General features: G+C 43.1%; 1 protein-coding gene across 1 annotated transcript; it reads right to left on the reverse strand.

Moving 5' to 3' along the window:
• Window positions 1–31309: 31309 nt before the first annotated feature.
• LOC121557182 lies at window positions 31310–96841 on the reverse strand. The gene is made up of 2 exons (XM_041871020.2): window positions 96486–96841; window positions 31310–32279 (listed from the first exon to the last, which is right to left on the reverse strand). The coding sequence occupies exons 1-2, from the start codon at window positions 96538–96540 to the stop codon at window positions 31507–31509; spliced, it is 828 nt and encodes a 275-aa protein (XP_041726954.2). The 5' UTR covers window positions 96541–96841; the 3' UTR covers window positions 31310–31506.
• Window positions 96842–144179: the final 47338 nt, after the last annotated feature.

The following is a 144179-nucleotide window of genomic DNA, read 5'->3' on the forward strand; positions in this document are numbered from 1 at the left end:
GCAAGGCACTACAGAGTAGTGCGTACGGCCCAGTACATCACTGCGGCCAAGCTTCCTGCCATCCAGGACCTCTATACCAGGCGGTGTCAGAGGAAGGCCCTCAAAATTGTCAAAGACTCCAGCCACCCTAGTCATAGACTGTTCTCTCTGCTACCACACGGCAAGCGGTACCGGAGTGCCAAGTCTAGGTCCAAAAGACTTCTCAACAGCTTCTACCCCCAAGCCATAAGACTCCTGAACAGCTAATCATGGCTACCCGGACTATTTGCACTGCCCCCCCACCCCATCCTTTTACGCTGCTGCTACTCTGTTAATTATTTATGCATAGTCACTTTAACTCTACCCACATGTACATATTACTTCAACTACCTCAACTAGCCGGTGCCCCCGCACATTGACTCTGCACCGGTACCCCCCTGTATATATAGCCTCCCTACTGTTATTTTATTTTACTTCTGCTCTTTTTTTCTCAACACTTTTTTTTGTTGTTGTTTTATTTTTACTTTTTTTGTTAAAAAGAAATGCACTGTTGGTTAAGGGCTGTAAGTAAGCATTTCACTGTAATGTCTGCACCTGTTGTATTCGGCGCATGTGGCCAATAAAATTTGATTTGATTTGATTTGATTTGATAAATCATGGCCTGTCCATGAGGGAGGCTGGGCAGAGTCCACCCTAACCTCAGTCGCTACACAGTAGCATCGATAATAAGGACATTCCGACTGGAGAGCAGGTATATCTTCAAGTTTCTACTCCAGACTGTACCTACTGTATGTGTCACATTATTCTGTATCATATTACAGTATTACTGTACTAACTATACTATACAAAAATGGGTAGTGCTGTGAAGTACTGTATATGTAAAGGAATACCATTGTGATGTTGCAGTACTGTGTACAGTTTGAAAGTACAGTATGTGAAAAATAACCTAACCAATGACATCTTGTGGTGGCATTTTCTACAGAATGGTTGGACGACCTCCTCAAGGTGGAAGGGAACGGCTCTTCACTCAACAAGAGCTTGCCATCATTGAAATGGTGCGAGAAAATAATGCAATCCGACTTCGTGAGTTGCAACAACGCATAATTGCAAATGGAAATGAATTCAACAATATCAACAGGGTCAGCATTTCTACACTACAGTTTTTTCCCACTGCTTACACTCAAAATCATTTCATGTCACACGATTTTTGAAACCTCTCACTCAAAGTGCAAAACTACACACCAAATCTCCAAAACCATAAGCTATTTCTCAGCCTTTGACTCAGTTGTCAATTGCATAAAACACTTTTTTCAAAACACTACACACAATTCTCTACCTAAAACACAAAAATCTAACAGGAAGTGACTTGCTTTCCTTTTCCAAACACAACCAATCAAAATGCTACATTTATTCACCAGGTCACACACACACTCCTCACATGTGCAAACACTAATTGCTTAACTGATCACTAACCAATCACTGCTTTACTGTAGTATAGGCCTATAAATAGGTCAAAGGTCAGATTACCTGTTTTGAACAATGGATGCCAACAATGGACAGAGAGCAAGAGGAGTAGGAGGGAGAGGCAGGGGACAACAACGAGGACAAATTCAAAGACGAAGAGTTGGAAGAGGAGGAGGAGGAGGAGGAGTAGGAGGAAGAGGACAAGGGCAAAGAAGAGAAGGAAGGAGAGCCATCTCTGATGAGATTAGGGCAACACTTGTTGATCATGTGATCAACCATGGTTTGACCATGAGAGAGGCTGGACTGAGAGTCCAGCCCAACTTGAGTCGATTTACAGTGGCGTCCATAATTCGAACCTTCAGAAATGAGAACAGGTATGCAACTATCTAATGACTATTTTAGCATTACAGTAATGTACTAAAAAATACGTATGACTACATAGTATTGCATAAACATTTGTAACAAGCCATCCATTTACTGCACTGCATTGAATGAATGAGGTTGGTTATCATGCTGTACTACATTTTGTTGTACATTGTTTACAGTTCCTATGCTGAACACATACTGTGTTTGAATTCTGTACAGAGTGGAAAGGCAAAGACATCATGGAGGACGAGGACGCTTGTTTACAGATGTACAAGAGACTGCAATTATAAATATGGTTTTGGCCAACAATGCAATTAGGATTCGAGAGATAAGAGAGCATATCTTGAATAATGACACCATATTTAACAACATCAATGCTGTAAGCCTGTCGACCATACAACGCATCCTCCAACGGCACCAAGTGACGATGAAACAACTTTACAAGGTGCCATTTGAGAGAAACTCTGACAGAGTCAAGAATCTGCGACATGACTTTGTAGAGGTATGTATGCAACACTACTTCCAGTACTTCAGACATACCATATTTACTCATCTGTATATCCTTTTGTCTGTTACAGAGAGTATTGGAGATGGATGCCCATGTAATTCGCCATGAATTTATTTATGTGGATGAGGTTGGCTTCAAACTCACCAAAACCAGGCGCCCGTGAAGAAATGTAATAGGACAGAGGGCAATTACCAATGTCCCTGGACAGCATGGGGGGTAATATAACTATGTGTGTTGCCAACACTCATAACGTGGGTCCTCCATCACAATGCCACACTGGGTCCGTACAACACCGGCCACATGCTCACTTTTCTGGATCAATTTACACAATGCTTGTCCCTGATCCAGATCAGGAGCCTGCTAGATTTGTGGTTATATGGGACAATGTTAGTTTTCACCGGGCTGTTCTGGTCCAAAACTGGTTTGCCACCCATCCACAATTTGTAGTTTTGTACCTACCCCCATATTCACCTTTTCTAAATCCCATAGAGGAATTCTTCTCAGCCTGGCGCTGGAAAGTGTATGATCGCCAACCCTATGCCCGCATGCCGCTTCTCCAGGCAATGGAGGACGCATGTGGGGACATAGAGGAAAGCCTCTGTCCAAGGTTGGATACGCCATGCTAGGAGATACAGTACTTCCCTCGATGTTTGGCAAGAGAAAACTTATCTTGTGATGTGGATGAAGTATTGTGGCCAGACCCAGCCCGGAGAAGAGATGAAGCGTAGCTTAGCACTGGTGACTGCCACCACCCCCCTACCATTTCCTGGACTGCCCCCCCCGGGACCCCCCACACACAATTGTGTTTTTTACTGTATTCTAAAGAATATACTTTGGGTTTACATATGTTTATGGTTTTGTTGTATGCTGCTGTATACAACAGTAATGTTTGGCCTAATAAATATTTTCTGTTTCTACATTGCATTGGTGTTTACAGTGTACTTGTTACCCCTCTCAGCAGATTACTTTCACTGTAGAACATTGTATTGAAATGTAGATATAAGCCTATGAAAGACCAAAGAGCTTTAGATTTAGAACAACAGTGTTTACATGGTTTATCCAAAAATGTACTATTATGAAAGAAGTGTTTGCCATTTGTAGCAAATGCTTCATTCTGACATGTGTGTATGGCATTTTGAATGCAGTGTTACATTTTGAAGGAGATGTGAGGCATTTTGCATTTTGTGTGTGCAGTTTTGGGGATTGTGTGTAGAGTTTTGAAAAAAGGAGACATCGTTTTGAAAACGTGTGTAAGCAGTTGGAAAAAACTGTAAGTCGCATCCTACAGAAACATAACTTCAGAATGAAGCAGCTGTACAGGGTGCCATTTGAGAGGAACAGTGTCAGGGTCAAGGATCTGCGCCATGATTATGTGCAGGTATTTGTCACTTTACTTTACATACTATATATTGTGATGTGGGAATGAGGGTTTATGCTGCCACCTGCCCTGCCTGTACCTTGTAGTTTTTGTCTATACTCACCCAACCCAGCCCCTACTTGTGTGAAAATATAGACATTGTAGTTACTGTATGTGTTTTCAGTAACACTATTCAATATTTTCTGTTACAGACAGTTCTGGAGTTTGATGCCGCCTAACTGCCGCATGAGTTCATCTACGTGGATGAGGCAGGCTTCAATCTGGCCAAAACCAGGCGTCGGGGCCGTAACGTAGTTGGACAATGGGCTGTTGTAAATGTCCCTGGGCAGCGTGGGGGAAATATCACCTTGTGTGCTGCAATTAGTGTCAAGGAGTCCTGCATCATCATGCCACTCTAGGTCCCTAAAATACAGGACAGATCATTGCATTTCTAGATGCACTACATGCAGTTGTGCAGGACAGACCACAGCAGCCCAGGTTTGTTGTCATCTGGGATAATGTTAGTTTCCACCGGGCTGCTCTGGTCCGAGATTGGTTTAACAACCATAATCATTTCACAGTTTTATACCTGCCCCCTTACAGCCCCTTTCTAAATGCAATCGAGGAATTATTTTCAGCGTGGCGGTGGAAAGTATATGATCGGCAACCACATGCCCACATGACTCTTCTGCAAGCAATGGAAGATGCATGTGGAGACATTGAGGTGGGATCAATCCAAGGGTGGATTCGGCACACAAGGCGATATTTTCCCCGATGCCTAGCCCACGAGGACATCGCCTGTGATGTTGACGAGGTCTTGTGGCCAGATCCGAACAGAAGGCGTGATCCATAAGCCCCCGCCCCCCCACCACACACACACACACACACACACACGCACACACACACACACACACACAAACAAGTATATGTTTTTTCCCCCAATAGCAATTTATCCAGTAATTGTTTTGTTTTTTTACTTTTGTTTTGTTGCTAAATTTGATGTTAAGAATTTCTGTAAGAATGTTTGTTTTTTTGTAAAAACTTTTTTGTAAATACTGTTTGATTACAGCAGAAATTCTACTTTTGAGTTTTACAGAAGACAATGACAATAACATGACAATAAAAATAGAAACACAAAGACTGCAGTGTTTTATATAAAGCCCATCAGTGTGTTGCTGGTGATATGAAAGAGTAATTCAAATGTTGCTTGTGTGTATGGTTTTGTTGCAAGAATTTCATTTTTAGAAAGGAGTGTTGATTGCAGTGTTTCATTTTGGCATATATGTGAGTTGTTAATCTCCAAGTACTATGTCTGATTGGCTTGTGTGTTGAGTTTTGACATAATGAGCCAAATTCTGCAAAAAGTGTGTAAGCAATAGGCAAAAACTGTAATTCACTAACAACATTTCATCAGTAGACAAGATGGCGTATTGAATAGAAAGCGGTACAAAACACCAAGATAAAAACATAATATTCAAAATCAGTAAGTTAGACTAAATATTAGCATTTCATATATTCGCAATTAATATAATTCAATCTGGATAATAACACAAAACAGATCATAAGGCTAGAGAAATATATCGACAAATATTACAACAACACGCAACACCCAAACATGACTGAAGACAAGCATGGAGAGCCGATCCCCAAAAGGAAACGCGACTCATCGACTGATACAGATGATATATGCTTTTCACCACTGGGTATGGTAAGTGTGGAAAGCGACCTGTTGAAGTCGATAAATGACAAATTGGGCATACTAGAATTGGTCAGTAAAGACGTAAAAGAGTTGAAAGCGAGTCTTCAAATGAGTGACGAAAAAGCTTTGGTAATGGAGAAAGAAACCAAAAAATTAAAAGTGACAGTCTCTAAAATGGAAAAGGACGTTAGGGAACTAAAAAAGGAGAACAACCTTCTGAGAGAAGCCTTACTAGACATCCAAACTAGATCGATGAGGGAAAATCTAGTACTTACGGGTATTCAGGAAAAGGAGGGAGAAATAACAGAGAATATTATGAAGGACTTCCTGCATACAGCGCTACAAATCCCGCTCGAGGCTGTCGATAAAATCCAACTCGAACGTGTACACCGTTTCGGAAAAAGAGGACAGAAATATGAGCGCCCAATCGTTGCCAAATTTGCTTTTTTTTAAAGATAAAGCTATGGTGAAAAGCCTAGGAAAAAGACTTGCTGGCACGAAAATAGGCATGAATGATCAGTTCCCGAGGGAGATTGTAGAAAGGCGCAAAGTTCTGTATCCAATCTTCAAGGAAAACAGATTAAAAGGGAAACGTGTTGCACTCGTGGTGGATAAACTATATATTGACAACCAAATGTTCAGAGACACAAAGACTACTCCATGGCTATTCTAAAAGTTGTAATAGAGGAGTCGAATATTGGAGCACCTGATACTAGCAATGATAGGGATTGTAATATTAAATAACATTTATAGTAAGTATAGTATTTTATAAAAGGATAAAACGACATAAGAAGCAGAATAATACATCTTTAAATACAAATAATTAGAACATGGCTTTTTGGCGGGAGGTTGTTGTTTTGGCGGATGGTTGTTGTGGTTGGTCCTGTGTTCTCTCTGGCGTCCTTTCCCCCTTGCGGCAGATGTGGATGCAGGTGCGTTTGCACGCTCGGCCCATTTCATCCGCAGTCAACCATGTGGTGTGCATTTTTGTGTTTGAAAAGGTGTGGCGTTAAGTGAGTGAGAGGGGAAATGGTTGCATATCCCAGAGCCGACCGGGGGTCTATGAGCAGGGGTAGTGAGAGAGAGCTTTCAATTTTGTGTAGATGAGGGATATACATTTTTTAATCTAATCTAATTTTTCATTGTCCTATCATGATGGAAAGATCCCTAACCCTATAACCTGGACACCCACCTGAGCGACCCATACACCAAAGAGAAGTTCCCATCTCTTTTATGGACCTGCTGTGAGTATGCAGCCTAAACAGAGAAATAAATGCGGTCAGAGACCTACTTGAGCAGCACCGCCCCCTCAAGATTCTGAGCCTGCCAGGCAGGGTTGGTCCTACAAAGCCAGAGCCCCCTGATGGGAGAGCATAATATACAAGGAAATTATCAAAGCTGCTAATGAGAACCTTGACGACCTTTTACCTAGCCGGTGGGGATTCCGGTGGGGTACGCCCACCCAGGTAGTGGCAGTGCTGGCAACACTGGCTGCAGTAACCCATGGGGAGGGGGTCACACTCGGACAATCAGAGAGGGGGTTTATCATTGTGGCCCAGGTGGCACATAATAATCAAAGGTCTGACCGCACGGAGATGCTTGGGAAAATGGTTACAACAGGGGATCAGAGTGTTTGTGTCTCAGGTGAAGAGGGTGGGTCTGATCTCCATCACCTAGGACTTGACATAGATTAAGTAGATAAATCAAATCTCACATTGTTATCAATTTCTGCTCAATCTGCATGCTTTCTCAATCAACTTTAACTGTATGTGCACTCGGAAATCAAGTTATTTCTCGAGTTGGGCTCTGGGATATAACAGCCGTTGAGTATCTGATTTTATGGTGGATTGTGGAGGAGGGGGGTTGAGTGTGTTGGAGTATGTGAGTATGTGTGTGTGTGCTTGACTTGCATCTGTTGTGGGGGGGTGGGGATGTTGGGGGGGAGGGGGGGGTATGGGATGGACCACGGGAATTATTTGCTAGGATAATAATTGCTTGTCAATGAATTAAATGTAATACAATGGCAATCCGGGTTATATGTTAGAATCCTACGCGTGAACTGCCGACATTATTACGCATATTAATTGATAATGATGGGAAATAGGATATGCATATATTTTTTTTAAATAGTAATATATATATATATATATATATAATATATATAACTATATAGAGGTGAAAGCATTGGAAATGCTTTTGGCGGTTAATCTGCTTCTGTTTTGTGGGTGGCACTGTGTGCTGTTTTCGATGGATGGGTCCTGGCCTTTCGGGGCCTTAGGGATCCGGAGGGACGTGGGTGGGATGCTGATCACTGGGATGACGGCTCTACTTGGGATGGGGAGGGGCTTTAGCGGGGGAATTAGTGGAGAACAATTGAAGGGTTACTCCGTAGCAATGCAAATATCACGGTACAGCTATATGGACACTCAATCATTACGGTATTTTTTATTGGTAAATTTACAAACATATATAATGATAAATAGACTTGAAACTTGTATCTCATTATGGTGTATGGTGAAATAAGTATAGCCAGTTATAATTGTAATGGCTTAGCTGATAATAACAAAAGAAGAACAATATTTACATGGCTCAAGAGAAGGAATATAATATATATTGTATACAGGAAACTCATTCAACAATTCGAGATGAAGTAGTGTGGAAAAAATAATCGGGGGGGTAATATACTTCTCCCATGGGCAAAGAAATTCAAAAGGGGTGATGATATTAATTAATAGTAATTTCGATCCGAATGTGCAAATTGTCAAAATAGATACGCAAGGTTGATGGATTATTTTAAATATGTTATTGGACAATAAACAGATATGGCTCATTAACCTTTACGGACCAAATAATGATGATCCACAATTCTTTGACAATATATATAATAAATTATCTAGCCTGCAAGCAATTCAAGACAACATTATTATGGTGGGGGATTATAATACTGTTTTAAATAGCTCAATGGACCGTAAAGGAAATCACACCACAAACAATCACCCACATGCTCTTAAGGAAATTGTGAATGTCATGGATACATTAGAACTAGTAGATATACAGTGGGGGAAAAAAGTATTTAGTCAGCCACCAATTGTACAAGTTCTCCCACTTAAAAAAATGAGAGAGGCCTGTAATTTTCATCATAGGTAAACGTCAACTATGACAGACAAAATGAGATTTTTTTTCTCCAGAAAATCACATTGTAGGATTTTTTATGAATTTATTTGCAAATTATGGTGGAAAATAAGTATTTGGTCACCTACAAACAAGCAAGATTTCTGGCTCTCACAGACCTGTAACTTCTTCTTTAAGAGGCTCCTCTGTCCTCCACTCGTTACCTGTATTAATGGCACCTGTTTGAACTTGTTATCAGTATAAAAGACACCTGTCCACAACCTCAAACAGTCACACTCCAAACTCCACTATGGCCAAGGCCAAAGAGCTGTCAAAGGACACCAGAAACAAAATTGTAGACCTGCACCAGGCTGGGAAGACTGAATCTGCAATAGGTAAGCAGCTTGGTTTAAAGAAATCAACTGTGGGAGCAATTATTAGGAAATGGAAGACATACAAGACCACTGATAATCTCCCTCGATCTGGGGCTCCACGCAAGATCTCACCCCGTGGGGTCAAAATGATCACAAGATCACAAAAATCCCAGAACCACACGGGGGGACCTAGTGAATGACCTGCAGAGAGCTGGGACCAAAGTAACAAAGCATACCATCAGTAACACACTACGCCGCCAGGGACTCAAATCCTGCAGTGCCAGACGTGTTCCCCTGCTTAAGCCAGTACATGTCCAGACCCGTCTGAAGTTTGCTAGAGTGCATTTAGATGATCCAAAAGAGGATTGGGAGAATGTCATATGGTCAGATGAAACCAAAATATAACTTTTTGGTAAAAACTCAACTCGTCGTGTTTGGAGGACAAAGAATGCTGAGTTGCATCCAAAGAACACCATACCTACTGTGAAGCATGGGGGTGGAAACATCATGCTTTTTTCTGCAAAGGGACCAGGACGACTGATCCGTGTAAAGGAAAGAATGAATGGGGCCATGTATCGTGAGATTTTGAGTGAAAACCTCCTTCCATCAGCAAGGGCATTGAAGATGAAACGTGGCTGGGTCTTTCAGCATGACAATGATCCCAAACACACCACCCGGGCAACGAAGGAGTGGCTTCGTAAGAAGCATTTCAAGGTCCTGGAGTGACCTAGCCAGTATCCAGATCTCAACCCCATAGAAAATCTTTGGAGGGAGTTGAAAGTCCGTGTTGCCCAGCGACAGCCCCAAAACATCACTGCTCTAGAGGAGATCTGCATGGAGGAATGCAGTTTGACCTGTGTCATTGCCAACAAGGGGTATATAACAAGGTATTGAGAAACTGTTGTTATTGACCAAATACTTATTTTCCACCATAATTTGCAAATAAATTCATTAAAAATCCTACAATGTGATTTTCTGGATTTTTTTCTTTCTCATTTTGTCTGTCATAGTTGACGTGTACCTATGATGAAAATTACAGGCCTCTCTCATCTTTTTAAGTGGAAGAACTTGCACAATTGGTGGCTGACTAAATACTTTTTTTCCCCACTGTATGGAGGCTTAAATATCCTGATCTAATGAGATATACATGGCGGAGACTGAATCAAGCTAGTCGTCTTGACTTCTTTCTTATCTCATTCTCGTTGGCACCAAAAGTAAAAAAAAGTGTTGATAGGGGACAGAATGCGGTTGGACCATCATATAATAAGCATATACATTACTCTTACTGAATTTCCACGTGGGCGAGGATATTGGAAATTTAATCAAAGCCTATTGGATGATAATTTATTTATAATTAGAACAAAGGAATTTATAACTGACTTTTTCCAACATAACATAGGTACAGCGAATCCCCTTATTGTATGGGACACCTTTAAATGTGCCTTTAGAGCCATGCAATTCAGTAGTCATCTCGAAAACAAAAGCAATTTAGGGTCAAAAGAGTTTATACTAAGAAAGGAAATAGAAAGTCTAACAGAACAGATAGATGGCAATAAAAACTGTAACATAGAGGCTCAGAATAAATTAGAGGAAAAACAAAAAGAAATGGAGAAACTTATCCAAGAAAGATCAAGTGTAATATATTATAAAAATAAAGCAAACTGGATGGAATATGGGGAAAAATGCACAAAATTATTTTTTAATCTTCAACATAGGAATGCTACCAAAAAGAACTTAATGAAACTGGTTACAATTGACGGAGTCACCCATAATTCACCAAATTATATTTTGAAGGAAGAAACAAAGTACTTTAAGCATATGTTTTCTTTTCAGTCGCCTCCATCTGCTCTAACTGAAGCTAATTGTAGAGATTTTTTTTTCTATTGATAATGTCAAATTAACAGCCACACAGAAAGACTCATGTGAAGGTGAAATTACAGAGGAGGAACTTCTGGATGCAATTAAAGACTTTAAGTCTGGGAAAACAGGGTTGGATGGCATACCAGTCGAGGTATACCAAACCTTTTTTGATATACTAAGAGGACCGTTATTAGCATGTTTTAACCACTCCTATGTAAATGGTAGATTATCTGACACTCAAGAAGAAGGTCTGATCTCATTATTACTGAAACAGGATACAAGTGGAAAATATAAAGCTCCAGTCCATTTACAAAATTGGAGGCCCCTTACACTTCAGTGTTGTGATGCAAAAATCCTAGCAAAATGTATAGCGCATAGAATTAAAAAGGTATTGTCGGATATTATTCATTCTAATCAGACAGGTTTTTTTACATGGAAGATACATTGGAGATAATATAAGGCAAGTATTGGAAACAATAGAACACTATGGAAAATATGGGAAACCAGGCCTGCTATTCATAGCAGACTTCGAAAAGGTATTTGATAAAGTTCGACTGGGGTTTATATATAAATGCCTGGAGCATTTCAATTTTGGATAATCTCTTATAAAATGGGTCAAAATCATGTATAGTAACCCTAGGTGTAAAATAGTATATAATGGCTAAAAGTTTTAAACTGTCAAGAGGAGTGAAACAAGGTTGTCCACTATCAGCATATCTATTTATTGTGGCCATCGAGATGTTAGCTATTAAAATCAGATCCAATAATAATATCAGAGGATTAGAAATACAGGGCTTAAAAACAAAGGTGTCATTGTACGCTGATGATTCATGTTTTCTTTTAAATCCACAACTAGAATCCCTCCACAGCCTCATAGAGGATCTAGATACATTTTCTAACCTCTCTGGATTACAACCAAATTATGACAAATGTACTATATTACGTATTGGATCACTAAAAAATACAATTTTTACATTACCATGTAGTTTACCAATAAAATGGTCTGATGGTGATGTGGATATACTCGGAATACATATCCCAAAGGAAATAAATTCTCACTTCAAACATTTTTTATAGAAAATTAGCAAAAATAGATAAGATCTTACGACCATGGAAAGGAAAATACCTGTCAATTTGTGGAAAATTCACCCTGATTAACTCTTTAGTATTATCCCAGTTTACCTATTTGCTTATGGTCTTGCCTACGCCTAGTGAACAGTTTTTTAAATTATATGAGAAAAAAATATTCAATTTTATTTGGAACGGCAAGCCAGACAAAATTAAAAGGGCATATTTATATAATGAATATGAATTCGGAGGACAGAAATTATTAAATATTAAAGCATTAGACCTATCACTAAAAGCTTCAGACATACAAAAGTTATACTTAAATCCGAACTGGTTCTCAAGCAAATTAGTAAGATTGTCTCACCCAATGTTCAAGAAAGGCCTTTTTCCCTTTATTCAGATTACAACAACTCATTTGCAGTTATTTGAAAAGGAAATCATCTCCCAAATATCACTATTTCTAAAACAAGCCATAGAAAGTTGGTTGCAATTTCAATTTAATCCTCCAGAAACGACAGAACAAATAATGCAACAAATATTGTGGTTAAATTCAAATAACTAATTGACAAAAAACCTTTATTTTTTGACAGAATGTTTAAAAAAGGTATAATCTTCCTAAATGATATCATCGGTAGGACTGGTGGAGTTATGTCGCACATGCAGCTAACAAAAACATATGGAAATGTCTGCTCTACCCAAAATTACAACCAAATAATTGCAGCCTTACCGCAAAAGTGGAAGAGGAAAGTGGAAGGGGGAGAAAGTAAGGAACTTGTCTGTCGGCCTTGCATTAAAGAACATAATTGGTTAAGGAAAACAGTGATAAATAAAAAAGTATATCAGTTTCACTTAAGGACCAAAGGATTGACAGCCGTCCCATATAGATTGAAAAATAGTTGGGAAGAGATCTTTGACGTACCGATCCCATGGCATAGTGTTTATGAACTGACACGCAAAACGACACCGGATTCAAAAATTAGAATCTTTCAATTTAAATTATTATATAAAATTCTTGCTACCAATAGAATGTTATTTATATGGGGGATACAATCTTCCCAGCTCTGCATATTTTGCTGTGAAGAGACAGAATCATTAGATCATTTGTTTTGGTACTGTCCATTTGTAGCTTGTTTTTGGACACAGGTCCAGGAATGGCTAAAGGATTGCAATATTTACCTGGAGCTAACCTTGCAGATAGCATTACTGGGTGATCTGAAAAGTCATAGTCAATTGATCAATAATATAATAATACTTTTGAATTCACAATCTGTAGAAACAATGAGAATAGAAAGGTTCAGAACTTTTGTAAAACATCACAGTACGGTTGAAATATATATGGCAAATAGAAATCCTATATGGATGGTGTTAAGAGATAGATGGGAGGTATTGAATAGAGTTGAAGGATGGGACTAATAACAAATAACAAAAAATAATAACAAAGATAGCTAATAATGTAAGCATACTGTGTCCATAATAAGTATATAGGTTGTATGTTGGGAGCTTTTGGGAAAGAGCACAGTTAGAAAGATATGGCATATAGAAGCAAACCGGATGGACATCATGAAAATGATCGGAGAGGTTGAGAGTAGAAGTAGTTCAGGAGCAAAAAAATAAATAATAATATATATATATATATATATATATATATATATATATATATATATAAAAAAATAATATATATATATATATAAAAATATATATATATTAAAAATATATATATATATATATATATATATATTTTTTGCTCCTGAACTCTTCTACTCTCAACCTCTCCGATCATTTTCATGATGTCCATCCGGTTTGCTTCTATATGCCATATCTTTCTAACTGTGCTCTTTCCCAAAAGCAGTGGGGAGAACAAGTATTTGATACACTGCCGATTTTGCAGGTTTTCCTACTTACAAAGCATGTAGAGGTCTGTAATTTTTATCATAGGTACACTTCAACTGTGAGAGACGGAATCTAAAACAAAAATCAAGAAAATCACATTGTATGATTTTTAAGTAATTAATTTGCATTTTATTGCATGACATAAGTATTTGATCACCTACCAACCAGTAAGAATTCCAGATCTCACAGACCTGTTAGTTTTTCTTTAAGAAGCCCTCCTGTTCTCCACTCATTACCTGTATTAACTGCACCGGTTTGAACTCGTTACCTGTATAAAAGACACCTGTCTACACACTCAATCAAACAGACTCCAACCTCTCCACAATGGCCAAGACCAGAGAGCTGTGTAAGGACATCAGGGATACAATTGTAGACCTGCACAAGGCTGGGATGGGCTACAGGACAATAGGCAAGCAGCTTCGTGAGAAGGCAACAACTGTTGGCGCAATTATTAGAAAATGGAAGAAGTTCAAGATGACGGTCAATCACCCTCGGTCTGGGGTTCCATGCAAGTTCTCACCTTGTGGGGCATCAATGATCATGAGGAAGGTGAGGGATCAGCCCAGAACTACAGGGCAGGACCTGGTCAATGACCTGAAGAGAGCTGGGACCACAGACTCAAAGAAAACCATTAGTAACACACTACGCCGTCATGGATTAAAATCCTGCAGCGCACGCAAGGTCCCCCTGCTCAAGCCAGCACATGTCCAGGCCCGTCTGAAGTTTGCCAATGACCATCTGGATGATCCAGAGGAGTAATGGGAGAAAGTAATGTGGTCTGATGAGACAAAAATATAGCTTTTTGGTCTAAACTCCACTCGCCGTGTTTGGAGGAAGAAGAAGGATGAGTACAACCCCAAGAACACCATCCCAACCGTGAAGCATGGAGGTGGAAACATCATTCTTTGGGGATGCTTTTCTGCAAAGGGAACAGGACGACTGCACCATATTGAGGAGAGGATGGATGGGGCCATGTATCGCGAGATCTTGGCCAACAACCTCCTTCCCTCAGTAAGAGCATTGAAGATGGGACGTGGCTGGGTCTTCCAGCATGACAACGACCCGAAACACACAGCCAGGGCAACAAAGGAGTGGCTCCGTAAGAAGTATCTCAAGGTCCTGGAGTGGCCTAGCCAGTCTCCAGACCTGAACCCAATAGAAAATAATTGGAGGGAGCTGAAAGTCCGTATTGCCCAGCGACAGCCCCGAAACCTGAAGGATCTGGAGAAGGTCTGTATGGAGGAGTGGGCCAAAATCCCTGCTGCAGTGTGTGCAAACCTGGTCAAGACCTACAGGAAACGTATGATCTCTGTAATTGCAAACAAAGGTTTCTGTACCAAATATTAAGTTCTGCTTTTCTGATGTATCAAATACTTATGTCATGCAATAAAATGCAAATTAATTACTTAAAAATCATACAATGTGATTTTCGGTTTCGTCTCTCACAGTTGAAGTGTACCTATGAAAAAAAATTACAGACCTCTACATGCTTTGTAAGTAGGAAAACCTGCAAAATCGGCAGTGTATCAAATACTTGTTCTCCCCACTGTATATATATATATATATATATATATATATATATATATATATATATATATATATATATATATATATTATAATTATTGTAAAATTAACTGTGTCCATAAGGTGTAGATAGTAAGTATAGACCGGAAGTAGAGGCCTGGGCATTGTTGTTCACTAATTTACTCCAAATAGGGAAAGGATGGCGGGGTTGAAAAGTAATAAAGGGGAGAATATATATAAAAAACATGGGGGATTGGAAGTGATGCAGACAATTACATTGATAGAAGATACAATCTATCTGCAATATTAAGCTGATCCACCCCCCAAAAAAAAAAAAAAAAGTAAAAAATAACATTTCATCAACAATTTCATCAACAACTTCAGAAATATAACCTACATGATTGTCTGGAGTCTTCCACCAGAAGAGATTTATATAAAGTTATCTTCTGTTCATGCACGATAGAATCAAAAGTCACACTATAATAATGTTTTAAGGTCATACCAAGGATCATTTATCTCTTATATTTTGAATTTTAAGACCCCTTGAAGTCTCCCCTTGAGATTCTCACCTTTCCACAGAGGGGCGATATTAGTATGTAGCCCAAACTGTTCGAACGCTACAGAGAGAAGTTGACAGATCGGCTGTACCGACTTCAAACGAGTCCCTTGTGGGGGCAGTAGAGCAAAATGGAGAACACCATCGTGTTCGTGAGAGTCTCTTTTCGGCCAAATCGTTCGGTCACACTAGAGGCGATTTTGAGAGAAGACTGATTTTCGGGATGTCTCATGGTCTGACAAACACTGCTCCCCCCCCCCCCTCCCCTCCCCTAACATCTTTCAGCTAAAACGGGGCTGTAGTAAAACAATCATTTAACAGGGAATATTATTAGCAGCTATTAACTTATTATTAACTCCACATGTAAAGACAGCATCTGACAGGATGTCAACTTTAACATATTTCTTCATTTTCTCTGATTTCGCTGTGTGTGTGTGCGTGTGCGTGTGTGTGCGTGTGTGCGCGTGTGAGTGCCTGCGTGTGTGCGTGCGCGCGTGTGTGTGTCTGTGTGTGTGTGTCTGTGCGCGCGTGCGTGTGTGTGTGTGCACGTGCGTGTGTGTGTGTGTCTCTGTGTGTGTGTGTGTGTGTGTCTCTGTGTGTGTGTGTGTGTGTGTGTGTGTGTGTGTGTGTGTGTGTGTGTGCGCGTGTGGGCCAGTGTGATCTCCTGCTCTAAGCTAGGTAATACAGCATCAGATAACTGTCCTAACAATCATTATTCAGGAGGAGAGTAACTAGCTACATCAATAGTCTTATAACAGCTGAAAGAGCCTCCAGTGTCTCTGTGTCTCTGTGTCTCTGTGGGTGTCATTTGGGGCACAGATTAACAGAATTAAACAGTAATTAGGTAGTAGTGGGTATGAGGAGCCAGATTAACAGAATTAAACAGTAATTAGGCAGTAGTGGATATGAGGAGCCAGATAAACAGAATTGAACAGTAATTAGGTAGTAGTGGATATGAGGAGCCAGATTAACAGAATTAAACAGTAATTAGGTAGTAGTGGATATGAGGACAGAATTATCTTTATCTCACATCAAAACAGCCAGGGGCAGAGAGTGCACTATGTAGGGAATAGGCGATATGCACAGGCGAGCATAAACGGTGGGTGATTAACATTAGACGAGTCAACTTTCTTACAACAAACACACAAGTCTGCAGCCGACACTTTCTAAGTGAAGATGTGATAGAGCCTCCGACTCCAGCTGGGCGCAAATGTCTGAAGAAGGGAGCTGTTCCAGTGCTGTTTCAATGGAACAATTTCAGTCTTCCAGCCCCACGGCCCGGAGTTTGGGAAAGGACAGAGCGTCCCAACACAGAAACCATTAATGATCCGTCTGTGGAATTGGACTGTCCTCCTGACCATAACTAATGCAACAGTACTGAACCTGCTGCACTGGATATGTCCCTTGAACACAATGAAGAACTTAGCGTAGAGATAGCAAGGCTCCGAAATCAAATTGAGGAGATAACTATCAGTAGCAATTTCTGCTTGGAGCGGTTTGCTGGATCTGATGATGACATAAGGTTTTTCACAAGGTACATTTTAAATGTCCAATGTGTTTAATATATAGGCCTATGTATTTGAGCTGTCAACAATGACTAGTATTATTATCTGTTTAAATGTTGCATGTGTGATGTGTGTTGTTGTAAGCTACTGGAAACCTTGAATTTCCCTCGGGATGAGTAAAGTATCTATCTAAAACTATCTAGATCTAGGCTATCTACTAGCGCATTAATTGTATTTTAAAATACTTAGAAGAGCAGTAAGCAAAAGGACTGACGTGTGCGTGATCCAGTTTCTGACCTTAGTGCCAAATGTTCTAAGATGTTGTATAACTGTCAATAAGGATGCTAACATGCTTGCAATTTAATGTTGTGTATGGACACTTAACATATAGAAATGTAACACGTATTTCCCACAGGTTTGCAAGTCATGCCCACCTGATGGCCTTTTGGAAGCAGATAGAGCCAGCCACCTGCAAGATCATACGGGTGACAAGAGCACGAAGTGTAGCAAAGACTGATGAGGTCCCTCACACTGGCAATGCAATGGTGAATATATTTTACAGTTGTTCTTACAAAGCAAGATATATTGCATCATCTTATCATCTTGAAAGTTAAGCCAGTAACAATCTATTTGTGTAATGAGGTAATAATGTAATTCTTACTCTTTTCAGGTTCTTCAACCCATTGACACATTTTTTCTCTTCATTAATTACTTGTCATTGGGTCTGATGCAGAAGGATCTGGCCCACAGATTCAAAATCCACCAGTCAACTGTAAGCCACATCATAAATACATGGGCTAACTTCCTGTATACTGTACTAGGGGCTGTGGGTATTTGGCTGGATGAGGAGACTGTCAAATCTCACATGCCAGAGGTTTTTCAGGGTTACACTGACACACAAATTATTTTGGACTGTACCGAAATACACTGCCAAACACCTAGTTCTCTTCTCCTCCAGAGTGAGGTGTTCTCAAACTATAAATCACACTGTACATTTAAAGGATTAATTGGGATGGCCCCTAACGGCGCAGTAACCTTTGTGTCGTCTCTCTATGAAGATGCCATCAGCGATAAAGAGATTCTGAAGCAGTCTGGCATTGTGGCTATCTTAAACCCATCTATGGCCATAATGGTTGAAAAGGGTTTCCTTGTAGAAGACTGTGTGCCCTGCAAGGTCCACATACCTACCTTTCTGTGTAAGAGAGCACAACTGTCTGAGCCAGAGGTCAGGAAGACATAATCTATTGCCAGACTGAGAGTCCACGTTGAGCGGCTCATTCACAGGGTTAAGGAACATAAATTATTCAGTACAGTAATCCCTCTTTCATTGACGGGCAGCATCAATCAACTTTACACAGTTGCCTGTCTTTTGGTCAATTATCAAAATGGGCCCTTGGTTAAAGCCTGGGCAACCAATGTGTCACGATCGTTGTAAGAACCGGACCAAGGCGCAGCGTGATAGGCGTACATCTTTTAATGAGTACTTTAACCCAACAACAAAACAACGAAACGATACGTGAAGTCTAAAGGTTAAACACCACAAACCTATACAGATCAAGATCCCACAATTAACTGTGCCAAACAGGCTGCCTAAGTATGGTTCCCAATCAGAGACAACGAGAATCAGCTGCCTCTGATTGGGAACAACCCTGGCAAACATAGAAAACAACGATCTAGAACAGAAACCTAGAAAACTTAACATGGAAACACCACTGGCTTGGTGCGGGGAGCAGGAACGGGCCGGACCGGGCTGACGACGCGCACCACTGGCTTGGTGCGGGGAGCAGGAACAGGCCGGACCGGGCTGGCGACGCGCACCACTGGCTAGTGCGGGGAGCAGGAACAGGCCGGACCGGGCTGGCGACAGCGCACCACTGGCTGGTGCGAGGGGCAGGAACAGGCCGGGCTGGCGACGCGCACCACAGGCTTGGTGCGGGGAGTAGGAACAGGCCGGACCGGGCTGGCGGCAGCGCACCACTGGCTGGTGCGGGGAGCAGGAACAGGCCGGACCGGTCTGGCGACGCGCACCACTGGCTTGGTGCGGGGAGCAGGAACAGGCCAGACCGGGCTGGCGACGCGCACCACAGGCTTGGTGCGAGGACAGGAACAGGCCGGACCGTACTGGGAACACACACCACTGGCCTTGTGCGGGGATCAGGAACGGGCCGGACCGGACTGGTAACACACCCCAGTACCTCTCGCCGTGCCTCTACACTCTCCTTCCCCCTCATGACCAATGGACCCCGTAACCTGGTGGCCTCCTCTCCTAGTCCACAAACTCGCCCTGTAGCTGCCTCCAGCAGCCCCGTCGTCCATGCCGTGTGCCCCCCCAAAAAAAATTACTTGGGGTTGCCTCTCGCCTGTCCGACGACGACCCGGTTGGCGCCGTACCTCCTCTCTCGCCAGGGCTTTAACTTTTGCCCATGGCCCTTTGCCCGCGAACATGTCCTCCCAAGACCACCATTCGCCCACCTGGGACATCGCCAACTTCTCCAGTTCATTTCCCGGTGTTTGCTCCTGAACACGCTGCTTGGTCCTTCTTTGGTGGGATCTTCTGTCACGATCGTCGTAATGACCGGACCAAGGCGCAGCGTGATAGCGTACATCTTTTAATGAGTACTTTAACCCAACAACAAAACAACGAAATGATACGTGAAGTCTAAAGGTTAAACACCACAAACCTATACAGATCAAGATCCCACAATTAACTGTGCCAAACAGGCTGCCTAAGTATGGTTCCCAATCAGAGACAACGAGAATCAGCTGCCTCTGATTGGGAACAACCCTGGCCAACATAGAAAACAATGATCTAGAACAGAAACCTAGAAAACTAAACATAGAAACTAACACCCTGGCTCAACATTAAAGAGTCCCCAGAGCCAGGGCGTGACACAATGGCTAATGTTGGCAGCACAATCCTAAAATGAACACTCATGGATGGCTATGGAACAAATAGGCTGTGATGAAATACAGTGGGGGAAAAAAGTATTTAGTCAGCCACCAATTGTGCAAGTTCTCCCACTTAAAAAGATGAGAGAGGCCTGTAATTTTCATCATAGGTATACGTCAACTATGACAGACAAAATGAGAGAAAAAAATCCAGAAAATCACATTGTAGGATTTTTAATGAATTTATTTGCAAATTATGGTGGAAAATAAGTATTTGGTCACCTACAAACAAGCAAGATTTCTGGCTCTCACAGACCTGTAACTTCTTCTTTAAGAGGCTACTCTGTCCTCCACTCGTTACCTGTATTAATGGCACCTGTTTGAACTTGTTATCAGTATAAAAGACACCTGTCCACAACCTCAAACAGTCACACTCCAAACTCCACTATGGCCAAGACCAAAGAGCTGTCAAAGGACACCAGAAACAAAATTGTAGACCTGCACCAGGCTGGGAAGACTGAATCTGCAATAGGTAAGCAGCTTGGTTTGAAGAAATCAACTGTGGGAGCAATTATTAGGAAATGGAAGACATACAAGACCACTGATAATCTCCCTCGATCTGGGGCTCCACGCAAGATCTCACCCCGTCGGGTCAAAATGATCAAAAGAACGGTGAGCAAAAATCCCAGAACCACACGGGGGACCTAGTAAATGACCTGCAGAGAGCTGGGACCAAAGTAACAAAGCCTACCATCAGTAACACACTACGTCGCCAGGGACTCAAATCCTGCAGTGCCAGACGTGTCCCCTGCTTAAGCCAGTACATGTCCAGGCCCGTCTGAAGTTTGCTAGAGTGCATTTGGATGATCCAGAAGAGGATTGGGAGAATGTCATATGGTCAGATGAAACCAAAATAGAACTTTTTGGTAAAAACTCAACTCGTCGTGTTTGGAGGACAAAGAATGCTGAGTTGCATCCAAAGAACACCATACCTACTGTGAAGCATGGGGGTGGAAACATCATGCTTTGGGGCTGTTTTTCTGCAAAGGGACCAGGACGACTGATCCGTGTAAAGGAAAGAATGAATGGGGCCATGTATCGTGAGATTTTGAGTGAAAACCTCCTTCCATCAGCAAGGGCATTGAAGATGAAACGTGGCTGGGTCTTTCAGCATGACAATGATCCCAAACACACCGCCGGGCAACGAAGGAGTGGCTTCGTAAGAAGCATTTCAAGGTCCTGGAGTGGCCTAGCCAGTCTCCAGATCTCAACCCCATAGAAAATCTTTGGAGGGAGTTGAAAGTCAGTGTTGCCCAGCGACAGCCCCAAAACATCACTGCTCTAGAGGCGATCTGCATGGAGGAATGGGCCAAAATACCAGCAACAGTGTGTGAAAACCTTGTGAAGACTTACAGAAAACGTTTGACCTGTGTCATTGCCAGCAAAGGGTATATAACAAAGTATTGAGAAACTTTTGTTATTGACCAAATACTTATTTTCCACCATAATTTGCAAATAAATTCATTAAAAATCCTACAATGTGATTTTCTGGATATTTTTTTCTCATTTTGTCTGTCATAGTTGACGTGTACCTATGATGATAATTACAGGCCTCTCTCATCTTTTTAAGTGGGAGAACTTGCACAATTGGTGGCTGACTAAATATTTTTTTTTCCCCACTGTATGTTATGAAATTCATGTCTTTTTTTTTCAAAAATGTTTTTATTGAGCCACAGATTATCGTACAGACAGTAAATTAGTCAAGTCAGCGCTCTCTTTTTTAGAACGGTAACAGTAAAGTTACAGCTATAGAGTGAAAGTTTTGCTCCTAATTCCTCTTGAAAAGTAGAAACATCAAGTACAAAAGCAAGGAAGTTGGGCAATATGTTTATAAAGAAATAAGTAAAGATGACAGGACAGTTTTGAGTAGAACATCAGCAGTTTAAAGAATATCTGAGTGGAATATGTTACTGTCATTGCAGTCATCAAGTCAGGAAAAAGTAGTAATCTCATTATTGTTTACATTTCAAACCAAACTCCAATTTGTTTACAACAGACCCAACAACAAAGCATGGCAATTCCCACTCAGCTACCCTGGTCTGTATTAGGCTACCACTGTTCATCTATCGTGAAAACCACTAAAGTTCTAAAGTGTTCTCTTAGCAATGGCAATCAAAGCTGTGGTAACATTAAACGAGTAAAACATGTGTTGAACGGAACCTTGAACAAGTTCAACAGAACTTTGAACGTGTCACTTAATCCAGTCCTACTCTCAGCTGGTGTGGTGGCTTTAGTTTCTTCATTGAGCGGTAGCAGTGGGCTCTCACAGAGATCTCATTTGTAGCCCTGTTTTACCTGATACTTTCATAAAAGTATAAACACATGAAGTGAGAGGTATATACACATGATTAAACTTTATTTAAAGCATGATTAACCTGAAGCAGGACGGAGTCATGACTTAAAACACCAAAGCAAGGCTTCTAGCTCAGGCTAGCTAGCGTTAGCATATTACCTTCAAAGTTGCAAAGAAAAGAAGAAACTTAAAATTTGAAGCCTTTATCCAGTTTGCTACGTGGTGTCGTACTGGATGTCCGGACGACCCTCCGTATATCATTAACAGATACTTTAGGCAACTCCAGCAAACACCTTGTAAACTTCATCTCTGCCATCATAACGGTCTACTGTCACTGTCTAATGTTTTTTCCGGTAACCGGAAATGCCCAAGCATCCTTACGCCAATGCGGAAGTGATGCGTGCATAGAGCCTATTGGGTGCCATTTTGGAAGCTGCCTCTGTCTGCAGTAAGAGCTGAGCTGAGGGGAAAACCCAGTGGTTACTGGTTAGACTAATAGAGTCACTAATAGAGTAAAAAAAAATCTGTCAGTGTCTCAAACGATTCCGCGGTGCTTCAATGCTTCCAAAACAGAATGATAGAATCCCTCTGAGTGCTCCAAATTACCCAGAAACCACCCTAACCTCCAGTGGGTTTGACGTGAAGAGATTGAGGGGTTTTGTGTTTGTGTGTGTGTCCCACCGGGCTGTGGTGTCAAGGCAGAACAGTGAACCTGTCTGTTTGTTATAACAGGAAGCAGGAAACAGTCAGGAACAGGTCTACACACACACAAGCCAGGAGTGTAACAACTAAAAATACCCCCTCTGAAAAGGTCATAACAAGCCATAAAACACAGGAGGACATAGAAGGATGTGTGTGTGTATGTACATGATGAAACCATGTGATGAGAAGTCATTCAGCTGGGTGTGACTCTCTGGTGTGGTGTCAACATCGGTCTGTGATAATGGGTGTAGCTCTTTCCTGCAGTCAAATGACCTAGTGGCCTCATGGGTGGAATGTTATTCATATTTGTCATAATTTCATAATTAATAAACATATTTAAAAAAATTACACAGAACATCCAGTGTTTCCATGTCAAACGGTTTTGTTATAATTCAGTCTTCTGTGATGTATATAAAGTGTAATATTTGGATGCAAACTCAACATTGAATACATTTCAACTCTATATTTGACATGGTCCAGGTGTCTTTTTTTTAAAGCCCATAACCATGTGTGTGAGGTGTGTACTTTTCATTCAAAGTAGATTTGTTTAAGACTACCAAGAAACACTCTGTGTGACCCTGATTTAGCCCACTGCAGTACAAGGCTAAACACGAGAGAGAGAGAGAGAGAGAGAGAGAGAGAGAGAGAGAGAGAGAGAGAGTGGAAGGAGAGAAGAGGGAAGAGAGTAGTATCTTTGATAAATACAGCAAGAGGTCTTTGTGGAGAGCCTAGAAAACACTACACTCTTAGAAAAAAAGGTGCTATTAAGAATCTAAAATGGTTCTTCGGCTGTCCCCATAGGATAACCCTTTGAAGAACCCTTGTTGGTTCCACGTAGAGCAGTTTTGGGTTACATGTACAACCCTTTACACAGAGGGTTCTACATGTAACCCAAAATGGTTCTACCCGGAACAAAAAAAGGTTATCCTATGGGGACAGCCGAAGAACCCTTTTGGAACCCTTTTTTCTAAGAACGTAAATATTGGTGAACTTCCATCTAAGACTTACCACCATGCCACTTAACCCTAACCCTCAAATTAAACCAGATGTTATTGGTTGGGTACACATATTCTGCAGACGTTATCGCAGGTGCATGTTTCCAGCGCCAACAGTGCAGTAAAACCCAACAATACTCACACATCACCAAACTAAAAAGAAAGGAATGAAGAAATATCAGAGTCTGGAATATAGCGTCTGTGTTGGTATCTAAGCTTTGAGGAAGATCACCACCTCCAATCCCATCTAGCCTTCAGCACAGCCATCCACCAATCACCACCTCCCCTTCTGACAGCAGACATACAGTGCAGAGACAGGGCTGCAGGGCAGGACCACTAGGTATAGCACATGGGGATGATAGAGCGCAGAGACAGGACTGCAGGGTAGGGCCACTAGGGGTAGCACATGGAGATGATACGGTACAGAGACAGGGCTGCAGGGCAGGACCACTAGGGGTAGAACATGGGATGATACAGTACAGAGACAGGGCTGCAGGGCAGGACCACTAGGGGTAGCACATTGGGATGATACAGTACAGAGACAGGGCTGCAGGGCAGGACCACTAGGGGTAGCACATTGGGATGATACAGTACAGAGACAGGGCTGCAGGGCAGGACCACTAGGGGTAGCACATGGGGATGATACAGTACAGAGACAGGGCTGCAGGGTAGAACCACTAGGGGTAGCACATGGGGATGATACAGTAGAGAGACAGGGCTGCAGGGCAGGACCACTAGGGGTAGAACATGGGGATGATACAGTACAGAGACAGGGCTGCAGGGTAGGACCACTAGGAGTAGCACATGGGGATGATACAGTACAGAGACAGGGCTGCAGGGCAGGACCATTAGGTATAGCACATGGGGATGTGTAAAACATACTCCTCAGCCTTAAGTGTCCCTCTTGCGTAACCTCATTAGCTGGCTTCTGAGGTGGAGCGATCGGCTATGACGCTTGAGGAGGCTGGTCACGTGTGGCTGTGAGGCAGAGGTCCAGAGTTCATGCCAGATATGGTACTTTTCATAGGCAACATTGTGTGTGTGTGTTCATCTTTGTGTAAGTCCTCCTCTACCGCTCTTACCATCAGTCTTCCTTCAAGTCCTTTCTCTCTCTCTCTGTCTTTACCTTCCCCTCTCAACTTGTTGTCTATTCAGTCAGGCATGGTACACTGACCACCATCTGTTTTACACACAAAGACTCTAACTGTAAAAGCTTGGTATCCATCTGTTAAAGCACCCCCAGGAGAGGAGAGAAGGGAAACAGAGGAGAGAAGAGGAGAGGGGAGAAGTAGAGAAATAGAGGAAGAGGAGAGATAACATGTTCCATCTGGAAAAGGACTAAACTCTTCAGCATGATCGTTTGTCTAAACAGAGGATGTTGTTGTTCTATGAGGGGAGGCTGTGACCCAGTGTGTATTAGTGTGTCTAGGACCACCAGGCCACCGGAATCTGACAGAGTGTTCTATCAGAATCATCCATGTTATGTAGTGGGTGTTATGGAGCTGCACACGTACTTTCCAGGCTAGCCTGTTTTGATTTGGCTCAGAGTTTCCACACTATTAGAAGCACCACTGACATAACAGCTGTCATCTCTGTCCTCTGGGACTATGACAGATAGTATAATACTGATGGAGAGGGACCAGCTGAGAGGGAATTTAACTAGTAACTCTACAGATACAGGACATAGCACTACCTCCTGTGCCATTAAGATCTGGACCTCATAGTATGGCTACACACGAGTACACACAACGAGGCTTCAATATCAGGGCTGGTTTCTAAAACTTCAGACAGTTATCTATTCATAGGCTGCCTCCCAAATGGCCTCAAATTGATAGAGTCGCAGCAAATGTTCTCATGACACGAAAAACTGCCCAGTTGTGCTGATGATTATAGAATGTTTGTATAAAACAGTCATCTGATGTTTCGAGAACATTCCTTGAATACATTTAATTTGTTCTTTAAAGGTTCCCAGAATGTTTCATTACGTTGTGAGAACATTGTGTGGACATCACAAAAGACATGTTCCCAAAACACAAAAACTGTCCAGTCTTGGTTCTGGTTGTGTTTGTATGACTAAATACTGTTCAAATATCCTATGAATGAAATAATCTGCAGATTGTCAACATATGAAGTGTAAAAATATGGTTTCGTTTGAATGATTAAATGCTATTTAAATGTCCTATGAATGTAATTAAAGTGCCATGTGTCTCTATATCACCTACAATACAGTCCTCAGATGAGAATGACCATTAAATCTAGAGAGAAACACAATGGGGATGTATTACAATCTGCTTTATGATGCTTTAAGGAGATACACATTTTGCATGCTAAAAATGTTGTGGTGATATTAGGTCAAACTTAAATATAACATTTTCTAAATGTTCTTCAAATGTTCTGAGGACCTCCAAGAAAAGGTAAAATGTATATTGCGTGAACATCAATGGAATATTATGTTAAACCTAAAACAAATTTGCTATGCACGTCATAATAACTGACTTACTGTATTTGGAAATTGTGGAACATTGCGCAACATTGTTGGAATGATTTGTGCAACCTATGTGAATATCACAAGAATATTATTGCAACATCCCAAACAACTCCCATAACTTAATTCAATGTGGGAACCTTTAATGAACTTAGACCAGGTGTTATGTCAACATACATACAACATTAAAGGAATGTCCTGTGCAACCTAACTTAAACATTGTATCAATGTCAGCACAACTGGACAGTTTTAGTGTTTTGGGAAACTATGTCTTGTCATATCCCCACAAAGTTCCCAAAACCTAAAGAAATGTTTTGGGAACTTTTAAAGAACATATAAATGCGTTCTGGGGATGTTCTTGCAAAATCAGGCGAATGTTTTTGCTCCCTAAAATAAACATTGTAATAATCAGCACAACTGGACAGTTTTTGTGTTTTCGGAACATCTCTTTTGTGATGTCCCCACAATGTTCGCACCAGACAGTTCCCACAACCTAATGAAACATTCTGGGAACCTTTAAAGAACAGACAAAATGTGTTCTGGCAACATTCTTGCAACATCTGGCAAATGTTTTATACAAACATTGTAAAATCATCAGCATGACTGGACAGTATATGTGTTATGAGAACATCTGCCGCAACCTAACAAATGTTCTGGGAACTTTCCAGAACCAATTTGGTTGGCTGGGAAAACATTACTGGTACAGTACATTGTGTTATTACATTACCTGGAAACCTAATGTGGTGGTTGTTACAGATGTTGTGCACAAAATGTTAGTGAATGTTACAACATTCCAAAGATATTTAATTGAAAACTTTTTTTAAATAAATACTTTTTTTGGGGGGGTTGTTATCATCCTAATGTTAGATAAAACCCTAACTAAAACTTAATGGGAATCTTAGCTAATGTTCTGGGAATGTTCCCGGTTTGCTGGGTAGGCATCAGGATAGATAATAATAACAGTAAAGTAGCAGCAGCATATGACGAGGAGTGTAAACGTGAGAGTAGGGTGCCTCCCCTGGCTGGTCTCAAAACCAGGCCACCAGCACCAATGATGAACGCCCTAACCACTGTCCCAATAAGGGATATCTTATTTGTGCTGGGCCAGTTAGGCCGGTCCAGAAAAAAGCCTAAACCCTCCTCCATAGGCACTTGTGTAGCTCTGAAATTGTCACGCCCTGACTCAGAGGAAGCTCATATGTTGAGACAGGGTGTGTATTTTCCTTGTTGTGTTTTTCTATGTTGTATTTTCTATGTTGAGATCTAGTATGTCTAGATCTATGTTGGCCGGTGTGGTTCCCAATCAGAGGCAGCTGTCGCTCGTTGTCTCTGATTGGGGACATACTTAGGCAGCCTATTGGCACTAGTGGGTTGTGGGATCTTGTTCCGTGTGAGGTTTGTTGTGTGTACCTTAGGACGTCACGTATCGTTAGTTTATTGTTTTGTCGTTGTGTTTATTCGTTTAATAAACATGTTGGCATATCACGCTGCGCCTTGGTCCGTCCCGTTTATCAACGATCGTGACAGAAGAGCCCACCAGACCTGGACCAAGCAGTGTGCCGAGGAGGAGCAGAGAGGATGGACTTGGCAGGAGATGAGAGAGGATCTGGCAAGAAAGAGGGAGGCCCTGATCAGGGTGGAGAGGCAATCCCCCCAAAAAATTGGGGTTGGGGGGGCACACGGTGTGGACGATGAGGCAGCAGGAGGCCGCGACAGGGCGGATCTGCTGGTTAGGAGAGGAGGCCACCAGATTACGGGGGCCATTGGTTCAGAGGGAGCAGAAGGAAGGTGTAAAGGCACGGCGAGAGGAGCTGGTTAGGCTGCAGAAGGAAGCAAGTGGTGCGTGTCGCCAGTCCGGTCCTGCCCGTTCCTGCCCCTCGCACCAAGCCAGTGGTGCGTGTCGCCAGCCCGGCCCGGCCTGTTCCTGCCCCTCGCACCAAGCCAGTGGTGCGCGTCGCCAGCCCGGTCCAGCCTGTTCCTGTCCCTCGCACCAAGGCAGTGGTGCGCGTCGCCAGCCCGGTCCGGCCTGTTCCTGTCCCTCGCACCAAGCCAGTGGTGCGCGTCGCCAGCCCGGCCCGGCCTGTTCCTGCCCCTCGCACCAAGCCAGAGGTGCGCGTCGCCAGCCCGGTCCGGCCTGTTCCTGCTCCTCGCACCAAGCCAGTGGTGCGTGTGTCCAGTCCGGTACGGCCCGTGCCTGTTCCACCGGTGCCTACTCCGGAGCCAGAGCAGTCCGCTCCACCGGTGCCCAGTTCAGCTCCGGTCAGCTGCTCCACTCCGGAGCCAGAGCAATCCGCTTCACTGGGGTTCAGTCCAGTTCCGGTCAGCGGCTCCACTCCGGAGCCAGAGCAGTCCGCTCCACCGGTGCCTGACCCAGCTCCGGTCAGCTGCTCCACTCCGGAGCCAGAGCAGTCCGCTCCACCGGGCTCTAGTCCGGAGCCTGAGCAGTCCGCTCCACCGGTGCCCGGTCCAGCTCCGGTCAGCGGCTCCAGTCCAGACCCAGACGTCAGCCCCTCTCCAGGTTCGGGGTCTCCCACACCAGGGTCCAGACAGGGCTTGGAATATAGTGGGAGGAAGGAGAGGGGAAGCAACGCGCCGAGGTCTAGACCAGACCAGGGGCGCAACAGGGAGGCGAAGAGTGAGAGGTCATCACGCCCTGAGCCGGATCCGCCTCCGAGGCGGAATGCCCACCCGGCCCCTACCCGGCTATGTTTATGTTGTGCGGTCGGAGTCCGCACCTTTGGGGGGGGGTACTGTCACGCCCTGACTCAGAGGACGCTTATATGTTGAGTCAGGGTGTGTATTTTCCTTGTTGTGTTTTTCTATGTTGTATTTTCTATGTTGAGATCTAGTAGGTCTAGATCTATGTTGGCCGGTGTGGTTCCCAATCAGAGGCAGCTGTCGCTCGTTGTCTTTGATTGGGGACCATACTTAGGCAGCCTATTGGCACTAGTGGGTTGTGGGATCTTGTTCCGTGTGAGGTTTGTTGTGTGTACCTTAGGACGTCACGTATCGTAAGTTTATTGTTTTGTCGTTGTGTTTATTCGTTTAATAAACATGTTGGCATATAACGCTGCGCCTTGGTCCGTCCCGTTTATCAACGATCGTGACAGAAATAACTTCATAGATAGGTGTAAGCAATAGAGTGAACGCATTTTTAAGTAAATCTCAGCTCTGTTAAAAGTACACTCAAGAAAATATTTTATTGATCATAGTGATTCATATCGTTAATATGCCCCACAAACATTAGACAACTATACAGAAAAAGCCCTTCAATTGCTGAAATAAGTAAATAAAATCAATGATGAGATTAGTCAACTGATACCTGACACGGACATTGTGGCGTAGCAGGAAGATCTGAGTATCGTGAACCAAGCGGTTGTGAGTTCAAATCCCAAATGAGGACATGTTGAATAATAATTACTGTATAAATGAACATGCTCAATGTAATCATGTATGTCAAATATGTTGGTTGACAAAACTGTATGTTAAAAGCACTGTGTGTGAGCATACCTAACCTTGCCAACAGACAAAGAGCTATGAGTGGATCAGTGGTTCACCAATCAGGGCCTTAATTAATTTGTGTATGGACAGATCAACGTTCCCATGAAATGTGTCTAGAACATTAATATCTTATGTTCTGAGAACACGGCAACCATGTTCTGTATATGTTTGGTGGGACGTTGATGGAATATTCTCCTAACCCACTGAACACATGAATATTCTTGAAATCTGTCTAGAACATTAGTACCTTCAGTTCTGGGTAAGTTCTATTTGACATTAAGGGAATGGTCTCTTGGAAACATTCCTTACACAACATTGGAACATTCCTATGAAAACGTTAGTTAATGACCTATATGAGTGGCAGGTAGCCTAGCTGTTAAGAGCGTTGGGCCAGTAACCGAAAGGTTGTTGGTTCGAATCCCGAGCCGACTAGGTGAAAAATCTGTTGATGTGCCCTTAAGCAAGGCACTTAACCCTAATTGCTCATGTAAGTTGCGCTGGATAAGAGCATCTGCTAAATGACTAAAATGTCAATGTAAAATGCTTACCTTGCACTCTCTTCAGCCCCTGTCTCTGCACCGCCACAGGTAGAGGTGATGGTGAAGCTGAGGAAACACGCTCCTGACGCATCATCATCATCGGTGGTGGGCTCTCCTTCTTCACCCCGTTGCTAAGGGCAACCCCGCTCAGAACACTGGCAGCGCTTGGAACCCTGGTGGTCATCATGGCGTCGGGACGGGAGAAGGAAGCGATCCTCTGCAGGATGGAACCCACGCTCTCTCTCTCTGACATAATTTCCGGTGGCTGGGCGTGGCCCAGCGGTGGTTGGGCGCACTCCAGTGGCGGGGGGGTGGAGGGGGCCAGGTGTCCTACCTGAGGTCTGGGGGAGAGCAGGTTGAGCTGGGGGGTCTGGGCGGGGGACAGGGGGACAGGGGACTGACTCACCTTAGGGACAGGCTTGGCCCCCGGGGGGAGGTAGGTGGGGGGAGAGCGGGGAGGGATGGGTTGTTGTTGTGGTGGTGGTTGGCGGGGGGAAGAGGAGTGAGGTCACCGCCGGAGCTGTCCAGACTGCTGAGGGAGGGGCTAGCAGAGACAGAGAGGCTGCTGGGATAGTGGCATCTGGGGGGAGGTTTAGGGGGGTCAGAGGAGGGGGGAGGACGGGGGCTGGGCTGGGGCGTCTTCAGCCCCACCAGACTGTCTAGATCCAGGGGAAACTTGTTGAGACGCTGGGTCTCTTTGGGTTTGGGCTGGCTCTGGGGCTGGTAGATGTTGTGGTTCTTATTGGGAGAGTAGCAACCTTCCTTCCCAAAGGAACTGGTGTTATAATGGCCCTGGGATCCGCCATTCAAACCCACATTGGCGTTGCCATACCTCACCCCTCCACCTCCAGCCCCCCCGCACCCCCATCACCCCGCCTCCCCCTTCCCCGATCTGGAGGTCCAGACTGGGCATGGATCCGTGGCTGACCCCCCTGGGCTCTGGAGCTCCCAGCACCATGGGCCCCTCCAGCTCAGAGTGAAACACACTCCCATGGGAAGAGACGTTCTTCAGAGCTGGGCTGCCCAGCCCAATCCCCATCCCCAGGCCTGACCCACGCTGCTGCCCAGGACGCTGCTCCATCTGTGGGGTAGTGGAGTAGGACAGAGACCCTGGCTTGCCTGGAGGTAACCCTCCTCCTCCTCCACCTCCCTGGATGGAATACTCCAGACTAGAAGAGGAGCTATGGAGACTATCATTATCACTGCCTGGGCCGGAGAGAGAGGAGGAGAAACCCTTAGGGTTGAACTTGTTCTGGAAGGAAGAGGCCCTGGTGATGCCTCCGTAGCTCCCTCCGTTGTTGTTGATGGTGGGTCTGTTCATGTCTCTGTTGAAGGAGAGGCTGGAGACCATGCGGGACTTGAACACAGGGCTCTGGGAAGGGCTGGGGTTGGTACCAAGACTGATCCGGGACCGGAAGGCAGGGGAGCTATGGTTGGATGTGGGGAACCCTCGACCCTCGTTGGTCTTGTTGAGGAGGGGGGAGGGAACGGGGGAGGAGGGGGAGAACGGAGGAGGCTCGTCCACATCATCGACGTCGAAGGATCTTTTCAAAGCTGTGGAGGAGAGAGGGAGATATGGGCAGAGGGAGGGGAGAGAGGTGGAGGGGGGAAGAGGGAGGGAGGGAGGGAGGGAGGGAGGGAGTTTAAGTTAATCAGTAACAGTTATAGTTATAACATGAACTTTAATAAAATGAATACACTTATTAACTGTTCAATCTTATTTAAGTTAGTTGATATTATCAGGCAAAACCGAGTCAATCCATTGACAGATAACTGTTCTTTTGAAGCTAGCAGTAAAATGTTGTATACATCTGGCCCTTCATTGGACACGGTGTTAACAAACCTCCAAACGAGCTTCAATGCCATACAACACTCCTTCAGTAGCCTCCAACTGCTCTTAAACACTAGTAAAACTAAATGCATGCTCTTCAATCGAACGCTGCTGGCACCCGCCCACCCGACTAGAATCACTACACTCGACGGGTCTGACCTAGAGTATGTGGACAACTACAAATACCTAGGTGTCTGGTTAGACCGTAAACTCTCCTTCCAGACTCACATTAAGAATCTCCAATCCAAAGTTAAATCTAGAATCGGCTTTCTATTTCGCAACAAAGCCTCCTTCACTCATGCTGCCAAACATGCCCTCGTAAAACTGACTATCCTACCGATCCTTGACTTCGGCGATGTCATTTACAAAATAGCCTCCAACACTCTACTCAGCAAATTGGATGTAGTCTATCACAGTGCCATCCATTTTGTCACCAAAGCCCCATATACTACCCACCACTGTGACCTGTACGCTCTTGTTGGCTGGTCCTCACTACATATTCGTCGCCAAACCCACTGGCTCCAGGCCATCTATAAATCACTGCTAGGCAAATCCCCGCCTTATCTTAGCTCATTGGTCACCATAGCAACACCCACCCGTAGTATGTGTTCCAGCAGGTATATCTCACCCAACTACCTCATCCCCATATTGTTATTTATTTTGCTCATTTGCACCCCAGTATCTCTATTTGCACATCATCTCTTGCACATCTATCATTCCAGTGTTAATACTAATTGTAATTATTTTGCACTATAGCTTATTTATTGCCTTAACTCCATAACTTGCTACATTTGCACACACTGTATATATATTTTCTGTTGTATTTTTGACTTTATGTTTTGTTTTACCCCATATGTAACTCTGTGTTGTTGTTTTTATCGCACTGCTTTGCTTTATCTTGGCCAGGTCGCAGTTGTAAATGAGAACTTGTTCTCAACTGGCTTACCTGGTTAAATAAAGGTGAAATAAATAAAATAAAATAAAAATGTCAATCTATATGGCCCAGGCCTGCCAGGACACACACACACACACACACACACACACACATACCCCTCCACCCGTCAGCAGAACCCAGGAGTTAAAGGGACATTTCACCAAGCTCTACAACACTGTATATAGTAATTACTATATTAACAACGTTACGTTCTTTTGTCATGAACATCAAAAATCTCCTCACCACAAGCTAGAATGAGCACATTTTCATTTCACCTGTAGAATCAGGAACTTTCCACTTACTGTCTATTCGTCTGCTCATAGTGAACCACAAGGTAGATGGGTCGTGCCCACCAACGTGGACTTGAGCTCTGAAAGAACAACACACAGAGTAGCTAGCTAGCTAACGTTACAGCCAGGAGATTATCACAGGGATTTTCAGTCTGAACTGATGGGCAATTCAACCGACGCCAGCTGAGAAGTGATGCGATAATGTTATCATAGATTTCTCCAGGAACAGGGTTGGAGTTAAAACCCACAGGAGGGTGTCTCTCCAGGAACAGGATTGGAGTTAAAACGTACAGGAGGGTATCTCTCTAGGAACAGGGTTGGAGTTAAAACCTATAGGAGGGTATCTCCAGGAACAGGGTTGGAGTTAAAACGTACAGGAGGGTATCTCTCCAGGAACAGGGTTGGAGTTAAAACCTACAGGAGGGTATCTCTCCAGGAACAGGGTTGGAGTTAAAACCTACAGGAGGGTTTCTCTCCAGGAACAGGGTTGGAGTTAAAACTTACAGGAGGGTCCTCCAGGAACAGGGTTGGATTTAAAACCAACAGGAGAGTAGCTCTACAGGAACAGGGTTGGAGTTAAAACCTGCAGGAGGTTATCTCTCCAGGAACAGGGTTGGAGTTCAAACCTACAGGAGAGTAGCTCTCCAGGAACAGGGTTTGAGTTAAATCCTACAGGAGAGTATCTCTCCAGGAACAGGGTTGGGGTAAAACCTACAGGAGGTAATCTTTCCAGGAACTGGGTTGGAGTTCAAACTTACAGGAGAGTATCTCTCCAGCAACAGGGTTGGAGTTAAAATCTACAGGAGGATAGCTCTCCAGGAACGGGATTGGCGTTAAAACCTACAGGAGGTTGGCTCTCCAGGAACAGGATTGGCGTTAAAACCTACAGGAGGATAGCTTTCCAGGAACAGGATTGGAGTTAAAACCTACAGGTTATTGTTAGCTAATCTCTATTTGTGTATTGGTAGCATGAATATGAATATGATGAATATGTATAAATCGTCTATTATTCGTTGGTTGGTTCTCAGCTGGCCACATCAAAACACACTAAGATAGCATGTCTAATCTCATCACACAATCAAACAGACAGGTACACCTTACAGTAGTTTGATGTCACTCCGTTACCCTGTCAAAACTAGTGAATTGCCTGAATGCCTACTCTGGCAGTGACACATGTTGCATTGTTACAGGGACACTAACTGATACTGCCTGTATATATGTAAATAACACCATGTTATTCCTTTGTATTTCTACATTGTTACAGGGACACTAACTGATACTGCCTGTATATATCTAAATAACACCATGTTTTTACTTTGTATTTCTACATTGTTACAGGGACACTAACTGATACTGCCTGTATATATCTAAATAACACCATGTTATTCCTTTGTATTTCTACATTGTTACAGGGACACTAACTGACACTGCCTGTATATATGTAAATAACACCATGTTATTCCTTTGTATTTCTACATTGTTACAGTTCTCCTAGTAGAGAACCGGAATATGATAACTAATCTGGACCAGGCAGAACTAGAAGTATGCAACTTGCAGCTGAAAGTATTGTATTGGTTCCTGGGATTTTTTAATGGAAATGAAAGCGAAACCAGGAATTAGTCTCTCCTGGCTCAGGCTTGTGTTGTAGAACCACCATACAATAAATATTGATATTTTCTATACATTTTCTAAATGTTTCTGCCTGTATGGATTCACAGAATAGATTTATATAAACTGTACGGGGCTCTCTAGGATCAAACTGATGTTAGACATTCAGGTATGTCCAAAGAATGTTTATTTGTCAAGGGGAGTGTCCACTAACGCTAACTCAAAAAGAGAGCCGGCTATTCAACAAGAATGTTACATGGTAAAAGTAACATAGGAAAAAATAATGTATGAACAATGTAGTAGAGTCCAGTGTGTCAGAGTGTGTCTCAGACAACTGGTAATCAGCAGATTATGGGAGAGGTGGCCATGATGAAATGACCATTCACAAAGACACATACAGTAAGAAAATTACGGCTGTCCCCGACCAAGTCTATATATTTTTCCATATATAGACACATTATACAGTGAGGGAAAAAAGTATTTGATCCCCTGCTGATTTTGTACGTTTGCTTTTCTGCTAAGGGGACAGCACAACTTCACCGCATCAAAGGGACGATGGACGGGGCCATGTACCGTCAAATCTTGGGTGAGAACCTCCTTCCCTCAGCCAGGGCATTGAAAATGGGTCGTGGATGGGTATTCCAGCATGACAATGACCCAAAACACACGGCCAAGGCAACAAAGGAGTGGCTCAAGAAGAAGCACATTAAGGTCCTGGAGTGGCCTAGCCAGTCTTCAGACCTTAATCCCATAGAAAATCTGTGGAGGGAGCTGAAGGTTCGAGTTGCCAAACGTCAGCCTCGAAACCTTAATGACTTGGAGAATATCTGCAAAAAGGAGTGGAACAAAATCCCTCCTGAGATGTGTGCAAACCTGGTGGCCAACTACAAGAAATGTCTGACCTCTGTGATTGCCAACAAGGGTTTTGCCACCAAGTACTAAGTCATGTTTTGCAGAGGGGTCAAATACTTATTCCCCCCATTAAAATGCAAATCAATTGATAACATTTTTGACATGCGCTTTTCTGGATTTTTTTGTTGTTATTCTGTCTCTCACTGTTCAAATAAACCTACCATTAAAATTGTAGACTGATCATTTCTTTGTCAGTGGGTAAACGTACAAAATCAGCAGGGGATCAAATACTTTTTTCCCTCACTGTATGTGTTTCAATCAAATGTTTTAAACTGTCCATGTTAATGAAGCTGCAACATAATTACAGCCATTTCTGACTGAAAAGTTTGGTTACCAAAATCCCTAATTTGTTTAGGAAAAACATTCCCTATTCCTTCAACCCTTGATCTCTTTACGTGACACGCGTATGCATCGCATGCACGTGCCAATAGCGCCTGATCTATAGCATATCATAATCACATGAATAAATTGGTTATAACAAACTCTGAACACGTGACAGCAAAATGGATGCAGAGGATGTGACAAATAAACTCGAAACGGGGGAATGTTTACTGGTTGCTCAGGAGGTAAAGGGGAAGTCAGATGTGTGGAATAAATTTGACTAGTTGTGGAAAATACTGGAGCAACAGAAAGAAGGTAAGGCGCAGGCATATTATTATTATATTATATTATTATTATATTATTAACAACACTAAATCAATTATAAGCGTACCAGAGAGTCCGCTGTAATGTTTTTTTTGTAAAGCCTTTATTACAGGAAAGACTAACAGTCGCATTCATTCGTGAATGCAATTTCCCGAAAATGGAACGGTTTATTTATTGTTTACGTTAATTATTCAAGGGTCGCTTTATTTTATTGTAAAACGAAAATGCTTGATTGCATTTCAAATCATGAATGACTCATTTGCAGTTTGATGACATGAACGAATGAATGATTGATTGATACAGTAGTCTATATAAGTATTGAAATATAGGCCTAAGTAAGTGACAGGTTTTAAGACTAAACAGAATGCGCTCTTTGGCCTACAGCTAGATAATATAATATGCCATTTAGCAGACGCTTTTATCCAAAGCGACTTACAGTCATGCGTGCATACATTTTTTTTTTTTTGTGTATGGGTGGTCCCGGGGATCGAACCCACTACCTTGGCGTTACAAGCGCCGTGCTCTACCAGTTGAGCTACAGAGATAGATAGATGGTGGTTATAAAAGGCTACTATACAAAGCCTACTAATGATAATGACATTACTTATTATAATAATGCTGATCATAATAATAACAATAAGAAGGAAATCAAGAAAAAGGAGGATTATATTATATAATTTCTCTGACAATTTGGTAAAGCGTAAACAACACTAAATAAATTATAAATAATACCAGAGGCTGTTCTAACGGGGGGAAAAAAGTGTAAATCCTTTATTACAGCATAGCAAAGATTAAAAACAGCCGAATTTGTGAAATTGCTTTATCCTACATGTTGTGGTTGCATGAGGCTTGGTGCTCACGGAATCAGTAGGCTGTTAAACAAACACTCAAACAGAAGCAGGATCTGTCTTATTTCTGTAGGTATATATGGATGATTTATAAAGCCAGACACATTTAACAGTTAGGCTATTGATTATAGACCTAATTAAGTTAGCATTTCCTCTCTCCTCACTTTTCTTAGACAATTAAGGCAAGTGCTGTTTTCTTGTCTCCTAACTCCGCTGCTGCCTCTGCCACAAATGATTTAGGTTGACAGTGGTTGCTGATGTTACACATTTGCTAACAAGTTACACATGCGAGGCTTGGCGCATAGCAAGCTAGCAGACTCTAGGCTAACTAGCCAACTCCAGTCATGTGCTAACATTTGCTGGTAAACCTAGGTTTAGGTGGCTGGTTGTAACATTAGTAGCTTGCTGTTTAGTAGCCATATCTATGAGTACAGTTACATGCACACAATAATACGATTATTGTGGATAGTCAGATTAATATAATAGCTTGTTTAAAACGTTTACATGCTTTGCAAGAAGAACGATTTCCCTAATAATCCTGTTTACATGACACATCTGAAATCAGATGATCAGAATTTGATTCTGAATTCGGACATATAAAGTTTGTATGTGAAAACTATTTCTAAGATGCATACTTTCAGTTTTTCTGAAATCACTTCACTCGCGCATAAGACGGAGGCATGCGCTACCGGTAGACCGCTGGAATGCCGATTAAGCCGTTTACATGTCCTAATAATTTGAAAGATTACACAGAAAACCAGGTGTTTTAATCAGCGTATGCTTACATCGATATCTACCTTACACAATTACTATTGCCCTACTCGGCCAACTGCCATAATCAGTTTAATATCGAATTATTAGTGTAAACATACTCTATGACTAAAAAGAGAATATGTTTTACAATCGAGATACAATAGCTAGCTAGAGCTCAGATTGTAAAACCTGTTCTCTTTTAGTCATAGATATGTCTAGCTGTTTAGCTACCTAGCATGCTACCTAAGTTAACAAACAGAAAAATAACAATTACATTTCCTCCCACTGTAACACAGTAGTATGTCAATACATAATGAGTTTCAGTAGATAAACTAAAGGTGGCTCGTATGAAAAATAACTTACTTAGCTAGCCACCGTATTTGTTATCTGCCCTCTTGGTGCTGGCTTCGGCTGTAGCTGAGCTTCTAGCTAAATAAAACTATTTGTTTCGAATCCTCTTCGCTATATTCCGGTTACACGGACTCTTGGCCTCCCATCCTATTCTAACCACCTCTCGCCGGCTTTGTATTCATGTTACCTGATGAAATTGCTGTACAATATGATCTTGTTGCCATCTGATGCACATTCAAATGTCATAGAAAATCAACACTTCAGAGCTCTCCCTGTCCTCTGCCATGCCCTGATTGTATTACTGCTGATGATATCTGGAAATGTGAATGTACACCTTGGCCCATCTACTGTTGCTAGCCCCAATTCTGACTTGTGCTCTGATATCTGTTTCACTGATTTCTGCTCTCGTAAAAGCCTGGGTTTTCTGCACGTTAACACTAGAAGCTTATTACCTAAAATGTATCAATTGAAAGTGTGGGTTCACAGCTCCAATCCAAATGTGTTGGTCATTACTGAGATGTGGTTAAGAAAGAGTGTTTTGAACACTGATGTTAACCTTTCTGGTTATAACCTTTTTCGGCAAGACAGATCTTCCAAAGGTGGTGGAGTGGCAATCTTTACCAAGGAACACCTTCAGTGCTCGATTGTCTCCACCAAGTCTGTCCCAAAACAATTTGATTTTCAGGTTTTAAACATTAAACATTCAAATAGCTCTTTGTTGACTGTTGCTGGGTGTTATCGTCTACCATTTGCACCGGCCTGTACCCTACCTGCCCTAAGCTCTCTCCTGGCCCCTTACACTAAGTCTGAATTTGTCCTGCTAGGTGACCTAAACTGGGACATGCCTAAACCAGTCCTAAAGCAACAGGACTCCCTAAATCTTCCTCAGATTATTACCAATCCAACAAGGTATGACTCCAAACACCCAGAAAAGGCTACTTTCCTTGATGTTATCCTCACAAATAATCCTGATAGGTATCAGTCTGTTTTCTGTAATGACCTTAGTGATCACTGTTTTACAGCCTGTGTTCGTAATGGCTGCTCAGTGAAACGACCTGTCCTGATTTGTCATAGATGCTTGCTAAAAAACTTGAACGAGTAAGCCTTCCTTCATGACCTGGCCTCTGTAAATTGGTATAGAACCAGCTTGATCCCCTCTGTCGAAGATGCTTGGACCTTCCTTTTTGATATTTTCAGTGGTATTGTTAACAAACACGCCCCCATAAAGATAATGAGAATTAAAAACAGGCTCAGCCCCTGGTTCGACCGTGATCTGGCAGAGTTACTCCACTACAAGAATTCCATTTGGCGAAAGGCTCGGCACACGCATACTCAGGCTGACTGGCTGTCGTTCAGGCAAATGAGAAATAAATGCACTCAGGCTATCAGGAAGGCCAAAGTTAGTTACTTTAAGGAGCAGTTCTCTCTCTGTGGGTCTAACCCCAATAAGTTCTGGAAAATGGTTAAAGACCTGGAGAATAAACCCTCCTCCTCACAGCTGCCCATGTCCCTTAATGTTGATGATGTGGTTGTTACTGACAAGGAGCACATGGCTGAGCTCTTTAATCAACACTTCAAGTCAGGATTCCTATTTGACTCAGCCATGTCTCATTGCCCGTCCAACATTTCCTCATCTCCCACCCCTTCTAATGCGACTAGCCCCAATGCTCCTCCCTCTTTTTCCCCTGCCCCGCTACAACGTTTCTCCCTGCAGGCGGTCACTGAGTCTGAGGTGCTAAAGGAGCTCCTTAAACTTGACCCCCAAAAAACATCTGGGTCAGATGGTTTAGATCCTTTCTTCTTTAAGGTTGCAGCCCCTATCATCGCCAAGCCTGTCTCTGACCTTTTAACCTGTTTCTCCTCTCTGGGGAGGTTCCCATTGCTTGGAAGGCAGCCACGGTGCGTCCTTTATTTAAAGGGGGAGATCAAGCTGATCCTAACTGTTATAGGCCAATTTCTATTTTGCCCTGTTTATCAAAAGTGTTGGAAAAACTTGTCAATAATCAACTGACTGGCTTTCTTGATGTCTATAGTATTCTCTCTGGTATGCAATCTGGTTTCCGCTCAGGTTATGGATGTGTCACTTTAACCTTAAAGGTCTTAAATTATGTCACCATTACCCTTAATTCTAAGCAATGTTGTGCTGCTATTTTTATTTACTTGGCCAAAGCTTATAATACGGTAGACCATTCCATTCTTGTGGGCCGGCTAAGGAGTATTGGTGTCTCTGAGGGGTCTTTGACCTGGTTTGCTAACTACCTCTCTCAAAGAGTGCAGTGTATAAAGTCAGAACATCTGCTGTCTCAGCCACTACCTGTCACCAAGGGAGTACCCCAAGGCTTGATCCTAGGCCCCACGCTCTTCTCAATTTACATCAACAACATAGATCAGGCAGTAGGAATCTCTCTCATCCATTTATATGCAGATGATACAGTCTTATACTCAGCTGGCCCCTCTCCGGAATTTGTGTTAAACGCTCTACAATAAAGCTTTCTTAGTATCCAACTAGCTTTCTCTGCCCTTAACCTTGTTCTGAACACCTCCAAAACAAAGGTCATGTGGTTTGGTAAGAAGAATGTCCCTCTCCCCACCGGTGTGATTACTACTTCTCAGGGTTTAGAGCTTGAGGTAGTCACCTCATACAATTACTTGGGAGTATGGCTAGACAGTACACTGTCCTTCTCTCAGCACATATCAAACCTGCAGGCCAAGGTTAGATCTAGACTTGGTTTCCTCTATCGTAATCGCTCCTCTTTCACCCCAGCTGCCAAACTAACCCTGATTCAGATGACCATCCTACCCATGCTAGATTACGGAGACATAATTTTTAGATCGGCAGGTAAGGGTGCTCTTGAGCGGCAAGATGTTCTTTACCATTCGGCCATCAGATTTGCCACCAATGCTCCTTATAGGACACATCACTGCTCTCTATACTCCTCTGTAAACTGGTCATATCTGTATACCCGTCGCAAGACCCATTGGTTGATGATTATTTATAAAACCCTCTTAGGCCTCACTCCCCCCTATCTGAGATACCTACTGCAGCTCTCATCCTCCACATACAACACCCGTTCTGCCAGTCACATTATGTTAAAGGTCCCCAAAGCACACACATCCCTGGGTCACTCCTCTTTTCAGTTCGCTGCAGCTAGCGACTGGAACGAGCTGCAAAAAACACTCAAACTGGACAGTTTTATATCCATCTCTTCATTCAAAGACTCAATCATGGACACTCTTACTAACAGTTGTGGCTGCTTCGCGTGATGTATTGTTGTTTCTACCTTCTTGCCCTTTGTGCTGTTGTCTGTGCCCAATAATGTTTGTACCATGTTGTGTGCTGCTACCATGTTGTGCTGCTTACATGTTGTGTTGCTGCCATGTTGTGCTGCTGCCATGCTGTGTTGCTACCATGTTGTGTTGCTACCATGTTGTGCTGCTGCCATGTTGTGTTGCTGCCATGTTGTGTTGCTGCCATGTTGTGTTGCTACCATGTTGTGCTGCTGCCATGTTGTGTTGCTACCATGTTGTTGTCATGTTGTGCTGCTACCATGTTGTGCTGCTGCCATGTTGTGCTGCTGCCATGTTGTGCTGCTGCCATGTTGTACTGCTACCATGTTGTGCTGCTGCCATGTTGTGTTGCTACCATGTTGTTGTCATGTTGTGTTGCTACCATGTTGTTGTCATGTTGTGTTGCTACCATGTTGTGCTGCTACCATGTTGTGCTGCTGCCATGTTGTGTTGCTACCATGTTGTTGTCATGTTGTGTTGCTACCATGTTGTTGTCATGTTGTGTTGCTACCATGTTGTGCTGCTACCATGTTGTGCTGCTGCCATGTTGTGATGCTACCATGTTGTTGTCATGTGGTGTTGCTACCATGCTGTGTTGTCATGTGTTGATGCCATGCTATGTTGTTGTCTTAGGTCTCTCTTTATGTAGTGTTGTGGTGTCTCTCCTGTTGTGATGTGTGTTTGGTCCTATATTGTAATTTTTAATCCCAGCCCCCGTCACCGCAGGAGGCCTTGTGCCTTTTGGTAGGCCGTCATTGTAAATAAGAATTTGTTCTTAACTGACTTGCCTAGTTAAATAAAGGTAAAATAAAACAATAAACCTAAATGAAACACATGGTTGAATTTCACCATCTAGCTAGTTAAGAGAACATAAACAAAATGCTCCGATTGGTCGAATTCATGTTGATGACAGGAATCACTTGAAGCCATTGCGCTCTGGTCAGTTCTTTCAGTTTTCACAAGAGAATACTGTGTGGCGTCTACCTCCCCTTTCAGAAAAGGCCGTCTTGGGGGAGGGACGGGGCCAGATCAGGAAGCACCGCACCACACCGAGTTTAGTCTTTAGGAGAATAAAATGTTTTTGTCAACTGGTACATTTATCCATGAATCCGCCGATGGGAAGATCACTGAAAGACGTTCAATGGCTCTTTAGAACACGGACAACCATATCTACATGCATACAATGATCAGTATAACATAGATACTTCTAGTGTGATCAGTATAACATAGAGACATCTAGAGTGGTCAGTATAACATAGAGGCTTCTGGTGTGATCAGTATAACATAGAGGCTTGTTATACTGATCACACTAGAAGCCTCTATGTTATACTGATCACACTACAAGCCTCTATGTTATACTGATCACACCAGAAGCCTCTATGCTATACTTATCACTCTAGAAGCCTCTATGTTATACTGATCACACCAGAAGCCTCTATGTTATACTGATCACACCAGAAGCCTCTATGTTATACTGATCACACTAGAAGCCTCTATGTTATACTGATCACACTACATAGAGGCTTCAGGTGTGATCAGTATAACATATAGGCTTCTAGTGTGATCAGTATAACATAGAGGGTTCTAGAGTGATCAGTATAACATAGAGGCTTCTGGTGTGATCAGTATAACATAAAGGCTTCTAGTGTGATCAGTATAACATAGAGGCTTCTAGCATGATCAGTATAACATAGAGGCTTCTAGTGTGATCAGTATAACATAGAGGCTTTTAGTGTAATCAGTATAACATAGAGGCTTCTGGTGTGATCAGTATAAAATAGAGGCTTCTAGTGTGATCAGTATAACATAGAGGCTTCTGGTGTGATCAGTATAACATAGAGGCTTCTAGCGTGATCAGTATAACATAGAGGCTTCTAGTGTGATCAGTATAACATAGAGGCTTCTAGTGTGATCAGTATAACATAGAGGCTTCTAGTGTGATCAGTATAACATAGAAGCTTCTGGTGTGATCAGTATATCATAGAGGCTTCTAGAGTGATCAGTATAACATAGAGGCTTCTAGAGTGATCAGTATAACATAGAGGCTTCTAGCATGATAAGTATAACAAAGAGTGTGATCAGTATGACATAGAGGCTTCTAGAGTGATCAGTATAACATAGAGGCTTCTGGTGTGATCAATATAACATAGATGCTTCTAGAGTGATCAGTATAACATAGAGGCTTCTAGCATGATAAGTATAACATAGAGTGTGATCAGTGTAACATAGAGGCTTCTAGAGTGATCAGTATAACATAGAGGCTTGTGGTGTGATCAGTATAACATAGAGGCTTCTGGTGTGATCAGTATAACATAGAGGCTTCTGGTGTGATCAGTACAACATAGAGGCTTCTAGTGTGATCAGTATAACATAAAGGCTTTTAGTGTAATCGGTATAACATAGAGGCTTATGGTGTGATCAGTATAACATAGAGGCTTCTAGTGTGATCAGTATAACATAGAGGCTTCTGGTGTGATCAGTATAGCATGATAAGTATAACAAAGAGTGTGATCAGTATAACATAGAGGCTTCTAGAGTGATCAGTATAACATAGAGGCTTCTGGTGTGATCAGTATAACATAGATGCTTCTAGCGTGATCAGTATAACATAGAGGCTTCTGGTGTGATCAGTATAACATAGAGGCTTCTAGAGTGATCAGTATAACATAGAGGCTTCTAGAAAGATCAGTATAACATAGAGGCTTCTAGCATGATAAGTATAACAAAGAGTGTGATCAGTATAACATAGAGGCTTCTAGAGTGATCAGTATAACATAGAGGCTTCTGGTGTGATCAGTATATCATGGAGGCTTATGGCATGGTCAGTATAACATAGAGGCTTCTAGCATGATCAGTATAACATAGAGGCTTCTGGTGTGATCAGTATAGCATAGAGGCTTCTAGAGTGATCAGTATAACATAGAGTCTTCTAGAGTGATCAGTAAAACATAGAGGCTTTTAGTGTAATCAGTATAACATAGAGGCTTCTGGTGTGATTAGTATAACATAGAGGCTTCTAGCGTGATCAGTATAACATAGAGGCTTCTGGTGTGATCAGTTTAACATAGAGGCTTCTAGAGTGATCAGTATAACATAGAGGCTTCTAGAGTGATCAGTATAACATAGAGGCTTCTAGCATGATAATTATAACAAAGAGTGTGATCAGTATAACATATAGGGTTCTAGAGTGATCAGTATAAAATAGAGGCTTCTGGTGTGATATCGGTATAAAATAGAGGCTTCTAGCATGATCAGTATAACATAGAGGCTTCTGGTGTGATCAGTATAACATAGAGGCTTCTAGAGTGGTCAGTATAACATAGAGGCTTCTAGCATGATAAGTATAACAAAGACTGTGATCAGTATAACATAGAGGCTTCTAGAGTGATCAGTATAACATAGAGGCTTCTGGTGTGATCAGAATAACAAAGAGGCTTCTAGCGTGATCAGTATAACATAGAGGCTTCTAGCATGATCAAGTATAACATAGAGGCTTCTAGTGTGACCAGCATAACATAGAGGCTTCTAGAAAATCAGTATAACATAGAGGCTTCTAGAGTGATCAGTATAACATAGAGGCTTCTGGTGTTATATCGGTATAAAATAGAGGCTTCTAGCGTGATCAGTATATCATAGAGGCTTCTGGTGTGATCAGTATAACATAGAGGCTTCTGGTGTGATCAGTATAACATAGAGGCTTCTAGAGTGGTCAGTATAACATAGAGGCTTCTAGCATGATAAGTATAACAAAGAGTGTGATCAGTATAACATAGAGGCTTCTAGCGTGGTCAGTATAACATAGAGGCTTCTAGCATGATCAGTATAACATAGAGGCTTCTAGCGTGATCAGTATAACATAGAGGCTTCTGGTGTGATCAGAATAACATAGAGGCTTTTTGTGTAATCAGTATAACATAGAGGCTTCTGGTGTGATCAGTATAACATCGACACTTCTAGTGTGATCAGTATAACATAGAGGCTTCTAGAGTGATCAGTATAAAATAGAGGCTTCTAGCATGATAAGTATAACATAGAGTGTGATCAGTGTAACATAGAGGGTTCTAGAGTGATCAGTATAACATAGAGGCTTCTAGCGTGGTCAGTATAACATAGAGGCTTCTAGCATGATCAGTATAACATAGAGGCTTCTAGTGTGATCAGTATAACATAGAGGCTTCTGGTGTGATCAGTATAACATAGAGGCTTCTAGCGTGATCAGTATAACATAGAGGCTTCTGGTGTGATCAGTATAGCATATAGGCTTCTAGAGTGATCAGTATAACATAGAGTCTTCTAGAGTGATCAGTAAAACATAGAGGCTTCTAGCATGATCAAGTATAACATAGAGGCTTCTAGTGTGACCAGCATAACATAGAGGCTTCTAGAAAATCAGTATAACATAGAGGCTTCTAGAGTGATCAGTATAACATAGAGGCTTCTGGTGTGATATCGGTATAAAATAGAGGCTTCTAGCGTGATCAGTATATCATAGAGGCTTCTGGTGTGATCAGTATAACATAGAGGCTTCTGGTGTGATCAGTATAACATAGAGGCTTCTAGAGTGGTCAGTATAACATAGAGGCTTCTAGCATGATAAGTATAACAAAGAGTGTGATCAGTATAACATAGAGGCTTCTAGCGTGGTCAGTATAACATAGAGGCTTCTAGCATGATCAGTATAACATAGAGGCTTCTAGCGTGATCAGTATAACATAGAGGCTTCTGGTGTGATCAGAATAACATAGAGGCTTTTTGTGTAATCAGTATAACATAGAGGCTTCTGGTGTGATCAGTATAACATCGACACTTCTAGTGTGATCAGTATAACATAGAGGCTTCTAGAGTGATCAGTATAAAATAGAGGCTTCTAGCATGATAAGTATAACATAGAGTGTGATCAGTGTAACATAGAGGGTTCTAGAGTGATCAGTATAACATAGAGGCTTCTGGTGTGATCAGTATAACATAGAGGCTTCTAGCGTGGTCAGTATAACATAGAGGCTTCTAGCATGATCAGTATAACATAGAGGCTTCTAGTGTGATCAGTATAACATAGAGGCTTCTGGTGTGATCAGTATAACATAGAGGCTTCTAGCGTGATCAGTATAACATAGAGGCTTCTGGTGTGATCAGTATAGCATATAGGCTTCTAGAGTGATCAGTATAACATAGAGTCTTCTAGAGTGATCAGTAAAACATAGAGGCTTTTAGTGTAATCAGTATAACATAGAGGCTTCTGGTGTGATTAGTATAACATAGAGGCTTCTAGCATGATCAGTATAACATAGAGGCTTCTGGTGTGATCAGTTTAACATAGAGGCTTCTAGAGTGATCAGTATAACATAGAGGCTTCTAGAGTGATCAGTATAACATAGAGGTTTCTAGTGTGATCAGTATAACATAGAGGCTTCTAGAGTGATCAGTATAACATAGAGGCTTCTAGCATGATAAGTATAACAAAGAGTGTGATCAGTATAACATAGAGGCTTCTAGAGTGATCAGTATAACATAGAGGCTTCTAGCATGATAAGTATAACAAAGAGTGTGATCAGTATAACATAGAAGCTTCTAGAGTGATCAGTATAACATAGAGGCTTCTAGCATGATAAGTATAACAAAGAGTGTGATCAGTATAACATAGAGGCTTCTAGAGTGATCAGTATAACATAGAGGCTTCTAGCATGATAAGTATAACAAAGAGTGTGATCAGTATAACATAGAGGGTTCTAGAGTGATCAGTATAACATAGAGGCTTCTGGTGTGATCAGTATAACATAGAGGCTTCTAGCGTGGTCAGTATAACATAGAGGTTTCTAGTGTGATCAGTATAACATAGAGGCTTCTAGAGTGATCAGTATAACATAGAGGCTTCTAGCATGATAAGTATAACAAAGAGTGTGATCAGTATAACATAGAGGCTTCTAGAGTGATCAGTATAACATAGAGGCTTCTAGCATGATAATTATAACAAAGAGTGTGATCAGTATAACATATAGGGTTCTAGAGTGATCAGTATAAAATAGAGGCTTCTGGTGTGATATCGGTATAAAATAGAGGCTTCTAGCGTGATCAGTATAACATAGAGGCTTCTGGTGTGATCAGTATAACATAGAGGCTTCTAGAGTGGTCAGTATAACATAGAGGCTTCTAGCATGATAAGTATAACAAAGAGTGTGATCAGTATAACATAGAGGCTTCTAGAGTGATCAGTATAACATAGAGGCTTCTGGTGTGATCAGAATAACAAAGAGGCTTCTAGTGTTATCATTATAACATAGAGGCTTTTAGTGTGATCAGTATAACATAGAGGCTTCTGGTGTGATCAGTATAACATAGAGGCTTCTAGCGTGATCAGTATAACATAGAGGCTTCTAGAGTGATCAGTATAACATAGAGGCTTCTAGCATGATAAGTATAACAAAGAGTGTGATCAGTATAACATAGAGGCTTCTAGCGTGATCAGTATAACATAGAGGCTTCTAGTGTGATCAGCATAACATAGAGGCTTCTAGCGTGATCAGTATAACATAGAGGCTTCTAGCATGATCAAGTATAACATAGAGGCTTCTAGTGTGAAAAGCATAACATAGAGGCTTCTAGAAAATCAGTATAACATAGAGGCTTCTAGAGTGATCAGTATAACATAGAGGCTTCTGGTGTGATATCGGTATAAAATAGAGGCTTCTAGCGTGATCAGTATATCATAGAGGCTTCTGGTGTGATCAGTATAACATAGAGGCTTCTGGTGTGATCAGTATAACATAGAGGCTTCTAGAGTGGTCAGTATAACATAGAGGCTTCTAGCATGATAAGTATAACAAAGAGTGTGATCAGTATAACATAGAGGCTTCTAGAGTGATCAGTATAACATAGAGGCTTCTGGTGTGATCAGTATAACATAGAGGCTTCTAGCGTGGTCAGTATAACATAGAGGCTTCTAGCATGATCAGTATAACATAGAGGCTTCTAGCGTGATCAGTATAACATAGAGGCTTCTAGTGTGATCAGAATAACATAGAGGCTTCTGGTGTGATCAGCATAACATAGAGGCTTCTGGTGTGATCAGTATAACATAGAGGCTTCTAGTGTGATCATTATAACATAGAGGCTTTTTGTGTAATCAGTATAACATAGAGGCTTCTGGTGTGATCAGTATAACATCGACACTTCTAGTGTGATCAGTATAACATAGAGGCTTCTAGAGTGATCAGTATAAAATAGAGGCTTCTAGCATGATAAGTATAACATAGAGTGTGATCAGTGTAACATAGAGGGTTCTAGAGTGATCAGTATAACATAGAGGCTTCTGGTGTGATCAGTATAACATAGAGGCTTCTAGCGTGGTCAGTATAACATAGAGGCTTCTGGTGTGATCAGTATAACATAGAGGCTTCTAGCGTGGTCAGTATAACATAGAGGCTTCTAGCATGATCAGTATAACATAGAGGCTTCTAGCGTGATCAGTATAACATAGAGGCTTCTAGTGTGATCAGAATAACATAGAGGCTTCTGGTGTGATCAGCATAACATAGAGGCTTCTGGTGTGATCAGTATAACATAGAGGCTTCTAGTGTGATCATTATAACATAGAGGCTTTTTGTGTAATCAGTATAACATAGAGGCTTCTGGTGTGATCAGTATAACATCGACACTTCTAGTGTGATCAGTATAACATAGAGGCTTCTAGAGTGATCAGTATAAAATAGAGGCTTCTAGCATGATAAGTATAACATAGAGTGTGATCAGTGTAACATAGAGGGTTCTAGAGTGATCAGTATAACATAGAGGCTTCTGGTGTGATCAGTATAACATAGAGGCTTCTAGCGTGGTCAGTATAACATAGAGGCTTCTGGTGTGATCAGTATAACATAGAGGCTTCTAGGTGGTCAGTATAACATAGGGCTTTAGCATGATCAGTATAACATTGAGGCTTCTAGTGTGATCAGTATAACATAGAGGCTTCTGGTGTGATCAGTATAACATAGAGGCTTCTAGCGTGATCAGTATAACATAGAGGCTTCTGGTGTGATCAGTATAGCATATAGGCTTCTAGAGTGATCAGTATAACATAGAGTCTTCTAGAGTGATCAGTAAAACATAGAGGCTTTTAGTGTAATCAGTATAACATAGAGGCTTCTGGTGTGATTAGTATAACATAGAGGCTTCTAGCATGATCAGTATAACATAGAGGCTTCTGGTGTGATCAGTTTAACATAGAGGCTTCTAGAGTGATCAGTATAACATAGAGGCTTCTAGAGTGATCAGTATAACATAGAGGTTTCTAGCATGATAAGTATAACAAAGAGTGTGATCAGTATAACATAGAGGGTTCTAGAGTGATCAGTATAACATAGAGGCTTCTGGTGTGATCAGTATAACATAGAGGCTTCTAGCGTGGTCAGTATAACATAGAGGTTTCTAGTGTGATCAGTATAACATAGAGGCTTCTAGAGTGATCAGTATAACATAGAGGCTTCTAGCATGATAAGTATAACAAAGAGTGTGATCAGTATAACATAGATGGTTCTAGAGTGATCAGTATAACATAGAGGCTTCTAGAGTGATCAGTATAACATAGAGGCTGCTGGTGTGATCAGTATAACATAGAGGCTTCTAGCGTGGTCAGTATAACATAGAGGCTTCTAGCATGATCAGTATAACATAGAGGCTTCTAGCGTGATCAGTATAACATAGAGGCTTCTAGTGTGATCAGAATAACATAGAGGCTTCTGGTGTGATCAGCATAACATAGAGGCTTCTGGTGTGATCAGTATAACATAGAGGCTTCTAGTGTGATCATTATAACATAGAGGCTTTTTGTGTAATCAGTATAACATAGAGGCTTCTGGTGTGATCAGTATAACATCGACACTTCTAGTGTGATCAGTATAACATAGAGGCTTCTAGAGTGATCAGTATAAAATAGAGGCTTCTAGCATGATAAGTATAACATAGAGTGTGATCAGTGTAACATAGAGGGTTCTAGAGTGATCAGTATAACATAGAGGCTTCTGGTGTGATCAGTATAACATAGAGGCTTCTAGCGTGGTCAGTATAACATAGAGGGTTCTGGTGTGATCAGTATAACATAGAGGCTTCTAGCGTGGTCAGTATAACATAGAGGCTTCTGGTGTGATCAGTATAACATAGAGGCTTCTAGCGTGATCAGTATAACATAGAGGCTTCTGGTGTGATCAGTATAGCATATAGGCTTCTAGAGTGATCAGTATAACATAGAGTCTTCTAGAGTGATCAGTAAAACATAGAGGCTTTTTAGTGTAATCAGTATAACATAGAGGCTTCTGGTGTGATTAGTATAACATAGAGGCTTCTAGCATGATCAGTATAACATAGAGGCTTCTGGGTGTGATCAGTTTAACATAGAGGCTTCTAGAGTGATCAGTATAACATAGAGGCTTCTAGAGTGATCAGTATAACATAGAGGTTTCTAGCATGATAAGTATAACAAAGAGCGTGATCAGTATAACATAGAGGGTTCTAGAGTGATCAGTATAACATAGAGGCTTCTGGTGTGATCAGTATAACATAGAGGCTTCTAGCGTGGTCAGTATAACATAGAGGTTTCTAGTGTGATCAGTATAACATAGAGGCTTCTAGAGTGATCAGTATAACATAGAGGCTTCTAGATGATAAGTAAACAGAGTGTGATCAGTATAACATAGATGGTTCTAGAGTGATCAGTATAACATAGAGGCTTCTAGAGTTGATCAGTATAACATAGAGGCTTCTAGCATGATAAGTATAACATAGAGTGTGATCAGTGTAACATAGAGGGTTCTAGAGTGATCAGTATAACATAGAGGCTTCTGGTGTGATCAGTATAACATAGAGGCTTCTAGAGTGATCAGTATAACATAGAGGCTTCTAGAGTGATCAGTATAACATAGCGGCTTCTGGTGTGATCAGTATAACATAGAGGCTTCTGGTGTGATCAGTTTAGCATAGAGGCTTCTAGAGTGGTCAGTATAACATAGAGGCTTCTAGAGTGATCAGTATAACATAGAGGCTTCTAGCGTGATCAGTATAACATAGAGGCTTCTGGTGTGATCAGTATAACATAGAGGCTTCTAGAGTGATCAGTATAACATAGAGGGTTTTAGCATGATAAGTATAACATAGAGTGTGATCAGTATAACATAGAGGGTTCTAGAGTGATCAGTATAACATAGAGGCTTCTAGCATGATCAGTATAACATAGAGGCTTCTGGTGTGATCAGTATAACATAGAGGCTTCTAGCGTGATCAGTATAACATAGAGGCTTCTAGCGTGGTCAGTATAACATAGAGGTTTCTAGTGTGATCAGTATAACATAGAGGCTTCTAGAGTGATCAGTATAACATAGAGGCTTCTAGCATGATAAGTATAACAAAGAGTGTGATCAGTATAACATAGATGGTTCTAGAGTGATCAGTATAACATAGAGGCTTCTAGAGTGATCAGTATAACATAGAGGCTTCTAGCATGATAAGTATAACAAAGAGTGTGATCAGTATAACATAGAGGGTTCTAGAGTGATCAGTATAACATAGAGGCTTCTGGTGTGATCAGTTTAGCATAGAGGCTTCTAGAGTGATCAGTATAACATAGAGTCTTCTAGAGTGATCAGTAAAACATAGAGGCTTTTAGTGTAATCAGTATAACATAGAGGCTTCTGGTGTGATTAGTATAACATAGAGGCTTCTAGCGTGATCAGTATAACATAGAGGCTTCTGGTGTGATCAGTTTAACATAGAGGCTTCTAGAGTGATCAGTATAACATAGAGGCTTCTAGAGTGATCAGTATAACATAGAGGTTTCTAGCATGATAAGTATAACAAAGAGCGTGATCAGTATAACATAGAGGGTTCTAGAGTGATCAGTATAACATAGAGGCTTCTGGTGTGATCAGTATAACATAGAGGCTTCTAGCGTGGTCAGTATAACATAGAGGTTTCTAGTGTGATCAGTATAACATAGAGGCTTCTAGAGTGATCAGTATAACATAGAGGCTTCTAGCATGATAAGTATAACAAAGAGTGTGATCAGTATAACATAGATGGTTCTAGAGTGATCAGTATAACATAGAGGCTTCTAGAGTGATCAGTATAACATAGAGGCTTCTAGCATGATAAGTATAACAAAGAGTGTGATCAGTATAACATAGAGGGTTCTAGAGTGATCAGTATAACATAGAGGCTTCTGGTGTGATCAGTTTAGCATAGAGGCTTCTAGAGTGATCAGTATAACATAGAGGCTTCTAGAGTGATCAGTATAACATAGCGGCTTCTGGTGTGATCAGTATAACATAGAGGCTTCTGGTGTGATCAGTTTAGCATAGAGGCTTCTAGAGTGATCAGTATAACATAGAGGCTTCTAGAGTGATCAGTATAACATAGAGGCTTCTAGCGTGATCAGTATAACATAGAGGCTTCTGGTGTGATCAGTATAACATAGAGGCTTCTAGAGTGATCAGTATAACATAGAGGGTTTTAGCATGATAAGTATAACATAGAGTGTGATCAGTATAACATAGAGGGTTCTAGAGTGATCAGTATAACATAGAGGCTTCTAGCATGATCAGTATAACATAGAGGCTTCTGGTGTGATCAGTATAACATAGAGGCTTCTACCGTGATAAGTATAACATAGAAGCTTCTAGAGTGATCAGTATAACATAGAGGCTTCTGGTGTGATCAGTATAACATAGAGGCTTCTAGCGTGATCAGTATAACATAGAGGCTTCTAGTGTGATCATTATAACATAGAGGCTTTTTGTGTAATCAGTATAACATAGAGGCTTCTGGTGTGATCAGTATAACATTGACACTTCTAGTGTGATCAGTATACCATAGAGGCTTCTAGAGTGATCAGTATAAAATAGAGGCTTCTAGCATGATAAGTATAACAAAGAGTGTGATCAGTATAACATAGAGGGTTCTAGAGTGATCAGTATAACATAGAGGCTTCTGGTGTGATCAGTATAACATAGAGGCTTCTAGCGTGGTCAGTATAACATAGAGGTTTCTAGTGTGATCAGTATAACATAGAGGCTTCTAGAGTGATCAGTATAACATAGAGGCTTCTAGCATGATAAGTATAACAAAGAGTGTGATCAGTATAACATAGAGGGTTCTAGAGTGATCAGTATAACATAGAGGCTTCTAGAGTGATCAGTATAACATAGAGGCTTCTAGCATGATAAGTATAACAAAGAGTGTGATCAGTATAACATAGAGGGTTCTAGAGTGATCAGTATAACATAGAGGCTTCTGGTGTGATCAGTATATCATAGAGGCTTCTAGCGTGGTCAGTATAACATAGAGGCTTCTAGCATGATCAGTATAACATAGAGTCTTCTAGAGTGATCAGTAAAACATAGAGACTTTTAGTGTAATCAGTATAACATAGAGGCTTCTGGTGTGATTAGTATAACATAGAGGATTCTAGCGTGATCAGTATAACATAGAGGCTTCTGGTGTTATCAGTTTAGCATAGAGGCTTCTAGAGTGATCAGTATAACATAGAGGCTTCTAGAGTGATCAGTATAACATAGAGGCTTCTAGCGTGATCAGTATAACATAGAGGCTTCTGGTGTGATCAGTATAACATAGAGGCTTCTAGAGTGATCAGTATAACATAGAGGGTTCTAGCATGATAAGTATAACATAGAGTGTGATCAGTGTAACATAGATGCTTCTAGAGTGATCAGTATAACATAGAGGCTTCTAGCATGATCAGTATAACATAGAGGCTTCTGGTGTGATCAGTATAACATAGAGGCTTCTACCGTGATCAGTATAACATAGAAGCTTCTAGAGTGATCAGTATAACATAGAGGCTTCTGGTGTGATCAGTATAACATAGAGGCTTCTAGCGTGATCAGTATAACATAGAGGCTTCTAGTGTGATCATTATAACATAGAGGCTTTTTGTGTAATCAGTATAACATAGAGGCTTCTGGTGTGATCAGTATAACATTGACACTTCTAGTGTGATCAGTATAACATAGAGACTTCTAGAGTGATCAGTATAAAATAGAGGCTTCTAGCATGATAAGTATAACAAAGAGTGTGATCAGTATAACATAGAGGGTTCTAGAGTGATCAGTATAACATAGAGGCTTCTGGTGTGATCAGTATAACATAGAGGCTTCTAGTGTGGTCAGTATAACATAGAGGCTTCTAGCATGATCAGTATAACATAGAGGCTTCTAGTGTGATCAGTATAACATAGAGGCTTCTGGTGTGATCAGTATAACATAGAGGCTTCTAGCGTGATCAGTATAACATAGAGGCTTCTGGTGTGATCAGTATAGCATATAGGCTTCTAGAGTGATCAGTATAACATAGAGTCTTCTAGAGTGATCAGTAAAACATAGAGGCTTTTAGTGTAATCAGTATAACATAGAGGCTTCTGGTGTGATTAGTATAACATAGAGGCTTCTAGCATGATCAGTATAACATAGAGGCTTCTGGTGTGATCAGTTTAACATATAGGCTTCTAGAGTGATCAGTATAACATAGAGGCTTCTAGAGTGATCAGTATAACATAGAGGCTTCTAGCATGATAAGTATAACAAAGAGTGTGATCAGTATAACATAGAGGGTTCTAGAGTGATCAGTATAACATAGAGGCTTCTGGTGTGATCAGTATAACATAGAGGCTTCTAGTGTGGTCAGTATAACATAGAGGTTTCTAGTGTGATCAGTATAACATAGAGGCTTCTAGAGTGATCAGTATAACATAGAGGCTTCTAGCATGATAAGTATAACAAAGAGTGTGATCAGTATAACATAGAGGGTTCTAGAGTGATCAGTATAACATAGAGGCTTCTAGAGTGATCAGTATAACATAGAGGCTTCTAGCATGATAAGTATAACAAAGAGTGTGATCAGTATAACATAGAGGCTTCTGGTGTGATCAGTATATCATAGAGGCTTCTAGCGTGGTCAGTATAACATAGAGGCTTCTAGCATGATCAGTATAACATAGAGTCTTCTAGAGTGATCAGTAAAACATAGAGACTTTTAGTGTAATCAGTTTAACATAGAGGCTTCTGGTGTGATTAGTATAACATAGAGGATTCTACCATGATAAGTATAACAAAGAGTGTTATCAGTATAACATAGAAGCTTCTGGTGTGATCAGTATAACATAGATGCTTCTAGCGTGATCAGTATAACATAGAGGCTTCTTGTGTGATCAGTATAACATAGAGGCTTCTAGAGTGATCAGTATAACATAGAGGCTTCTAGAGTGATCAGTATAACATAGAGGCTTCTTGTGTGATCAGTATAACATAGAGGCTTCTAGAGTTATCAGTATAACATAGAGGCTTCTAGAGTGATCAGTATACCATAGAGGCTTCTAGTGTGATCAGTATAACATAGAGGCTCTGGTGTGATCAGTATAACATAGAGGCTTCTGGTGTGATCAGCATAACATAGAGGCTTCTAGTGTGATCAGTATAACATAGAGGCTTCTGGTGTGATCAGTATAACATAGAGGCTTCTAGAGTTATCAGTATAACATAGAGGCTTCTAGAGTGATCAGTATAACATAAAGGCTTCTAGCATGATAAGTATAACAAAGAGTGTGATCAGTATAACATAGAGGATTCTAGAGTGATCAGTATAACATAGAGGCTTCAGATGTGGTCAGTATAACATAGAGGCTTCTAGCATGATCAGTATAACATAGAGGCTTCTAGTGTGACCAGTATAACATAGAGGCTTCTAGTGTGATCAGTATAACATAGAGGCTTCTGGTGTGATCAGTATAACATAGAGGCTTCTAGAGTCATCAGTATAACATAGAGGCTTCTAGAGTGATCAGTATAACATAGAGGCTTCTAGCATGATAAGTATAACATAGAGTGTGATCAGTGTAACATAGAGGCTTCTAGAGTGATCAGTATAACATAGAGGCTTCTAGTGTGATCAGTATAACATAGAGGCTTCTGGTGTGATCAGTATAACATAGAGGATTTTAGTGTAATCAGTAAAACATAGAGGCTTCTGGTGTGATCAGTATAACATAGAGGCTTCTACCGTGATCAGTATAACATAGAAGCTTCTGGTGTGATCAGTATAACATAGAGGCTTTTGGTGTGATCAATATAACATAGAGGCTTCTAGAGTGATCAGTATAACATAGAGTCTTCTAGAGTGATAAGTATAACATAGAGGCTTCTAGCATGATAAGTATAACAAAGAGGGTGATCAGTATAACATAGAAGCTTCTAGAGTGATCAGTATAACATATAGGTTTCTGGTGTAATCAGTATAACATAGAGGCTTCTAGCGTGATCAGTATAACATAGAGGCTTCTGGTGTGATCAGTATAACATAGAGGCTTCTAGAGTGATCAGTATAACATAGAGGCTTCTAGAGTGATCAGTATAACATAGCGGCTTCTGGTGTGATCAGTATAACATAGAGGCTTCTAGAGTTATCAGTATAACATAGAGGCTTCTAGAGTGATCAGTATAACATAGAGGCTTCTAGCATGATAAGTATAACAAAGAGTGTGATCAGTATAACATAGAGGCTTCTAGCATGATCAGTATAACATAGAGGCTTCTAGTCTGATCAGCATAACATAGAGGCTTCTAGCGTGATCAGTATACCATAGAGGCTTCTAGTGTGATCAGTATAACATAGAGGCTCTGGTGTGATCAGTATAACATAGAGGCTTCTGGTGTGATCAGTATAACATAGAGGCTTCTAGTGTGATCAGTATAACATAGAGGCTTCTGGTGTGGTGAGTATAACATAGAGGCTTCTAGAGTGATCAGTATAACATAGAGGCTTCTAGAGTGATCAGTATAAAATAGAGGCTTCTAGCATGATAAGTATAACAGAGAGTGTGGTCAGTATAACATAGAGGCTTCTAGAGTGATCAGTATAACATAGAGGCTTCTGGTGTTATCAGTATAACATAGAGGCTTCTAGTGTGGTCAGTATAACATAGAGGCTTCTAGCATGATAAGTATAACATAGAGTGTGATCAGTGTATCATATAGGCTTCTAGAGTGATCAGTATAACATAGAGGCTTCTGGTGTGATCAGTATAACATAGAGGCTTCTAGTGTGATCAGTATAACATAGAGGATTTTAGTGTAATCAGTAAAACATAGAGGCTTCTGGTGTGATCAGTATAACATAGAGGCTTCTAGCATGATCAGTATAACATAGAGGCTTCTGGTGTGATCAGTATAACATAGAGGCTTCTACCGTGATCAGTATAACATAGAGGCTTCTAGAGTGATCAGTATAACATAGAGGCTTCTAGCATGATAAGTATAACAAAGAGTGTGATCAGTATAACATAGAGGCTTCTAGCATGATCAGTATAACATAGAGGCTTCTAGTCTGATCAGCATAACATAGAGGCTTCTAGCGTGATCAGTATACCATAGAGGCTTCTAGTGTGATCAGTATAACATAGAGACTCTGGTGTGATCAGTATAACATAGAGGCTTCTAGAGTGATCAGTATAACATAGAGGCTTCTAGAGTGATCAGTATAACATAGAGGCTTCTGGTGTGATCAGTATAACATAGAGGCTTCTATAGTTATCAGTATAACATAGAGGCTTCTAGAGTGATCAGTATAACATAGAGGCTTCTAGCATGATAAGTATAACAAAGAGTGTGATCAGTATAACATAGAGGCTTCTAGCATGATCAGTATAACATAGAGGCTTCTAGTCTGATCAGCATAACATAGAGGCTTCTAGCGTGATCAGTATACCATAGAGGCTTCTAGTGTGATCAGTATAACATAGAGACTCTGGTGTGATCAGTATAACATAGAGGCTTCTGGTGTGATCAGTATAACATAGAGGCTTCTAGTGTGATCAGTATAACATAGAGGCTTCTGGTGTGATCAGTATAACATAGAGGCTTCTAGAGTGATCAGTATAACATAGAGGCTTCTAGAGTGATCAGTATAAAATAGAGGCTTCTAGCATGATAAGTATAACAAAGAGTGTGGTCAGTATAACATAGAGGCTTCTAGAGTGATCAGTATAACATAGAGGCTTCTGGTGTGATCAGTATAACATAGAGGCTTCTAGCGTGGTCAGTATAACATAGAGGCTTCTAGCATGATCAGTATAATACACAGGCTTCTAGCGTGATCAGTATAACATAGAGGCTTCTACCGTGATCAGTATAACATAGAAGCTTCTGGTGTGATCAGTATAACATAGAGGCTTCTAGCGTGATCAGTATAACATAGAGGCTTTTGGTGTGATCAATATAACATAGAGGCTTCTAGAGTGATCAGTATAACATAGAGGCTTCTAGAGTGATCAGTATAACATAGAGGCTTCTAGCATGATAAGTATAACAAAGAGTGTGATCAGTATAACATAGAGGCTTCAAGAGTGATCAGTATAACATAGAGGCTTCTGGTGTGATCAGTATAACATAGAGGCTTCTGGTGTGATCAGTATAACATAGAGGCTTCTAGAGTGATCAGTATAACATAGAGGCTTCTAGAGTGATCAGATACTGTACTGTATTCCACTCTACTGTTCTGTTCTGTACTGTACTCCACTCCACTCTACTGTTCTGTTCTGTTCTGTACTACACTCTACTGTTCTGTTCTGTACTACACTCTACTCTTCTGTTCTGTTCTGTATTCCACTCTACTGTTCTGTTCTGTACTCCACTCTACTGTTCTGTACTGTACTCCACTCTACTGTTCTGTTCTGTACTACACTCTACTGTTCTGTTCTGATCTGTACTCCACTCTACTGTTCTGTTCTGTACTGTACTCCACTCTACTGTTCTGTTCTGTTCTGTACTCCACTCTACTGTTCTGTACTGTACTGTACTCCACTCTACTGTTCTGTTCTATACTTTACTGTACTCCACTTTACTGTTCTGTTCTGTACTGTACTCCACTCTACTGTTCTGTTCTGTTCTGTACTCCACTCTACTGTTCTGTTCTGTTCTGTACTGTACTGTACTCCACTCTACTGTTCTGCTCTGTACTACACTCTACTGTTCTGTTCTGTTCTGTACTATACTCCACTCTACTGTTCTGTTCTGTTCTGTTCTGTACTCCACTCTACTGTTCTGTTCTGTTCTGTTCTGTACTGTACTACACTCTACTGTTCTGTTCTGTTCTGTACTGTACTGTACTGTACTACACTCTATTGTTCTGTTCTGTACTGAACTGTACTCCACTCTACTCTACTGTTCTGTTCTGTTCTGTACTGAACTGTACTCCACTCTACTCTACTGTTCTGTACTGAACTGTACTCCACTCTACTGTTCTGTTCTGTACTGTACTACACTCTACTGTTCTGTTCTGTTCTGTACTGTACTCCACTCTACTGTTCTGTTCTGTACTGTACTGTACTCCACTCTACTGTTCTGTTCTGTACTGTACTGTACTCCACTCTACTGTTCTGTTCTGTTCTGTTCTGTACTCCACACCACTCTACTGTTCTGTTCTGTTCTGTACTACACTCTACTGTTCTGTTCTGTTCTGTATTCCACTCTACTGTTCTGTTCATTTCTGTACTACACTTTACTGTTCTGTTCTGTTCTGTACTACACTCTACTGTTCTGTTCTGTTCTGTACTGTACTACACTCTACTGTTCTGTTCTATACTGTACTCCACTCTACTGTTCTGTTCTGTATTGTACTCCACTCTACTGTTCTGTTCTGTACTGTACTCCAATCTACTGGTCTGTTCTGTACTGTACTCCACTCTACTGTTCTGTTCTGTTCTGTACTCCACTCTACTGTTCTGTACTGTACTCCACTCTACTGTTCGTTTCTGTTCTATACAGTACTGTACTCCACTTTACTGTTCTGTTCTGTTCTGTACTCCACTCTACTGTTCTGTTCTGTTCTGTACTCCACTCTACTGTTCTGTTCTGTTCTGTACTGTACTACACTCTACTGTTCTGTTCTGTACTCTACTCTACCGTTCTGTTCTGTTCTGTACTGTACCACACTCTACTGTTCTGTTCTGTACTGTACTGTACTCCACTCTACTGTTCTGCTCTGTACTACACTCTACTGTTCTGTTCATTTCTGTACTGTACTCCACTCTACTGCTCTGTTCTGTTCTGTACTCCACTCTACTGTTCTGTTCTGTTCTGTACTCCACTCTACTGTTCTGTTCTGTTCTGTTCTGTTCTGTACTCTACTGTACTCCACTCTACTGTTCTGTTCTGTTCTGTACTGTACTGTACTACACTCTACTGTTCTGTACTGTTCTGTTCTGTTCTGTTCTGTACTGAACTGTACTGTACTCCACTCTACTGTTCTGTTCTGTTTTGTACTGTACTCCACTCCACTTTACTGTTCTGTTCTGTTCTGTACTGTACTGTACTACACTCTACTGTTCTGTACTGTTCTGTACTGTACTCCACTCTACTGTTCTGTTCTGTACTGTACTGTACTCCACTCTACTGTTCTGTTCTGTTTTGTACTGTACTCCACTCCACTTTACTGTTCTGTTCTGTTCTGTTCTGTACTCTACTGTACTGTACTCCACTCTACTGTTCTGTACTGTACTGTACTACACTCTACTGTTCTGTACTGTTCTGTTCTGTTCTGTACTGAACTGTACTGTACTCCATTCTACTGTTCTGTTCTGTTTTGTACTGTACTCCACTCCACTTTACTGTTCTGTTCTGTTCTGTTCTGTACTCTACTGTACTGTACTCCACTCTACTGTTCTGTTCTGTACTGTACTGTACTACACTCTACTGTTCTGTACTGTTCTGTACTGTTCTGTACTGTACTCCACTCCACTCTACTGTTCTGCTCTGTACTGAACTGTACTGTACTGTGATGTCCAAACTTGTGAAACATAGATGTCTAGGACTGTTTCCGTTTTGGGCCGGACCAACCAAATGCATTCTTGTTTGGGGGCAGAGTTCATTACAATAATATCCAGTGTGTAGAATAATACCCCAATATGCAGAAGAAGGATTTAGCATATTTATACCTTTATGTACCCATTTAGGATACATCACTGTGAACATAATGATATTCATATTCATATCCATAATTATGAAATTCTGTGTAGTACAGATCAGGGATCCATGATGTCATTCCGTGACTGTAATTCTGTTACCGGATATAAATCCACTGCACCTACTGTAGTTCAATAACCAAAATATAACTCTCTCTCTCTCTCTCTCTCTCTCTCTCTCTCTCTCTCTCTCTCTCTCTCTCTCTCTCTCTCTCTCTCTCTCTCTCTCTCTCTCTCTCTCTCTCTCTCTCTCTCTCTCTCTCTCTCTCTCTCTCTCTCTCTCTCTCTCTCTCTCTCTCTCTCTCTCTCTCTCTCTCCTCTCTCTCTCTCTCCTCTCTCGTGCTGTTTTCTCTCTCTCCTTGAACAAAAAGCGATCTGTGGGTAAACCCCGTTTCGACCTTTGCCTTTGTGTTAGAGCAGCGTCCCTTCCTGTGTCCAACACACACACACACACACACACACACACACACACACACACACACACACACACACATACACACATACACACATACACACATACACACATACACACACACACTGACACACACACACTGACACACACACACACACACAACACTCCCTTCCTTCCCTCTGTCCCTCCCTCCCTCCCTCCCTGCCTCTGTCCCTCCCTCCCTCCCTCCCTCTGTCACTCCTTCCCCCACTCCCTCCCTCCCTCCGTCACTCCTTCCCCCACTCCCTCCCTCCCTCCCTCTCCCTCTCCGTAGTGTGGGGGAGATACCATGGGCAAACAGACACAAAGGGGTGATTGAGGGAGAGGGGGAAGCAGGGTGAGAGTCAGAGTCCAGAGGGGTTGGGTTACAGCAGACCCCAACACAACACAGGATTCATCTCATCAAAACATGGAGGGGAGAGAGAGAGAGAGAGAGACAGACAGAAAGAAGACAGCAAGAGAGAGAGAGGACAGAGAGAGAGACAAAGAAAGAGCGAGAGAGACAGAGAGAGATAGACAGACAGCTACAGAGAGGGCAGAGAGAGAGGATAGGACAGAGAGAGAGCGAGAGAGAGAGAGAGAGAGAGGGGGGGGACAGAAAGAGATAGAAAGATATAGGACAGAAAGAGAGGACAGAGAGAGAGAGAAAAAGATGGAGAGAGAGAGGACAGAGAGAGAGAGAGAGAGCGAGAGAGAGGAAATAATCTCAACAGAGAAAAATATTCTCCTGTGTGCTACCTATACTGAGTTTACAAAACATTGCTCTTTCATGACATTGACTGACCAGGTGAATCCAGGTGAAAGCTATGATCCCTTATTGATGTCACTTGTTAAATCCACTTCAATCAGTGTAGATGAAGGGGAGGAGACAAGTTAAAGAAGGATTTTTAAGCCTAGGTGTCAGGCGAACTGGTTAGAGTGTGTCATGCTCAACAGTTTCCTGTGTGTATCAAGAATGGTCCACCACCCAAAGGACATCCAGACAACTTGACACAACTGTGGGAAGCATTGGAGTCTACCATACCCCCAAATAATTTAGGCTGTTTTGAGGGCGAAAGGGGGTGCAACTCAATATTAGGAAGGTATTCCTAATATTTTGTACACTCAGTGTATATCCGCCCACTAGAATCCCCATACATTAACGATGACAGCTTCTCCATCCTAGAGGGGGAGATCAATCATTTCCAGACCCAGGGACATGTACTAGCCTGTGGCGACTTAAACGCCAGAACGATTCCCGCTAATGATCAAATCCAGAAAAGAGCAATTAAATTCTACAGCCACCTAAAAGGAAGTGATTCTCAAACCTTCCATAACAAAGCACTCACCTACAGAGAGATGCACCTGGAGAAGTGTCTCCTAAGCAAGCTGGTCCTGGGGCTCTGTTCACAAACACAAACAGACCCCACAGAGCCCCAGGACAGCAACACAATTAGACCCAATCAAATCATGAGAAAACTAGAAGATAATTACTTGACAGATTGGAAAGAGCAACAGAGCAAACTGGAATGTTATTTGGCCCTAAACAGAGAGTACACAGTGGCAGAATACCTGACCACTGTGACTGACCCAGAATTAAGGAAAGCTTTGACTATGTACAGACTCAGTGAGCATAGCCTTGCTATTGAGAAAGGCCGCCGTAGGCAGACCTGGCTCTCAAGAGAAGACAGGCTATGTGCACACTGCCCACAAAATGAGGTGGAAACTGAGCTGCACTTCCTAACCTCCTGCCAAATGTATGACCATATTAGAGACACATATTTCCCTCAGATTACACAGACCCACAAAGTTTTTGAAAACAAATCCAATCGTGATAAACTCCCATTTCTATTAGGTGAAATACCTAAAATACCACAGTGTGCATCACAGCAGAAAGATTTGTGACCTGTTGCCACAAGAAAAGGGCAACTAGTGAAGAACAAACAACATTGTAAATAAAACCCATATATATGTTGATTTATTTTCCCTTTCATACTTCAACTATTTGCACATTGTATATAGCCAATAATATAACATTTGAAATGTCTATATTCTTTTAAAACTTTTGTGAGTGTAATGTTTACTGTTCATTTCTGATTGTTTATTTCTGTTGTTTATTGTCTATTCTACTTGCTTTGGCAATGTACAGTGGGGACATTTTTTATTTAGTCAGCCACCAATTGTGCAAGTTCTCCCACTTAAAAAGATGAGAGAGGCCTGTAATTTTCATCATAGGTACACGTCAACTATGACAGACAAATTGAGAAAAAAAAATCAGAAAATCACATTGTAGGATTTTTAATGAATTTATTTGCAAATTATGGTGGAAAATAAGTATTTGGTCACCTACAAACAAGCAAGATTTCTGGCTCTCACAGACCTGTAACTTCTTCTTTAAGAGGCTACTCTGTCCTCCACTCGTTACCTGTATTAATGGCACCTGTTTGAACTTGTTATCAGTATAAAAGACACCTGTCCACAACCTCAAACAGTCACACTCCAAACTCCACTATGGCCAAGACCAAAGAGCTGTCAAAGGACACCAGAAACAAAATTGTAGACCTGCACCAGGCTGGGAAGACTGAATCTGCAATAGGTAAGCAGCTTGGTTTGAAGAAATCAACTGTGGGAGCAATTATTAGGAAATGGAAGACATACAAGACCACTGATAATCTCCCTCGATCTGGGGCTCCACGCGAAGATCTCACCCCGTGGGTCAAAATGATCACAAGAACGGTGAGTAAAAATCCCAGAACCACACGGGGGGACCTAGTGAATGACCTGCAGAGAGCTGGGACCAAAGTAACAAAGCCTACCATCAGTAACACTACGCCGCCAGGGACTCAAATCCTGCAGTGCAAGACGTGTCCCCCTGCTTAAGCCAGTACATGTCCAGGCCCGTCTGAAGTTTGCTACAGTGCATTTGGATGATCCAGAAGAGAATTGGGAGAATGTCATATGGTCAGATGAAACCAAAATTGAACTTTTTGGTAAAAACTCAACTCGTCGTGTTTGGAGGACAAAGAATGCTGAGTTGCATCCAAAGAACACCATACCTACTGTGAAGCATGGGGGTGGAAACATCATGCTTTGGGGCTGATTTTCTGCAAAGGGACCAGGACGACTGATCCGTGTAAAGGAAAGAATGAATGGGGCCATGTATCGTGAGATTTTGAGTGAAAACCTCCTTCCATCAGCAAGGGCATTGAAGATGAAACGTGGCTGGGTCTTTCAGCATGACAATGATCCCAAACACACCGCCCGGGCAACGAAGGAGTGGCTTCGTAAGAAGCATTTCAAGGTCCTGGAGTGGCCTAGCCAGTCTCCAGATCTCAACCCCATAGAAAATCTTTGGAGGGAGTTGAAAGTCCGTGTTGCCCAGCGACAGCCCCAAAACATCACTGCTCTAGAGGAGATCTGCATGGAGGAATGGGCCAAAATACCAGCAACAGTGTGTGAAAACCTTGTGAAGACTTACAGAAAACATTTGACCTGTGTCATTGCCAACAAAGGGTATATAACAAAGTATTGAGAAACTTTTGTTATTGACCAAATACTTATTTTCCACCATAATTTGCAAATAAATTCATAAAAAATCATACAATGTGATTTTCTGGATATTTTTTCTCATTTTGTCTGTCATAGTTGACGTGTACCTATGATGAAAATTACAGGCCTCTCTCATCTTTTTAAGTGGGAGAACTTGCACAATTGGTGGCTGACTAAATACTTTTTCCCCCACTGTAAACACATGTTTCCCATGCCAATAAAGCTCTTTGAATTAAATTGAGAGAGAGGACAGAGAGATAGAGATAGAGAGAGAGAGAGAGAGAGGAAAGAGAGAGAGGGGGGTGTAAGCCAAGTTGAGCCCAACAGAACAACCCCAGAATGACTAAAATATCACAGTGAGAGAATTAACTACTATAGCGGTGAGTTGAACAGTAGTAGAAGTGTTAGCATTGACAAGGGGAAGGTTACGCCGATAGGTAATGGTTAAATAGATATAGGGCATTGTGAGAGTAAATTAAGATCCTCTTCAAAAGAGGTTTCGGAAGATGGGCAGGGACTCCGCTGTCCTGACTTTAGGGGGAAGCATGTTCCACCATCGGGGTGCCAGGACAGAGAAGAGATTTGACTGGGCTGAGCGGGAGCTGCCCTCCCGTAGGGGTGGGAGGGCCAAGAGACCAGAGGTGGCGTAATGGAGTGCTCGGGTTGGAATGTACGTTTTGAGCATAGCCTGAAGGTAAGGAGGGGCGGTTCCCCTTGCTGTTATGTAGGTAAGCACCAGGGTCTTGAAGATGACATGAGCTTTGACTGGAAGCCAGCGTATGAGGAGCGGGGTGACATGGGAGAATTTGGGAAGGTTGAACACCAGGCGGGCTGCAGTGTTCTGGATAAGTTGCAGGGGTTTGATGCCAAAAGCGGGGAGCCCAGCCAACAGCGAGTTGCAGTAGTCTAGACAGGAGATGACAAGTGTCTGAATTAGAACCTGCGCCGCTTCCTGTGTGAGGAAAGGTCATACTCTATGGATGTTGTAGAGCTTGAACCTGCAGGAACGAGTCACTGCTTTGAGAGAACAACAGGGAGTTGTCCAGGGTCATGCCAAGGTTCTTTGCACTCTGGGAGGGGAACACTGTGGAGTTGTCATGGAGAGGTCTTGGAGTGGGCAGGCCTTTCCCGGGAGGAAGAACAGCTCCGTCTTGTCGAGGTTGAGCTTGAGGTGGTGGGCCGACATCCAAGCTGAGATGTCTGCCAGGCATGCAGAGATGCGTGTCGCCACCTGGGTGTCAGAAGGGGGGAAGGAAAAAAGTAGTTGTGTCATCCTCATAGCAATGATAGGAGAGACCATGTGAGGATATGACAGGGCCGAGTGACTTGGTGTATAGAGAAAGAGGAGAGGGCCTAGAACCGAGCCCTGGGGGACACCAGTAGTGAGAGCATGTGGTGCAGACACAGATCCTCTCCACATCACCTGGTAGGAGTGACCTGCTAGGTACAGTACAGTAGCAATCCAGGAGTGTGCAGAGACTGAGATGCCCAACCCTGAGAGGGTGGAGAGGAGGATCTGATGGTTCGCGGTTTCAAAGGCAGTGGATAGATCTAGGAGGATGAGAACAGAGGAGAGAGAGTCAGCTTTGGCAGTGTGAATAGCCTCCGTGACACAGAGGAGAGCAGTCTCAGTTGAATGAGCCGCCTTGAAGCATGACTGGTTAGGGTCAAGAAGATTGTTCTGAGAGAGACAATCCAGAGACACTTTTTGTTGACTATTATAAAAATGGGAACGTAAGCAACTTAATCTTCCACACAGACCATCCCCAGCATGGTGTAGTGCTATATTAACACACTACCCCTCTGTCAAGAGGGGGGGGGGGGGGTGTTAGCGACATGTAGAAACTCAGGATACTAGACAATGAGGGCTCTGAGTCAGCCAATGTCAACCTGTACAACTCTGGAACAGTATTGGTACAGGGCAACACCAAACAGTTTCAACGGACTTCCACAGAATCAAAGAGGGAGCGCAGCAGGACAAGATCTCTCTTCGTGAAGACTCGAGCGAGTCAGACCAGACCTCTTCCTTAAACAACCCCACAGACAAGCAACCCCAAGCAGAAAGTCAACCCCCCCAGCACAGAGCACTACTTCCTCACTGAAATGAAGGATAAATTCACCCAGCTGGAGGTAAGGCAGGTGGAGCTGGAACAGCAGGTGATTACACTACAGTCAGCACAGACCCAGACAACATTTCAGCACAACAACACACCCTTAACTAGACCTGGAGAGCTGGAGGTGGAGAGAGACATGTCTGCACTCTGGACTGTGGTGAGACAAACATCAACATGAGAAAGAGCAGGAGAAGAACAGAGCACTAAAGGAGAGGATCAGAGTGCTGGAGGAGAAGGTGAGAACGATGACGGGTGAGAGAGAACAACCCATTAGAGAGCTGGCCACCCCCACAGAGAAACCAGGAGAACAGTCCACCCCAGACCCTGACCTTAGCCTCAACATCACAGCAGGACAGATAAATGAAGAACCCCAAGCCCAGGGGACCCCACCCCTCCTAGCACCCCCCCGTCAGCCCCCTGATAGCCCTCCTTACGACCCACCCACACCCACTCAGGGCACACACAAGCCACAGATTGTACTACTTATGGACTCAAATGGGAAATATATACAAGAAAATAAACTTTTTCCCAAACACACAGTGTCTAAACTCTGATGTCCAAAAACCCTGCGTGCCCTATACCTTCTGTCTGAAGACCAACTAGGGTCACCCAACCACATAATTATACACACAGGCACAAACGACCTGAGAGCATAGCAGGAAAGGGTGGCCACAGCACAGACTTCATCCACTTTCCCCAACTCATGAGTGATTACCTCCACCCTGCTACCACAAAAAGACTTCGACCCTGCTACCCTACAGCAGGTAAACACAAGTATTTCCTGTGACTGTGCCTCAATACCAAATGTTTACCTGGCCCACCACTCAACCCTGGACTTGAACAGCCTTACGACCAGGTCCACCTATACAAGGCAGCAGTGCCCACCTTTGCCAGGACCCGAAAGCACATCGCCCTCAACCACAGCCCCAACACCTCACACAGGAGCAACAGATCAACAGACACCCCACCCAGACCAGCGAGACACTCTTCCAGACCTGTGAGACCCCCCCCGACCTACACATAGAGGACCCACACCGAGAGGACCTACATCCAGACCACAGCACCACCAGCCACATCCACAACCCCCCCCCCCAAACCATGCCCACACCCCATTTAGGTCCCCTCAAATCAGACCTATGCCCCTCCTGCCCACCCCATGCCCCCCACTCCCGCAAAGAGGGCCTGAACATGAAAGTCACACATACGTCCAGGCCGTGAGCAGGCAAACAGGCCCAACCCCCACTCTTGCACTAGCCCAAGCCAATGGCATGTACCAGATGCTCAGCAGGCTCTGCTCACACTTACTGATCTGAGGCCAAACCACACGACCAACAACATTAGACACTTTATGGAATACAAAGCCTTCATTGTCTCATCCTGGAATATCCAAGGCCTGAGGTCATCTGCCTTTGGCCTAAAGAGCAGGAACCTGGACTTCACAAAATACATTTGAAATACAGACATTGTCATCCTACAAGAAACATTGTATAGAGGAGACAGACCCACTGGTTGCCCTCTAGGTTACAGAGAGCTGGTAGTCCCATCCACCAAACTACCAGGTGTGAAACAGGGAAGGGACTCAGGGGGTATGCTAATTTGTTATAGAGCAGACCTAACTCACTCTATTAAATTAATCAAAACAGGACCATTTTACATTTGGCTAGAAATTCTAAAGGAAATGATCTCAACAGAGAAACATTTTCTCCTGTGTGCTACCTATATCCCCCCCACTAGAATCCCCATACTTGAATGAAGACAGCTTCTCCATCCTAGAGGGGAGATCAACCATTTCCAGGCCCAGGGACATGTACTAGTCTGTGGCAACCTAAATGCCAGAACTGGACAAGAACCTGACACCCTCAGCACACAGGGGGACAAACACCTACCTGGAGGTGACAGCATTCCCTCCCCCATATGCCCCCCTAGACACAACTACGACAACATAACCAACAAAAACAGGTCAAAACTCCTGCAGCTCTGTCGCACACTGGGTATGTACTTTTACGGTAGGTACACCTATAGCTCATCTCTTAGTAGTAGTACTGTAGACTACTTTATCATGACTTCAACCAGAGTCTCTCAGAGCATTCACAGTCAGCCCACTGACACCCTGTCAGATCACAGCAAAATCACAATCTACGTGAACAGAGCAATAATCAACCATAAGGCATCGAAGCTGAATAATATTAAGAAATGCTATACATGGAAGGAGGGTAGTGTAGAAACCTACTAAAAAACTATTGGCCAACAATAAATCCAATCCCCCCTAGACAACTTTCTGAACAATACTGTATATTTGACCTATCAGCTAACATATCAAATTTAAATTCCAGCAGAAAACCTAAGACAACTAACAACAATGAGAAATGGTTTGATGAAGAATGCAAAAACCTAAGAAAGAAATTAAGAAACCTATCCAACAAAAAACACAGAGACCCAGAAAACCATAGCTTACTATGGTGAAACACTAAAACAATACAGAAATACACTACAGAAAAAGAAGGAACAGCACATCAGAAATCAGCTCAATGTAATTGAAGAATCCATAGAATCAAATCACTTCTGCGAAAATTGGAAAACACTAAACAAACAACAACACGAAGAGTTATCTATCCAAATTGGAGATGTATGGATAAACCACTTCTCCAAACTTTTCGGCCATATAACAAAGAACCAAGAGCAAAAACATATGCATGATAATTTATCAAACTTAGAATCAGCTATTAAAGACTACCACAACCCACTGGATTCTCCAATTACATTGGATGAGCTACAGGACAAAATACAAATAGGCCTGTGGTGTTGATGGTATACTAAACAAAATGATAGAATATACAGCCCACAAAATAAAATCGGCTATTCTTAACTTCTTCAACATTATCCACAGCTCTGGCATCTTCCCTAATATTTGGAACCAAGGTCTGATCACCCAAATGCACAAAAATTGAGACAAATTTGAACCCAATAACTACCGTGGGATATGCGTCAACAGCAACCTTGGAAAAATCCTCTGCATTATCATTAACAGCAGACTCCAACATTTCCTCAGTGAAAACAATGTACTGAGCAAATGTCAAATTGGCTTTTTACCAAATTACCGTACGACAGACCACGTATTCACCCTGCACACCCTAATTGACAAACAAAGAAAACAAAACAAAACAATGGCAAAGTCTTCTCATGCTTTGTTGATTTCAAAAAAGCTTTTGACTCAATTTGGCATGCTATACAAATTGATAGAAAGCGGTGTTAGGGGGAAAGTGTATGACATTATAAAATCAATGTTCACAAATGACAAGTGTGCAGTTAAAATTGTCAATAAACACACATATTTATTTCCTCAGGGCCGTGGGGTGAGACAGGGATGCAGCTTGAGCCCCACCCTCTTCAACATATATGCAAATGAATTGGCGAAGGGCAATAGAACAGTCTGCAGCACCCGGCCTCACCCTACTGGACTTGGAAATCAAATTTCTACTGTTTGCAGATGATCTGGTGCTTCTGTCACCAACCAAGGAGGGCCTACAGCAGCACCTAGATCTTCTGCACAGATTCTGTCAGACAGTGAATCTCAGTAAGACAAAATAATGGTGTTCCAAAAAAAGTCCAGCAGCCAAGACAACAAATACAAATTCCATCTAGACACCGTTGCCCTAGAGAACACAAAGAATTAAACCTACCTCGGCCTAAACATGAACACCACAGGTAACTTCCACAAGGCTGTGAACGATCTAAGAGACAAGGCAAGAAGGGCCTCTGCATGCAGAATTCTGCAAAAATATACTTTGTGTACAACGCAAAACCCCAAACAATGCATAAAGAGCAGAATTAGGACTATACCTGCTAGTTATCAAAATCCAGAAATGAGCTGTTAAATTCTACAACCATCTTAAAGGAAGCGATGCCCACACATTCCACCACAAAGCCCTCACCAACAGAGAGACAAACCTGGAGAAGAGTCCCCTCAGCCAGCTGGTTCTGGGGCTCTGTTCACAAACACAAACAGACCCCACAGAGCCCCAGGACAGAAACACAGTTAGACCCAAACAAATTATGAGAAAACAAAAAGATAACTATTTGACACAATGGAATGAATCAACCAAAAAACGGAGAAAACTAGAATGCTATTTGGCCCTAAACAGAGAGTACACAGTGGCAGAATACATGACCACTGTGACTGACCCAAAATTAAGAAAAGCTTTGACTATGTACAGACTCAGTGAGCATAGCCTTGCTATTGAGAAAGGCCACCGTAGGCAGACCTGGCTCTCAAGAGAAGACAGGCTATGTGCACACTGCCCACAAAATGAATGTAATGTTTACTGATTGTTTATTTCCTTTGTTTATTTCCCTTTTGTTTATTGTCTATTGAATTTGCTTTGGCAATGTAAATATATGTTTCCCATGCCAATAAAGCCCTTTGAATTGAATTGAGATAACAACAGAGTTGGTCAGAGACAGAACGCTGAAGTGTTTAGGGGAGAAGAAAGAAGGGGTACAGGTCTGTAGTTTTAGACGTCAGAGTGTTGGTTTCCTGCCGAGTGGAGCTAATCCCATATGGTATAACGAAGGGTCCAAAATAGATAAAGGACATGACTCAAATGGCACCCTATTCCCTGTCTGGTTTTGCGTGGCCAGAAGTAGTGCACTAGTACTAAAGGGAGAAGTGTGTCATTAGGGTGCTGTTTAGGTGTCATTACGGTGATGTGTAGGTGTCATTAGGGTGATGTGTAGGTTTCATTAGGGTGATGTAGGTGTCATTAGGGTGCTGTGTAGGTGTCATTAGGGTGATGTGTATGTGTCATTAGGGTGATGTGTAGGTGTCATTAGGGTGATGTGTAGATGTCATTAGGGTGATGTAAGTGTCATTAGGGTGATGTGTAGGTGTCATTAGGGTGATGTATAGGTGTCATTAGGGTGATGTGTAGGTGTCATTAGGGTGCTGTGTAGGTGTCATTAGGGTGATGTGTAGGTTTCATTAGGGTGATGTGTAGGTTTCATTAGGGTGATGTAGGTGTCATTAGGGTGATGTGTAGGTGTCATTAGGGTGATGTGTAGGTGTCATTAGGGTGATGTGTAGTGTAGGTACTGGTATTGTTCCATACTCGCAGGTGTATTGGCCTGTCTTTGTGTAAACAGTAGTGAGTTATCAGTGTACTGCTATCATACATCTATCACCTCATACCCTCCTGCACTACTGATCTTATCTACTCCCCTCTGGGCCACTCTCTGGGGCTGTGTGTGTGTGTGTGTGTGTGTGTGTGTGTGTGTGTGTGTGTGTGTGTGTGTGTGTGTGTGTGTGTGTGTGTGTGTGTGTGTGTGTGTGTGTGTGTGTGTGTGTGCGTTCATACATGCATGCATGGGTGGGTGGGTGCACATATGTGTTGGTGCAAGAAGTAAAGAACCAGAGATTTACAAACTTGGTTTAAGAATTAGAAATGTAATGTTCTTTGTATTAGCATGAGTCTTCTATCCCAACCAGGCCAAAGAGGACTAAGTCTTCTATCCCAACCAGGACAAAGAGGACTAAGTCTTCTATACCAACCAGGACAAAGAGGACTAAGTATTCTATCCCAACCAGGCCAAAGAGGACTAAGTATTCTATCCCAACCAGGACAAAGAGGACTAGGTCTTCTATCCCAACCAGGACAAAGAGGACTAAGTATCCCAACCAGGACAAAGAGGACTAAGTCTTCTATCCCAACCAGGACAAAGAGGACTACGTATTTTATCCCAACCAGGACAAAGAGGACTAAGTATTCTATCCCAACCAGGACAAAGAGGACTAAGTCTTCTATCCCAACCAGGACAAAGATGACTAAGTCTTCTATCCCAACCAGGACAAAGAGGACTAGGTGTGTACAGTCAATAAGTATTAGAATCAGAAGATTTAAGACCATGGCCATGTCCGAATACCCATACTAGCCTACTACATACTTAACTGAATACTATGCCACAGTAGCGCTCACTTCACAAGCTCAGGGTGTGCCCGGCCCAGCATGCATTTGTAGTCTACTTGTGTGCTGCTATAGCCCTTTGCTTTAGCTACTGTCACGGAGTTCACTACATATTTTCATAAAGAAACTGATAACACACACAGGTGCTAAATCAAGGTGACTTACAAAGATGAGGACCAAGAGCAAGAGAGGGAGAGTGATGATGTAGTGTCCACAACTAAATAATCATTGTGGAATCTGAAAAGACACGTATCCCCGAAAGCATGATGGTGTACTTACTACGTGCACATGCTAACAGAAAGGAACAAGGTGGATAGATAATTAAGTGTGTCATTGTAGCAAAGTATTTATAAACTAAACATCAGATCTCTTAAACGTTTCGTTCATTTTCGTTCTATTATCTATACAATTGTCTATCATTGATTTTGGCCCAATAGGCCTGGCATATTCCCACGTTCAAGGAGCTTTCCGTTTTGATTGGGTTCTTTTGCCTAAAAGCCTTTAGGCCTATCTATACAAAAAATTAAAATAAACTCTGCATCTCTGCCCAGCCTGGCAAGAGTGGCCAAAAGGTTGTTTAGCATCCCCAGTGGCTCTGCAAGTGAGGAGAGGATATTCTCCGCTGCTGGCCGGCTCTCCAGGCACCATCGCCTGAAGCCACAGACTGGCCAAACTCCTGTTTCTAAAAATTAATTCTAAAAACGAATTCAAAAGCACTAATAAGTTATTTTTCTTTTAATTTGTATTTACTAATAAGTCACAGCCTATATACACAATTTATAGAGTGTAATGATTTAATACAACAAAATGTTGTTTAAATGCTGCACACTTTATGTCCCTTCCAGCCTTGTGTCGCACCCGCAAATGCTTCACAATGTATTTATTTGTAGGCTATAGCCTTGAAATTTGGATCCCCATTAGTTCCTGCCAAGGCAACAGCTACTCTTCCTGGGGTTTATTATGGATCCCCATTAGTTCCAGCCAAGGCAGCAGCTACTCTTCCTGGGGTTTATTATGGATCCCAATTAGTTCCTGCCAAGGCAGCAGCTACTTTTCCTGGGGTTTATTATGGATCCCAATTAGTTCCTGCCAAGGCAGCAGCTACTCTTCCTGGGGTTTATTATGGATCCCCATTAGTTCCTGCCAAGGCAGCAGCTACTCTTCCTGGGGTTTATTATGGATCCCCATTAGTTCCTGCCAAGGCAGCACACACACACACACACACACACACAACCAACCCACACAAGTTTTGTTCTTATATCCTCAGGTTAGGGCTGGTATCAGCGTATCACCCTGTGGCTCCTGAGTGGCGCAGTGGTCTAAGGCACTGCATCGCAGTGCTAACTGTTCCACTAGAGATCCTGGTTCGAATCCGGCCGCGACCGGGAGACTCATGGGCGGCGCACAATTGGCCCAGCATCGTCCAGGGTAGGGGAGGGAATGGCCGGCAGGGTTGTAGCTCAGTTGATAGAGCATGGCGTTTGCAACGCCAGGGTTGTGGGTTCGATTCCCACGGGGGGCCAGTATAAAAAAAATAAAAAATAATATTCATATGTATTCACTAACTGTAAGTCGCTCTGGATAAGAGCGTCTGCTAAATGACTAAAATGTAATGTAAATGGTATCAGGTTAGGGCTGGTATCAGGTTACCACCCTGTGGTATCAGGTTAGGGCTGGTATCAGGTTATCATCCTGTGGTATCAGGTTAGGGTTAGGGCTGGTATCAGGTTAGTTTTAGGGCTGGTATCAGGTTAGGGTTAGGGCTGGTATCAGGTTATCACCCTGTGGTGTTAGGGTTAGGGCTGGTATCAGGTTAGGGTTAGGGCTGGTATAAGCTTATCACCCTGTGGTATCAGGTTAGGGCTGGTATCAGGTTATCACCCTGTGGTATCAGGTTAGGGTTAGGGCTGGTATCTGTACTGACACCGTGTCAAACACTATGAAATCATTATGGTGGCAAAAGAGCACCCTGTCTCTCTTCAGCTCTGCTAGGGTGTGTGTGTGTGTCTGTGTGATCCAGCCCCCTCTCTGTCTCAGTGCTGTGAACCATAATCCTCTCCTCTTACACAATACTGGTACTGATAACAACTAAAGACGCTGAGAAACTCTCTCTCTCACACACACACAGGTATTTACTGACTGGGGCTGGGTTTTGTGGGAAAGAGTGTGTGTAGTGGTGGTGGTTTTATGGTGGGGCTGAGGGTGTGTAGTGGTGGTGGTTACATGGTGGGGCTGAGGGTATGTAGTGGTGGTGGTGGTTATATGGTGTGGCTGAGGGTGTGTAGTGGTGGTGGTTATATGGTGGGGCTGAGGGTGTGTAGTGGTGGTGGTTTTATGGTGGGGCTGAGGGTGTGTAGTGGTGGTGGTTACATGGTGGGGCTGAGGGTATGTAGTGGTGGTGGTGGTTATATGGTGTGGCTGAGGGTGTGTAGTGGTGGTGGTTATATGGTGGGGCTGAGGGTGTGTAGTGGTGGTGGTTATATGGTGGGGCTGAGGGTGTGTAGTGGTGGTGGTGGTTATATGGTGTGGCTGAGGGTGTGTGGTGGTGGTAGTTATATGGTGGGGCTGAGGGTGTGTAGTGGTGGTGGTTATATGGTGGGGCTGAGGGTGTGTAGTGGTGGTGGTTATATGGTGGGGCTGAGGGTGTGTAGTGGTGGTGGTTATATGGTGGGGCTGAGGGTGTGTAGTGGTGGTTGTTTTATGGTGTGGCTGAGGGTGTGTAGTGGTGGTGGTTATATAGTGTGGCTGAGGGTGTGTAGTGGTGGTGGTGGTTATATGGTGGGGCTGAGGGTGTGTAGTGGTGGTGGTTATATGGTGGGGCTGAGGGTATGTAGTGGTGGTGGTTATATGGTCTGGCTGAGGGTGTGTAGTGGTGGTGGTGGTTATATGGTGTGGCTGAGGGTGTGTAGTGGTGGTGGTTATATGGTGTGGCTGAGGGTGTGTAGTGGTGGTGGTGGTTATATGGTGTGGCTGAGGGTGTGTAGTGGTGGTGGTTATATGGTGTGGCTGAGGGTGTGTAGTGGTGGTGGTTATATGGTGTGGCTGAGGGTGTGTAGTAGTGGTGGTGGTTATATGGTGTGGCTGAGGGTGTGTAGTGGTGGTGGTTATATGGTGTGGCTGAGGGTGTGTAGTGGTGGTGGTGGTTATATGGTGTGGCTGAGGGTGTGTAGTGGTGGTGGTGGTTATATGGTGTGGCTGAGGGTGTGTAGTGGTGGTGGTTATATGGTGGGGTGTGTGTAGAGAGGAAGGGAGGGTGAGTGATTGTGTGTGATTCTATGCAGGATGGTGTAAGTGAGTGTTTGTGGAAGGCAAATAATGTGTGTGTGCGTGCCTGTGTGCGTGTGTGTGTGTGTGTGTGTGTGTGTGTGTGTGTGTGTGTGTGTGTGTGTGTGTGTGTGTGTGTGTGTGTGTGTGTGTGTGTGTGTGTGTGTGTGTGTGTGTGTGTGTGTGTGTGTGTGTGTGTGTGTGTGTGTGTGTGTGTGCACTGCAGCGATGATAGCTGTCCTCCTGTAACCCACCCAGTGGACGGTCTCTCTGTTAGGGACACACAGTATCTTGTCCTCCTGTTGTCACTTCTTCTACAACAGTATTATATCATAGAACACAGACAGGCAGACAGACAGACAGACAGACAGACAGTATCTGGTCCTCCTGTTGTCACTTCCTCTACAACAGTATAATATAATTGAACACAGACAGACAGGCAGACAGACAGACATACAGTATCTGGTCCTCCTGTTGTCACTTCTTCTACAACAGTATTATATCATAGAACACAGACAGGCAGACAGACAGACAGACAGTATCTGGTCCTCCTGTTGTCACTTCCTCTACAACAGTATAATATCATAGAACACAGACAGACAGACAGACAGACAGACAGACAGACAGACAGACAGACAGGCAGGCAGACAGGCAGGCAGACAGGCAGGCAGGCAGGCAGGCAGGCAGGCAGGCAGGCAGGCAGGCAGACATCTCACTGATGGTCCTGCCTAAAGAACATGTTCTCAGTTGAAGACCTGTGTAACAGAGTTTAAAGCTAGAATCGTTTTGGTAAAAAGCTGAGCGATGGGCCTGGAGAAATTTAACCACTCTCAAATTCATAAACAGAGCTATGGATGCAAGGGCTGACCATCCCTAGGGCCCTAGGAAATCTGTTTGAGGTATCAAGTATGGGTTCATCCCTTGAGCCCTATGAAATCTGTTTGAGGTATCAAGTATGGGTTCATCCCTTGAGCCCTATGAAATCTGTTTGAGGTATCAACTATGGGTTCATCCCTAGGGCCCTATGAAATCTGTTTGAGGTATCAACTATGGGTTTATCCCTAGGCCCCTACTCCTGAGTGGCGCAGTGGTCTAAGGCACTGCATCGCAGTGGTAACTGTGCCACTAGAGATCCTGGTTCGTATCCAGGCTCTGTCGCAGCCGGCCGCGACCGGGAGACTCATGGGGCGGTGCACAATTGGCCCAGCGTCGTCCAGGGTAGGGGAGGGAATGGCCGGCAGGGATGTAGCTCAGTTGATAGAGCATGGCGTTTGCAACGCCAGGGTTGTGGGTTCGATTCCACGGGGGGGCCAGTATAAAAAATATATAAAAAATATGTATTCACTAACTGTAAGTCGCTCTGGATAAGAGCGTCTGCTAAATGACTAAAATGTAAATGTAAAATGTATGAAATCTTTTTGAGGTATCAAGTAGGGGTTCATCCCTAGAGCTCTATGAAATCTGTTTGAGGTATCAACAATGGTTTCATCCCTAGGGCCCTATGAAATATTTTTGAGGTATCAACTATGGGTTCATCCCTAGGGCCCTATGAAATATTTTTGAGGTATCAACTATGGGTTCATCCCTAGAGCTCTATGAAATCTGTTTGAGGTATCAACAATGGTTTCATCCCTAGAGCCCTATGAAATCTGTTTGAGGTATCAAGTATGGGTTCATCCCTTGAGCCCTATGAAATCTGTTTGAGGTATCAACTATGGATTCATCCCTAGGAAATCTGTTTGAGGTATCAACTATGGGTTCATCCCTAGGGCCCTATGAAATCTGTTTGAGGTATCAACTATGGATTCATCCCTAGGGCCCTATGACATCTGTTTGAGGTATCAACTATGGATTCATCCCTAGAGCCCTATGAAATCTGTTTGAGGTATCAACTATGGGTTCATCCCTAGGGCCCTATGAAATCTGTTTGAGGTATCAACTATGGATTCATCCCTAGGGCCCTATGAAATCTTTTTGAGGTATCAACTATGGGTTCATCCCTAGAGCTCTATGAAATCTGTTTGAGGTATCAACTATGGGTTCATCCCTAGGGCCCTATGAAATCAGTTTGAGGTATCAACTATGGGTTCATCCCTAGAGCTCTATGAAATCTGTTTCAGGTATCAACTATGGGTTCATCCCTAGGGCCCTAGGAAATCTGTTTGAGTTATCAACTATGGGTTTATCCCTGTTTTTTTTTTGCCTGACTCTCTTTTCTCCGTTTTGTTTTTCCAGGTTTCAGTTGGATGTTCTAAGTCCACAACAATGCCTAAACCACTTTAGGAGACCACTTTTGAGCTCGGGGGAAAATGTGAGAAATATTGATTTTTGGGTGTAGTTACTCTTTAATTCCAGTGCGCTCATAGCGAGAGGCTGTTGTTAAGATGTGTTTCTGCAGCCCACATGTGATGGTAGAGTTTGCAAAACAAATACCCACTGGATTGATGAAAATAATCATGATATCATTCTGCCAGGTAAGCATAGGCTACTTTGTAGTTAACATTTAATTGAGAAGGTTTTTGGGAAAGCCTTTCCATCTACCAGAATGTTTTCATTAGCATCATCGCTAACGGTTACACAAAGTGGTGGCTACATGCACCACACACACACAGAGGGGCATTCTAATTGCAGGAAATATGAACCACTGATGCATTCTGTTCATGTCCTCTGATAAACTCAGACTGAATGAATTTTCAATACATTTAGTTGATTTCCTACTAAGTTCAATACATTTAGTTGATTCCCTACTAAGTTCAATACATTTAGTTGATTTCCTACTAAGTTCAATACATTTATTTGATTTCCTTCAATTCATTTTTGAATATTGTTGAATTCCATTTTATTGTCTGGATTCCGTGATTCCGTCCGCATTCACAGTATCGTGGATTTTATAGGGTCCTAAATCCAACAGTAAATATGCTTTAATCTGAAAGGACCTACCAGTTACATTCATCTCCAGAGGGCTTTGCAGCTCGCCTAGGACAGAAAAACTATGTGAAACACTGCATCATCCACTGAGAGCATCTGGGTTGCCAGACCACTGAGTGAGAAGGGAGGTCCAGATAACATTGAAGGAAAGCAGATTCCCATTTGGGAAATAATTCCTGGTGAGGAAAAACAGAATGGCAGCTGGCATGCAGTCTAGAGAGAATCTCACAAAGGGTTTCTGACATGTAAGGTTACCTAGTGTGTGTATGTGTGTGTGGCAGCAGTCTGTAACCCCTCTTTAGTGGGAGACATCAGCACCAGGTCATCTGCATACAGCAGACACTTGATTTCAGTGTTGTGTAGGGTGAGACCAGGTGCTGCAGATTCTTCTAATGTTTTTGCCAATTCATTAATGTAGATGTTAAATAGTCTCTCTCTCACTCTCTCACTCTCTCACTCTCTCACTCTCTCACTCTCTCACTCTCACTCACTCACTCACTCACTCACTCACTCACTCACTCACTCACTCACTCACTCACTCACTCACTCACTCACTCACTCACTCACAGGTCTTGGGGGTTGTAAGTGGTAGAGGAAGTGTACTATCATCCAGACCCATCCATGGTTGGCCAGCGTCTCAAGGCAGTCTGGTGGGACTGTCTGGTTTTAACAACTCTCCCCCTGACTGTCCCCCTCACCCTGACCCTCTGTCTATCACCCTGACCCTCTGTCTATCACCCTGACCCTCGTTCTATCACCCTGACCCTCTGTCTATCCACCTCACCCCTTTCCTCTCCTTCCATCTCTCCCTACTCACCCCTTTACCCTCCTTCCATCTCTCCATACTCACCCCCTTTCCTCTCCTCCCATCTCTCCCTACTCACCCCTTTCCTCTCCTCCCATCTCTCCCTACTCACCCATTTCCTCTCCTCCCATCTCTCCCTACTCACCCCTTTCCTCTCCTTCCATCTCTCCCTACTCACCCCTTTCCTCTCCTTCCATCTCTCCCTACTCACCCCCTTCCTCTCCTTCCATTTCCCCCTCCCTTCCTCACTCTCCTGAACCTGTCTGGTTAAAGTGAGAAGGCCAGACAAGACTCAGATGTTTAAATATAGTTAGATGTGACATGATGTGTTGGGATGAATACATGCTTCCTCCAGGGCACCAGACCTGCTAAGGGTCTATCCTGACTAGAACCAAGAAATTTGATCATATTACTCCAGTGCTAGCTTCCCTACACTGGCTTCCTGTTAAGGCAAGGGCTGATTTCAAGGTTTTACTGTTAACCTATAAAGCGTTACATGGGCTTGCTCCTACCTATCTTTCCGAGTTGGTCCTGCCGTACATACCAATACGTACGCTACGGTCACAAGACGCAGGCCTCCTAATTGTCCCTAGAATTTCTAAGCAAACAGCGGGAGGCAGGGCTTTCTCCTATAGATCTCCATTTTTATGGAACAGTCTGCCTACCCATGTGAGAGACGCAGACTCGGTCTCAACCTTTAAGTCTTTACTGAAGACTTATCTCTTCAGTAGGTCATATGATTGAGTGTAGTCTGGCCCAGGAGTGTGAAGGTGAACGGAAAGGCTGGAGCAACGAACAGCCCTTGCTGTCTCTGCCAGGCGGTTCCCCTCTCCACTGGGGTTCTCTGCCTCTAACCCTGTTGCAGGGGCTGAGTCACTGGCTTGCTGGTGCTCTTTCATGCCGTCCCCTGGGAGGGGTGGTCACTTGAGTGGGTTGAGTTACTGACGTGATCTTCCCCTGTCTTGGGTTGGCGCCCCCTTGGTTTGTGCTGTGGTGGAGACCTCTGTGGGCTATACTCTGCCTTGTCTCAGGATTGTAAGTTGGTGGTTGGGGATATCCCTCTAGTGGTGCGGGGCTGTGCTTTGGCGGAGTGGGTGGGGTTATATCCTTCCTGTTTGGCCCTGTCCGGGGTTTCTTCGGATGGGGCCACAGTGTCTCCGGACCGCTCCTGTCTCAGCCTCCAGTATTTATGCTGCAGTAGTTTATGTGTCGGGGGGCTGGGGTTAGTTGGTTATACCTGGAGTACTTCTCCTGTCTTATCCAGTGTCCTGTGTGAATTTAAGTATGCTCTCTCTAATTCTCTCGTTCTCTCTTTCTCTCTGAGAACCTGAGCCCTAGGACCATACGTCAGGACTACCGGGCATGATGACACCTTGCTGTCCCCAGTCCGCCTGGCCTTGCTGCTATTCCAGTTTCAACTGTTCTGCCTGCGGTTATGGAACCCCTACCTGTCCCAGACCTGCTGTTTTAAACTCTTAATGATCGGCTATGAAAAGCCAACTGAGATTTATTCCTGATTATTATTTGACCATGCTTGTCACTTATGAACATTTTTGAACATCTTGGCATGGTTCTGTTATAATCTTCACCTGCACAGCCAGAAGAGGACTGGCCACCCTCATAGCCTGGTTCCTCTCTAGGTTTCTTCCTAGGTTTTGGCCTTTCTAGGGAGTTTTTCCTAGCCACCGTGCTTCTACACCTGCATTACTAGCTGTTTGGGGTTTTAGGCTGGGTTTCTGTACAGCACTTCGAGATATTAGCTGATGTAAGAAGGGCTATATAAAATAAAATTGATTGATTGATTGAAGGGGGCGCTGTCCCGTGGACATGCAGGCACAGAGGCACGTGTCTGGGCTTGTCCCAACACCAACTCCCCCAACATTTCATGAAGGTATAGACTGACGACCCCAATCCTGTTACCAGCACACACAAACACTGATACACACACACACACACATAAACCCATGCTGACACGTGCGAACACACTCAGTTACACACACACGTGTCATTCTGTCTACCTGTAAACGTCCCCTTCTCTCACCAGGGCACACCTGGAAGTGAAATTCCGAGCGGCCATTTGTAATGTTGTAACGCTGGAAAAAAGAGTCCGGACATACTGGCAGGGGCACGCACACGCGCACACACGCACACGCACGCGCGCGCACACACGCACACGCACACGCACACGCACACACACACACACACACACACACACACACACACACACACACACACACACACACACACACACACTTAAAGAGCACCTTGGTTGTGAATAAAACACTTGAACACTTACATCACTCTGCCTCTAATGAAAAGATAGAGTCCCTGAGGGATATAATGGCAGACCTTCTTATTATCACAGAAGGGCTTTTAGCAACAGATCTAAGATCAGATTGTCCAACACTGTAACCATTAGGGCGGTGGTTCTTAATCCGTGTCCAAGGGACCCAAAGGGGTGCACATTTTGTTTTGGCCTTAGCACTACACACCTGATTCCATTAATTAAAGCTTGATGATGAGTTGATCATTGGAATCTGGTGTGTCGTGCTAAGGGATGAATAAATATCTGATCTCAATCATTTGTTCCTTGATTCCTTGCATCTTCTTCTCACCTCCTTGTCATTGGACCTTGGACCTCCTTGTCCAATATGGTTGAGTAGGAGGTGAGGAGAGAGGATGTGAAGGAATACACATTGAGATAGAACCCCTGTATCACTAGGTAGCATTCCATACTTAAGTAATCACTAATGTGCTATGACTGCTTAGATGTGATGATATCTATGTAGTGGAACAGTTGCTTTTGACCTACACACTCCAGTTAGATCAGTGATTACTTCAAGGAAGGGAGTTAAGAAGGAATCATTTGTGAAGTATTGGAAGGAGGCCTGTCTTCTCAGACTTACTGGAAGTACTTTCCCCTTCTGTCATACCGTTCCAGGGTGTTTTTTTTGAGTGTGTGTTTGTGTGTGTTTTCAAGAGTGTGTATACAGTGTTTAGTGTTTTTTCAGGGTAATTATTTATCCACTACATGTCTGAGCACTTGGTACGGTTCACTGATGTCCTGCCAAATTCCGCTCTTTAATGGATGAACAACTTGGCAGTGCCAAATTCCCCTCTCACCCTCCTCATAACCCCTCTCTTCCCCTCTCAACCTCCTCATAACCCCTCTCTTCCCCTCTCAACCTCCTCATAACCCCTCTCTTCCCCTCTCCCCCTCCTCATAACCCCTCTCTTCCCCTCTCAACCTCCTCATAACCCCTCTCTTCCCCTCTCAACCTCCTCATAACCCCTCTCTTCCCCTCTCAACCTCCTCATAACCCCTCTCTTCCCCTCTCACCCTCCTCATAACCCCTCTCTTCCCCTCTCAACCTCCTCATAACCCGCTAGTGTGTGTTGTCTCAATAAGATACCCAGTCACTGGGTCAGTAAGTCATGGGACTGGGCTGGCTCTGTGTGGTTTGGTACAATGTGTGTGTGTGTGTGTGTGTGTGTGTGTGTGTGTGTGTGTGTGTGTGCGTGCGTGCATCTGTGATCACCAGGGGTCTTGGAGTCTACTAAAGTTTAGTACCAGGAAGTGACTGGCATTGCCCTGACAAACCTTAACTCCCTGACCCCTCTTAATCCCGGCCCACCAGTAGCTACAGGTCTAGAATCAGATTAACGCAGCATCTCGTCAGGGATTTAACGCACCATCTCGTTAGGGATTTAACGCAGCATCTCGTCAGGGATTTAACGCAGCATCTCGTCAGGGATTTAACGCATCATCTCATCAGGGATTTAACGCACCATCTCGTCAGGGATTTAACGCAGCATCTCGTCAGGGATTTAACGCATCATCTCATCAGGGATTTAACGCACCATCTCGTTAGGGATTTAACGCACCATCTCGTCAGGGATTTAACGCACCATCTCGTCAGGGATTTAACGCACCATCTCGTCAGGGATTTAACACACCATCTCATCAGGGATTTAACACACCATCTCATCAGGAATTTAACGCACCATCTCGTTAGGGATTTAACGCATCATCTCATCAGGGATTTAACGCAGCATCTCGTCAGGGATTTAACGCACCATCTTGTTAGGGATTTAACGCAGCATCTCGTCAGGGATTTAACGCACCATCTCATCAGGGATTTAACACACCATTTCGTCAGGGATTTAACGCACCATCTCGTCAGGGATTTAACGCACCATCTCATTAGGGATTTAACGCACCATCTCGTCAGGGATTAAACGCACCATCTCGTCAGGGATTTAACACACCATCTCGTCAGGGATTTAACGCAGCATCTCGTCAGGGATTTAACGCACCATCTCATCAGGGATTTAACGCACCATCTCGTCAGGGATTTAACGCACCATCTCATCAGGGATTTAACGTACCATCTCATTAGGGATTTAACGCACCATCCCGTCAGGGATTTAACGCACCATCTCGTCAGGGATTTAACGCACCATCTCATCAGGGATTTAACGCACCATCTCATTAGGGATTTAACGCACCATCTCGTCAGGGATTTAACGCATCATCTCATCAGGGATTTAACGCACCATCTCGTCAGGGATTTAACGCAGTTTAAAATAAAATAAAATAAGATGGGTGTTCATTTTTTTGTGCAATTTAAAAAAAATATGATTTAATACTAGGGTTGGGCGGTTTCCAGATTTTCATAACGTCATACCGTTTTGGTACCATAACGGGGTATACTGTATTACCGGAAGTGCACACAAGGGGAGCTATTTAGGCACCAGGGATCTTAATCCAGGAGGGGATTGAATGTCTCTGCTGTAACCAAGAAGCTTGATCTTGACATCTAGCTACTTAGCTAGAAAGTTAGCAAACCAAATGCATAGCTGGAGCCCTGAGCTGGTTATAACTGATTTGACACATCTTAGATTTCTTAGAAATACCCTGGTATACGGTATAAACTGTATATCGCCCAAGCCTATTTAATACAGTTGAAATGTTGACAAATGAGATGCACTGAAATGAAAGCAACTTCCAAAACTGAACACTGGGATTATGGTGATATTACTGTATGGGATTATGGAGATATTACTGTATGGGATTATGGTGATATTACTGTATGGGATTATGGTGATATTACTGTATGGGATTATGGAGATATTACTGTATGGGATTATGGTGATATTACTGTATGGGATTATGGTGATATTACTGTATGGGATTATGGTGATATTACTGTATGGAATTATGGTGATATTACTGTATGGGATTATGGTGATATTACTGTATGGAATTATGGTGATATTACTGTATGGGATTATGGTGATATTACTGTATGGAATTATGGTGATATTACTGTATGGGATTATGGTGATATTACTGTATGGAATTATGGTGATAGTACTGTATGGAATTATGGTGATATTACTGTATGGGATTATGGTGATATTACCGTATGGAATTATGGTGATATTACTGTATGGGATTATGGTGATATTACCGTATGACTGATTTGGAAAACAATGTAAAGTATGTATAGAGGTGTAATCTAGAGCCAAGCGTTTTGATTTTAAATTGTGTGGTTTTCCTGCTATTGACACACTTGTTGAATTATGCAAGGGAAAGTGACAAAACAGTATTAATTAGGCAGTCTAGACAGATAAGTGCAGGTAGGCCTAGACTGAGCAAGTTTTTGGTGGTTGCCATCCTGTTCCACCGCTTTATATTAATGTATTCATGTATGCAAATACACCCTTCAGAAAGTATTCATACCCCTTGACTTATTCCACATTTTGTTGTGTGAAACCCTGTGTTACAGCCTGAATTCAAAATGGATTAAATATATATTTTTCTCATCCATCTATACACAATACTCCATAATGCAAATGTATTGAAAATGAAATACAGAAATATCTCATTTACATACGTAAGTATTCACAAACCTGAGTCAATACTTTGTAGAAGCACCTCTGGCAGCGATTACGGCTGTGAGTCTTTCTGGGTAAATCTCTAAGAGCTTTCCACACCTGGATTGTGCAACATTTACCCATTATTATTTTCTGTCAAATTGGTTGCCATTTTCAGATCTTGCTATAGATTTTCAAGTAGATTTAAGTCAGAACTGTAACTCAGCCACTCAGGAACATTCACCGTCTTCTTGGTAAGCAACTCCAGTGTAGATTTGGCCTTATGTTTTAGGTTATTGTCCTGCTGAAAGATGAATTCATCTCCCAGTGTCTGGTGGAAAGCAGACTGAACCAGGTTTTCCTCTAGGATTTTGCCTGTGCTTAGCTCCATTCCATTTCTTTTTTATCCTGAAAAACTCCCCAGTCCTTAACGATTAAAAGCATACCCATAACATGATGCAGCCACCACTATGCTTGGAAATATGGCGAGTGGTACTCAGTAATGTGTTGTATTGGATTTGCCCCAAACATTACACTTTGTATTCAGGACAAAAAGTGAATTGCTTTGCCACATTTTTTGCAGTATTACTTTAGTGCCTTGTTACAAACAGGATGCATGTTTTGGAATATTTTTTTCTGTACAGGCTTCCTTCTTTTCACTCGGTCAATCAAGTCAGTATTGTGGAGTAACTACAATGTTGTTGATCCATACTCAGTTTTCTCCTATCACAGCCATTAAACTCTGTAACTGTTTTAAAGTCACCATTGGCTTCATGGTGAAATCCCTGAGCAGATTCCTTCCTCTCCAGCAATTGAGTTAGGAAGGTGACTGGATGTATTGATACACCATTAATTACATTTACATTTTAGTAATTTAGCAGAAGCTCTTATCCAGAGCGACTTACAGTTTTAGTGAGTGCATACATTTTTCATACAGGCCCCCCATGGGAATCAAACCCACAACCCTGGTGTTGCAGGCGCCATGCTCAACCAACTGAGCTACAGGGGACCTTAGTGTACTTAATAACCAAAGTGTAATTAATAACTTCATCATGCTCAAAGGGATATTCAATGTCTGCTTTTTTTGTACCCATCTACCAATAGGTGCCCTTCTTTGCGAGGCATTGGAAAACCCTGGTCTTTGTGGTTGAATCTGTGTTTGAAATTCACTGCTCGACTGAGGGATCTTATAGATAATTGTACGTGTGGGGTACAGAGATGAGGTAGTCATTCAAAAATCATGTTAAACACTATTATTGTACACAGAGTGAGTCCATGCAACTTATTATGTGACTTGTTAAGCACATGTTTACTCCTGAACTTATTTAGGCTTGCCATAACAAAGGGGTTGAATACTTATTGACTCAAGACATTTCAGCTTTTCATTTTTAATAAATCCGTAAAAAATTCGAAAAACATCATTCCACTTTGACATTATGGGGTATTATTTGTAGGCCAGTGACAAAAAAATTGAATCCATTTTAAATTCAGGCTGTAACACAACACAATGTTGAAAAAGTCAAGGGGTTTGACTACTTTCTGAAGGAACTGTATACATTATATGCATATAAGGCACATATAATATTCTTTATTTTATCACAAAGCGTAAAAACAATACCTGCTATACTAAGAAAATGTATATGAGTGCATTATAAGAAGAAGAAAAAGGTTACATTAAAAAAAATAAGAATACCTGAATTTCCACCAAAATGCTTGAACTCCATTCTTTATTTGTCCATGCCAGTACAATGTTTTATGTGCTATAATTCAGTCAATATCTGCTGGATTTTTTAAAATTCTAAAAGTTTGGAATGTTGTCCAACTATTGCATTTAATAATAATAATAATAATTGGTCATTTAGCAGACGCTCTTATCCAGAGCGACTTACAGGAGCAATTAGGGTTAAGTGCCTTGCTCAAGGGCACATCGACAGATTTTTCACCTAGTCGGCTCGGGGATTAGAACCAGCGACCTTTCGGTTACTGGCACAACGCTCTTAACCACTAAGCTACCTTCGAACAATCTTGATGAACGTTGCTACTTCTACTCTGAGTCACATGTTTCGCCCTGCCTGGGGACATAAATGTGATTGAACAGGTCACTAATTGGGCACAAGACAGAACAGGACATTGAACCTTTCAGAACACTCAGCCACAGCAGTCAGCGCCACAATGGCTCCCTGTCAACAAATTGAATTTGAGGCTGTCGCATCTCATCTGATGCTGTATACCTAGTTAGAGTCCTGGCTGGCACTCAACACGTCACACCACACAGAGGTGAAAGAAAGTGTGTTTGCAATGGTTCTGAAAGAGATAGTTGAGTTGAAGACAGAACTTGTTGTATCTCTCCATTCATATAAACATGGCCACCAAAGAGGCAAAGTGAAGCGATCTGAAACATGGATAAGAGAAGACCAGAGGATTTGGCCTCAGGAGAGAGAGAGACAGAGAGAGAGAGAGAGAGAGAGAGACAGAGACAGAGAGAGAGAGAGAGAGAGAGAGAGAGAGAGAGAGAGAGAGAGAGAGAGAGAGTGTGTGTGTGTGTTTGTGTGAGTGTAAGTGTGTATATGCGTGCATGCGTGCCTGTGTTCTGAGTCTGTGAGCTCATCAAAGAGATGAGTCCCCAGCAGTAGAGACATATGTAGCCTTGTGTGTTGTTGTAACTAAGGGGGGTAGCCTAGCCTAGCCTAGCCTAGCTTAGCCAGGTCTTCTACCCAACCCCTGACCTGTTTACTCTTTAGCTATTAGCATTACGCTAGCAGAGGTTAACATTGGCTAGTAATCTTAATCAGCAAACCTCATTAGGTTTAGCCTGGCTATGCTTATTAGGGTTAGGAAGAAGGACTGTCATCTATCAATTAAGGAATAGCAGGGTCAACTGTCTTGTTTGACCCCAGAAACTGATCTAAGGCCAGTTTTACATCTCACCTCCTATTGATTAATGTAGGATATAGGGAGGGTTGTCTGATACTAGACCTGTGCTGACGAACTACCTGGAGTAAAGGAATTAGAGGGTTTTAGTTAAAGGGATACTTCGGGATTTTGACAATGAAGCCCTTTATCAACTTCCCCAGAGTCAGATGAACTCGTAGATACTATTTTTATGTCTATGTGTGTCCAGTATGAAGGAAGTTAGATGTAGTTAATGTAAGATGTAACGCTAACTAGCATTCCCGCAATAGCTGGAAGCGCAATACCTCTAACTTCCTTCATACCGGACACACAGACATAAAAAAAGCTCACACACGTACACACACACTACAACACACACACACACTACAACACACACACACACTACAACACATACACACTACAACACACACACACACTACAACACACACACACTACAACACACACACTACAACACACACACACACCCTACAACACACACACATACTGTTCATTTACACACATACAGTTGCAAACTGTCCTGCCAGCTCAGCCTAACCCAGAGGAAACAAGGGAGTGCTGTTCCACTGTGACACTGTTGTTAAAGGTGAGACAATGCTACATACACAGGGACACTAATGTAATAACAGTCTGTGTCACAGGCCAGCCAGAGGCTAAGCTAATTGGTTTAGCGCCTCAAATCAACACCTGTCTAAACTGAGCCCAGGAATGAAGGGAGCGAGAGAGAGATGCCAATCAAGCCCTTAAATTGAAATGAGAGAGATAGAGCGAGAGACTCTCTCTCTCTCTCTCTCTCTCTCTCTCTCTCTCTCTCTCTCTCTCTCTCTCTCTCTCTCTCTCTCTCTCTCTCTCTCTCTCTCTCTCTCTCTCTCTCTCTCTCTCTCTCTCTCTCTCTCTCTCTCTCTCTCTCTCTCTCTCTCTGCACACTATCATTGCTCTCCCTAACCTCCCCTCTCTCCTTCCCATGTCTCTCCCTCCCCTGTCTCTTCATCCCCTGTTTCTCCCTCCCCTCCCCTGTCTCTTCCTCCCCTCCCCTGTCTCTTCCTCCCTCCCTGTCTCCCCCTCCCATGTCTCTCCCTCCCATGTCTCTCCCTCCCCTATCTCTCCCTCTCCTCCCCTGTCTCTCCCTCCCTCCCCTGCCTCTCCCTCCCCTGTCTCTCCCTCTCCTCCCCTGTCTCTCCCTCTCCTCCCCGTCTCTCCCTCCCCTGTCTCTCTCTCCCTCTCCTCCCCTGTCTCCCTCCTCTGGCTCTCTCTCCCCTGCCCTGTCTCCCCCTCCCATGTCTCTCCCTCCCCTGTCTCTCCCTCCCCTGTCTCCCCCTCCCATGTCTCTCCCTCCCCTCCCCTGAGCTGACACACACACACATTAAACTACCATACTGTCATCTCTAGGACGTGTATCCCTTTTCAGTTACTTTATGTTCCACAATCTACTGCTATGAGAACAGGCTAAAGACCTTCTGACAGTCAGGAGAAAAGCACAAGGATTTATGAAACACAAGACATGTTCCTCACTGCCACTCACCCAGTTATACCAAAAGTTACACCAAAAGTTAAACCCAAGATATAGCCTACCAAAAGTTAGATTGAAAGTTAAACCGAAGATATAGCCTACCAAAAGTTAGACTGAAAGTTAAACCAAAGATATAGCCTACCAAAAGTTAGATTGAAAGTTAAACCGAAGATATAGCCTACCAAAAGTTAGACTGAAAGTTAAACTGACAATATAGCCTACCAAAAATTAGACTAAAAGTTAAACCGAAGATATAGCCTACCAAAAGTTATACCAAAAGACTTGTCATAACCAACATTTCAATAGGCTCTCTCAATGCCTGCTGTGTTCCAGCTGATTTTGTACGTTTGCCCAATGACAAAGAAATGATCAGTCTATAATTTTAATAGTAGGTTTATTTGAACAGTGAGAGACAGAATAACAACAAAGAAATCCAGAAAAAAAACGCATGTCAAAAATGTTATAAATTGATTTGCATTTTAATGAGGGAAATAAGTATTTGACCCCCTCTCAATCAGAAAGATTTCTGGCTCCCAGGTGTCTTTTATACAGGTAACGAGCTGAGATTAGGTACACACTCTTAAAGGGAGTGCTCCTAATCTCAGCTTGTTACCTGTATAAAAGACACCTGTCCACAGAAGCAATCAATCAATCAGATTCCAAACTCTCCACCATGGCCAAGACCAAAGAGCTCTCCAAGGATGTCAGGGACAAGATTGTAGACCTACACAAGGCTGGAATGGGCTACAAGACCATCGCCAAGCAGCTTGGTGAGAAGGTGACAACAGTTGGTGCAATTATTCGCAAATGGAAGAAACACAAAAGAACTGTCAATCTCCCTCGGCCTGGGGCTCCATGCAAGATCTCACCTCGTGGAGTTGCAATGATCATGAGAACGGTGAGGAATCAGCCCAGAACTACACGGGAGGATCTTGTCAATGATCTCAAGGCAGCTGGGACCATAGTCACCAAGAAAACAATTAGTAACACACTACGCCGTGAAGGACTGAAATCCTGCAGCGCCCGCAAGGTCCCCCTGCTCAAGAAAGCACATATACATGCCCGTCTGAAGTTTGCCAAATGAACATCTGAATGATTCAGAGGAGACCTGGGTGAAAGTGTTGTGGTCAGATGAGACCAAAATGGAGCTCTTTGGCATCAACTCAACTCGCCGTGTTTGGATGAGGAGGAATGCTGCCTATGACCCCAAGAACACCATCCCCACCGTCAAACATGGAGGTGGAAACATTATGCTTTGGGGGTGTTTTTCTGCTAAGGGGACAGGACAACTTCACTGCATCAAAGGGACGATGGACGGGGCCATGTACCGTCAAATCATGGGTGAGAACCTCCTTCCCTCAGCCAGGGCATTGAAAATGGGTCATTGATGGGTATTCCAGCATGACAATGACCCAAAACAGGACCTTGTGAAGATGCTGGAGCAAACAGGTACAAAAGTATCTATATCCACAGTAAAACGAGTCCTATATCGACATAACCTGAAAGGCCGCTCAGCAAGGAAGAAGCCACTGCTCCAAAATAAGTGAAAGTGTTGTGGTCAGATGAGACCAAAATGGAGCTCTTTGGCATCAACTCAACTCGCCATGTTTGGATGAGGAGGAATGCTGCCTATGACCCCAAGAACACCATCCCCACCGTCAAACATGGAGGTGGAAACATTATGCTTTGGGGGTGTTTTTCTGCTAAGGGGACAGGACAACTTCACTGCATCAAAGGGACGATGGACGGGGCCATGTACCGTCAAATCATGGGTGAGAACCTCCTTCCCTCAGCCAGGGCATTGAAAATGGGTCGTTGATGGGTATTCCAGCATGACAATGACCCAAAACACACGGCCAAGGCAACAAAGGAGTGGCTCAAGAAAAAGCACATTAAGGTCCTGGAGTGGCCTAGCCAGTCTCCAGACCTTAATCGCATAGAAAATCTGTGGAGGGAGCTGAAGGTCCGAGTTGCCAAACGTCAGCCTCGAAACCTTAATGACTTGGAGAAGATCTGCAAAAAGGAGTGGGACAAAATCCCTCCTGAGATGTGTGCAAACCTGGTGGCCAACTACAAGAAACGTCTGACCCCTGTGATTGCCAACAAGGGTTTTGCCACCAAGTACTAAGTCATGTTTTGCATGACTTAGTTCAAATAAACCTACCATTAAAATTATAGACTGATCATTTCTTTGTCAGTGGGCAAACGTACAAAATCAGCAGGGGATCAAATACTTTTTTCCCTCACTGTAAAGTTGAAGTCGGAAGTTTACATACACTTAGGTTGGAGTCATTAAAACACGTTTTTCTACCATTCCACAAATTTCTTGTTAACAAACTATAGTTTTGGCAAGTCGGTTAGGACGTCTACTTTGTGCATGACACAAGTAATTTTTCCAACAATTGTTTACAGACAGATTATTTCACTTATAATTCACTGTATCACAATTCCAGTGGGTCAGAAGTTTACATACACTAAGTTGACTGTGCCTTTAAACAGCTTGGAAAATTCCAGAAAATAATGTCATGGCTTTAGAAGCTTCTGATAGGCTAATTGACAGCATTTGAGTCAATTGGAGGTGTACCTGTGGATGTATTTCAAGGCCTACCTTCAAACTCAGTGCCTCTTTGCTTGACATCATGAGAAAATCAAAAGAAATTAGCCAAGATCTCAGATTTTTTTTTTTGTCCTCCACAAGTCTGGTTCATCCTTGGGAGCAATTTCCAAACGCCTGAAGGTACTACGTTCATCTGTACAAAGAATAGTATGCAAGTATAAACACCATGGGACCACGCAGCCGTCATACCGCTCAGGAAGGAGACGCGTTCTGTCTCCTAGAGATGAACGTACTTTGGTGCGAAAAGTGCAAATCAATCCCAGAACAACAGCAAAGGACCTTGTGAAGATGCTGGAGCAAACAGGTACAAAAGTATCTATATCCACAGTAAAACGAGTCCTATATCGACATAACCTGAAAGGCCGCTCAGCAAGGAAGAAGCCACTGCTCCAAAATGACCATAAAAAAGCCAGACTACGGTTTGCAACTGCACATGGGGACAAAGATGGTACTTTTTGGAGAAATGTCCTCTGGTCTGATAAAACAAAAATAGAACTGTTTGGCCATAATGACCATCGTTATGTTTGGAGGAAAAAGGGGGAGCTTGCATGCCAAAGAACACCACCCCAACCGTGAAGCACGGGGTGGCAGCCTCATGCTGTGGGGGTGCTTTGCTTCAGGAGGGACTGGTGCACTTCACAAAATAGATGGCATCATGAGGAAGGAAAATGACGTGGATATATTGAAGCAACATCTCAAGACATCAGTCAGGAAGTTAAAGCTTGGTCGCAAATGGGTCTTCAAATGGACAATGACCCCAAGCATACTTCCAAAGTTGTGGCAAAATGTCTTAAGGACAACAAAGTCAAGGTATTGGAGTGGCCATCACAAAGCCCTGAACTCAATCCTATAGAAAATGTGTGGGCAGAACTGAAAAAGCTTGTGGAAGGCTACCCGAAACATTTGACCCAAGTTAAACAATTTAAAGGCAATGCTACCAAATACTAATTGAGTGTATTTAAACTTCTGACCCACTGGGAATGTGATGAAATAAATAAAAGCTTAAATAAATCATTCTCTCTACTATTATTCTGACATTTCACATTCTTAAAATAAAGTGGTGATCCTAACTGACCTAAGACAGGGAATTTTTACTAGGATTAAATGTCAGGAATTGTGAAAAACTGAGTTAAAATGTATTTGGCTAAGGTGTATGTAAACTTCCGACTTCAACTGTAAGGGCCATGCCGGGGTGTGCTGTGCATGCATATTTGTGGCATGAACGAGCTCCCTCTCTCTGTGTGTGTGTATGTGTGTGCGCGCTGTGCCAGAGAGGAGCCAAGAGTGCAGTCCTATCACAGCGGGGCCTTGTTGATCAGGAGGTAAAATATAGCGCTCTCTGCTCTCTGCGCTCCTGCGGTGTCATTACCGCCGCCGCTCCTCTAAACTAAGTGTGTTGGAGAGTAGTGAACTACATGTAGTTAAACTAGTGATTGAACTACATTTTGCTGTAGCTTGGTGGTAGTTGAACTAAATTCTAATCTAGGGAGTTGTTTCAGTAGTTAATACATGTTTTGCCATGCAGCGGTGTAGCTAACTACTGAAACTACACACTACTTTGTTTTTGCAAAAATAAAATATAATCCTGGTGAACTAGGCAAGAATTTACTTTATTTTTCTGCATCAGACCTGCCTAATTCTCACTTGAAACATCGTTTTTGTGTTTAATAGGCTTAAATTATATATTATTTTAACACATGATTCCAAAGTTATTTGTTCTGTTCTTGCAATTTGTAGTCTATGACATTTCAGATGTACATATAATAATATTTTACTAAGTAGTCGGGGGCCAGTATGAAAATGTATGCACTCACTAACTGTAAGTCGCTCTGGATAAGAGCGTCTGCTAAATGACTAAAATGTAAATGTAAAATGTAGTGAACTAGGTTTTCAAAGTAAAGTAATTTTTTTCTTATTGGTAGCTTTAGTGTAGCTTTATTTATTCCACTGTGAAGTAATTTTTAGCTTGGTAAACTATTTTCAGAGTAGCTTCCCTGACACTGCTGGGTTTACATAACCCGGCTCTATACCTGCTGTGACTCTCTGTACCGTCTGATTATTACACACTAATCATACACTACAATGTCTCTAACTCTGGGTGAGGAAGGAAAAAATATGAGAAAACTGCATGTCCTTTCTATGACGCTATCCCAAAGCCAAAGCACGTTGCCCCCTAAAATGCAGGGAAAAAATCAGAGTGCTTTGGAAATAGCCTAACGGATTAACAACAATGCATCCCAATCACTTCAAACGATGCTTATGTTGATTTAGCTGATTTATGTTTCTAACTTGTATTAGTCTAAGTGCGACAGACAGAGAGGCGCTTACCTTCGAAGTCTGATAAAATGCCCTCCAGATGGTCGTTGACGGAGATATGGGACATCCTGACTGTGCGTCCTTATCAACTCTTCCGGAGTTCACTGCAGCTCGATATAACGAGGTAAAAAAAAAGTGTATATTCAAATAAAAACGTTATTCCTTCCAAAGAAAATGCACTCGCATAACAGAGAAAAAAAGTATGCATCCACTGTATTGGAATAGAACTCCGCGGGTCTTGCAAAGTTTCTGCAACAGCCAAAAAGTCGCGTTATTTTTTTCTGAATTCGCCTCACATCGGATAGCGAGCGCACTACTGGTTGCTTCAGCATATGCCTCCTGCCTCCGTCCGTCGTTCGGTCTGTCTGTCTGTGTCAGGAGAGGGCTTGAGCGGGTTTCCGGCGATGCGCCTCCCCTCTGGTCTCCCTTGCGAGTGGAGCCCTGCCCCCTGTAGCCTGCCCTACCCTGGATGGAGGGATGGATACAGGGAGAGGGAGAAGAGGGGCGGACCTCCGTGCTACACCGTGCTGCTAGACATTGTAGGCAACACCTGGAATTGGGAGTCAGTAAAATGTCTCGCCCTGGCTGCCTTCATTCACTTTCCCGGACCGGTGACTATGTTCTAGTGATGCGCAGGTTGACTCATAACCCGCAGTCCCCACGGTTATATCCACGGTTATATCCGTGGGGAGAGCGGGTTTAGGGTCATTAAATATTGTGTGGATGAACGGCGGGTGGGTGGTGGGCGGTTTGAATAAAGAGAAAACAATACCTTTAAAAAATCCATAAATGTATCATTCTTGTGAAATTTCAATTTATAGTCTACATTGAGGTTTTCTTTCATTATTTTAGGCTATCTGGCATTACTGCATAAGCCTACACTTTAGGGCCTAACTGTACACGACACGCGCCAAATAGCTTACATGCCAATCGCCAAATGCTTTTGGGAACGGGCAGAAATAGTTTAAGGTCGATCCACGGAGGTAAAAAGGACAATGTTGGAGTCTAAATCAATAAGAGAAAAGCTGAGAAATGGAGAGTCGAAAATAAAGAGAAGGGAGGGCCAGAAAAATAATGTTTTGGAAAGATTTGGTAGTGGTAAAAGAGGATGATAGCAGTCAGTGTTATGTGTGATGATTCTGAGGCGCTATACAAATTCGAAAACTCACAAGACAGGGACTTCAAATAGGCATATTGCACGTCAAGGGAACTTTAGCATACTGTTCAGATGGGTTAAATGGAAACTGAAATCTGACAGTGTCAGAGTGGGTCTCACTCTCGTTGATGATGAGCGTTTGATTTAGGGTGTGTTTGTAAATTCACTCTGGATTGCCATAGTGCTCTCTGGGCGCTCGTAAATTCAGAGCGTTGTCAGATTGTCCGTTCGTAAATTCAGAGCGTTTCAGTCTCGGAGCATTCAGAGCGCACACTGGACGCTCTTGCCGAGGAGTAGGGTTGATCCGAGAGTTCTGACCTCATAATGGCAGTCAAGCACCCAAGCTAAATGCCTAAATGGTGCGTTCGTAAATTCACTCTAGCTATCTACTCCGATTTCAGAACACTCTCCTCTGAGGGTGCCAGAGTGCAGAATAACTGATGAATTTACGAACGTGCAACACGAGTTGAATATGACTGGTGTCAGTAAACGGCAGGCAAAAAAAAAGATAATAATTTCCAGCATCACAGTTACAGTCACCAACTCTCTAGATATCATCTAAACAGCCTTACCAGCTCTTCTAGGGCAAATAAAATGGTTGGAGTGAGGTGTTCTCTCATTTGTGTCTGGAAGTAGCTAGCAAGCTAGCCAACTTTAGCCAGTTAGCTTGAGTGCTTGACTGCAGTTGTGAGCATTCTCTCAGATTAACACAACTCCTTGGCCAGAGCGCCCAGTGTGCACTCTGAACGTTCCAAGAGGTCAGAACGCTACTCCTTGGCCAGAGCGTCCAGTGTGCACTGAACGCTCCAAGACGTCAGAACGCTACTCCTTGGCCTGAGTGTCCAGTGTGCACTCTGAACACTCCGAGAGGTCAGAACGCTACTCCTCGGCCAGAGTGTCCAGTGTGCACTCTGAACACTCCGAGAGGTCAGAACGCTACGAAACGCTCTGAATTTACAAACGGACAATCGGACAAAGCTCTGAATTCACGAATGACCCAGAGCGAACTCTGACACAATTTACAAACACACCCAAAATTGGCTAGCGTTCTAGCTACTTCTAGACACAAATGAGAGAATACCTCACTCTGACCATTTTACTGGCCCTAGCAGAGCTGATTGGGCTGTTTTCATGTTATCTAGAGCATTGGTGACTGTAACTGTGATACTGGAAACAATTTAATGACTTATTTTATTTTGCCGACGTTTACTGACACCGGTCATTTTCAGCGGGTGTTTAGTGTTTGTAGTAAATTCAGTTATTCAACTCTCTGGCACACTGAAATCGGAATAGATAGCCAGAGTGAATTTACAAACGTACCCTTAGAATGTGAATTTGTGCCACCTCAGCTCAGCCAATCAGAAAACCAGGCCATTGCCTACTGGTCAGCCAAATGCTCAATATAGATTATTATGACAACAGAGAAATTGCGCAAAAGTCATTTTTGTAAATATATATTACTAATGTTATTATTATTCTTTTTTTGTTGTTGTTTGGGCTTTAAAAATATATATTTGATTGATTAATTCGTTTTTGAGGCCATGCATGTTGGGTGTGTGCTTCTGTCTGGGTGTGTATGTGTGTCTGCAGGGACAGCCTTAGCCTTTTGGGGGCCCTAAGCGAGATTTGGTTGCGGGGCCTCCCCACCAAGTGGGCAAACCGTTTTTGTGGCCCCCCTCTTGACCGCGGAGAGAAAAATGTAAGTTAAAAATTTTACACATTTTGCCATGAGGCGGAATTTTTTGTTGTTGCAATTTATAAAAAATGTCATACAATTCTACTAATTTTGCCATGGGTCAGATAATTTTTTTTGCAGTTTTACAGCTAATTTCCTGCAATTTTACACATTTTGCCATGACTTATGCCATGTTAATGATATCTAACAAAATCAGTTGGGGGCCCCTGGAGGTCAGGGCCCCTGGGCACGTGCTCTGCGTGCTCGGTCGGTATTCGGCCATGATTACTACATGTTTAGATAACTGGCTAGACTAACTTATCAATCAAAAAATTGTTAGCTGACATGGCTAATTGAGTGACTGTCAGTAGGCAGGTTTCCATTGACCCAGGTTTATTCGACAAAAGCAATGTCGCAAAATATAGCAGATATAGGAGACATTTTCAGTTTGGCAGGGGTGGATTTTTCTTTGTCAAACTTACTTTATGATGATGGAAACTGTGTTTTTCGAATAAATGATGATTGCCAAGTCATTTTGAAGGTACGCAGGGCACGTGATGTCACCGCATAACTATAAAGCTCCTCTCTACAATTAATTCTAAAAACCTACTGCTAGCTAAATGTATTAACATAATAATATTTATAATATGTAAAAATAATGTTTCTATGCAGGACAAGGATTGTCCTGACTTTCAAGAATGGCTGAATTGCCTTGCCTTGCTTTTCTGGTTGGCTGGCAAGTTTCACCATCCAATTATTTCAGATCTACAGGAGTGCAAGTTTTACCATGGTACGGACGGTAGCGATACGTTGGCACATGAGAATTATTAGAATATGGCAAATATTAGTCAGTTATTGCATTCTATCCATGCTGGCTTTTGCAGGCTACATGAGACATGAAACAGATAGGTGGGAGAGCATACAAGCTGTAGCCAATTTATTAATGCGTAATTTGCCTAAATGGAAACACTTCAATCACTACCTTTTTATTCAACACTGTATTTTCTGTTGTTGTTGGTGTGACATCATTACGCCCAGCTGTGTATATTGACACAAGACAGTTAAATAGAAACGCACCCTAGCAGGCAGTTAAAAAGTAAATGGAAACGTAGCTACTGACTGACAAAATAGGACAAAAAATTAATGATGCGCAACCACATTTCTAACTTGCACCTTGTGTATTCTATTATAAATCTCAACAATAAGTTGAGACCCCGACTCAGTCCCCCCCCAAAAAAAAAGATGTTGTTTAGTGGCCGGGGCCACTAAGCGACCGCTTATGTGGTTTATACCTGGAGCCGGCCCTGTGTGTCTGTCTGTGCTACTGACTGGTTAGCCCAAGAATGTGCTGTTAAGGAGTATAGTATAGTATATAGCCTATAGCCTTGATGTCCAAGGACCTTACATGTTATGACCAGAGGCAGACCGGCTCTGGCAGCCAAAACTGCCAAATACTACATCTAAAGGTTAAGTATGAAAAATGTATGCACTCACTAACTGTAAGTCGCTCTGGATAAGAGCGTCTGCTAAATGACTAAAATGTAAATGTAAATGTTAATCGATTCTCAATTGTGGTACGGTTCTAGAAACATAAAGCCCTCTACTTTCATATTCAAATAATTTCACAAATGCTAAATACACACTTACTCTACACTGGTTTAACTGGATGTGTCACAGTTGCAATCCACAGTTACAACACGTTTATAGCATCCTCCTTCCATTACACACAGGTGTTTGGAGCACGCTGGATAGCTAATTAGCACAGGTGGTCGCCTCTGTCTTCTGTCTGTCTTACACAAACAAGCGCTGTGACATGGAGATATGGCCGTGTGGGAACCCTAACCATATAAAGGTGTGTAGTCATTTAACCTTTTGGTTAAAACAAAATAATTCCTGCTGATATGAAGTTCCAAATGTTTCCAAAACTGTATTGCGTGGGAGGCATATTTGTGTTTCGATACAGCTTCAGCGCTCCGTCTGCCGTCGGTGCATGATCCCTCAGCTAATCATATTTGACCTAGAATGCAGCCATTGGAGTCATGAGAAGGGCCACTGACTGGGGTACACCTCAATAGTCCAAAGTGGCTTTCTGACTATTTGGATGACCCCTGGAGCTGAGACTATCATGAACTAGATTGAAAGTACTCCTGACTATTTGGATGACCCCTGGAGCTGAGACTATCATTAACTAGATAGAAGGTACTCCTGACTATTGAGATTACCCCTGGAGCTGAGACTATCATTAACTAGATAGAAGGTACTCATGACTATTTGGATGACCCCTGGAGCTGAGACTATCATTAACTAGATAGAAGGTACTCCTGACTATTTGGATGACCCCTGGAGCTGAGACTATCATTAACTAGATAGTCTATTACATACAGACCCAGACATGGTCATTATCAATAGGTGTATTGATTAGGGTGTGGTGCAGATGTAACAGACCTAGTGAATGAGACAATGTGTTGCATCTCACATGATCACTGGACTACATGGGACAGGGGAAGTCATAGCTTCAAACTGAACACATGGTCACTGGACCACATGGGACAGGGGAAGTCATGGCTTCAAACCGAACACATGATCACTGGACCACATGGGACAGGGGAAGTCATGGCTTCAAACCGAACGCACGCACGCAGGCACGCATGCGCACACACACACACACACACACACACACACACACACACACATTCCCTGTGCCAACTTTTAATGAACAGTCCTAAATCCCTCAACCACATTCACCACCCCACTCCAGACCCTCTCACCTAACCCCCTAGACACTCACACACACACACACACACACACACACACACACACACACACACACACACACACACACACACACACACACACACACACACACACACACACACACACACACACACACACACACACACACACACACACACAGATCTCTGGGAGCATGAAAAGTCTCAGTGACATTAATCCACATCTATAATGAGGCCCTCCAGACTCTGTCCCAAGAGCACAGGCGAGGGGTGTGTGTGTGTTTTCGTGTGCGTGTTTGTGTGTGTGTGTGTGTGTGCACGTCTGTGTTCGTGTGTGTGTGTGTTTGGGAGGTGGGAGATGTGGGTCGTAGGGTCTATGGGAACTCAGTCACATGGCCTCTTTCTCTTTCTCTCTCTCTCTCTCTCTCAATTTCAATTCAATTTAAGGGCTTTATTGGCATGGGAAACATATGTTAACATTGCCAAAGCAAGTGAAGTAGATAGTAAACAAAAGTGAAATAAACAATCAATATTAACAGTAAACATTACACTCAGAAGTTCCAAAAGAATAAAGACATTTCAAATGTCATATTATGTCTATATACCATGTTGGAACATTGTGCAAATATTTAAAGTACAAATGGGAAAATAAATCAACATAAATATGGGTTGTATTTACAATGGTGTTTGTTCTTCACTGGTTGCCCTTTTCTTGTGGCAACAGGTCACAAATATTGCAGCTGTGATGGCACACTGTGGTATTTCACCCAGTAGATACGGGAGTTTTTCAAAATTGGGTTTGTTTTCGAATTCTTAGTGGATCTGTGTAATCTGAGGGAAATATGTTTCTCTAATATGGTCATACATTTGGCATCTCTCTCTCTCTCTCTCTCTCTCTCTCTCTGTCCCCCCGACGAATGCTGGTAGTTCATTGGGCAGTTTGCTGTGATATGCTTGATATCTGCTGACGGTGTCTGTGTGTGTGGACGCATGTCTGTCTGTCCTTCTGGCTGTCTGCCTGTCTGTCTCCACATCCAAAGCAACTTAAAGCTACTATATACGCTGGTGTTGTCAGGCCCAGTGGTCTATGGGCCTTTCACTATCTCCTCAGGACTGTTATTAGCTCCCCAGTGTTAAGTGAGTTAGCTAAGTGTCCAGACATGTCTCTTTAACCTGATCTAGTAGTAAGGAGGAGAGAACACACACACACAGCGGTGATGCTCTCTTCAGATAGCCAGTGTATTATAATGTTGTAGTACCAGTCTCTGATGTCCTGAGAGGACTGACTGACTCATACAGTGGATGTGTTGACCACAGTGCTTTCCATATCTACACACAATACCCCATAATATTAAAAAATATATATATAATATCTATACCTTATTTACATAAGTATTCAGACCCTTTGCTATGAGACTCGAAAATGAGCTCAGGTGCATCCTGTTTCCATTGATCATCCTTGAGATGTTTCTACAACTTGATTAGAGTCCACCTGTGGTAAATTAAATTGATTGGACATGATTTGAAAAGCCACACACTGTCTATATAAGGTCCCAGAGTTGACAGTGCATGTCAGAGCAAAAACCAAGCCATGAGTTCGAAGGAATTGTCCGTAGAGCTCCGAGACAGGATTGTGTCGAGACACAGATCTGGGGAAGGGTACCAAAAAATGTCTGCAGCATTGAAGGTCCCCAAGAACACAGTGGCCTCCATCATTCTTAAATGGAAGACGTTTGGAACCACCAAGACTCTTCCTAGAGCTGGCCGCCCAGCCAAACTGAGCAATCGGGGGAGAAGGGCCTTGGTCAGGGAGGTGACCAAGAACCCAATGGTCACTCTGATAGAGCTCTAGAGTTCCTCTGTGGAGATGGGAGAAACTTCCAGAAGGACAACCATCTCTGCAGCACTCCACCAATCAGGCATTTACGGTAGAGTGGCCAGATGGAAGCCACTCCTCAGTAAAAGGCAAATGACAGCCCACTTGGAGGTTGCTAAAAGGCACCTAAAGACTCTCAGACCATGAGAAACAAGATTTTCTGGTCTGATGAAACCAAGATTGAACTCTCTGGCCTGAATGCCAAGCGTCAAGTTTGGAGGAAACCTGGCACCATCCCTACCGTGAAGCATGGTGGTGGCAGCATCATGCTGTGGGGATGTTTTTCAGCGGCAGGAACTGGGAGACTAGTCAGGATCGAGGTAAAGATGAATGGAGCAAAGTACAGAGAGACCCTTGATGAAAACCTGCTCCAAAGCGCTCAGGAACTCAGACTGGGGTGAAGGTTCACCTTCCAACAGGACAACGACCCTAAGAACACAGCCAAGACAATGCAGGAGTGGCTTCGGGACAAGTCTCTGAATGTCCTCGAGTGGCCCAGCCAGAGCCCGGACTTGAACACGATCGAACATCTCTGGAGAGACCTGAAAATAGCTGTGCATCGACGCTCCCCATCCGACCTGACAGAGCTTGAGAGGATCTACAGAGAAGAATGGGAGAAACTCGCCAAATACAGGTGTGCCAAGCTTGTAGCGTCATACCCAAGAAGACTCAAGGCTGTAATCGCTGCCAAAGGTGCTTCAACAAAGTACTGAGTAAAGGATCTGAATACTTACATAAATGTGATATTTCCTGGGGGTTTATAATATAAATTTGCAAAAATGTCTAAAAACCTGTATTTGTATTTATATCTTTAAAAAAAAATCAATTTTAGAATAAGGCTGTAACATAACAAAATGTGTAGAAAGTCAAGGGGTATGAATACTTTCCGAATGCACTGTATACCATAGTAAACGGTTGACTCCATTCCCACAGTGTATACACAGGAGGAAATTAACTGCACCCACGATGTTACAGTTCCCTGTTGACTGGTGGTTATTCTACTAAGGCTAGAGAGAGGTCAGTGTGTGTGTGTGTGTGTGTGTGTGTGTTTGTGTGTGTGTGTGTGTGTGTGTGTTTGTGTCTGTCTGTGTGTGTGTGTGTAAGAGTTTTAAATAACCACTAGATTTACCATCAAGCACTACATCCCTCACACACACACACACACACACACACACAACCTCACCCAACCCCTCCCTAACGCCCACCCTCCCTCTCTCCTCCCTCCCTCTCTCCTCCCTCCCCTCAGCAATAGGGGACAATTAACCAGCCCCCTCCTGCAGGTTAGGTCAGGCTGGCTGGACAATAGATGACATCTAACCTCTGACCTCTCCTCACCTGCCTCTGGGTCGTGGGTTACTAAGGGTCTCTCAGCCACGTATGTGTGTGTGTTTGTGTGTGTGTGGTATGTAACCCTTTGAGAGGCTGAGCTGACCCTCTCAGCTCTAATCTGGATCTCAGAGAGCCCAGGAGTAGGCTGGTTAACACACCTGAAGATAAGCCATACAGAACACCCCCCAAGGCCAGGTTTAATAGGCCTTAAATAAAGCAGCCATGTACAGCCCTTTGTTGTTGGTGTTGATCATGTCTCTCTGTGAAGCCTGCTCTGACCTGGTTAGTCTCTGCTGTGTTCGACTGAATGTTGCTGGCCTCTAAGACGTTGAGGAAGTATTGTTGCAGTAAGATATAGGTCTCTCTTGTGTAGATACCAGGTAGCCGGCTCGGGGATTCGAACCAGTGACCTTTCGGTTACTGGCCCAATGCTCTTAACTGCTAGGCTAGAGGTAAGGGAGTAGAGAGGATAGGGGATCTGTGGGGTCTAAGGGTCAGTGGGTGTAATGATCTGTGGGGTGTAAGGATCTGTGGGGTGTAACACAGCTTTATCCCCTCTATGTCATACTTGCTTTAAGCCCTCCTGTTTCTTCAAGACAGGATGACACAGTGACTCTCTTCCCAAATCCTCCTCACCTGGTCTTGTCTCCCGATAGCTTGCAAAGAGAGAGAGAGAGAGTGAATCCCTGGTCTCCCCCCGCCCTCCCCCTGAGGTCCTGCATATCCCAGGATCATTCATATGGAACTAAACTGGGGTGGGACCCTCCTACACCCTCCACACCCCACCTCCACCACATCCTCCCCACTGGAGGCTTGTACAGAGCCCAGGGGCTGGGGCTGGGGACAAATAATCTGGACAAAAATGTCTGGGAGTCAAACACCTAATGTCTTAAAAGGAGCTGGGCCAGAACAAAATGTATCTGTGCATCCCAAATGGAACCCTAGTATTCCCTATATAGTGCACTACTTTTGACCAGGACCCTCTGGTAACAAGTAGAGCACTATGTAGGGAATAGGATGCCATTTGGAACGATGCCCAGAATTAAATAGACTCAAATACTGCAAAGGCACATGGACTTGATTGACATGTTGTGAACCATTCAAGAGGATTGACATGTTGTGAACCATTCAAGTGGATTGGCATGTTGTGAACCTTTCAAGTGGATTGGATTGACATGTTGTGAACCATTCAAGTGGATTGGATTGACATGTTGTGAACCATTCAAGGGGATTGGATTGACATGTTGTGAACCATTCAAGTGGATTGACATGTTGTGAACTATTCAAATGAATTGACATGTTGTGAACCATTCAAGTGGATTGGGTTGACATGTTGTGAACCATTCAAGAGGATTGACATGTTGTGAACCATTCAAGTGAATTGACGTGTTGTGAACCATTCAAGTGGATTGGATTGACATGTTGTGAACCATTCAAGTGGATTGGATTGACATGCTGTGAACCATTCAAGTGGATTGGATTGACATGTCATGGACCATTCAAGGGGATTGGATTGACATGTTGTGAACCATTCAAGGGGATTGGATTGACATGTTGTGAACCATTCAAGTGGAGTGGATTGATATGTTGTGAACTATTCAAGTGAACTGGATTGACATGTTGTGAACCATTCAAGTGAACTGGATTGACATGTTTTGAACCACTCAAGTGGATTGACATGTTGTGAACCATTCAAGTGAATTGACATGTTGTGAACATTCAAGTGGAATTGACATGTTGTGAACCATTCAAGTGAATTGACATGTTGTGAATCATTCAAATGGATTGACATGTTGTGAACCATTCAAGTGGAGTGGATTGCCATGTTGTGAACCATTAAAGTGGAGTGGATTGACATGTTGTGAACCATTCAAGGGGATTGGATTGGCATGTTGTGAACCATTCAAGTGAACCAAAAATGTTAACTATTCTCCATAACAGGATAGTAAAGGATGTTCAGTCTCTGGACTTGAGATAATGTCTGATTCTTGAGGGAAATCAGGAGAAAGAAGTTTCTGATCAGCAGGAAAAATGAAAATAAAATCAACCACTGTCACAATGTCCCGTTTATAAGCACACTGCTTTGAGTTCCATGTCTGCTTTAGGGCTAATCTACATGTTCTAAGCATACGTTGTAAATCAGTGTTATTCACTTCCGGTTATGGAAACCCACAGGAGTTACACATTTTTTGTTCTAACTCAGCACTAACCCTCCTGATTCAACTATTCATCAAGCCATATAGATTAGTTGAATTGTGTGTGCTAGTGCTGGGCTAGAACAAAAACCTCTAGAAGAACTATCATGCAGGACCAGGAGTGAAGAACTCTGCTCTAGGCTTCTGTGCTGTTCTGTCTTTATTTGAGTGACACATTGATTAACTAAAGGAATTTAGACCACATATAGCGTACAGTAGACCTATCTGATAACATGTCCTGCACGTTGCACAATGTGGTACCTAAGACTGTAAAATGTTTCCCGTTGCATAATGTAAATTAGGGTTAGTTAGGTAGCAATCCTCTCTACTTTAATCTACTCTCCATCCATCACTCAGTCATCCACAGCCCCAGGTCAGACCTCTCCATCCATTACTCAGTCGTCCACAGAAACAGATAAGATTAGCATTCCTGCAATCTCTGAGAAATGAAACTAATTGATTGCACCCAAATTGGACATTTTAAATTATAGGATTCATATACTATTCAAGAAATAACTAGTATACAGCATCAGTTCTCTATGTCTGACAAGTAGTATGGAGCTGCAGCTTGGAGTATTGTTTCTTCACCCTATGTAATGCATTCTCAGTGAATTTGGCAATGTCCGCCCCCCCCATGTACAGACAAATTAGTCATTGAAGTTGCTAGATTTATGTCCCACCCTACATCCTGATATTACCAGGTTCTGACCACTAGATGGTGCTGTTCCTGTTATTAGGTGATTTAAAAAAAAATACCCCCCTCAATGTTAAAGGGAGAGTTCACCCAAATTACAAAATGACAAATTGGTTTCCTTACCCTGTAAGCAGTGTATGGACCAGGTACGACAGCAATCCATGCTTTGGTTTTGTTTACCTGGCCACTGTTTCAAATGCTAACGTTTTAGCATTTGTGGAACAAATCCAATGCAAGTCAATGGTACCTATATTAGCATTTTCACTCATCATATTCAAATCATCCTAAAGTATCTAAAAATGTATTGTGTCACTCATGTATGTTACTTTAGATTATTTGGATACAAACTTCTTATATACTGTAGGTACCATTGACTTGCATTGGATTTGTGGAAAAATCACTGAAGTGCAGCATATTTTTAAAGTGTGTTTTGGTCCACGTTTTCAATGAATAGAGAGCATGCTTCATCCACTGAAAAGTATATTTGATGTTTTCTTACCGATCACTCAGTCAGTGATGGTATTTGTGGCACAAGACTACCATCTTGTGGTTGAATTGCGATGTCACAGGTTCCAGTCTGAGGGAAACCATAACCATCTCTTATTCATCTACTTTGTTTGTCTACATTCAGTAATGTCGTTCTTGGTCCTTCTCTCTGAGGTCATACAAGCCACTGTATTAAGTCCTGTTGTCCCGTTGGGAGGACATCCAATGTGTGGGGGTGTGACCTTGACAACTGTATCTTCCTGATTGTTAAAAAAAAGTCTGCTGTCAAAATTAGCACATTTTATGTAAATGTCAAAAGACGTGTGTGTAATCATGTTAATGTTTCACCTACTGTACGTATTGACTGTGATGTTAATGTTTTTAACCTACTGTACCTATTGACTGTGATGTTAATGTTTAACCTACTGTACCTATTGACTGTGATGTTAATGTTTTTAACCTACTGTACCTATTGACTGTGATGTTAATGTTTTCACCTACTGTACCTATTGACTGTGATGTTAATGTTTTTAACCTACTATACCTATTGACTGTGATGTTAATGTTTTTCACCTACTGTACCTATTGACTGTGATGTTAATGTTTTCATAGGTGCGTGCTAATGACCACTACAGAGGACCATTTTGCATATACAATAAAATATACATAACAATATTTGTTTCTTGGTAACATGTTTTATTTTTCACCCCAAACACATGTTATGGTACCATGTTTTTTAAAATCCCAAACAGTTATGTTCTGAAAAAAAAAAGAGAATCCCAAACATGTATTTTTCGGGTCTCAGGAGGATATTGATAGCTTTGCTACTTTACATTTATTCTGGGCCCAGTTTCCCGATAGCGATGGAATTTAGGCTGATGATGCATCTTTTCTACAACTGCCGAAAATGTAACGTGTTTCCCAAATCACCACGCAGAGAGAATGGTCGCTAAGTGCGTCGTTGGAGCGTGTGTCGATACTGATCTGATCAAAAGAAATGGAGCGCGGCTCTCGAATCAGCTTTCTCCAATCATATCTTACCTTAACATTATAATTATTTCACAATATTGACGACGGATCAGCTGCTAGAGAAATATTACCACCTGCAATTATTGAGGCAGCTTTTTCTAACGCTTACCCAATAAAAATGCACTAAATCACCGATTTGGCAAGTGAATGCGCACGTTAGGCTACACATCATGAAATATATTGAGACAAATTACAGACAGTAGCCTACAAGTAGCAAAATACAACTAAATTGACTGAACATTACATGTATTTCATTAGGCTATGATTGAAATAGGAATATTGCCAACTTATTCATATTTTAATGCAGTCATCTCGGTTTTCATTTGAAGCATCTTTTTTTATGTCACTTGTTTGTATCAATTGCAAAGACATTGGCAACTTTGTATTTGTAGTGAACTTTGTTCTGAAGTTATCGGAGGTCACAGGTAGACGGATAAACTTTGTGATTCTGTGTTTAGCGGAGATCTTCTATGTGTGCCAATAAAGTGACGCGGGAGGGCACTTGGCTGTTCTACGACTGGTCTGAAGCAGTCGGTAAATAACAATCGTTTTCAAGTCCAACGTCAATAACCATGGTTTTGGGAAACAGTTCGGAGATTGAACTGTTCTAACGATGAACTTTGCCTTAAGATGCTTTTGGGAAACCGGGCCCTGCACTGTTGAAGAACTGCAAGCAAGCATTTCACTGTATCGTTACACTAGTTGTATTCAAATAAACTTTGATTTGATCTAGGCCTACCCTCTTTGAAAATACTGTAAATGCCGATATCCTAGAAAAAATTACACAAATAATCAAGGCTATTTATTAAGTGGTAACCTAATTGATTTGGACTAATATTGTTCAGTTTTATATTAATGTTACAGTTGTCCCTCTCCCTCCCCTCCCGGAGGACCTGAGCCCTAGGACCATGCCTCAGGACTACCTGGCCTGATGACTCCTTGCTGTACTCAGTCCACCTGGTCGTGCTGCTGCTCCAGTTTCCACTCTTCTGCCTGCGGCTATGGAACCCTGACCTGTTCACCGGACGTGCTACCTTGTCCCAGACCTGCTGTTTTCAACTCTCTCCCTCTACCGCACATGCTATTTCAACCTCTAAATGCCCGGCTATGATGTACTGACCTGTTGCAACCTCTACAACCACTGTGATTATTATTTGACCCTGCTGGTCATCTATGAACGTTTGAACATCTTGGAGAAAAATCTGGCCTTAATGGCCATGTACTGTTATAATGTCCACCCGGCACAGCCAGAAGGGGACTGGCCACCCCTCAGAGCCTGGTTCCTCTCTAGGTTTCTTCCTAGGTTTCTGCCTTTCTAGGGAGTTTTTCCTAGCCACAGTGCTTCTACATCTGCATTGCTTGCTGTTTGGGGTTTCAGCCTGGGTTTCTGTATAGCACTTTGTGACATCTGCTGATGTAAAAAGGGCTTTATAAATCAAATTTGATTGATTGATTGATTGGTCTACTACACAGAACCACGCTGAACATATGATAATCTCAGCTACAACAAGCCAATCAGTTGCCCTTCTAATTCAGAGTCTAAAAAAGTCCGTTTTTTGTTTTAGAAAGAAAAGGGTGCGCAGCGCGGGATAATGTTGTGCTTATTGTGACTCTCAGCAACGGCAAATCACGATATACACTTTTCAGAGAAGGATCAAGGTAAGACTTGCAGATGTTATCTTTATCTGAGACACTCTTATAGTTGTAGCAATACGTGTTAGTTAGTTAGCCTACTTTGGAACTTGGTAACCCTAATTTATGTGCTTTCTGTCGAGCGCGGGTAAAATAAGTCGACCTATTTGTACTTTGACAATATAACTTTTCAGCAGTTTTGTAATACTTGTTATGGTGTTCCACGTGTCATAAGCTTTCGTGCATAGGCTAGTTAGATACGTTGTCAAACTAACGTTCATACGAGCTATCTGTAATCTAAAGAAAATGTAGGCCTAGGATTGTACATTCGACATTCTTAAAAAGGTTATCCAGCAGGCTAATCCATTCAACTAGCTATATGGTCTATACTATAACATTTACCTATTCAAATTATAATTGACATAAAACTGACTTTAAATAAAGACAAGTACCCTACTTACTTTCATTTTGTAGTATACAGACAGAATAACAAATAAAATAAATAACAGACATATTGCAAACAATGGAAACTAGTCTGAATGTGTACACAATGCAAGAATATTGTTTGATGTTTGAAGCTTGTGTCTGTGTGGTTCCAGTGATGATGATAGTGTCTGTGTGGTTCCAGTGATGATGATTGTGTCTGTATGGTTCCAGTGATGATGATTGTGTCTGTATGGTTCCAATGATGATGATTGTGTATGTATGGTTCCTCCAGTGATGATGATTGTGTCTGTATGGTTCCAGTGATGATGATTGTGTCTGTGTGGTTCCAGTGATGATGATTGTGTCTGTATGGTTCCAGTGATGATGATTGTGTCTGTGTGGTTCCAGTGATGATGATTGTGTCTGTGTGGTTCCAGTGATGATGATTGTGTCGGTGTGTTTCCAGGTGATATGGTAATGGTGATCTGGCCGGTAACCTGTCTCTGAGGAGGGAGAGCTGTGACAGAGAGAGAGAGAGAGAGAGCTGAGGAGTACCGCATATGTATTCCCCTAACCATAGAGGAGGTGAGATCTGTTTACTAGGCTATAATCCTAGTCACAGTGCTTACCCTGGTAATATACTATATTCCCCTAACCATAGAGGAGGTGAGATCTGTTTACTAGGCTATAAATCCCAGTCACAGCAAAATAAACAACAATAAGTAATTAATAAATAAATATATGTTACAACACTTCTTGAAGCCTCCAGATGGGCAGCCGTGGTCATGAGAGAATCTGGACGCTCATAGCTAGATGGTCAGCAGAGGTGGTGGTCAGGTCAGCATGTCCAAGGATAGAATGAGCACAGGGGCTACTATATCTTCATAGTATGCCACTGACAGCAGAGGAGGTGAGACATGGTCTGTTTACCAGGTCCTATAGATAGGTAGTCTGCTCTGGTCCTATACTGTTGATGCTGTAGACAGCTCTTCTATCCATTAGTCTGGTCTGGCCCTATACTGTTGATACTGTAGACAGCTCTTCTATCCATTAGTCTGGTCTGGTCTTATACTGTTAATGCTGTAGACAGCTCTTCTATCCATTATGTCTGGTCTGGCCCTATAGGACCTATACTGTTGACAGGATCTTGTCAGATAACCAGGGTATCGGGCTACGACAATATGTTGACAGGATCTTGTCAGATAACCAGAGTATCGGCCTACGACAGTATGTTGACAGGATCTTGTCAGATAACCAGAGTATCGGCCTACGACAGTATATTGACATGATTTTGTCAGATAACCAGAGTATCGTCCTACGACAGTATGTTGACAGGATCTTGTCAGATAACCAGGGTGTCGGCCTCCAGCAGTATGTTGACAGGATCTTGTCAGATAACCAGGGTGTCGGCCTACTACAGTATGTTGACCGGGACTGGTCAGATAATCATAGTATCGGCCTACTACAGTATGTTGACAAGATCTTGTCAGATAACCAGGGTGTCGGCCTACTACAGTATCTTGCCAAGATCTTGTCAGATAACCAGAGTATTGTCCTACGACAGTATGTTGACAGGATCTTGTCAGATAACCAGAGTATCGGCCTACGACAGTATATTGACAGGATCTTGTCAGATAACCAGAGTATCGGCCTACGACAGTATGTTGACAGGATCTTGTCAGATAACCAGAGTATCGGCCTACGACAGTATGTTGACAGAATCTTGTCAGATAACCAGAGTATTGGCCTACGACAGTATGTTGACAGGATCTTGTCAGAAAACCAGAGTATCGGCCTACGACAGTATGTTGACACGATCTTGTCAGATAACCAGAGTATCGGCCTACGACAGTATGTTGACAGGATCTTGTCAGATAACCAGAGTATCGGCCTACGACAGTATGTTGACAGAATCTTGTCAGATAACCAGTGTATTGGCATACGACAGTATGTTGACAGGATCTTGTCAGATAACCAGAGTATCGTCCTACGACAGTATGTTGACAGGTTCTTGTCAGATAACCAGAGTATCGGCCTACGACAGTATGTTGACAGGAATTAGATAGACAACCAGAGTATCGTCCTACGACAGTATATTGACAGGTTCTTGTCAGATAACCAGAGTATCGTCCTACGACAGTATATTGACAGGTTCTTGTCAGATAACCAGAGTATCGGCCTACGACAGTATGTTGACAGGAATTTGTTAGACAACCAGAGTATCGGCCTACGACAGTATGTTGACAGGATCTTGTCAGATAACCAGAGTATCGGCCTACGACAGTATGTTGACAGGATTTTTTGTCAGATAACCAGAGTATCGACCTACGACAGTATGTTGACCGGGGCTTGTCGGATAATCATAGTATTGGCCTACTACAGTATGTTGACAGGATCTAGTCAGATAACCAGAGTATCGGCCTACGACAGTATGTTGACAAGATCTTGTCAGATAACCAGAGTATCGACCTACGACAGTATATTGACAGGTTCTTGTCAGATAACCAGAGTATCGTCCTACGACAGTATATTGACAGGTTCTTGTCAGATAACCAGAGTATCGGCCTACGACAGTATGTTGACAGGAATTTGTTAGACAACCAGAGTATCGGCCTACGACAGTATGTTGACAGGATCTTGTCAGATAACCAGAGTATCGGCCTACGACAGTATGTTGACAGGATTTTTTGTCAGATAACCAGAGTATCGACCTACGACAGTATGTTGACCGGGGCTTGTCAGATAATCATAGTATTGGCCTACTACAGTATGTTGACAGGATCTAGTCAGATAACCAGAGTATCGGCCTACGACAGTATGTTGACAAGATCTTGTCAGATAACCAGAGTATCGGCCAGCGACAGTATGTTGACAGGATCTTGTCAGATAACCAGGGTGTTGGCCTACTACAGTATGTTGACAGGGTCTTGTCAGATAACCAGAGTATCGGCCTACGACAGTATGTTGACAGGATCTTGTCAGAACCAGTGTATTGGCATACGACAGTATGTTGACAGGATCTTGTCAGATAACCAGAGTATCGTCCTACGACAGTATATTGACAGGTTCTTGTCAGATAACCAGAGTATCGTCCTACGACAGTATATTGACAGGTTCTTGTCAGATAACCAGAGTATCGGCCTACGACAGTATGTTTACAGGAATTTGTTAGACAACCAGAGTATCGGCCTACGACAGTATGTTGACAGGATCTTGTCAGATAACCAGGGTGTGCCGGCCTACTACAGTATGTTGACAGGATATTGTCAGATAACCAGGGTGTCGGCCTACTAGAGTATGTTGACCGAGACTGGTCAGATAATCATAGTATCGGCTTACTACAGTATGTTGACAAGATCTTGTCAGATAACCAGGGTGTCGGCCTACTACAGTATGTTGCCAAGATCTTGTCAGATAACCAGAGTATTGTCCTACGACAGTATGTTGACAGGATCTTGTCAGATAACCAGGGTGTCGGCCTACTACAGTATGTTGACAGGGTCTTGTCAGATAACCAGGGTGTCAGCCTACGACAGTATGTTGACAGGAATTGGTTAGATAACCAGAGTATCAGCCTACGACAGTATATTGACAGGGTCTTGTCAGATAACCAGAGTGTCGGCCTCCAGCAGTATGTTGACAGGATCTTGTCAGATAACCAGAGTATCTGCCTACGACAGTATGTTGACAGGATCTTGTCAGATAACCAGAGTATTGTCCTACGACAGTATGTTGACAGGATCGTGTCAGGTAACCAGAGTATCGGCCTACTACAGTATAATGACAGGATCTTGTCAGATAACCAGGGTGTCAGCCTACGACAGTATGTTGACAGGAATTGGTTAGATAACCAGAGTATCAGCCTACGACAGTATATTGACAGGGTCTTGTCAGATAACCAGAGTGTCGGCCTCCAGCAGTATGTTGACAGGATCTTGTCAGATAACCAGAGTATCTGCCTACGACAGTATGTTGACAGGATCTTGTCAGATAACCAGGGTGTCAGCCTACGACAGTATGTTGACAGGATCGTGTCAGGTAACCAGAGTATCGGCCTACTACAGTATAATGACAGGATCTTGTCAGATAACCAGGGTGTCAGCCTACGACAGTATGTTGACAGGAATTGGTTAGATAACCAGAGTATCAGCCTACGACAGTATATTGACAGGATCTTGTCAGATAACCAGAGTATCGACCTACGACAGTATGTTGACAGGATCTTGTCAGATAACCAGAGTATCAGCATTGTTACGAACCCCGTGGCTTTAAACGTCTAGGGTGGATGGACAAGAGACCCGTAACATAATTCATTCAAATTATAATCGTGACATGGAACAGTGAGAAAAAAAACTACACGACAACCATAAACTACCGTCAAACATAAAAGGTTTATTTTTGAACACACGGTAAAGGTTTGGGAAAAAGGGCTGAGCAGGAACCAAGAAATGAAACAATAGTGTAAAACACCCCTAAACTGATCTTGCCTGCCTCAATAACCGCTAAGCTAATCATACAGAAATTACAGTGGGTGGTCCGCTCAGGTCTAACTAGTGTTTTTAGACAATATTCTTCCTACGGGTAATGTACGCCCAAGGGCAACTTGCTTAAATTCCCCTTTTCCCAGAAACACACAAAGTTACCAAACAGAGTAACCAGCAAATGAGTGAGTACACAAAACACAGGACACCACAGTATCCATACTCACATACGGAAATAGTCTCTAACAACAAACACAACTGACCGGCTTTTAAACAATGGGATGTGTGATTGAAAAACCAGAAACAGGTGGTGCAATGCAGAGGAATGTCCACTGATTGGTCCACCTCAGCAATCAGCAGACACCCCAACGACCACCAATCAGGAACATACAGGACACCTGTGATTAGGGCAGAAGGAGAGAAAAAAACACAAAAAGACACAGGATACCTGTATCCGTAACACTCCCACCCTTAAAAGAGCAAACCACAATGGTTTGCGACACACGTACCATCACAACACCCAAAATTCAAAGATCAACAGCATCCTGACGGGATAACAAAACAAAAAACTAGATCTTTAAACACGAGGAAAAGCATCTGCCAACACATTATCCGACCCCTTTTTGTGGTGGATCTCCAAATGATAATTTTGCACTACAAGTGCCCAACGCATAAGGCGTTGGTTCTGGTTTTACATCCGGTGGAGAAAAACTAAGGGGTTATGGTCAGTGTACACTATCACTGGTAATGTACTGGAACCAACATAAACTTCAAAGTACTGCAGAGCTAACAACAAAGCTAGAGCTTCTTGTTCAATGGTGGAATAGTTTGTCTGACATTTGTTAAATTTCCGTGAAAAATAACAGACAGGATGGTCCACTCCACTCTGGTCCTGCTGTAGTAGAACAACACCAGAACCTCTGGCACTTGCATCTACCTCCAGTTTAAACGGTCGTTCAAAATCTGGCGCAGCAAGAACAGGAGTACTACATAAGAGTGCTTTAGCAGTGTTGAAAGCAGTACTACAATCTTCAGACCATACAAATTTTCTCGCCGGACTGAGCATATCCGTTAATGGAGCAACTACCGCAGATACATTTTTACAGAAACTAGTGTAGTAGCCAACCATCCCTAAAAAGCGGCGTAGCTCTCTTCTGGTGGTAGGTGCGGGAAATGCATTTATAGCTGAGACCTTGGCATCTACAGGGCGCACCTGACCATGGGCCGACCTGTTTACCGAGATAAGTAACAGTGGCCTTCCCAAATCAAGGTAAGCACTACAATCAGGAACTCCAGCCAATACTGTGTTAACCAGGCGTTGGAAAGTGGCTGGTGCGTTCCGCATCCCAAATGCCATGACAGCATATTGTAGGAAGTGATCTGGGGTCACAAAGGCAGAGATGTCGGAGGCACGTGAGGTTAACGGCACCTGCCAGTAACCTTTTAGAAGATCTAGTTTGGTTACATACGTAGCAGCACCAACAGTATCAATACAGTCATCCAGTCTGGGTAACGGGAACGAGTCGGGCACTGTGACAGCATTTACATTCCGATAGTCCGTATATAACCTAGATGTCCCATCAGGTTTAGGAACCAGAATACACGGAGAACTCCAAGGACTTGAACTTGGCATAGCCAGGTTATTCTCCAGCAAATAACCGACCTCATCCCTCATTATCTTTCTTTTAGAGACGTTGACACGATAAGCATGTTGCTTGATAGGTGCAGCGTTTCCAACATTAATGTCATGTTCTAACACATTTGTGCATGTAGGAACATCATTAAAAAGACATGGAAAGCTGTGTAATAGTCTCACAATATCATCTGACTGTCCGTCCGTTAAATGAATCAGGCTTGACGGGAGAGACAGCAGCATCTCTGAATTGGGCAATCTAGCACACTGCTGCTGAGTATTGCGCAACTCCAAACCATCTCCGTCCACATCATTAACATGACCTCCCACTACAGCCGTAGCAGCAATAGAGACAGCCGACTCGACCAGTTTCTCTGGACTGTCTATCTGAGTGACGGGTCTGGTGTGGCATGTCTTCAACATGTTAACGTGGCACACACAAGATTGGCGTTTTCTATCAGGAGTCTGTATCACGTAGTCAGTTTCACTTAGTTTCTTTTCAATTACATAAGGACCAGAGAAACGTGATGACAATGACGCTCCTGGCACCGGCAACAATACAAGAACTTGGTCACCTGGCTGCAGTTAACGAGAAACAGCCTGTGTGTCATAGTGTCGTTTCATCCGTCTCTGTGAGGAAGACAGCGCTTCATTTGCTAGAGCACAGGCACCATGTAGGCGCTCACGAAAGCGACTAACGTAGTCCAACACATTTTCTTTCACACACAACTCTTGTGATAAAAACTGATCCTTAAGGACTTTCATAGGTCCTCTCATGGTGTGTCCAAACACCAGTTCAGCTGGGCTGAACCCTATGGATTCCTGTACTGTCTCACGGACAGCAAACAAAACTAGAGGAACTCCCTCATCCCAATCCTTCTCAGATTCCAAGCAATATTTACGGAGCATAGACTTCAGTGTCTGATGCCAATGTTCAAGCGCACCCTGAGACGCTGTTTGATATGCGCTTGACACACGGTGTGTAACTGACAAGGATTTGAACACTTGTTTGAAAAGTTTAGAAAGGAAATTCATACCCTGATCAGTTTGTATCACCTTAGGTAACCCAAAAGTTGAGAAGAATTTGATCAACGCTTTACTCACCACCGGAGCAGTAATCCTTCGCAGAGGAATGGCCTCTGGGTACCTGGTGGCCACACACATAATCGTCAACATAAACTGGTTACCAGATTTTGTCTTTGGTAATGGTCCAACACAATCAACCATCACATGTTCGAATGGTTCACCTATGGCAGGTATGGGACAAAGAGGCGCGGGAGGAATAACCTGGTTCGGTTTCCCAGTTACTTGACAGGTGTGGCAAGTCCGACAGAACTGAGCCACATCTTGTTTTAAACCAGGCCAAAAGAAATGTCGCAAAACTCGATCATAAGTCTTGGTGACTCCCAGATGTCCGGACCACTGGTGATCATGAGCGAGGGATAAAACATTTTGTAGAAAGGCTGTAGGAATCACTATTTGGTAAACAGCATTCCAATCTCCGCCAGCGTCAACATGGGATGTCCATTTACGCATGAGGAGATTACCATCAATAAAGTATGCCAGGTTTTTCTTCTTTAGCTCCTCCTCTGAGACAACACTAGAAAAACATTTAGCCAGGCTAATGTCAACCTTTTGGTTAGCGATCAGCTGCTCACGAGTGACCGCTAACGGTATTGCCTCAGCAACAAGTTCCACATCCTTCTTCCTTTCTCTGGGCTGTTGGTCAGACTGCACCAGCTTACCAGAGGTAGCACCCAAACTATCCTCTGGGTCACACTCTCTGAATAGAATCGTGTTCGACAAATCTATCACTTCACCCACTTGTCGTGCTTGAGCACGTGTGACAGCACAAGCGGGGAACACATCTGGATAACCCTGTGCCAGCTCCTCGGAGAGAGACTGGTCACTTTTATCCAATACCTCCAATACGGGTATCACCTTTCCTCCGGCAATATCGTTGCCCATTATAAATGTCACACCTTTTACTGGCAACATAGGACGTACTCCAACTCTGAACAATCCACTGACTAACTCAGAGTGTACGTTCACAAAGTGCAATGGCACGGGACAAATCCCATTTCAATTCCTTGTACTAACACACTGGAACCACAATATGTATTATTGGACAAGGGCAACACATCAGATAGTATGAACGACTGCGCCGCACCAGTATCTCTGAGGATTCTAACTGGACGCTGAGACGCTTCGTCATCTGATATGGAAACAAACCCCTCAAAAATTAACGGTTCATAACTGTGATCTGGGACAGGGACTTTCAAACCACATTCACTATGAGGCCTCTGTCTTGATTCCGGCCTTACAACCGTACGAATCAGCCCAACACCCGTTGGCGGCCTGGCGTGCTGAGGCATCCCGTGTTTGCGTTTTAGCAGAAAGCAATCATTAACCATATGTCCCACCTTATGACAATAGAAACAGTGACGCACATCTTTTGGTCGTGCTGGATGTACTGCTGGTCGACTAGGACTAAAAGTTAGCAACTCTGCGGCCCTGCTCTCCGTACGAGCCGAAAACACGCTCTTATGCATCAACACAAACTCGTCTGCCAATACAGATGCTTCCGACAGTGAGGATACTTTCTGTTCGTTCAGATAAACTACAATGCGTTCGGGTAAGCAATTTTTAAACTCGTCTAACAAGATTAACTCCCGTAGAGAGTTAAAATCAGTTACTTTACTAGCACTATGCCATTTGTCAAACAGATTTCCTTTGTCTCTAGCAAACTCCACATAAGTCTGAGTAGGAGACTTTTTATGAGACCTAAATCTCTGTCGATATGCCTCAGGAACAAGCTCACAGGCACGAAGAACAGTAGCTTTGACCACGTCATAATTCAAGCTGTCTTCAAGAGGTAGCGCTGACAGAACCTCTTGGGCTTTACCTGTTAATTTACACTGAAGTAATAGGCACCATACCTCTTCGGGCCATTTCAATGCTACCGCAATACGTTCAAAAACACTGAAATAGGAATCAACCTCTGACTCCCTAAACACAGATACCAAGGTGATCTGTCTACTAATATCAAAAGTAGCAGACGACACAGCTGGTGAGGATGGCTCACTAGCAGGTATAGTATGAGCAGAGACTAACCTCGCTGTTTCTGCCTCCAGTTCCATTTTACGCATCTCCAGTTCTTGATCAAGCCTACGCGTCTCCAGTTCTTGATCAAGCCTACGCGTCTCCAGTTCCATCTTACGCGTCTCCTGTTCTGCCTCTAGCTTACGCGTCTCCTGTTCTGCCTCTAGCTTACGCGTCTCCTGTTCTGCCTCTAGCTTACGCGTCTCCTGTTCTGCCTCTAGCTTACGCATTTCCAGCTTGTCTTGCCTGATCTGTGCCCGCTCTTCCGCCTCCATTTGGAGCCGTGTCGAGCGGACATCCATCCTGGCATCACTGTCAGACAGTGGGGAGAGTGGGTCAAAACGGGGCAAAGTGGCTGGAGCCTTAGCCTCGTCCTCAGACACCGACGGGCTTACAGGAGCAGCAACCACATCCCCTACAGGAGCAGCAGGGTCAGGCGGCGGTAATTCAAGCACTCGTTCGTTCAATAATATCTCTAACACTGCTTTCCTAACTTCTGCTTTCACTAAAACCCTTGATATGGGTACAGAAAAGTGGTCAGCCAAAGCCTGTAGATCCACTCTACGGCAATTCTCAAAAACCTCCCATGTAGGGTTTTCCAAAAATACATCCAACTCAAAAGTAGCCATCCTAAACTAGCAACACGAGCCGACGAATACTGAAAACAAAACCAGTACTACAGCTGCCAAGCTCAACACTGAACCAGACACTAACTAATTTGCATGAGTAGCATGGGTATCAATGAGAATGATCCCGGGACGAACCCCCACATGATGTTACGAACCCCGTGGCTTTAAACGTCTAGGGTGGATGGACAAGAGACCCGTAACATAATTCATGCAAATTAGAATCGTGACATGGAACAGTGAGAACAAAAACTACACGACAACCATAAACTACCGTCAAACATAAAAGGTTTATTTTTGAACACACGGTAAAGGTTTGGGAAAAAGGACTGAGCAGGACCCAAGAAATGAAACAATAGTGTAAAACACCCCTAAACTGATCTTGCCTGCCTCAAGAACCGCTAAGCTACTGCTAATCATACAAAAATTACAGTGGGTGGTCCGCTCAGGTCTAACTAGTGTTTTTAGACAATATTCTTCCTACGGGTAATGTACGCCCAAGGGCAACTTGCTTAAATTCCTCTTTTCCCAGAAACACACAAAGTTACCAAACAGAGTAACCAGCAAATGAGTGAGTACACAAAACACAGGACACCACAGTATCCATACTCACATACAGAAAATAGCCTAACAAAGTTACCAAACAGAGTAACCAGCAAATTAGTGAGTACACAAAACACAGTATCCATACTCACATACGGAAATAGTCTCTAACAACAAACACAACTGACCGGCTTTTAAACAATGGGATATGTGATTGAAAAAACAGAAACAGGTGGTGCAATGCAGAGGAATGTCCACTGATTGGTCCACCTCAGCAATCAGCAGACACCCCAACGACCACCAATCAGGAACATACAGGACACCTGTGATTAGGGCAGAAGGAGAGAAAAAACACAAAAAGACACAGGATACCTGTATCCGTAACAAGCATACTACAGTATGTTGACCGGGACCGGTCAGATAATCAGAGTATCGGCCTACTACAGTATGTTGACAGGGTCTTGTCAGATAACAAGAGTGTCGGCCTCCAGCAGTATGTTGACAGGATCTTGTCAGATAACCAGAGTATCGGCCTACTACAGTTTGTTGACAGGGTATTTTCAGATAACCAGTGTATTGGCCTACGACAATTTGTTGACAGGGTATTGTCAGTATGTTGACAGCGTCTCGTCAAATAACCAAAGTAGCGCCTACTGCAGTATGTTGACATGATCTTGTCAGATAACCAGTGTATTGGCCTTCTACAGTATGTTGACAGGATCTTGTCAGAAAACCTGAGTATCGGCCTCCATCAGTATGTTGACAGGATCTTGTCAGATAACAAGAGTGTCGGCCTCCAGCAGTATGTTGACAGGATCTTGTCAAATAACCAAAGTAGCGCCTACTGCAGTATGTTGACAGGATCTTGTCAGATAACCAGAGTATCGGCCTACTACAGTATGTTGACAGGATCTTGTCAGACAACCAGAGTATCGGCCTACTACAGTATGTTGACAGCGTCTTGTCAAATAACCAAAGTAGCGCCTACTGCAGTATGTTGACAGGATCTTGTCAGATAACCAGAGTATCGGCCTACTACAGTATGTTGACAGGATCTTGTCAGACAACCAGAGTATCGGCCTACTACAGTATGTTGACAGCGTCTTGTCAAATAACCAAAGTAGCGCCTACTACAGTATGTTGACAGGATCTTGTCAGATAACCAGAGTATCGGCCTACGACAGTATGTTGATAGGATCTTGTCAGATAACCAGGGTGTCGGCCTACTACAGTATGTTGACCGGGACTGGTCAGATAATCATAGTATCGGCCTACTACAGTATGTTGACAGGATCTTGTCAGATAATCAGGGTATCGGCATACTAAAGTATGTTGACAAGATAATGTCAGATAACCAGAGTATCAGCCTACTACAGTATGTTGACAGGATCTTGTCAGATAACCAGAGTATCAGCATACTACAGTATGATGACCGGGACCGTCAGATAATCAGAGTATCGGCCTACTACAGTATGTTGACAGGCTCTTGTCAGATAATCAGGGTATCGGCCTAATACAGTATGTTGACAGGATCTAGTCAGATAACCAGAGTATCGGCCTACGACAGTATGTTGACAAGATCTTGTCAGAAAACCAGGGTGTCGGCCTACTACAGTATGTTGACAGGGTCTTGTCAGATAACAAGAGTGTCGGCCTCCAGCAGTATGTTGACAGGATATTGTCAGATAACCAGAGTATCGGCCTACTACAGTATGTTGACAGGATCTTGTCAGATAACCAGGGTGTCGGCCTACTACAGTATGTTGACAGGGTCTTGTCAGATAACAAGAGTGTCGGCCTCCAGCAGTATGTTGACAGGATCTTGTCAGATAACCAGAGTATCGGCCTACTACAGTTTGTTGACAGGGTATTTTCAGATAACCAGTGTATTGGCCTACGACAGTTTGTTGACAAGACCTTGTCAGATAACCAGGGTATCGGCCTAAGACAGTATGTTGACAGGGTATTGTCAGTATGTTGACAGCGTCTCGTCAAATAATCAAAGTAGCGCCTACTGCAGTATGTTGACATGATCTTGTCAGATAACCAGTGTATTGGCCTACTACAGTATGTTGACAGGATCTTGTCAGAAAACGTGAGTATCGGCCTCCATCAGTATGTTGACAGGATCTTGTCAGATACCCAGAGTATCGGCCTACTACAGTATGTTGACAGGGTATTGTCAGATAACAAGAGTGTCGGACTCCAGCAGTATGTTGACAGGATCTTGTCAGATAACCAGGGTGTCAGCCTACGACAGTATGTTGACAGGATCTTGTCAGATAACCAGGGTGTCGGCCTACTACAGTATGTTGACAGGGTCTTGTCAGATAACAAGAGTGTCAGCCTCCAGCAGTATGTTGACAGGATCTCGTCAAATAACCAAAGTAGCGCCTACTGCAGTATGTTGACAGGATCTTGTCAGATAACCAGAGTATCGGCCTACTACAGTATGTTGACAGGATCTTGTCAGACAACCAGAGTTTCGGCCTACTACAGTATGTTGACAGCGTCTTGTCAAATAACCAAAGTAGCGCCTACTGCAGTATGTTGACAGGATCTTGTCAGATAACCAGAGTATCGGCCTACGACAGTATGTTGACTGGATTTTGTAAGATAACCAGAGTATCGACCTACGACAGTATGTTGATAGGATCTTGTCAGATAACCAGGGTGTCGGCCTACTACAGTATGTTGACCGGGACTGGTCAGATAATCATAGTATCGGCCTACTACAGTATGTTGACAGGATCTTGTCAGATAATCAGGGTATCGGCATACTAAAGTATGTTGACAAGATAATGTCAGATAACCAGAGTATCGGCCTACTACAGTATGTTGACAGGATCTTGTCAGATAACCAGAGTATCAGCATACTACAGTATGATGACCGGGACCGGTCAGATAATCAGAGTATCGGCCTACTACAGTATGTTGACAGGCTCTTGTCAGATAATCAGGGTATCGGCCTAATACAGTATGTTGACAGGATCTAGTCAGATAACCAGAGTATCGGCCTACGACAGTATGTTGACAAGATCTTGTCAGATAAACAGGGTGTCGGCCTACTACAGTATGTTGACAGGGTCTTGTCAGATAACAAGAGTGTCGGCCTCCAGCAGTATGTTGACAGGATATTGTCAGATAACCAGAGTATCGGCCTACTACAGTATGTTGACAGGATATTGTCAGATAACCAGGGTGTCGGCTTACTACAGTATGTTGACAGGGTCTTGTCAGATAACAAGAGTGTCGGCCTCCAGCAGTATGTTGACAGGGTCTTGTCAGATAACCAGAGTATCGGCCTACTACAGTTTGTTGACAGGGTATTTTCAGATAACAAGTGTATTGGTCTACGACAGTCTGTTGACAAGACCTTGTCAGATAACCAGGGTATCGGCCTAAGACAGTATGTTGACAGGGTATTGTCAGTATGTTGACAGCGTCTGGTCAAATAACCAAAGTAGCGCCTACTGCAGTATGTTGACATGATCTTGTCAGATAACCAGTGTATTGGCCTACTACAGTATGTTGACAGGTTCTTGTCAGAAAACCTGAGTATCGGCCTCCATCAGTATGTTGACAGGATCTTGTCAGATACCCAGAGTATCGGCCTACTACAGTATGTTGACAGGGTCTTGTCAGATAACAAGAGTGTCGGCCTCCAGCAGTATGTTGACAGGATCTTGTCAGATAACCAGGGTGTCAGCCTACGACAGTATGTTGACAGGATCTTGTCAGGTAACCAGAGTATCGGCCTACTACAGTATAATGACAGGATCTTGTCAGATAACCAGAGTATCAGCATACTACAGTATGTTGACAGGATCTTGTCAGACAACCAGAGTATCGGCCTACTACAGTATGTTGACAGCGTCTTGTCAAATAACCAAAGTAGCGCCTACTGCAGTATGTTGACAGGATCTTGTCAGATAACCAGAGTATCGGCCTACGACAGTAGGTTGACAGGATTTTGTAAGATAACCAGAGTATCGGCCTACTACAGTATGTTGAGAAGATCTTGTCATATAACCAGAGTATCGACCTACAACAGTATGTTGACAGGATCTTGTCAGACAACCAGAGTATCGGCCTACTACAGTATGTTGACAGGATCTTGTCAGATAACCAGGGTATCGGCCTACTACAGTATGTTGACAGTGTCTCGTCAAATAACCAAAGTAGCGCCTACTGCAGTATGTTGACAGGATCTTGTCAGATAACCAGAGTATCGGCCTACGACAGTATGTTGACTGGATTTTGTAAGATAACCAGAGTATCGACCTACGACAGTATGTTGATAGGATCTTGTCAGATAACCAGGGTGTCGGCCTACTACAGTATGTTGACCGGGACTGGTCAGATAATCATAGTATCGGCCTACTACAGTATGTTGACAGGATCTTGTCAGATAATCAGGGTATCGGCATACTAAAGTATGTTGACAAGATAATGTCAGATAACCAGAGTATCGGCCTACTACAGTATGTTGACAGGATCTTGTCAGATAACCAGAGTATCAGCATACTACAGTATGATGACCGGGACCGGTGAGATAATCAGAGTATCGGCCTACTACAGTATGTTGACAGGCTCTTGTCAGATAATCAGGGTATCGGCCTAATACAGTATGTTGACAGGATCTAGTCAGATAACCAGAGTATCGGCCTACGACAGTATGTTGACAAGATCTTGTCAGATAAACAGGGTGTCGGCCTACTACAGTATGTTGACAGGGTCTTGTCAGATAACAAGAGTGTCGGCCTCCAGCAGTATGTTGACAGGATATTGTCAGATAACCAGAGTATCGGCCTACTACAGTATGTTGACAGGATCTTGTCAGATAACCAGGGTGTCGGCTTACTACAGTATGTTGACAGGGTCTTGTCAGATAACAAGAGTGTCGGCCTCCAGCAGTATGTTGACAGGGTCTTGTCAGATAACCAGAGTATCGGCCTACTACAGTTTGTTGACAGGGTATTTTCAGATAACAAGTGTATTGGTCTACGACAGTCTGTTGACAAGACCTTGTCAGATAACCAGTGTATCGGCCTAAGACAGTATGTTGACAGGGTATTGTCAGTATGTTGACAGTGTCTGGTCAAATAACCAAAGTAGCGCCTACTGCAGTATGTTGACATGATCTTGTCAGATAACCAGTGTATTGGCCTACTACAGTATGTTGACAGGTTCTTGTCAGAAAACCTGAGTATCGGCCTCCATCAGTATGTTGACAGGATCTTGTCAGATACCCAGAGTATCGGCCTACTACAGTATGTTGACAGGGTCTTGTCAGATAACAAGAGTGTCGGCCTCCAGCAGTATGTTGACAGGATCTTGTCAGATAACCAGGGTGTCAGCCTACGACAGTATGTTGACAGGATCTTGTCAGGTAACCAGAGTATCGGCCTACTACAGTATAATGACAGGATCTTGTCAGATAACCAGAGTATCAGCATACTACAGTATGTTGACAGGATCTTGTCAGACAACCAGAGTATCGGCCTACTACAGTATGTTGACAGCGTCTTGTCAAATAACCAAAGTAGCGCCTACTGCAGTATGTTGACAGGATCTTGTCAGATAACCAGAGTATCGGCCTACGACAGTAGGTTGACAGGATTTTGTAAGATAACCAGAGTATCGGCCTACTAAAGTATGTTGACAGGATCTAGTCAAATAACCAGAGTATCGGCCTACGACAGTATGTTGAGAAGATCTTGTCATATAACCAGAGTATCGACCTACTACAGTATGTTGACAGGATCTTGTCAGACAACCAGAGTATCGGCCTACTACAGTATGTTGACAGGATCTTGTCAGATAACCAGGGTATCGGCCTACTACAGTATGTTGACAGTGTCTCGTCAAATAACCAAAGTAGCGCCTACTGCAGTATGTTGACAGGATCTTGTCAGATAACCAGAGTATCGGCCTACGACAGTATGTAGACTGGATCTTGTAAGATAAACAGAGTATCGACCTACGACAGTATGTTGACAGGATCTTGTCAGATAACCAGGGTGTCGGCCTACTACAGTATGTTGACAGGGACTGGTCAGATAATCAGAGTATCAGCCTACTACAGTATGTTGACAGGATCTTGTCAGATAACCAGAGTATCGGCATACTAAAGTATGTTGACAAGATAATGTCAGATAACCAGAGTATCGGCCTACTAAAGTATGTTGACAGGATCTTGTCAGATAACCAGAGTATCAGCATACTAGGGCGGGACTGAGATAAAGAGTATCGGCCTACTACAGTATGTTGACAGGCTCTTGTCAGATAATCAGGGTATCGGCCTACTACAGTATGTAGACAGGATCTTGTCAGATAACCAGATTATCGACCTACGACAGTATGTTGACAAGATCTTGTCAGATAACAGGGTGTCGGCCTACGACAGTATGTTGACAGGGTCTTGTCAGATAACAAGAGTGTCGGCCTCCAACAGTATGTTGACAGGATATTGTCAGATAACCAGGGTATCGGCCTACTACAGTATGTTGACAGGGTCTTGTCAGATAACCAGGGTGTCGGCATACTACAGTATGTTGACAGGGCCTTGTCAGATAACAAGGGTATCGGCATACTAGCAGTATGTTGACAGGGTCTTGTCAGATAACCAGTGTATCGGCCTACTACAGTATGTTGACAGGGTTTTGTCAGATAACAAGGGTATTGGTCTACGACAGTATGTTGACAAGACCTGGTCAGATAACCAGGAGTATCGGCCTAAGACAGTATGTTGACAGGGTATTGTCAGTATGTTGACAGCGTCTGGTCAAATAACCAAAGTAGCGCCTACTGCATTATGTTGACAGGATCTTGTCAGATAACCAGTGTATTGGCCTACTACAGTATGTTGACAGGTTCTTGTCAGAAAACCTGAGTATCGGCCTACATCAGTATGTTGACAGGATCTTGTCAGATAACCAGAGTATCGGCCTACTACAGTATGTTGACAGGGTCTTGTCAGATAACAAGAGTATCGGCCTCCAGCAGTATGTTGACAGGATTTTGTCAGATAACCAGGGTGTCGGCCTACGACAGTATGTTGACAGGATCTTGTCAGATAACCAGAGTATCGGCCTACTACAGTATGATGACAGGATCTTGTCAGATAACCAGAGTATCAGCATACTACAGTATGTTGACAGGATCTTGTCAGATAACCAGAGTATCGGCCTACTACAGTATGTTGACAGCGTCTTGTCAAATAACCAAAGTAGCGGCCTACTGCAGTATGTTGACAGGATCTTGTCAGATAACCAGAGTATCGGCCTACGACAGTATGTTGACAGGATCTTGTCAGATAACCAGAGTATCGGCCTACTACAGTATGTTGACAGGATCTAGTCAGATAACCAGAGTATCGGCCTACGACAGTATGTTGAGAAGATCTTGTCAGATAACCAGAGTATCGGCCTACGACAGTATGTTGACAGGATCTTGTCAGATGACCTGAGTATCGGCCTACTACAGTATGTTGACAGGATCTTGTCAGATAACCAGGGTATCGGCCTACTACAGTATGTTGACAGCGTCTCGTCAAATAACCAATGTAGCTCCTACTGCAGTATGTTGACAGGTCCTTGTCAGATAACCATTGTTTTGGCCTACTACAGTATGTAGACAGGATCTTGTCAGATAAACAGATTATCGACCTACGACAGTATGTTGACAGGGACTTGTCAGATAACCAGGGTGTCGGCCTCCATCAGTATGTTGACAGGATCTTGTCAGATAACCAGAGTATCAGCCTACTACAGTATGTTTACAGAATTGTCAGATAACCAGAGTATCAGCCTACTACAGTATGTTGACATGATCTTGTCAGATAACCAGGGTATCGCCCTACTAAAGTATGTTGAATGGATCTTGTCAGATAACCAGGGTATCGGCCCACGACAGTATGTTGACAGGATCTTGTCAGATAACCTGAGTATCGGCCTACTACAGTATGTTGACAGGAAAATGTCAGATAACCAGGGTATCGGCCTACTACAGTATGTTGACAGGGTCTTGTCAGATAACCAGGGTATCGGCATACTACAGTATGTTGACAGGGCCTTGTCAGATAACCAGGGTATCGGCATACTAAAATATGTTGACAGGTTCTTGTCAGATAACCAGTGTATTGGCCTACTACAGTATATTGACAGGGTCTTGTCAGATAACCAGGGTGTTGGCCTCACGACAGTATGTTGACAGGACCTGGTCAGATAACCAGAGTATCGGCCTACTACAGTATGTTGACAGGATCTTGTCAGATAACCAGGATTCGGCCTACGACAGTATGTTGACAGGATCTTGTCAGATAACCAGGGTATCAGCCTACTACAGTATGTTGACAGGATATTTTCAGATAACCAGGGATTCTGCCTACGACAGTATGTTGACAGGTTCTTGTCAGATAACCAGTGTATCGGTCTACTACAGTATGTTGACAGGATCTTGTAAGATAAACAGAGTTTTGGCCTACTACAGTATGTAGACAGGATCTTGTCAGATAACCAGAATATCGACCTACGGCAGTATGTTGACAGGAACTTGTCAGATAACCAGGGTGTAGGCCTACGACAGTATGTTGACAGGATCTTGTCAGAAAACCTGAGTATCGGCCTCCATCAGTATGTTGACAGGATCTTGTCAGACAACCAGAGTATCTGCCTACTACAGTATGTTGACAGCGTCTCGTCAAATAACCAAAGTAGCTCCTACTAGAGTATGTTGACAGGATCTTGTCAGATAACCTGAGTATCGGCGTACGACAGTATGTTGACAGGCTCTTGTCAGATAACCAGGGTATCGGCCTACTACAGTATGTTGACAGGGTCTTGTCAGATAACCAGGATGTCGGCCTACGACAGTATGTTGAAAGGATCTTGTCAGATAACCAGAGTATCTGCCTACGACAGTATGTTGACATGATTTTGTTAGATAACCAGAGTATCGGCCTACGACAGAATGTTGACAGGGACTTGTCAGATAACCAGGGTGTCGGCCTACGACAGTATGTTGACAGGATCTTGTCAGAAAACCTGAGTATTGGCCTACTACAGTATGTTGACAGGTTCTAGTCAGATAACCAGGGTATCGGCCTACTACAGTATGTTGACAGCGTCTCGTCAGATAACCAAAGTAGCGCCTACTGCAGTATGTTGACAGGAGTTTGTCAGATAACCAGGGTGTTGGTATACGACAGTATGTTGACAGGGACTGGTCAGATAACCTGAGTATCGGCATACTACAGTATATTGACAGGATCTTGTCAGATAACCAGGGTACCGGCCTACGACAGTATGTTGACAGGATCTTGTCAGATAACCAGAGTATCGGCCTACTACAGTATGTAGACAGGATCTTGTCAGATAACCAGGGAATCTGCCTACGACAGTATGTTGACAGGTTCTTGTCAGATAACCAGGGTATCGGCCTACGACAGTATGTTGACAGGATCTTGTCAGATTACCTGAGTATCGGCCTACTACAGTATGTTGACAGGATCTTGTCAGATAACCAGAGTATCGGCCTACTACAGTATGTTGACAGGATCTTGTCATATAACCAGGATATCGGCCTACGACAGTATGTTGACAGGATCTTGTCAGATAACCAGAGTATCGGCCTACGACAGTATGTTGACATGATTTTGTTAGATAACCAGAGTATCGGCCTACGACAGTATGTTGACAGGGGTTGTCAGATAACCAGGGTGTCGGCCTACGACAGTATGTTGACAGGATCTTGTCAGAAAACCTGAGTATCGGCCTACTACAGTATGTTGACAGGATAATGTCAGATAACCAGGGTATCGGCCTACGACAGTATGTTGACAGGATCTTGTCAGATAACCAGGTATCGGCCTACTACAGTATGTTGACAGCGTCTCGTCAGATAACCAAAGTAGCGCCTACTGCAGTATGTTGACAGGATCTTGTAAGATAAACAGAGTTTTGGCCTACTACAGTATGTAGACAGGGTCTTGTCAGATAACCAGGGCATCGACCTACGGCAGTATGTAGACAGGAACTTGTCAGATAACCAGGGTGTAGGCCTACGACAGTATGTTGACAGGATCTTGTCAGAAAACCTGAGTATCGGCCTACCATCAGTATGTTGACAGGATCTTGTCAGACAACCAGAGTATCTGCCTACTACAGTATGTTGACAGCGTCTCGTCAAATAACCAAAGTAGCTCTTATTAGAGTATGTTGACAGGATCTTGTCAGATAACCTGAGTATCGGCGTACGACAGTATGTTGACAGGCTCTTGTCAGATAACCAGGGTATCGGCCTACGACAGTATGTTGACAGGGTCTTGTCAGATAACCAGGATGTCGGCCTACGACAGTATGTTGAAAGGATCTTGTCAGATAACCAGAGTATCTGCCTACGACAGTATGTTGACATGATTTTGTTAGATAACCAGAGTATCGGCCTACGACAGAATGTTGACAGGGACTTGTCAGATAACCAGGGTGTCGGCCTACGACAGTATGTTGACAGGATCTTGTCAGAAAACCTGAGTATTGGCCTACTACAGTATGTTGACAGGTTCTAGTCAGATAACCAGGGTATCGGCCTACTACAGTATGTTGACAGCGTCTCGTCAAATAACCAAAGTAGCGCCTACTGTAGTATGTTGACAGGGTTTGTCAGATAACCAGGGTGTTGGTATACGACAGTATGTTGACAGGGACTGGTCAGATAACCTGAGTATCGGCATACTACAGAATATTGACAGAATCTTGTCAGATAACCAAGGTACAGCCTACGACAGTATGTTGACAGGTTTTGTCAGATAACCAGAGTATCGGCCTACTACAGTATGTAGACAGGATCTTGTCAGATAACCAGGGAGTCTGCCTACGACAGTATGTTGAGAGGTTCTTGTCAGATAACAGGACCTACAACAGTATGTTGACAGGATCTTGTCAGATTACCAAGTATCAGCCTACTAGAGTTTGTTGACAGGATCTTGTCAGATAACCAGAGTATCGGCCTACTACAGTATGTTGACAGGATCTTGTCAGATAACCAGGGTATCGGCCAACGACAGTATGTTGACAGGATCTTGTCAGATAACCAGAGTATCGGCCTACGACAGTATGTTGACAGGATTTTGTTAGATAACCAGAGTATCAGCCTACGACAGTATGTTGACAGAGCCTTGTCAGATAACCAGTGTGTCGGCCTACGACAGTATGTTGACAGGATCTTGTCAGAAAACCTGAGTATCGGCCTACTACAGTATGTTGACAGGATAATGTCAGATAACCAGGGTATCGGCCTACGACAGTATGTTGACAGGATCTTGTCAGATAACCAGGGTATCGGCCTACTACAGTATGTTGACAGGGTCTCGTCAGATAACCAAAGTATTTGCGCCTACTACAGTATGTTGACAGGTTCTTGTCAGATAAACAGAGTATCGGCCTACTACAGTATGTTGACAGGATCTTGTCAGATAACCAGAATATCGACCTACGGCAGTATGTAGACAGGAACTTGTCAGATAACCAGGGTGTAGGCCTACGACAGTATGTTGACAGGATCTAGTCAGATAACCAGGGTATCGGCCTACTACAGTATGTTGACAGCGTCTCGTCAAATAACCAAAGTAGCACCTACTGCAGTATGTTGACAGGATCTTGTAAGATAAACAGAGTTTTGGCCTACTACAGTATGTAGACAGGATCTTGTCAGATAACCAGAATATCGACCTACGGCAGTATGTAGACAGGAACTTGTCAGATAACCAGGGTGTAGGCCTACGACAGTATGTTGACAGGATCTTGTCAGAAAACCTGAGTATCGGCCTCCATCAGTATGTTGACAGGATCTTGTCAGACAACCAGAGTATCTGCATACTACAGTATGTTGACAGCGTCTCGTCAAATAACCAAAGTAGCTCCTACTAGAGTATGTTGACAGGATCTTGTCAGATAACCTGAGTATCGGCGTACGACAGTATGTTGACAGGCTCTTGTCAGATAACCAGGGTATCGGCCTACTACAGTATGTTGACAGGGTCTTGTCAGATAACCAGGATGTCGGCCTACGACAGTATGTTGACAGGATCTTGTCAGATAACCAGAGTATCTGCCTACGACAGTATGTTGACATGATTTTGTTAGATAACCAGAGTATCGGCCTACGACAGAATGTTGACAGGGACTTGTCAGATAACCAGGGTGTCGGCCTACGACAGTATGTTGACAGGATCTTGTCAGAAAACCTGAGTATCTGCCTACGACAGTATGTTGACATGATTTTGTTAGATAACCAGAGTTTTGGCCTACTACAGTATGTAGACAGGATCTTGTCAGATAACCAGATTATCGACCTACGACAGTATGTTGACAGGAACTTGTCAGATAACCAGGGTGACGGCCTCCATCAGTATGTTGACAGGATCTTGTCAGATACCCAGAGTATCAGCCTACTACAGTATGTTGACATGATCTTGTCAGATAACCAGGGTATCGCCCTACTAAAGTATGTTGACAGGATCTTGTCAGATAACCAGGGTATCGGCCCACGACAGTATGTTGACAGGATATTGTCAGATGACCAGAGTATTGGCCTACTACAGTATGTTGACAAGACCTTGTCAGATAACCATGGTATCGGCCTACGACAGTATGTTGACAGGATCTTGTCAGATAACCTGAGTATCGGCCTACTACAGTATGTTGACAGGATCTTGTCAGATAACCAGGGTATCGGCCTACTACAGTATGTTGACAGTGTCTCGTCAAATAACCAAAGTAGCGCCTACTGCAGTATGTTGACAGGGTACTTGTCAGATAACCAGAGTTTTGGTCTACTACAGGTATGTAGACAGGATCTTGTCAGATAACCGGATTATCGACCTACGACAGTATGTTGACAGGATCTTGTCAGATAACCAGGGTGTCGGCCTCCATCAGTATGTTGACAGGATCTTGTCAGATAACCCACAGTATCAGCCTACTACAGTATGTTGACAGAATTGTCAGATAACCAGAGTATCAGCCTACGACAGTATGTTGACATGATCTTGTCAGATAACCAGGGTATCGCCCTACTAAAGAAATGTTGACAGGATCTTGTCAGATAACCAGGTATCGGCCCTACGACAGTATGTTGACAGGATATTGTCAGATAACCAGAGTATTGGCCTACTATAGTATGTAGACAGGATCTTGTCAGATAACCAGAGTATCGACCTACGACAGTATGTTGACAGGAACTTGTCAGATAACCAGGGTGTCGGCATACTACAATATGTTGACAGGTTCTTGTCAGATAACCAGTGTATTGGCCTACAACAGTATGTTGACAGGGTTTGTCAGATAACCAGGGTGTTGGTCTACGACAGTATGTTGACAGGGACTGGTCAGATAACCTGAGTATCGGCATACTACAGTATATTGACAGAATCTTGTCAGATAACCAGGGTACCGGCCTACGACAGTATGTTGACAGGATCTTGTCAGATAACCAGAGTATCGGCCTACTACAGTATGTTGACAGGATCTTTTCAGATAACCAGGGATTCTGCCTACGACAGTATGTTGACAGGTTCTTGTCAGATAACCAGGGTATCGGCCTACTACAGTATGTTGACAGGATAATGTCAGATAACCAGGGTATCGGCCTACGACAGTATGTTGACAGGATCTTGTCAGATAACCTGAGTATTGGCCTACTACAGTATGTTGACAGGATCTAGTCAGATAACCAGGGTATCGGCCTACTACAGTATGTTGACAGCGTCTCGTCAAATAACCAAAGTAGCACCTACTGCAGTATGTTGACAGGATCTTGTAAGATAAACAGAGTTTTGGCCTACTACAGTATGTAGACAGGATCTTGTCAGATAACCAGGGTGTAGGCCTACGACAGTATGTTGACAGGATCTTGTCAGAAAACCTGAGTATCGGCCTCCATCAGTTTGTTGACAGGATCTTGTCAGACAACCAGAGTATCTGCCTACTACAGTATGTTGACAGCGTCTCGTCAAATAACCAAAGTAGCTCCTACTAGAGTATGTTGACAGGATCTTGTCAGATAACCTGAGTATCGGCGTACGACAGTATGTTGACAGGATCTTGTCAAATAACCAGAGTATCTGCCTACGACAGTATGTTGACATGATTTTGTTAGATAACCAGAGTATCGGCCTACGACAGAATGTTGACAGGGACTTGTCAGATAACCAGGGTGTCGGCCTACGACAGTATGTTGACAGGATCTTGTCAGAAAACCTGAGTATCTGCCTACGACAGTATGTTGACATTATTTTGTTAGATAACCAGAGTTTTGGCCTACTACAGTATGTAGACAGGATCTTGTCAGATAACCAGATTATCGACCTACGACAGTATGTTGACAGGAACTTGTCAGATAACCAGGGTGACGGCCTCCATCAGTATGTTGACAGGATCTTGTCAGATAACCAGAGTATCAGCCTACTACAGTATGTTGACAGGATTGTCAGATAACCAGAGTATCAGCATACTACAGTATGTTGACATGATCTTGTCAGATAACCAGGGGTATCGCCTACTAAAGTATGTTGACAGGATCTTGTCAGATAACCAGGGTATCGGCCCACGACAGTATGTTGACAGGATATTGTCAGATAACCAGAGTATTGGCCTACTACAGTATGTATACAGGATCTTGTCAGATAACCAGGATTATCGACCTACGACAGTATGTTGACAAGAACTTGTCAGATAACCAGGGTGTCGGCCTCGACGACAGTATGTTGACAGGATCTTGTCAGAAAACCAGAGTATCGGCCTACTACAGTATGTTGACAGGACCTTGTCAGATAACCAGAGTATCGGCATACTACAAGTATGTTGACAGGTTCTTGTCAGATAACCAGTGTATTGGCCTACTACAGTATGTTGACAGGGTCTTGTCAGATAACCAGGGTATCGGTCTACGACAGTATGTTGACAGGATCTTGTCAGATAACCTGAGTATCGGCCTACTACAGTATGTTGACAGGATCTAGTCAGATAACCAGGGTATCGGCCTACTACAGTATGTTGACAGTGTCTCGTCAAATAACCGAAAGTAGCGGCCTACTGCAGTATGTTGACAGGATCTTGTCAGATAACCAGAGTATCGGCCTACGACAGTATGTTGACAGGAACTTGTCAGATAACCAGGGTATCGGCCTACGACAGAATGTTGACAGCGTCTCGTCAGATAACCAGAGTAGCTGCCTACTACAGTATGTTGACAGGGTCTTGTCAGATAACCTGAGTATCGGCACTACTACAGTATGTTGACAGGTTCTTGTCAGATAACCAGGGTATCGGCTTACAACAGTGTGTTGACAGGATCTTGTCAGATAACCTGAGTATCGGTCTACGACAGTATGTTGACAGGATCTTGTCAGACAACCAGAGTATCGGCCTACTACAGTATGTTGACAGCGTCTCGTCAAATAACCAAAGTAGCTCCTACTAGAGTATGTTGACAGGGTCTTGTCAGATAACCAGGGTGTAGGCCTACGACAGTATGTTGACAGGATCTTGTCAGAAAACCTGAGTATCGGCCTACAACAGTATGTTGACAGTGGGATCTTGTCAGATAACCAGAGTATCTGGCCTACGACAGTATGTTGACATGATTTTGTTAGATAACCAGAGTATCGGCCTACGACAGTATGTTGACAGGGACTTGTCAGATAACCAGGGTATCGGCCTACGATAGTATGTTGACAGGGTCTTGTCAGAAAACCGGAGTGTCGGCCTACGACAGTATGTTGACAGTGACTATCGTTGTCAGACGAGTATTTGCCTACTACAGTATGTTGACAGGATCTTGTCAGATAACCAGAGTATCGACCTACGACAGTATGTTGACAGGACTTGTCAGATAACCAGGGTAGCGGCCTCCATCAGTATGTTGACAGGATCTTGTCAGATAACCAGAGTATCGGCCTACTACAGTATGTTGACAGGGTTTGTCAGATAACAGGTATCGGCATACGACAGTATGTTGACAGGATCTTGTCAGATAACCAGGGTATCGCCTACTACAGTATGTTGACAGATCTTGTCAGATAAACCAGGGTATCGGCCTACGACAGTATGTTGACAGGCTCTTGTCAGATAACCAGAGTATCGGCCTACTACAGTATGTATGACAGGATCTTGTCAGATAACCAGGGTATCGGCCTACGACGAGTATGTTGACAGGATCTTTGTTAGATAACCAGAGTATCGGCCTACGACAGTTATGTTGACATGATTTTGTTAGATAACCAGAGTATCGGCCTACGACAGTATGTTGACAGGCACTTGTCAGATAACAAGGGTGTCGGCCTACGACAGTATGTTGACAGGATCTTGTCAGAAAACCTGAGTATCGGCCTACTACAGTATGTTGACAGGACAAGTCAGATAACCAGGGTATCGGCCTACGGCAGTATGTTGACAGGATCTTGTCAGATAACCAGAGTATTGGCCTACTAGTATGTTGACAGGAGCTAGTCAGATAACCAGGGGTATCAGGTCTACGACAGTATGTTGACAGTGTCTCGGGTCAAATAACCGAAGTAGCGCCTACTGCAGTATGTTGACAGGATCTTGTAAGATAACCAGAGTATTGGCCTACTACAGTATGTAGACAGTATCTTGTCAGATAACCAGAATATCGGCCTACACAGTATGTTGACAGGAACTTGTCAGATAACCAGGGTGTCGGCCTACGACAGTTAATGTTGACAGCGTCTCGTCAAATAAAAAGTAGCTCTTACTAGAGTATGTTGACAGGATCTTGTCAGATAACCAGAGTATCGGCCTACGAAAGTAGTGTTGACAGGCTCTTGTCAGATAACCAGGGTATCAGCCTACTACAGTATGTTGACAGGATCTTGTCAGATAACCAGGGTATCGGCATACTACAGTATGTTGACAGGGAACTTGTCAGATAACCAGGGTATCGGCATACTACAGTATGTTTGACAGGTTCTTGTCAGATAACCTGGTGTATTGGCCTACGAAGCAGTATGTTGACAGGATCTTGTCAGACAACTAGAGTATCGGCCTACTACAGTATGTTGACAGCGTCTCGTCAAATAACCAAAGTAGCTCCTACTGCAGTATGTTGACAGGCTCTTGTCAGATAACCAGAGTATCGGCCTACTACAGTATGTTGACAGGGTCTTGTCAGATAACCAGTGTATCGGCCTACGACAGTTTGTTGACAGGATCTTGTCAGATAACCAGGGTGTCGGCCTAAGACAGTATATGTTGACAGGCGGCTTGTCAGATAACAAAAGTGTCGGCCTACAGCAGTATGTTGACAGGATTTTGTCAGATAACCTGAGTATCGGCATACTACAGTATGTTGACAGGTTCTTGTCAGATAACCAGGGTGTCGGCACTACAGTATGTTGACAGGGTCTTGTCAGCTAACCAGAGTGTCGGCCTCCACAGTATGTTGACAGGTTCCTGTCAGATAACCCAGTATCGGCCTACTACTAGTATGTTGACAGGGTCTTGTCAGATAACCAGAGTGTTCAGCCTCGACAGTATGTTGACAGGATCTTGTCAGATAACCAGAGTATCGGCCTACTACAGTATGTTGACAGGGTCTTGTCAGATAACCAGGATGGCCTACGACAGTATGTTGACAGGATCTTGTCAGATAACCCAGAGTATCTGCCTACGACAGTATGTTGACATGATTTTGTTGGATAACCAGAGTATCGGGCTCTACGACGGTACGTTGACAGGGAATTGTCAGATGAAGAACCAGAGTATCGACCTACGACAGTATGTTGACAGGATCTTGTCAGATAAACCAGAGTTCGGCCTACGACAGTATGTTGACAGGATCTTGTCAGATAACCAGAGTTTTGGCCTACTGCAGTATGTAGACAGGATCTTGTCAGATACCAGAGTATCGGCCTACGTGCAGTATGTTGACAGGATCTTGTCAGATAACCAGAGTGGCGGCCTCGTCAGTATGTTGACAGGATCTTGTCAGATAACCAGAGTATCGGCCTACTACAGTATGTTGACAGAGTCTTGTCAAATAACCAAAGTATGCGCCTACTGCAGTATGTTGACAGGATCTTGTCAGATAACCGCAGAGTATCGGCCCACGACAGTATGTTGACAGGGTCTTGTCAGATGAACCAGAGTATTGGCCTACTACAGGTATGTTGACAGGATCTTGTCAGATAACCATGGTATCGGCCTACGACAGTATGTTGACAGGATCTTGTCAGATAACCAAGTATCGGCCTACTACAGTATGTTGACAGGATCTTGTCAGATAACCAGGGTATCGGCCTACTACAGTATGTTGACAGTGTCTCGTCAAATAACCAAAGTAGCGCCTACTGCAGTATGTTGACAGGTACTTGTCAGATAACCAGAGTTTTGGTCTACTACAGTATGTAGACAGGATCTTGTCAGATAACCAGGGATTATCGACCTACGACAGTATGTTGACAGGATCTTGTCAGATAACCAGTGGTGCGGCCTCCATCAGTATGTTGACAGGATCTTGTCAGATACCCAGTATCAGCCTACTACAGTATGTTGACAGAATTGTCAGATAACCAGAGTATCAGCATACTACAGTATGTTGACATGATCTTGTCAGATAACCAGGGTATCGCCCTACTAAAAAATGTTGACAGGATCTTGTCAGATAACCAGGGTATCGGCCCACGACAGTATGTTGACAGGATATTGTCAGATAACCAGAGTATGCCTACTACAGTATGTATACAGGATCTTGTCAGATAACCAGATTATCGACCTACGAGCAGTATGTTGACAGAACTTGTCAGATAACCAGGGTGTCGGCATACTAAAATATGTTGACAGGTTCTTGTCAGATAACCAGTGAATTGGCCTACTACAATATGTTGATAGGGTTTGTCAGATAACCAGGGTGTTGGTCTACGACAGTATGTTGACAGGGACTGGTCAGATAACCTGAGTATCGGCATACTACAGTATATTGACAGAATCTTGTCAGATAACCAGGTACCGGCCTACGACAGTATGTTGACAGGATCTTGTCGGATAACCAGAGTATCGGCCTACTGCAGTATGTTGACAGGATCTTTTCAGATAACCAGGGATTCTGCCTACGACAGTATGTTGACAGGTTCTTGTCAGATAACCAGGGTATCGGCCTACTACCAGTATGTTGACAGGATAATGTCAGATAACCAGGGTATCGGCCTACGACAGTATGTTGACAGGATCTTGTCAGATAACCTGAGTATTGGCCTACTACAGTATGTTGACAGGGATCTAGTCAGATAACCAGGGTATCAGCTTACTACAGTATGTTGACAGGATCTCGTCAGATAACCAAAGTAGCACTCCCTACTGCAGTATGTTGACAGGATCTTGTAAGATAAACAGAGTATCGGCCTACTACAGTATGTAGACAGGATCTTGTCAGATAACCAGGGTGTCGGCCTACGACAGTATGTTGACAGGATCTTGTCAGAAAACCTGAGTATCGGCCTACTACAGTATGTTGACAGGATCTTGTCAGATAACCTGAGTATCTGCCTACTACAGTATGTTGACAGATCTTGTCAAATAACCAGTAGGTCCTACTACGAGCATGTTGACAGGATCTAGTCAGATAACCAGGGTATCGGCCTACGACAGTATTGTTGACAGGATCTTGTCAGATAACCAGAGTATTTGCCTACTGACAGTATGTTGACAGGATTTTGTCAGATAACCAGAGTATCGGCCTACGACAGAATGTTGACAGGCACTCGTCAGATAACCAGAGTGTGGACTACGCAGTATGTTGACAGGATCTTGTCAGAAACCAGGTATCGGCCTACGACAGTATGTTGACAGGTTGTCAGATGACCAGAGTATCGGCCTACTACAGTATGCTTGACAGGATCTTGTCAGATAACCAGAGTATCGGCCTACGACAGTATGTTGACAGGGATCTTGTCAGATAACCAGGGTGACGGCCTCCACAGTATGTTGACAGGATCTTGTCAGATAACCAGGTATCTGCCTACGACAGTATGTTGACAGGATCTTGTCAGATAACCAGAGTATCGGCCTACTACAGTATGTTGACAGGATCTTGTCAGATAACCAGGGTATCGCCCTACTAAAGTATGTTGACAGGATCTTGTCAGATAACCAGAGTATCGGCCTACTACAGTATGTTGACAGGATCTTGTCAGATAACCAGGGTATTGGCCTCTACAGTATGTTGACAGGGTCTTGTCAGATAACCAGAGTGATCGAGCCTACGACAGTATGTTGACAGGAACTTGTCAGATAACCAGAGTATCGGCCTACGGCAGTATGTTGACAGGATCTTGTCAGAAAACCAGAGTATTCGGCCTACTACAGTATGTTGACAGGGGCTTGTCAGATAACCAGGGTATCGGCCTACTACAGTATGTTGACAGGTTCTTGTCAGATAACACAGAGTATTGGCCTACTACAGTATGTTGACAGGTCTTGTCAGATAACCAGGGTGTCGGTCTACGACAGTATGTTGACAGGATCTTGTCAGATAACCAGAGTGTTGGCTTACTACAGTATGTTGACAGGATCTAGTCAGATAACCAGGGTATCGGCCTACTACAGTATGTTGACAGTGTCTCGTCAAATAACAAAGTAAGGCTACTGCAGTATGTTGACAGGATCTTGTCAGATAACCAGGGTATCGGCCCTGACGACAGTATGTTGACAGGATCTTGTCAGATAACCAGAGTGTGGCCTACGACAGTATGTTGACAGCGTCTCGTCAAATAACCAAAGTAGCTCCTACTGCAGTATGTTGACAGGGTCTTGTCAGATAACCAGAGTATCGGCCACTACAGTATGTTGACAGGATCTTGTCAGATAACCAGGGTATCGGCCTACGACAGTATGTTGACAGGATCTTGTCAGATAAACAGGAGTATCGGCCTCCATCAGTATGTTGACAGGATCTTGTCAGTAACCAGAGCTATCTGCCTACTACAGTATGTTGGGATCTCGTCAGATAACCAGAGTATCAGCCTACTACAGTGATGTTGACAGGATCTTGTCAGATAACCAGAGTATCGGCCTACGACAGTATGTTGACAGGCTCTTGTCAGATAACCAAGGTATCGGCCTACTACAGTATGTTGACAGGATCTTGTCAGATAACCAGAGTATCGGCCTACGACAGTATGTAGACAGGATCTTGTCAGATAACCAGAGTATCGACCTACGACAGTATACTGTTGACAGGATCTTGTCAGATAACCAGAGTGTCGGCCTACTACAGTATGTTGACAGGATCTTGTCAGAAACCAGAGTATCTGCCTACGACAGTATGTTGACAGTATTTTGTCAGATAACCAGAGTTTTAGCCTACTACAGTATGTTGACAGGATCTTGTCAGATAACCAGAGTATCGACCTACGACAGTATGTTGACAGGATCTTGTCAGATAACCAGGGTGAGCGGCCTACCATCAGTATGTTGACAGGATCTTGTCAGAGTAACCCAGAGTATCGGCCTACTACAGTATGTTGACAGGATCTTGTCAGATAACCAGAGTATCAGCCTACGACAGTATGTTGACATGGGGGATCTTGTCAGATAACCAGGGGTATCGCCTACTAAAGTATGTTGACAGGATCTTGTCAGATAACCAGGGAATCGGCCCTACGACAGTATGTTGACAGGGTATTGTCAGATAACCAGAGTATTGGCCTACTACAGTATGTTGACAGGATCTAGTCAGATAACCAGGGTATCGGCCTACTACAGTATGTTGACATGATTTTGTTAGATAACCAGAGTATCGGCCTACGACAGTATGTTGACATGATTTTGTTAGATAACCAGAGTATCGGCCTACGACAGTATGTTGACAGGCACTTGTCAGATAACCAGGGTGTCGGCCTACGACAGTATGTTGACAGGATCTTGTCAGAAAACCTGAGTATCGGCCTACTACAGTATGTTGACAGGACAATGTCAGATAACCAGGGGTATCGGCCTACGACAGTATGTTGACGAGGATCTTGTCAGATAACCTGAGTATTGGCCTACTACAGTATGTTGACAGGATCTAGT

Source organism: Coregonus clupeaformis, unplaced genomic scaffold (assembly GCF_020615455.1).
Source record: "Coregonus clupeaformis isolate EN_2021a unplaced genomic scaffold, ASM2061545v1 scaf1375, whole genome shotgun sequence".
Classification (NCBI taxonomy): Eukaryota; Metazoa; Chordata; class Actinopteri; order Salmoniformes; family Salmonidae; genus Coregonus; species Coregonus clupeaformis.

What these genes read in the sequence shown, in the direction of transcription:
- LOC121557182 (XM_041871020.2), bottom strand. Translation starts at nt 96,540, where the DNA reads ATGTCCCATATCTCCGTCAACGACCATCTGGAGGGCATTTTATCAGAC. An exon ending in CATTTTATCAGACTTCGAAG is followed by an intron (nt 32,280 to 96,485) that starts GTAAGCGCCTCT and finishes TCTCCTCCACAG; the next exon opens with CTTTGAAAAGATCCTTCGAC.